Below are 144,179 nucleotides of genomic sequence, written 5' to 3'. Positions count from 1 at the left end.
ACGCACGTGTAGGCGACCGATCAGGCCTGATCGGGCAAACACTGCGTTTTGGGTGGAGGGCGAACTAAAGTGACACTAATACAATTATAGATCTGACCGTGATCAGTTTTGATCACTTCCAGATACTATAAAAGTACAAATGCTGATTAGCGATACGCTAATCAGCGAATAACGGACTGCGGTGCGGTGGGCTGGGCGCTAACTGATCGCTAACTACCTAACCAAGGGGCCTAAACTATACTGAAACCTAACGGTCAATACCAGTGAAAAAAAAAAGTGACAGTTTGCACTGATCACTTTTTTCCTTTCACTAGTGATTGACAAAGGGGTGATCAAAGGGTTAATTGGGGTGCAGGGGGGTGATCTGGGGCTAAAGTGTGCTGTTTGGTGTACTCACTGTGTAGCCTGCTCCTCTGCTGGATCCAACCAACGAAAAGAACCAGCAGAGGAGCAGGCAGCCATATAACAGATCATATTTACAAATATGATCTGTTATCTGGCTCTCTGATTGGATTTTTTGAAAATCATCAGCTTGCCAGCCGCGATCATTGGCTGGCAAGCTGATGACGAAATGGTCCTCTACGAAATGCCGGCCCGAACTGCGCATGCGCGGGCCGCATAGCGCGTCATCTCGCGTCTCGCGAGATGACGCGTATATGCGTCGTTGTGCGCAGCGCTGCCGCCTCCGGACCGCACATCTGCGTTAGGCGGTCCGGAGGCGGTTAAAGGGGTTCTGCATTTTTTTAAAAACTGATGATCTATCCTCTGGATAGATAATCAGCATCTGATTGGCAGAGGATAGATCATCAGTTTAAAAAACTGCAGAACCCCTTTAAGGTTTAAGGCAGGCATGCTCAACCTGCGGCCCTCCAGCTGTTGTGAAACTCCAACTCCCACAATGCCCTGATGTAGGCTGATAGCTGTAGGCTGTTTGGGCATACTGGGAGTTGTAGTTTTGCATTAACTGGAGGGCCGCAGGTTGAGCATGCCTGGTTTAAGGTTTTCAGACTTTTCATTCATTCCTTTCTAACTCAATTAGGAAGCAACTGTTGCATTTCTTTTGAAATGATATGGCTCCATCTGCTGGTAAATCTGCAGAATGACATCAGCTGTTGATCAACTTTTGAGTTTATGTCTATCGAAGGTCATACAGCATCAACATACAATAAAACATTTCTCATTGGTCAAAGTGCAAACTTAAGAAATAGAGGAACAAGTTTTCACCTCTTATGTTCAGAGTCAAAATCTATGAGAACATTAAACAAACCAGCGCAGTCTTTTCTGTTGTTGCACTAGTGTGATAAGGGCAAATAATATACAGGGGAAACGTAATTTTTACATTTTTATTTGGCTATTCCAGGGCCCTTTAATATTGATTGGATTGGATTGACCTTCCATGGCGGGTCTCATGGGATCACGCACCGCAGGACGGGATTGCGCACCAAAGTAACTGAACTCATGCCAGCGCAGCCCGCATGTAGCGGATCAGCGGAACAAGTAGAAGGGGGGGTGGGGGGATGATCTGTGGTGGGTTGCCCAGGGTCCACTCCCATCAATATTAAAGGGCCCAAGCAAAGATTTCTGCAGTGGTGAGGAAATGAAACATAGCAGATATTGGAAAGTTACTGAATGTTGTATTACAGGTAAAACTCGAAAAATTAGAATATCATGCAAAGTTCATTTATTTCAGTAATGCAACTTAAAAGGTGAAACTAATATATGAGATAAACTCATTACAGGCAAAGTGAGATAGTTCAAGCCTTTATTTGTTATAATTTGGATGATTATGGCTTACAGCTTATGAAACCCCAAAGTCACAATCTTGAGGTCCCCTTTGCTCAGGGGGTATGGATTATTAGCTGACTGGAGTGTGACACTTTGAGCCTAGAATATGGAACCTTTTCACAAAATTCTAATTTTAAGCTGCATTAATGCAATTCCTTTTCATTTGCATTAGGCCTCTTTCACACTACCGTTTTTTTTTTCCGTTTTGCGGTCCGTTTTTTGCGTTCCGTATACGGTCCGTATACGGAACCATTCATTTCAATGGTTCCGCAAAAAAAACTGAATGTGTTCCGTATGCATTCCGTTTCCGTATTTCCGTTTTTCCGTTCCGTTGAAAGATAGAACATGTCCTATATTTGGCCGCAAATCACGGTCCGTGGCTCTATTCAAGTCAATGGGTCCGCAAAAAAAACGGAACACATACGGAAATGCATCCGTATGTCTTCCGTTTCCGTTCCGTTTTTTCTGAACCATCTATTGAAAATGTTATGCCCAGCCCAATTTTTTCTATGTAATTACTGTATACTGTATATGCCATACGGAAAAACGGAACGGAACAACGGAACGGAAACGGAACCACAACGGAAGCAAAAAAAACGGAACAACGGATCCGTGAAAAACGGACCGCAAAACACTGAAATGGACATACTGTAGTGTGAAAGAGGCCTTACTGAAATAAATGGACTTTTGCACGATATTCAAATTTTTCGAGTTTCACCTATAAGTCCCTTATGGATTACGCTACTACTGACTATAACTTATGGTCTGTGTTAGCGGAATCCATAACAGACTTATTAGATAACCCGAACCTTGCACGCTGAACTTCAAAACACAAGTTCGCTAGTACAGGCTGCGGCTCATTTTTAGAACAGGGTGCTTTCCCCCGATCTGCACTGGGGGAAGGCGCGTTTTTTAACACTCTCAGATGCTGTGGTGACATTTGACAAATGCCACAAGGGGGCCCACAGACTTATCGCCCCAGGGGCCCATATGAACCTGGAGCTGGCCCTGATGGTAACTGTTCAGACCTCAGTGATTTCACTGTGGGGGCTCTGATCAGAAGGTGGAGGGAGCCCCCTCCCTCTGCCTGACTCCACAGATGATGCAATTAACTGTGACATCTGAGGGGTTAAATTACCAGGTTCGGTGTCATTGATAATCCCTGTCATTATGGCCAGGTGCTTGCTGTAATATACAGCCGGCACCCGCCATGTATGGACCATGTCCGGCGTAACAGTCTGCTCCATACATTCCCTCAGCCACTATGAAGTGTAGTGTACTTCATGGTGACCAAAGGGGTTAGGATTTGCACATGTTATCCCCTGCACCGCCAGAGGATGCCTTTAAAGGGCTTGTGTCACTTCAGCAAATAGCATTTATTATGTAGAGAAAGTTAATACAAGCCACTTACTAATGTATTGTTATTATTCCTATTTCTTCATTTGCTGGCTGGATTCATTTTTCCATCACATTATACATTGCCCGTTTCCATGGTTACTAACACCCTGCAATCCAGCAGTGGTGGCTGTGCCTCCACACTATAGAAAAAAAACACCAGCCTATGTGCGCTCCCATGGTCCGGGCCACCAGAGAGGCCAGTACTTTTTTCTATAGTCTGCAAGCACGACCAGTAGAGATGAGCGAATTTCATATTTAGAAATTCGTTCACGCTTCGTTTACTGGTAAAAGCAGAATTGTGTTATGGATTCCGTTACCACGGACCCATAACACAATTCTATGACGGAATGTATAACGGAATGCCTTTGGAGGCATTCCGTTATTCATCTGTCATAATAGAAGTCTATGGGCTGCAAAACGGATCCGTCCCGTTTCCGTTCCGTCTAAAGGCATTCCAGTATGCATTCCGTCATTGAATTGCGTTAGGGTCCGTGGTAACGGAATCCATAACGCAATTATGCTTTTACCAGTAAACGAATCACAAACAAATTTCATTACCTGAAGTTCGCTCATCTCTAAAGACCACCATTGATGGATTGCAAGGTGGTCGTAACCATGGAAACAAGCATTGTGTAATGTGATGGGAAAATTAATTCAGACAGCAAAGGAGGTAATATGAATAATCACAATACATTAGTGAGTGCCTTGCATTAACATTCTCTACATGATAAATGCCATTTGCTGAAGTGAGACAAGCCCTTTAACCACTTCCCGAGGGCCCATTGACTATAAACGTCCTGGGCGGTTGGGTTTATTTCTGATTGGACGTTTTAGAATGTCTTTTCAGAGATTGCAGCTGCACGCTAATCGTGCCGGGGGCCCGCTGTTAGTGACAGCAGAGCACCCCAGAGAGAAGGCAGCGACCATTCCTGAGTGTCCCTGCCTTCTAGATCACTGTATACACAGCGCTGAAAGAGCGCTGTGTATATATTAGGAAGCGCTATGCCGCTTCCTGTCCCGGCCGGGTGGTTATGTGACCGCCGGGGGAGTACAGGAGCTGTCGGGTGTTCCACATACCTTCATCAGCGCTGTAGTGCATAATATAGTGCTGTACAGCCTCTCTGGGGGGAGTATTTCCCCTGTAAGTGGGGCTACTATGTCAGCCCCAGTTACATTAAAAATCAATAGTGAAAAAAAAGTGAAGTTAAATGTCCCCCAGAGGTCTTGTAATGTAAAATGAAAAATAAAAATAATAGTGTTTTATAAAAAAAAGTTTCACATGTTAAAAAAAATGTCCCCAATTAAGTCATAATATATATTTTTTTTTTTATGGAAAAGAAATAAAATAAAATAGACATATTTGGTATCGCCGTGCAGTTACGACTGGCTCTATAAAAATATCACATGATCCTACCCCATCAGGTGAAGGCCTAAAAGAAAATTATAAACATTACGCCAAAACATGTTACCTCACCTCCCAAAAACGTAATTTGAAATCTATTCAAAAGTCGTATGTACCCCAAAATGGTAGAAATAACAAATGTCCCCTCATCCTGCAAAAAATGAGCCCCCCTAAAAGACTATAGCCAGAAAAATTAAAATAATATGGCTCTAAGAAAATTGCAACACAAAAACATATTTTTTTCTAAAAATGCTCTTATTGTGTAAATGTAAAAAATATTAATTAAAACTAGCCATATTTGATATTGCGCATCCGTAATAACTGACTCTACAAAAATATTACACAATCTACCCCATCAAGTGAACGGCATAAAAAAATAATAATAATTTTTGCCAAAACAGTTTTTTTTTTGTCACCTCAGCTCCCAAAAAACATAATATCAATCAAACAAAGTCGTATGTAGCCCAAAATGGTTGCAATAAAAACATAACCTCATCCTGCAAAAAAAAAAGCCCTCACACAAATGTCTTATTGTGTAAAAATAATTAAAAAAAACTATTACATATTTGGTATCATTGCATCCATATCTAGTGAAAGTTGTAAAAAAATATGTAGAAAAATTACACCAAACAGCTTTTTTTGTGACGTCACCTCCCAAAAAATTTGAGAAAAAGCAACCAGAAAGCCAAACATACCCCAAAATGGTGCCAATAAAAACTACAGCTTGTCCCACAAAAAAAATAAGCCCTCATGCAGCTCAGTCAACAAAAAAATACAAAAGTTATTGCTTTTAAAAATCATGACAGAAAATCCAGATGCCGCTCCTTCCTTTCTGAGCTCTGGTGTACCCCAAATAACAGTTTACGACCACAATTGGGGTGTTACTGTATTCAGGAGAAAATGGGTAGCAAAAATGCGCATTGCGCCTCTAAAACACTGCGAACAGTGGCTGCCTTACATGGAATTGCGCAGTAAAACAGTGGGCACCGCACATGCGCGAGACTTGGGAAAGCGAAGCCGAACTCCGGGCTGTCACTCAAAGGCAAAAGGGGGCGCGGTTACCTTGAATTGACGCAAGGAGTCCTCTGACCCCTTTAACTTCAAGCTGACATGCAAAATAGCACGGACAAAGGATAAAAGATAGTTTTCTGACCTTATGCAGCATTGGACTGCAGGATGAAAAATATGATTAGTATCACACTGCGGGCTACTCTGAGGTACTGTTGGCAGGTTTACATGCATTTGTGAGGTGACAGGCTCCCTTTAAAAAATTCTTAAAAATTTTCAAAAATTGCTTTTAAAATTCTAAACCTCCTAAAGTCCTAAAAAAATAAAATTACATTACCCAAATTATGCCAACATAAGGTAGACATATGGTGTCTGTTAATAAGTATATTATGAGGTATCACTATCTGTCTTAAAAGCAGAGAGATTCAAATTTAGAAAACAGTGATTTTTTTCAAATTTTCGTTAACTTTTTTTTTTTTATAAATAAAGGTAAAACATGTTGACTCAAATTTACCATTACCATGATGTACAATGTGTCATGAGAAAACAATCTCAGAATGGCTTGGATAAGAAAAAGCATTCCAAAGTTATTACCATGTAAAGTGACAATATGCAAAATTAGGCCTAGTCAGGAAGGGAGCAAGTGGCACGGTCTGGAAGTTAACTTATGACTAGGCGCAAACTTTGTCATTAACTGTTAATTTCTAACGATAATTTGTTTTCCCTTAGTCCTAACAGCAGCACAGATGGGGTTAACCACCCCCCGTGGACTGGTAGGACCAGCGGAATTTTTTTGAGCCCAAGTAATAAACTAATAAAACACTTAAGACTCCCCTATAAAGGAGGGAATCACCTCCAGCCCAGTGTGTTATAGCAAGAAAAAACTAGACTTACTAGGGTAGGGATATTTGTGTGCTGCTGTTAGGACCAAGGGAAAACAAATTATTGTTAGAAATGAACGATTCCCTTACGTCCTACCAGCAGCACAGATGGGGAGATAGCAAGAAGAACCCCTATGGAGGGCCATCATGCCTGGCAGAACCAAGTATAGTCTGCCCAAAGGCCGAGTATTCAGCTAATCTGGCAGACTTGCAAATCATGTCGAGAGGAAGAAGACTCCTCTGGGCAAAAGACAGTGGCGTACATATAGGGGTCGCAGGGGTCGCAGTTGCGACCGGGCCCGGCACCCCAGGGGGGCCCGGCCGCCTGCGGACCCCTGGGGCCCCTGCTGCAGCTGTGTCTCGGACTCAGAAGGACCGTCACATACGTTGCCCCCCGGCCCGGGCCCGCCCTCCTTCCTCCTCCTTCCAAGTTCCACCTCCTTCCACCTCCTTCTTCCTCCTCCCTCCTCCCAGTCCTCCCTCCTCCCAGTCCTCCCTCCTCCCTGCCACTCACGTCAGCGCCGGCGCCGGGCCCGTGAACTCCCGCGAGACCTGTGCGAACTCCCGTGCAGGTCTCGCGAGAACATGCGCGCGCGGCGCGCGCCTAAAGTCAGACCGGGATCCGGAAGGACTGAAAGAGGATGAGAAGAACTGCAGACGGTAAGTAAGTAAAAGAGGGGGGGAGGGAGGAGGAGGAGCGGACCCTGACAGCCCGCAACAGTGCACACTGAGGCCCCCAGCCCCCCAGGCATTACCCCCTGGCCGATGACCGGGGGGGGCACAACTCGTCTCTGGCAGCAGGAAAGGCCCCCAGCCCCCCAGGCATTACCCCCTGGCAGATGACCGGGGGGGGGGGCACAACTCGTCTCTGGCAGCAGGAAAAGCCCGCACACTCCGCACACTGAGGCCCCCAGCCCCCCAGGCATTACCCCTGGCAGATGACCGGGGGGGGGGGGGCACAACTCGTCTCTGGCAGCAGAAAAAGCCCGCACACTGAGGCCCCCAGCCCCCCAGGCATTACCCCTGGCAGATGACCGGGGGGGGGGGGGCACAACTCGTCTCTGGCAGCAGAAAAAGCCCGCACACTGAGGCCCCCAGCCCCCCAGGCATTACCCCTGGCAGATGACCAGGGGGGGGGGGGGCACAACTCGTCTCTGGCAGCAGAAAAAGCCCGCACACTGAGGCCCCCAGCCCCCCAGGCATTACCCCTGGCAGATGACCAGGGGCAGGGGGAGGGTAATTACAGACTACAGTCACTGCCACTAGTCTCTGGCAGGAAAAGCCCGCAACAGGGCACACTGAGGCACCCCCCCTGGCAGATGACCGGGGCAGGGTTTACAGTCACTGGCACTCGTCTCTGGCAGGAAAAGCCCGCAACAGGGCACACTGAGTCTGACTGTAAACCCTCCCCCGGTCATCTGCCAGGGGGGGATGCCTGGGGGGCTGGGGTCCTCAGTGTGCCCTGTTGCGGGCTTTTCCTGCCAGAGACGAGTGGCAGTGACTGTAGTCTGTAATTACCTGCCCCCTGTCATCTGCCAGGGGGGATGCCTGGGGGCCTCAGTGTGCCCTGTTGCAGGCTTTTCCTGCCAGAAATGAGTGCCAGTGACTGTAGTCTGTAAACCCTCCCCCCCAGTCATCTGCCAGGGGGGATGCCTGCGGGGCTGAGGGCCTCAGTGTGCCCTGTTGCTGCGGGCTTTTCCTGCCAGAGACGAGTGCCAGTGACTGTAAACCCTACCCCCCCCCCCCCCCGGGTCAACTGCCAGGGGCCATCTGCCTTGCTTTGATGCCAGATTGGGGCCTGGGCTGATCTGATCATCTGAGGGGCGGTAGTGGGGGTAGGTGCGGCGGGTTGGGGGGGGGGGGGCCCATGGATCAATTTTGCACCGGGGCCCCATGGATTGTGTGTACGCCACTGGCAAAAGAAGTAGCTAAGGCCCTGGTAGAATGGGCCTTTACAAACCCCAGAGGGTCTAGCGATTGGGAAGCAAAGGATTCCCTAATAGCCTCCTTAATCCATCGACTGATAGTCGGCTTAGATGCCTTACGGCCTTTAAACTTACCGGCAGACAGGATTAGAAGATTTTCATCTCTCCTGAACTGCTCTGATCTATCCACATAGATCTGAAGGCATCTCGAGACGTCCAAAGGATGTCTAACAGATTCCTCGGAGGAGGTAGAAGGTATAGAAGGAATTGAGAGGGATATCACCTGGTTGATATTCTGGAACAAAGGAACCTTAGGCCTAAAGTACGGGAGAAATCTTAGAAGGACCCGGTCTTGCAAAAAGATGGTATAGGGCTCGTGTGCTGAGAGAGCCTGAAGCTCAGAGACCCTCTTGGCCGAAGTCACTGCAAGGAGAAAAACAAGTTTCCAAGAGACGAACTTGAAATCTACCTCCTACAAAAGCTCAAAGGGGGGATATGCTAACCCCTTGAGAACTACTGATAAATCCAATTGAGGAATGTGTCTCAGTACAGTAGGCCTTAAACTTTCAGCTCCTTAAGGAACCGCTTGATGAGCGGGTCCTGAGAAAAAGACTTGTTGAGGCAAGCTGAAATGGCTGAAACTTGAACCCTCAAGGTAGATGGAGCAAGGCCTTTATCAAGGTCGTCTTGCAGGAATTGAAGCATGGTGGAGAGGGGCGGATCTGCAGACGCCACCTCCTTTGTGGAACACCAGGAAGAGAATATCCTTATAATCCGTGAGTATGCTCTTTTGGTAGAGTCCGCTCTTGAATGAGACAGCGTTCTCAGGACCGTCTCTGAAAGCCCTTCTATTCTGGGAAGTGACTGATCAACCTCCAGGCTGTCAGGTTGAATCTGTGCAGATCTAAGCAGAGGTGAGTGTCCCACGACACCAGGGTCTGCTGAGGGGGTAGCCTCCAATATTTCCCTTGACTCATTGGATGATCTGGGTAAACCAGGATCTCTTCGGCCAAAATGGTATGATGGCTATCACCGAGGCCTGATCCTGACAGATTTTCATCAATACCGTCGGAATCATGGAAAACGGAGGGAAGATGTAAGCCAGCCTGAACATCCAGGATATTGACAGAGCATCTATCGCCAAGGGGGTTGCCCTCCCTGTAAAGGGAGCAAAACTTCTCCACCTTGGCGTTGAACCTTGTTGCCATAAGATCCACCTATGGCATTCCCCACTTGAGGACTATCTGCTTGAATATCTCCGGATGTAAAGACCACTCCACTGTTGGAAGACCGCGGCTCAGCCGATCCGCTATTATATTGAGGGAGCCTCGAATGTGGATTGCAGATAAGTGGGAAAGGTTCAACTCTGCCCAATCCAGAATCACTCCGATCTCTGACAAGAGGGGAAGTGATCTTGTGCCTCCCTGCTTGTTGATGTAAAGTACCGCAGTCATACTGTCTGACTGGACTTTCACCGCTTTGCCCCGGAACTGAGGGGCGAAGAAAAGGAGGGCTAGCCGGATAGCACGAATCTTACGGAGATTGGATGAGAGAAGCCTCTCCTGAGGAGACCAGGTACCGTGGACTGGAGTGTCGTCTAGGTGAGTGCCCCAGCCTACTTGGGACACATCTGTTGGCAATATGATCCAGGTTGGCTGGGTCATAGACTTCCCGTCTGAAAGATGGCACCACCATCTGAGGGAATGCAGAGTTTGCCAAGACAGGGAGCACAGAGAGTTCAGCCCGACGGGGCTGCCATTCCATTTGGAGAGGGCCTCCGACTGCAGCGGCCGGAGGTGTCACAGAGCCCAAGGGACTGCTTCCGCAGACGCTGACATGAGCCCCAACATCTTCATGAGGGTCCGCACTGGGACTTGCCGAGGAACAGATAGGAACTCTGCCGTGTTCTGTATTCGGGATCTTCTTTCTGGAGTCAACCAGAGAGACATCCCGACGGAGTCGATGAAGCCTAGATACCTTACTGAAGTCGAAGGGCTCACGTTCGACTTCTGCCAGTTGATGATCCACCCCAGGCGGAACAGAAAGGAGATCGCTACATACAGATGGTGGGTCAGGACCGCTAGATAAGAGGCCTTTAAAAGCAAATTGTCCAGATAAGGGATGATGGTCAGTCCTTGAAGCCTTAGACCCGCCACCACAGAAACTACCACCTTGGTGAAAGTGTGAGGGGCAGAAGAAATGCCAAAAGGAAGGGCAACAAACTGAAGGTGTCTGATGACACCCGAAACCTGGACCGCGATTCTGAGATATCTTCTGGAAGCAGGATGAATCGGGATATGCTGAGAGGGGTGTAGATAAGGGGGGGGGGATGGGGGGGTTCGACCCCCCCCCCCCCGAGTGTCTGTCCTTCTAACCTGCCAAAGAACGGCCCAGGCGTGCCGCTGCCTGCAATAGCGGCGCGGGCAGTGCGGCACACAGAGAGGTGATGGAGGCTGCAGGGCGGGGCCCGGCAGTGCAGGGGGGCAGGTACGGCGGCACAAGTAACTCACAGACACACACAGGGCAGCCAGGAAGGGATGACGCTGATGATCACATGGCATGCACGCTGCCTTCAGGCTCCGCCTCCGCCTGTTGTACGTCTGGACCCCGGCCAGCTTCCTGCCTGCGCGTGCTTGCTACTCCTGGGCGGCCAGAGCACAGAGCCTGGAGATCTCAGAAGATTAGAAGAGAGAAAGAAGAAAGAAAAATAAGTAGTTTGAGAGAGAGCGCGAGAGAGAGACAGACAGAGACTCTGGAGCACTAGTGTAAGTAAAAGTAATAGTTAAAAAAGAAAATCAAGAAGATTCAAAGACCACCCCCACCCCCCCAAACCAGGCTACAGACAGTGTCAATTCATATATTTAGTCCAGTCTCTCACACTCTAGTCTCCTCAACAATAAAGAAACGCAATTTCTTATGGAAATTACAAGAGTAAGCTAGCATGTGATGTGTTATGCGTGCCATAGACTGTCACTCCAGACTGGAGTGGGTAGGTACCAATTCCGAGTCTTTTTAAAACATGTTTTTTCCATATGGTGTCAAACAACTAAATAGGTATTGCTCAAGGTAAAGGATTGGTTTAGGAATGATATGGCTGGTATATTTTTTTCAAACCCTGGTGTGTCTGCTAGATAAAGTCTTATAATTTGAGAAAGCTGAACCCCCCCAGGAAAAATAATTATCTACAGCCCTGTGTGCAGATGCTCATCCTTGAGGTCCAGGGTTGCCATCATGTCTCCAGGATTGAGAACGTGAACTACTGACCTGATGGTCTCCATATGAAACCTGACCTTCCTTATATATCGATTGAAATATCTCAGATCTATAATTATCCGGAGATCCCCTGACGCCTTGGGAACCAGGAAAACTGTTGAGTAGATTCCTAAGCCCCGTTCCCCTGCCGGAACCTCCTCCAGAGCCCCCTTGTGGATGTAGCCCTGAATGTAAGTCTCCAGAACCGACTGCTTTGCAGCCTGTAGAAGTTTGGTCCTGATGAACCTGTCCAGAGGAAGAGAAATAAGACTGATTAAATACCCATCGGAGATGACATTCAGGACCCAGGGATCCGAAATCTCTCGGATCCAAATGTCCCTGAAGTGGGATTGACAACCCCCGACGGGAAGATGGAATAGGGGAGTGAGGAAGTCTACTGGCAGGACGGCAGGAGTAAAGGGAGTCTTCCCATAAGAGCCTCGAGGAGGCCCGTAGTCAGGAGGTGGATTTTCTATCCTTGGCTCCTTTGTGAGAGCGCCTCTAACCTCTTCGCTGTACTCCCAGTCCCTTCGGGCTCTTGACTGCTGGCCAGACCTACCACCACGGTTCTGTCTGCCCCGTCCTCAAAAGGACTCTTCCCCTTCTTATCCGACAGGCCTTCCCTGATTTTATCTAGTTCTGAGCCAAACAAACGGTTGGGCTCAAAGGGAAGGCCACATAAATTACACTTAGAAGAGTTGTCAGTGACCCAAGGCTTAAGCCACAAAGGCCTACAGGCCGCTGACACCGGGGCCATGGATTTGGCCGCCAATTTCAGCTGCTGCTGCGCGGTATCAGACAGGAAATCGGTCGCCAGGTTAACAGTCTTGAAAGCCGTCAGAATGTCATCCCGAGACACCTTGTGATCTACTTCCGTCTGGATCTGGTTTAGGCGAGTCCAGAGGAACGAAATGCAGTGCAATCTGCAGGCAGCATGTTATAGAGCAGGAGGAGCTGAGCAGATCGATATAGAGTTTTGTAGGAAAAGATTCAGTATAAATTTTATTTCATTCATTTAGGGCTCATGCACACGGCTGTTGACCGGCCACGGCCGTATTGCGTCCCTAAACAGTGGGTCCGCAATACACGGGCACTGGTCATATGCACCCTGCATCACGGATGCAGACCCATTCACTTTAATGGGTCTGCAATCCTGGAGATGCAATGCAGTGTGGAACGGAGGCACGGATCGGAAGCCCACGGAAGCACTACGGAGTGCTTCTGTGGGTTTTCTGTCCGTGCCTCCGCACTGCAAAAAAGTAGTTTTTTGAGGTGCGGACAATCAGATGCAGATTGCGGACCCCATTTAAGTGAATGGGTCCGCAAACCGTATGCAGCGTCCCCACGGTCGGTGCCCTTGCATTGCAGACCGCAATTTGCGGTCTGCAGCACGGGCCCGGCCGGCACACAGTCGTGAGCATAAGGCCTTACATGTCTGCTCATTCTGGGCTGTGGACTCAAGGAGGCGGTCCTATCAGTGATTTAAAGAGGACCTTTCATTACAATAAAAAATCGAAACTAAGTATGCTGACATGGAGAGCAGCTCCCTGCACTTACTATTATCACTGGGCGCCGCTCCGTTCTCCCGGTATAGGCTCTGGTATCTTCAGATTTTTGGCTCAACTGGGAGGAGCCTGCTGTTGTTCTCCTGGGCGTCTCCTTCTTCCAGGCTGGAGTGCTGGCCAATCGCAGCGCTCAGCTCATAGCCTGAGAGTTTTTTTTCTCCCAGGCTATGAGCTTAGGGCTGCGATTGGCCAGCACTCCAGCCTAGGAGAAGGAGACGCCCAGGAGAACAAGAGCAGGCTCCTCCCAGTTGAGCCAGAAATCTGAAGATACTGGAGCCTATACCGGGAGAACGGAGCGGCGCCCAGGTATAATAGTAAGTGCAGGGAGATCCCTGGGCGCCGCTCTCCATGTCAGCATACTTAGTTTCGATTTTTTATTGTAATGAAAGGTCCTCTTTAATTGCTGAATATTGCACCCAATGTACTGTAACTTATTAAATGCTTACTAAAGTAGATAAATTAGTGTTGCAGTTGAGAATAGATATTATACAGAAGCACTCACATGTGACCACTGGGTTAAAAGAGACAGCTGTTGTTACTGCTCAGACATCGTGTTTCATCACACTTGTAAGACCTAGTGGGAGTCAAAATGTTGGGCAGGTTTGTTGACCTTCAAAAAGTTTCACACAACCATTTTTTTTTCCATTTACAGTGTTCCGTATACAGTCCATATTACGGAACCATTCATTTGAATGGTTCCTAAAAAAAAAAAACTGAATATACTCCGTATGCATTCTGTTTCCGTATTTCCGTTTTTCCGTTACGTCAAAAGATATAACATGTCCTATTATTGCCTGCAAATCACGTTCCGTGGCTCCATTCAAATCAATGGGTCTGCAAAAAAAAAACGGAACACATACGGAAATGCATCCGTATGTCTTCCATATCTGTTCTGTTTTTGCGGAACCATCTATTGAAAATTTTATGCCCAGCCCAATATGTAATTACTGTATACTGTATATTCCGAACAGAAACGGAAACACAACGGAAACAAAAAACGGATCTGAGAAAAACGGACCGCGAAACACTGAAAAAGCCATACTGTCGTGTGAAAGAGGCCTAAGATTGGGATTGCTCAGTACATTCTTTTCAGACAGGTAGCAAGATGTACCCAATGGCATTGGAGGACTCTTTCAGTATTTTTGTGACCCGTGTTGAAGGACATAGGAGTCCCCTTTTTTGTGCAGTAGAGTCCTTCAGGATCCTGCCTGTACACTGCTCACTGCGGCCCCAGTGGAATCCATACACCAGGATACCACTGACAGGTGTATGATTCCAAAGCGGTATAGACACCTGAACTTCATGTGCCTTTTTTTCACATGGAAAATGATACCACTGAGGAAGGGGTGAGAATTAGGACCCCGAAACGTGTCTGGTGCCGCACTGGCCACCAATGAAATTAATACAGTAGAGAGAGGGAAGGGGAAGGGGGGGGCGGGGGGCCGCACTGGCCACCAATGAAATTAATACAGTAGAGGGAGGGAGAGGGGTGGCGCACTGGCCACCAATGAAATTAATACAGTAGAGAGAGGGAGGGGGGCCACACTGGCCAGCAATGAATTTAAAACTGGGGAGGGAGGGGGATCTGCTGCCTGGCAGCCCCTGATCTCTTACAGGGGGCTATGATACGCACAATTAACCCTTCAGGTGCGGCACCTGAGGGGTTAATTGTGCGGATCACAGCCCCCTGTAAGAGATCGGGTGCTGCCAGGCAGCAGGGGGCAGTCATGTACACAGTTCGTAGTATATTCTAACTTGAAGCGTCCCCATCACTATGGAAACGCCTCTGTGTTAGAATATACTGTCGGACCTGAGTTTTCATGAAGTGAAAACTCAGCTCTGAAAAATCTTTTATGCAGATGGATCCTGTATGAAAGTAGCCTACGGACACGGATCACTGACGCGGATGACATTCTTGTGTGCATCCGTGTTTTTTCACGAACCCATTGACTTGAATGGGTCCGTGAACTGTTGTCCGTCAAAAAAATAGGACAGGTCATATTTTTTTGACGGACAGGAAACACGGATCACGGACGCGGATGAACAATGGTGCATCTTCCGAGTTTTCAACTGACCCATTGAAAGTCAATGGGTCCGCAGAAAATCACGGAAAACAGAGCAACGGACACGGATGCACACAACGGTCGTGTGCATGAGGCCTTAGTAAACACTTAGATGCAACGGTCAATGCTGATTACAGCATCTAAGTGGTTAGAGTGAGTGAAGGGGCTACCTCTCTCACCTCACGCCATCCCCCACCCACAATGTGATCCAGGCCTGCCATGTATGGATGCCTATTAGACCCTGCAACTGACCTAATACATTGCAGTACAGAGTTATTGTAGTGTATTATATATGGGTGATCAGAAGTCAAAAACATGTTTGGAAAATGAATCAAGGAAAAAACAAAAAATCGCCAGTTTCACCTACAAATGCAGTTATTAAAAAAAATTAAAAAAAAAACATGTCCTATTCTTGTCCGTTTTGCGGACAAGAATAGGCATTTCTACAATGGGCCGCCCGTTCCGTTTGCGGTTTGCGAACCGCAAAAAACGGAACGGTCGTGTGCATGAGGCCTTAAGCATAGTGGGAACAGAACACAGTCTGGTCTGGTCTGGTGAGGAGTCCTCTTAACACTGAATATAAAGTTAGTCGGTAAATATTTGATCATTAGTGGCCCTAGCTGCGATACCCACCAATCACTAGAACAATTGATCCATAGTCCTTTCCTCTTCATCCAATTAACTGCAGTGAGGATGATAAAAAAACATGGGTAGTTAAAACTGAGGTTTTCCTTCTTCACTGTTGTGCTTTTGTGTCATCCTTATCAACTTCAATAAGCAAATAACCCCCTCATCAATCTAGAAAGGGTGAGAAGACCACCTCAAAACAATTAAAAAATCACTCTTCTACAGATTGTTTACAAGTAGAGAGCGTTCCCAGGAGTAGGCATCCCAACAAATTCGGTCCATGATCAGATTGTTGACATGATCTACAGACCTCTCAACACATTGGCCCACATTTACTAATGTGATTGTCCTTAGACCTTGTCGTACATTGTATAATTTGCCAATATTTGGCTCAAATTGGTGCAATTCATTTTTTTTTTAAATCCACAACCCCTAGCTTGCCATGGAGGTGTGGCTTAGCATGTCCTAAGCTGCAAATTTTGCAACAAAATTTCACCAGACTTTTGACACAACATTCTATTGCAAAGCAAGCCATGAAATAGTATAAAGTTAGACAAAAGTGTCTAGTGTTGGACTTTAGACTGCCTAAGTTTCCACAGTCTACATTTTAGAAGGGCTTAGTACATTGAGAAACTGAGACAGAACAAGTGGGGGAATGAATATTCACAATGCCCAGTGTATACTTGCCCAGCAGTGGAACAATGAACAGTATTAAACTGGCATCTGCCCAACGCTTGTAATGTAAACAGTAGGGGGAGGGGGGAGATGAATGATTGCATTAATTATCATATTTTAAAAAGCTAATGCTTATTGTTTAATATAAATGCAAATACATGTGCAATGTTTCTATTTAAAAGGTCCCTTAGGGCTGTATTACACTGCCCGACATTCTAGCAGTGCAAATAGCACATCCATTAGCACTCGTTTGAATGGATCTGATTATACGGCCCGATGCAAACTGACTGCGGGGAACAATTTTTACCGCAGTCGTTCCTTCTGTATTTAGTTCTATTGACTATTGGCAGCACATTCATGATTACACATGGAGAAGTGCTGCCAATAATCGTGCATCTTTCAAAATGATGAAAGATGCTCATTAGCCTTAAAAACAAAGGCCTCTTCCACACGGGCATCGCGTGTGAGGGCCGGACAAGATGTGGGTACGTTGCGTGAAAATGCGCAATTTGTGCAAAGCATTTTAATGCGTTTTGCACGCGTGTGAGAAAAATCAGCATGTTTGGTACCCAGACCCGAACCCGGACTTCTTCACAGAAGTTCGGGTTTGAGATCGGTGCGCTCATCACATGGTCCGTCACATGGTCCATCACCATGGTGACGGAACATGTGATGATCGCAGTGACATCACCAAAGGTCCTTTTTCCTCCCAGGTCCTCAAAGAAGAAGAAAGAAGACAAGCCGGGCTGTGCGAACAAGTGGATGAGGTGTGTTTAAATATTTATTTTTATTTTTTAACCCATCCATCCCTAATTTACTAAGCATTCTGTATTAAGAATGCTATTATTTTCCCTTATAATTATGTTATAAGGGAAAATAATAAAGATCGGGTCCCCATCTCGATCGTCTTCTAGCAACCATGCGTGAAAACCGCACCACATCTGCACTTGTTTGCGGATGCTTGCAATTTTCACGCAGCCCCATTCACTTTTATGGGGCCTGTGTTGCGTGAAAAACGCACAATATAGAGCTTGCTGCGATTTTCACGCAACGCACAAGTGATGCGTAAAAACCACCGCTCATGTGCACAGCCCCATTGGAGTGAATGGGTCCGGATTCAGTGCTGGTGCAATGCGTTCAACTCACGCATCGCATCCGCGCGGAATACTCGCCCGTGTGAAAGGGGCCAAATGTTTGCTCGCTTATCGGCTGCTCGATTACAGCAGGACAATTATCATGAGCGAGCCTTCCTATGAAGGTTCGTTGCAGATACCTGGCCCAAAATTCATGCGGTCTAATAAGGCGCTTAGGATATGGCACATGTGGTATAAATGCTGTGGATTCCCATAAATCTCATCCACGTGCTGTGAAACAAACCCTCAAGGTCAACTCACATACACTGTGGGTTTACAATCTGTTTTACTTGCTGACTTCAACCTTTGCAATGCAACGAAAGCAGCAGAAGACATACACGCAATGTTATTATTTCCGTTCCACAGGTATATAATACATTTATTTTACGGTCTATTCTTTAGTTGATGCAGCTTTCATTTACGTGATGTTATACTAGGAGGAATGTTTCTATGCCAAAATAAATGAAAACTAGCAAATTGAACCATATGTCAAATGAAGCAGTTATTCCTTAAATGGAATGACTTGATAGAACTATTCTGTCACGCGAAAAGTCATACAGCTTATAACACTCTGCACTGACAATAAAAGAACTAATTACTTTAATGAAAGTAAGCTATAACCAGGGCCGGTGCTACCATAAGGCAGACCAAGCAGCCGCCTTAGGGCGCACCCAGGGGGAGGGCGGAAAAATGTGACATGGAGGGGGAGAAATGTGACATGGGGGTCTGATGGCTGACATTGGGGGCTGATCTGAGGTCTGATTAACATTGGGGGTCTGATTGGGGCTGTGAGCTGAGGTCTGATTAACATTGGGGGTCTGATTGCTGGTCTGACCTGAGGTGTAATGGAAAATATTTTTTTCTTATTATCCTCCTCTAAAACCTAGGTGTGTCTTAGAGGGCGTAAAATATGGTCCTTAAACGAGCCATTGTCTGAAGCAGAGAGAAGATACCAGGACCACAGAGAGGAGAAGCGTGGGGGGGGGGGGGGCGCCAAAATGTAGCTTCGCTTGTGTTGGCAAAAATCCTTGCACCGGCCCTGGCTATAACTACCCACTACTATAGTACCCGTACAAACTAAATAATTTAAAGGTTTATATTTTTCTTGGTCCCAAAAAGTCTGCAATAAAATACCAGAGATTTGGTTAATTAATTGTAAAAGCTAGCAAAGACTATATAAAAGCTAAATTGTACTTAAAATCACTTTTAATTGTATCTATAAAAAAAAACTATAAAATAACAATTCCCAGGACAGAACCACTATGATCAAATTGGCTTCTAATGTCCCATAAACCTGCCACCAAGAGATGCAGTACAAGTGTCATGTTAAAGAGCAGGAGGGGCTGAGCAGATATAGTTTTATATAATGTTTAATTACACATTTAATAAAATGTGTAATTTATTCTTTTAAATCTCTGCTCTTTCTGAACTTAAGACTACTTCAGTGCACAACTATCAGACTGACAGATATCTCTGGATACAAACATACACAGGGAGTGCCATCAACCACAACCGAGCTCAGAAAGATCAGAGATTTAAATTAATGAAATACAAGTTTTACTGAATCTTTTCCCACAAAACTATATATCTGCTCAGCTCCTCCTGCTCTATAATCTACGATTGCACTGCATTCCGTGGTGTTAGGTTCTCTTTAAGCAGCACTCAGGCAAGGTTTTGCATCTTACAAAAGTTTTGTTTTAAATGTTATGTATAGCTTTGTAACTCTTTTAAATGTTCCTGTGCATCTAAAATAACAAATAAAGCATACTGGCAAATAGTCTTGATTAAAAAAACATCCTACTATTTTATGTATCTTTCCAATGTCTCCTTTATGTAAATTTCCTATGTGTACCTTTCTTATGTCTCCATTGCTACAGACTACAAACAAATCATGTATGTAGTCTTATTCCTTTTGTTCTCTACTTCATCCAGACATAAATTAGTTTTTTTTGTTTTTGAGTTTTCATTTTTCTTCCCTATTTACCTTGAGCCATAACTTTTTTATATTTCCGGTCACATAGCTGTATGAGGGTTTATTTTTGCAGAACAAGTTGTACTTTCTAATGTCACCATTAATTATGGCATAAAATGTAGTGGGAAGCGGTAAACAAATTCGAAATCGTGTGAAATTGGAAGAAAAACACAATTCCTCCACCGTTTTGTGTTTTATTTGTGGCAAAACTGACCCATGCCCTTTATTCTCTGGGTTAGTACAATTACAAAGATACCCCATATGCATAGTTTTTTTTAATGTCTAAATAGTCAAAATAAATGTAAACTTTGATAAAAAAAAATGTTTTGCATCACCATATTCTGACCCCCATAACTTTTTTTTACTTATGTCTACTGATCTGTTTAGAGGCTTATTTTTTGCGAGACAAGTTGTACTTTCTATTGGCAACATTAATTATGGCATAAAATGTAGTGGGAAGCAGTAAACAAATTCCAAATGGGGTGGAATTGGAAAAAAACTGCAATTCCTCCACTGTTTTACGGGTTTTGTTACCACGGCGTTTCATTTGTGGCAAAACTGACCCATGCCCTTCATTCTCTGGGTCACTACGATTACAACGGTACCCCATTTGTATATTTTTTTATGTCTAAATAGTAAAAATAAATGTAAACTTTGATAAAAAAAATGTTTTACATCACCATATTCTGACCCCCATAACTTTTGTATACTTATGTCTACTGAGCTGTTTATTTTTTTTTTGCGGGAAAATCTGTAGTTTTTATTGATAGCATTTTGGAGTGTGCCTGACTTTTTGATCACATTTTATTACATTTTTTGGGGTAAAAGAAGCAATGAAAAAATTGCAAATCGGCCATTTTGATCCTTTTTTCCATTACGCCACTCACCGTATTGGATTTTTTAAAATATTTTAATAGTATGGGTGTTTTCGGTCGCAATGATACTTATATTTATTGTTATTTAAGTATTTATTTTTTTATTGTATGGAAAGGGGGGTGAGTTAATCTCTTATATTTTTTTATATATTTGTAAAAAAAAATTGTGATGATTTTGAAGCTCATATATGAGCCTATAAAGAATGTTTTTTAATTTTTGATTTTGATCTAGTAGGGATTTTTAAAATAAGATTTACACTAGAAATTGCTAATTTCTTCTCATGGCCTGCCATCTAGTGGCCAAAATAAGCCCCAGGTCTCTGCTGTTTGAGCAGCAGAGATCTGCTGGCCATGGCGTCCGCTGCACATGCGAGCAGGCACCATGTTTACACATCGCTCCAGCGCTGTACAAGTACGGCACTGGTAGCCAAGGGGTTAAACCAATGTCCCCATCAACTGTTACAAATTCTCAAACATGGCCACCATTATGTGGATGTGGATCTACACAGGGAGCTTCATGTACAGTATTTACACTCTTTAATAAAATATTATAAATGTTGCTATGAACAACAAAGTACATCCACATAAACTAACTGGGAAAAAAATCCTCAGAATTTTCTGCAGAAAACCTGTTCAAAATCTGCATCAAATGTGCAGAGAATATATGCGTTAAGCCTCATTCACACGTCAGTGTTCGGTCAGTGATTTCTATCAGTGATTTTGAGCCAAAAACAGGTGCAGCTCTAAACACAGAACAGGTGCAGATCTTTCCCTAAGGCCTCTTTTACACGGGCGTCATATTTTGGCCCGGATAAGAGGCGGGTGCGTTGCGGGAACACACGCGATTTTTCCGCGCGAGTGCAAAACATTGTAATGCGTTTTGCACTCGTGTGAGAAAAATCGCACATGTTTGGTACCCAAACTCGAACTTCTTCACAGGCTTGAGATTGATGTTCTAAAGATTGTATTATTTTCCCTTATAACATGGTTATAAGGGAAAATAATAGCATTCTGAAGGGGTTAAAAAAAAAAAATATTAACTCACCTTCTCCTCTTGACCGCGTAGTTCCCGGTCTCTTTACTTCTTGAATGATGAGCTGTGGGCTGAATGACCTGTGGTGACGTCAGATCACATGCTCCAATCACATGGTCCATCACCGTGGTGATGGAGCATGTGATCTGACGTCACCACAGGTCCTTTAGCCCACAGCTCATCATTCAAGAAGTAAAGAGACCGGGAACTACGTGATCAAGAGGAGAAGGGGAGTTAATTTTTTATTTTTTTTTAACCCCGCCAGCACTATTGTACTAAGCATTCTGTATTCAGAATGCTATTATTTTCCCTTATAACCATGTTATAAGGGAAAATAATACAGTGAATAGACGGTCACCTAGAACCCATGCGTGAAAATTGCACCGCATCCACACTTGCTTGCGGATGCTTGCGATTTTCATGCAACCCTATTCATTTCTATGGGACCTGCGTTACGTGAAAAACGCAGAATATAGAACATGCTGCGATTTTCACACAACGCATAAGTGATGCCTGAAAATCACCGCTCATGTGAACAGCCCCATAGAAATGAATGGGTCCGGATTCAGTGCGGGTGCAATGCGTTCAACTCACGCATCGCACCCGCGCGGAATACTCGCCCGTGTGAAAGGGGCCTTAGGCCTCTTGCACACAAAAGTTATTCTTTTTCAGTTTTTTGCGTTCCGTATACAGAACCATTTATTGCAATGGATCCGCAAAAAAAAAAACGGAAGGCACTCTATCTGCCTATCGTCTCCATATTTCCGTTCCGTTCAAAGATAGAACATGTCCTATTATTGTCTGCATAACGGACAAGGGTTGTACTTTTCTATCAGGGGCCAGCTGTTCCGTTCCACAAAAAACAGAATGCACACGAATGTCATCCGCATTTTTTGTGAATCATTTTTTCGCAGACCGCAAAATACTGAAAAAGGCATACGGTCGTGTGCAAGAGGCCTTAGGCTGGGTTCACATGTGACTGATTAGCTGCAGCATTTCTTCTCCTGATCTGCAGCAGAAAAAATAATGCAACAAACTGCGTGCACACACTGTGGATTTTGTTGATGAAAAGCTGCAAATTAGAGCTCATTCACACGGCCGTTGCCACTCTGTTACCGTATTGAGGCCCGCATACAGTGGGTCCGCAATACACGGGGCACCGGCCGTGTGCAATCCGCATCACGGATGCGGACCCATTCACTTGAATGGGTCCGCAAATCCGGAGATGCGGTGCGGAACGGACGCACGGAACGGAACCATACGGAAGCACTACATTGAATGGGGTCGCGATTCGCATGCGGCAGCCCCACAGCCGGTGCCCGTGCATTTCGGACCTCAATTTGCGGACAACAGCACGGGCACGGAGGGGCAACGGTCGTGTGAACAAGCCCTTAGATGAAGTTTCATTCATTGCATGGGAAAGGGTGAAATCTGCAGTATAAACTGACACGCTGCAGCTTTAAAATCAGTACAAGTCAGTTTTTGCTGCAGATTTTTTCTGCCATGTGTGGCTGAGAATTGCTGAACGCTCATTAACTTTGCTGATACTGTACAATTTAGATTTGTCACACGAAAATCCGTAGCTAATCAATCACGCGTGAACCCAGCCTAATATGTGAAATTGACATGCTTATGATTTAACCCTTTGGCATCGAGGCCTATTTTCATTTTTGCAAATTGGATTTTTCCTCCCCATGTTCCAAGAACCTTAACTTTTTTTTATTTTTCCTTTCACATAGCTATATGAGAGCTTATTTTTTGCTGGACAACATGCATTTTTCAATGCCACCATTTAATTTACCATATCTCATATTGGAAAATGGGAAAAAATTCTTTGTGTGGCAAAATTGAAAAAAAAAAAAAAATCTGCCAAGGTTTTTGGGGTTTTGACATGACAGTATTCACTGTGCACTAAAAATGACCTGACATCCTTATGCCTCATTCACACATCAGTGTTCGGTCAGTGATTTCCATTTTATGGAATATCATATGTCTGTGGAGGCTCCAATCCTGGTTTTGGCTCACGATTACTGATGGACATCACTGACGCACTAATGAGGCTTTATTCTGTGGCGATATCAAACTTGTATAGGTTTTTTTGTTTTACTACTTTAAAAAAATAAAAACTTTTGAAAAACATCTTAATTTTCTTTGCATTGCATATTCTGACAGCCATAACTTTTTAGATTTTGGTCGACGGAGCTGTATTAGGGCTTGTTCTTTTGCGTAGCGAACTGTATTTCTTATTGGTACCATTATTGTGGTATATACATCTTTTTGATGTCACTGTTATTTAATTTTTGGGGAGACAAGATGGCGAAAAAATGGCGAATCGCGTGTTTTTCATCTTCAGGAATAAAAAAAAATAATATTAATAGTTCAGACATTTTTGGACGCAGCGATTCCTAATATGTTTATTTTTTTATCGTTTATATATTTTGTGTGGGAAAGGGGGGTGATTTAAACTTTTCATATATTGGTGTCTTTGTAATTTTTATTTTTTTTGCATTGCACCCGCACTGAATCCGGACTCATTCACTCCAATGGGGCTGTGCACATGAGCGGTGATTTTCATGCATCACTTGTGCGTTGCGTGAACATCGCAGCATGCTCTATATTGTGCGTTTTTCACGTAACGCAGGCCCCATAGAAATGAATGGGGCTGCGTGAAAATCGCATTGCATCCGCACTTGCTTGCGGATGCGGTGCGATTTTTACGCACGGTTGCTAAGGAGACGATCGGGATAGGGACTCGATCTTTATTATTTTCCCTTATTACTTGGTTATAAGGAAAAATAATAGGTTTCTTAATACAGAATGCATAGTAAATTAGGGATGGAGGGGTTAAAAAATAATAAACAAATTTAGCTCACCCCATCCACTTGGTCACGCAGCGTATCTCCTCTTCTTTCTTTTTTCTTCAGGATCTGGGTGATGGACCATGTGATGAGCGCAGTGACATCATCAAAGGTCCTTTACCCAGGTCCAGAAGAAAGATGAGGAGATCCGCTACGCGACCAAGTGGATGGGGTGAGTTAAATTTGTTTATTATTTTTAACCCCTCAATGGACATTTTACTAAGCATTCTGTATTAAGAATGCTATTATTTTCCCTTATAACCATGTTATAAGGGAAAATAATAAAATCTACACAGCATCTAACCCAAACCCGAACTTCTGTGAAGAAGTCCGGGTTCGGGTCTGAGTACCAAACATGCCGATTTTTCTCATGCGCGCGCAAAACGCATTAAAATGCTTTGCACTCGAGCGGAATAATCGTGCATTTTCCCGCTACGCACCCACATCCTATCCAACCCTCACACGCGACGCCCGTGTGCTTGCCGTGCCCGTGCTGCGGCCCACAAATCGCGGTCCGCAGTGCACAGGCACTGACCGTGGGCTATCCGCATGCGGATCGCGACCCCATTCACTTGAATAGGGTCCCCGATCTGTCCATTCCGCTAAAAGATAGGACAAGTTCTATCTTTATGCGGAAAGCACGGAACAGAACCCCACGAAAGCACTCTGTAGTGCTTCCGTTCCGCACAGCATCTCCGGATTTGCGGACCCATTCAAGAATGCACACAGTCGGTGCCCCGTGTATTGCGGACCCGCCATATGCGGGCCACAATACGCCCACGGGGACACACAGTCGTGTGAAAGAGGCCTTAGGGTGAATAGGATTTTAACAGTCTCCATTCTGAGCTATGCCTCTCGTGCATAGCTCAGTATGGAGAAAGCCATGGCAGACCTGGAGCGCTTTAGCAGCGTCCAGGCTGCCATGGCAGCTGATCTGTGCCTCGCAATTTTACTGGTGGGACTCCAATCGTAAGGCAGAGGGAGCCACATCCCTCTGCCTTCACTCATAGGGGTTAAATGACAGGGGCGGCGCGATCGCTGCTTCCTGTTAGTGTAGGTGGGTGCTGTTGCACTACTTTTCTGGCACAGGGAGATGATAAATCTCCCCCTATATGTTGTACTGTGATTAAGACATATTAAGTGATTACAATGAGCGAAAAGATACGTTTATTGGGGAAAACTGTACAATTGAAGGTTGAGGTTCTTAATACCCTGTTGAGCCTATTCTAACCTGGATGCAAGATGAGAACATACAGTTTCAGTATGCTATACTGTGGCACATTTGTCCACAGATGTTGCAGCTCGCCCTGTAGATCCTGCTCACTGGTAGGCTGTCAAAGCAAGTGGTCCCATAAATACTCGGTTGGTGATAAACTGGGCAGACCAAGGAAGTGTTGCAATCTGGTGGAGATATTCCTGGGATACCCTTGCTGTGCGTGGGACAGCATTATCCTTCTGAAAAAAAGCCAGTTGAAAGCCCTGGCATGAGAGGCAATCCATGGCTGAAGGATGTCCTGCACATATCGCTTAGATGTTAGTGTCCCTCGTATCACTACAACGTTTGTATTCAATGGCTCTCTCTAAGGCCTCTTTCACGCGGGCAAGATTTCCACGCGGGTGCAATGCGTGAGATGAACGCATTGCACCTGCACTGAATCCGGACCAATTCATTTCTATGGGGCTCTGCACACGAGCAGTGATTTTCACGCATCACTTGTGCATTGCGTGTAAATCGCAGCATGCTCTATTTTGTGCGTTTTTCACTCAAAGCAAGCCCCATAGAAGTGAATGGGGCTACGTGAAAATCGCAAGCATCCGCAAGAAAGTGCGGATGCGGTGCAATTTTCACGCATGGTTGCTAGGAGATGATCGCGATGGGGACCCGATCATTATTATTTTCCCTTATAACATGGTTATAAGGGAAAATAATAGTATTCTTAATACAGAATGCTTAGTAAAATAGGGGGGGAGGGGTTAAAAAAAAATAATAATAATTTAACTCACCTTTATCCACTTGTTCTTGCAGCCCGGCTTCTCTTCTGTCCTCTTCTTTGAGGAAAAGGACCTTTGGTGACGTCACTGCGCTCATCACATGATCGATCACCATGGTGAAGGGTCATGTGATGGACCATGTGATGAGCGCAGTGACGGCACCAAAGGTCCTTTTCATCAAAGAAGAACAAAGAAGAGAAGCCATGTTGCGAGAAAATGGGGATGAGGCGAGTTTAATTTTTTTTTTTTAACCCCTCCATCCCTATTTTACTTAGCATTCTGTATTAAGAATGCTATTATTTTCCCTTATAACCATGTTATAAGGGAAAATAATAAAATCTACACAACACCTAACCCAAACCCGAACTTCTGTGAAGAAGTCCGGGTTCTGGTTTGGGTACCAAACATGCCGATTTTTCTCATGTGTGTGCAAAACGAATTAAAATGCAAATTTTCCCGTGATGCACCCGCTTCCTATCCGGCCCTCACACGCGACGCCCGTGTGAAAGAGATCTAAACCATTATACCAAAAGTTGGAGGTAGCGTGTCGCTCCACAGCAGATCCAACTGTCATCAGATCCTAAACAGAACTTGGATTAATCTCTAAGGATGATGCGGTTCCAGGCCATAGCAGTCCAGGTTTCTCATGAATGGGAGTGTGTGTGTATAATACATATATATGTTAGGGAGAGAGAGAAAATCTAAAACACATACTCATGGTTTTCTATTCAGAACTTTCTATTCAATTGTAGCAACACAGTCAATACAGTATATATCCTAGACTGGGGTCAAGTTCTGTTAAATAGGGATATTGAATCTAAACGGGGAGCTTTTGAAAATAATATCATCTGACTTCTGTAGTAAAATGTCCAGGAATGTAGGGAAACCAAAGTGGCTAAAAAGGGATATACTAAGAATATTATAAGGCTAAAAATAAAACACATTTAAAACATTGAAGAGCTCAATAGGAAATGTAAAAATGAAATCAACTTAACTAATTTAGGCCTTATTCATTTATGTGTTGCGCTTTCCGTCCCAATTCATCAGAAGAACAGAAAAATTGTTTAAAAAGTGTCAGTTCTGTGCCCTATTTGTTTGAATGGTGCTTTTAGAGAATCTGTTATGCTCAAGTGTCCACTTCATCATATATCCGCTTTTTTTGAGGGAAGAAAGAGTTCTGTATGCAGCATCTTTCTTTCCAACAAAAAGAACATGATGGAATGGAGCATTTTTTTTTTTCCTACATGAAAGTCAATGGATGACAGATACAAATGGACTATGTTTCGTTTGCACCAGTCATTAGCTCCATTTAATGGATCCTTTTTTCCCCCACTTTTTCAGCTGAACAGAAAGCTCAAGGCAGATGTGAACAAGCCCTTAACCAAAGAAAAATAAATTGCTAATGGCATCAAAATAAATCCTAAACATTCTTATAATATGAGCTGCCAGTGACATATCAGTGGGGGAAGTAATTAAGGTACTCCAGAATAGTCTCCAGCATATACAGTATCACCATCTTGACGCAAGAAAGTACAGCTTTGTCTAAGCAAATAAATTATTGATAAAGTCCCCAACATAGAAGGCATTCACCCACAGGTACTGAGGGAATTGGTCTCAGTATTTGATAGACCGTGGTATCTCATCTTCTTAAACTCTTTTGTAACAGGGTCAGTGCCACAGGATAGGAGAACGGGTGATGTTGTACAAATATATAAGGAAGGGAAAAAGTTTAAACCGTGTAACTACAGCCTTGTACACTGGCGAGCAAAAGAGTAACTTTTGACTTTCAGGCTCTATATCTTACCATTCACTACAGCTTTGAACGTGAGACTATCATCATTTTATAGACAATCATCTTGGCTATCTCATGGATAAATTGGACTTGCAACTATTTAGCATATGATTAGTTATGCAGATTATTGTCATTTAACTGCATTGTTATTGTTTTGCTCCTAAAATGCTAAATTTGAATTAATTAGTTAGTATTTTGTAAATCCACCTTTGGATTTCAACACTGCCTGAATCCTTCTGGGCATGCTCTCGATCAGATTCAAGCATGTCTTGACCAAAATCTGTTCCCAGGTCTCTTCTACACATTCCCAATGTTGGTGCATACTGGTTGACTCTCTTGGGTATGAATACAGCTTTTTCTTCAACTCTACCCACAAGTGCTCGATTGGGTTGAGGTCTGAAGACTGTGGGGGCCAATCCAGCACCTCTACTTCATTGTCATTAAACCATTTCTTTGCCAATCTCGATGTATGCTTCGGGTTGTTGTCCTGCTGAAACACTGTCATCCTTTTCATACCCATAGCACTCGAGTGTATGAAGTAACTCATCTTGTAGGGTACTCACTTCTAGCTTAGCATTGAGACCACGATCGATCCTGGTCAAGTATCCAACACCTTTGGCTGTAAACCCCCCCCCCCCCCATATTATCAGGATTCCTCCACTGAACTTAACAGTTCCTTCAATTTCTCAATCCGGTAGCCCCTTTTTCCCTTGTTTTCCCCTTTAGTAACTTATCCTTCCCACTTTCTGACCACAATCTTCTTTCATTTACCATAAAGACCTCTCACTTTTCTCAAGGCAATCCTACTTTTCACACTTACAGAAACCTACACACCATTAACTGCCAGCAACTTATTAACACCCTACCATTAGCTCTTACCCCAATCACTTCCCTCCCCTGTCCAGACTTGGCTGCCAATAATTACAACCAGACCCTCAAAACCACTCTAGATGAAGTTGCTCCAATATTAATCCGTCACTCTCGAAAATCGCGAATATCAGCACTTCCTCCATCATAAATTTATGCTCAAAACATATAATTCAGCTCTCAACATTGCGAAACAAAAGTACTTCATCTCTCTCATCTACTCACTCTCAAATAACCCAAAACGACTCTGACACTTTTCATTCCCTTCTAAGCCCTAAAGTTCCAGAACCTGTCACTGACCTCTGTGCTGATAGCATGGCCACTTACTTCAGAGACAAGATTGGCATTATCCGGCAGGAAATAATCTCCCAGTCCCCAAATAATTTCAATCCTCCTCCCTCCACATGCTCTCTCTTCTCTTTTGATCCTATAACAGAAGAAGTCTCCAGGCTTCTCTCTTCTTCTCGATCCACAACCTGTAGCAGTGATCCTATGCCATCACACCTTTTCCAGTCCCTCTCCCCTGCTGTCATCACTCACCTAACTACAATTTTTAACCTCTCTCTCTCTTCTGGTATCTTTCCCTCCTCTTTCAAACACTCTATTATCACCCCACTACTAAAAGAAACCATCTCTTGACCAGACCTGTGCTGCTAACTACAGACCTGTTTCTAACCTCCCCTTCATCTCTAAACTCCTTGAATGTCTTGTCTACTCTCGCTTAATAAGCTATCTCTCTACAAACTCTCTTCTTGACCTCTTACAATCTGCCATTCGCCCTCCTCACTCTACAGAAACTGCCCTTACTAAAGTGTCTAACGATCTCCTAACAGCAAAAAGAAATGGTGACTAGTCGCTATTGATTCTGCTGGATCTCTCTTCAGCGTTTGATACCGTAGACCATAAACTCCTCCTCATCATGCTCCACTCAATTGGTCTTAAGGACACTGCGCTCTCTTGGTTCTCTTCTTATCTCTCTGGCCGCTCCTTTAGTGTATCATTTGCTGGCTCTTCTCCTCCTCTTCCTCTTGATGTTGGCATTCCTCAGGGCTCAATACTAGGTCCACTACTATTCTCCCTCTATACAGCTCCCATCGGACAGACTATCAGTAGATTTGGCTTTCAATACCATCTCTATGCTGACGACACCCAACTATACACTTCATCCCCTGACATCACCCCTGCTTTACTACAAAACACCAGTAGTTGTCTGGCAGCTGTCTCTAACATCATATCCTCTCTGTATTTAAAACTGAACCTCTCAAAAACTGAACTTCTTGTCTTTCCCTCCCATCTACTAGCTCACCTAAACTTGATATTTAAATTTCAGTCTGCAGCACTATCATAACTCCTGTGCAATATGCCCGCTGTCTTGGGGCCACATTTGACTCTGATCTTTCCTTTGTTCCCCATATTCAATCACTTACACGCTCTTGTTGTCTGCACCTCAAGAATATCGCCAGAATCCGCCCTTTTCTTACGGTGGAAACGGCAAAAACTTTTGTTGTTGCCTTGATTCATTCTCGTCTTGACTACTGCAACGCATTACCAATCGGTCTCCCTCTCACTAAACTCTCCCCCCCTTCAGTCTGCCCTAAATGCTGCAGCCAGGCTCATCTATCCATCCAACTGCTACACTGATGCTACTAGTCTGTGCCAGTCACTTCACTGGTTGCCCATCCACCACAGAATACAGTTCAAACTTCTCACCCTCAAATCTCTCCACAGTGCTGCACCTCCATATATCTCCTCCCTCATCTAGTGACCTCAAATTAATAACTTTCATAATTCGTCCCATCTTCAAGACTTTTCTCGAGCTGCACCTACTGTCTGGAATACTCTGCTCCGGAATATTAGGTAAATTCACAACTTCTCCACCCTGAAACGTGCCTTAAAAACACATATTTTCAGGCAGGCTTATCAAGCTACCTAAACTGACTATTCCCCCGACTAAATCTCTCCCCCACCAACTCCTCTGGCCTAAACTCGATCCCCTAGTATTCACAAACCCGAAGCAGATCGGCCGGCACCACTCCTGTCAGTTCAATAATGGCTCAAATCCTACTTATCACAATCAACTACCTTGGTCACCCCCAATTCCTCACAGATTGTAAGCTCTTGCGAGCAGGGCCCTGACTCCTAGTGTTTCAGTTGCATATTAGCCAGTTAGTTTTGTTTTGTACATGAACTCTATGAATTTGTAAAGCACTGCGGAATATCTGTTTCCAATCTTCCACCGTCCACAATTTTTTGCAAAGGCGAGCCGTCTTATGACTATATTAAAGTCGAGTGGTTTATGGCAGGGATGCTCAACCTGCAGCCCTCCAGCTGTTGCAAAACTACAACTCCCGGCATGCCTGGACAGCCTACAGCTATCAGCAGGACATAGTGGGAGTTGTCGTTTTCTAACAGCTGGAGAGCCGCAGGTTGGCCATTTCTGGTTTATGGGATAGAAAACAAAGTCATAAATGGTACATACTGAATAAGCTAAAGTAAGCAGTTTGTACCACAAGGATGTGCGTTCCCTATTTTTTAATGACCTTCTGCATGGGATTGAAAGTACTTTCATGGCCATGAAGGAGGACACATGAGATGTGTCTAAAACGCATAGCCTCTTTTATAAACTTTTTTTTGACCATGATGGTGTTTTTTTTAATATGGAATAATAAATAAGTTTTATGGGAAAGCTGGTCGACTCATCCTTTTATTGGATTAGTGCATCAAGGCTGAAGCCGGTTTCAACCATGCAATGCTTCTTAGGAATCCGCTGGTGAAATTGGGATGCAAATATGAAGGTGGCAAGCTGAAGTGACTATTTCTATAATCCAATAGAGTATTTAGTCTCTATAAATCCCTTGTAGGGCCACATCTTGTATATGCAATTCAGTTTTAGGCTCCACGTACTATAAAGGAAAAGCGGACTAGAAAGGGTTCAGAGGTAGGCAACCAGATTATTAAATGGGATGGAAGGTCTCCCTAATAATGAAAGGCTTGAAAATCAGGCTTGTTCAGCTCAGCTTATTATAAAGATGTCTTGGAGGGGATCTTATTTACAGTGCCTTGCAAAAGTAATCACTCCCTTGGTATTTTCCTGTTTTATTGTATTACAACCTGAAATTAAAATGGATGTTTGGGTTTTGTACCATTTGATTTACACAACATGACTACCGCTTTCGAGGTGCTATTTTTTTTTATTGTGACAAACTTTTTAACAAATACACTGTGGAGCCATCTTTTGCTGCAATTACTGATAGAGACATACACCAAGAGACTTCTATTAGCTTATCACATCTACACAGTGGATTTATGTCCAGTCTTCCAGGCAATACTGATCCAACTCCTTCAGGTTAGATGGGTTATGTTGGTGTACAGCAGTCTTCAGGTCATGCGCACAGACTCTTTACTGAATTGAGGTTTGAGCTTTGTCTACACCATTCCAAGACATTTGTACATTTCCCCTTAAACCACTCAAGTGTAGCTGCATATTTTGCCCCTACTAGTCTCTGGAAGACTGAAACAGGTTTTTCTCTGTTTTATTGACATCATTCCTTCAATCCTGGCCAATTTCCCAGTCCCCATTGATGAAAAGCATCTTCACAGCATGATGAGACCACCACCTTGCTCACTATGGGAATTGTGTTTTTGGGGTGATGGACAGCATTGGACTTGTACTAACACATAGCGTTTCCCATGATGGCTAAAAGGTTGCATTTTTGTCTCAGCTGACCAGAGAACCTATGTCTATGTCTTAGGCAAATTCCAAACAAGTTTTCTTATGTTGTTTATAAAGCAATTTTTCTTCTGGTGGCATTTTCATAAATTATATAGGGCTATATAGGGCTTTTAAACCAAAAGGGGTGAATACACATGCCATCACAACTTTACAGTTTTTGTTTATTTTTTAAACCAGGTATTTTTTTTCTTGTTTTTACTTGAACAATTTGGACTATTTTATGACTACCCATGCCAGAAAATCTAAATTAAAATCCATTTCAAGTCCAGTAATGAGAGAAAACAGAAAAAACATCAAGGGGGGGAATACTTTTGCAAGGCACTGTATATGTAGTCAATGCAAGGAACTGGCACATGATTTCTTTCCGTCTGGAGGAAATTAAGCAATTTAGACATCAATATGTGAAAAAGTTCTTTGGAGTTAGGCCCCTTTCACACAGGCGAGTATTCATAACATGGTTATAAGGGAAAATAATAGCATTCTGAATACAGAATGCATAGTACAATAGGGCTGGAGGGGTTAAAAATAATAATTTAACTCCCCTTAATCCACTTGTTTGCGCAGCCGGCATCTCTTCTGTCTTTATCTGTGAGGAAAAGGACCTGTGGTGACGTCACTGCGCTCATCACACAATCTATCACCATGGTGATGGACCATGTGATGAGCGCAGTGACGTCACCACAGGTCCTTTTCCTCACAGATGAAGACAGAAGTTTAACTGATACATAGGCTTCTGTAGAAAAAAACTGATGCCAAAAGTGGATTTGTTTTGCCTATTTTACATTCCTATTAAATTTTTTATGTTTTACTGGATGGAAAAGTGCAGATGCACGTTTGCCATCCAGCAAAAAAAAAAAAAAAAAAGACTGTCCCAAATGCACGGAACGGCCGCACAATGGGCGTGTGCATGAGGCCTTAGGAATGGGTCCAGTTTCTCAAAAAAAATAGGCCTAAATACTTTCAGCTGCACCAATATTAGCCATTTTGCCTGTACACTAACATCAAGTACACACTTCCTTGTATTTTCATTGCAGTGGAGAAAGTGCACTGTTTAGGCTCAGTTCACACTTTAGTTATTTGGTCAGTTATTCTCATCATTTATTGTCAGCCAAAAGCAGGTGCAGGTCTATTCATTATACCCAAGTAGGTTTGTCTACTAAATTTGGCTCACAAAAACTGACGGAAATAACTGACCAAATAACACAAGTGTATTTTCTTTCCATGATCGTTCCTATTTTTTTTTGCGGACCGTATGCGGAACCATTCACTTCAATGGGTCAGCAAAAAAAAAAAAAAATGGAAGTTACTCTGTGTGCATTCCGTTTCTGTATGTCCGTATTTCAGTTACACAAAAAAATAGAACAGTAGGATAGTACTGTTCTATTAGGGGCCAGCTGTTCTGTTCCACAAAATACGGAATGCACACGGATGTCATCCGCATTTTTTTGGACCGCAAAATACATACGGTCGTGTGCGTGAGGCCTTAGATACCATATTTAAAGGAATCACATATGTAAGAATTCCATTTGCATTTTGCATTCAAGGGCCTCAAACGTCTATGGGTTGAGTATTAGAGCTCCATACAACTCGGGATTGTGAAGAGCCAAAAAATGACTTTATGTATGAGACCTATAAAAAAAAAAAATACATCAAAAAGTGCGATCCTAGATTAAAGGGGTTGTGTCACAAAACATATTGTACATTTTTCAAACCAGCACCTGGATCTGAATACTTTTGTAATTGCATATAATTTATGGTACTTTCACACTAGCGTTGTTAGAATCCGTCAGGCAGTTCCGTTGCCTGAACTGCCTGCCGGATCCGGAAATCCATATGCAAACGGATATTTTTTTTTTCCGGATCCGATAGACTTATTCATTGAAATAAGTTCAAGTCTTTCTGATCAGTCTTTCCGGTATCATCCGGAATAACGGATCTGGTATTTAATTTTTTCAAAGCTAAAAAGAACTGCGCATGCGCAAACGGGATCCAGTTTGCGGCAATTTCCGGAACACTTGGTACCAGATCCGGCAATAATACATTTCAATGGAAATTGATGCCGGATCGGACAAGTGCAGAGTGTTCTGGTATTTTGTCTAGTCAAATACCGTACAAGGGATGGTACGGAAGACATCCTGATGCATACTGAACGGATTGCTTTCCATTCAGAATGCATTGGGACAAAACTGATGCATTTTTTCCCCGGTATTGAGACCCTTTAACAGCTTTCAATACCGGAAAAGAATAACGCTAGTGTGAAAGTACCCTTAAATATAGTATAACCAGTGAGCCATTTAATAAAATTATCTGTATGGCGCCACCTGCTGTTTATTTTCCTTATGTTTTGTCCATCTCACTGAGCTGGTCGAATGTGCTCAGTTTAAATCTTCAACTGCCACCAGTCATGTTCTATTATAAGCTGTGGCAGTTACAGGGAAAGAGCGGTAGCAGAAAGGACGCACCCCTGAGCTCACAGGCTGAAGATAATCAAGGAGCATGAAGCAATGAATGGGGAGATCTCTGAATCCATGTGAGCTACTGGGCTGGTTCTAGCTTCGTTAGAAAGGGATTGTCATGTACTATATGATGTATGATTTCCATTTTTTATATCACTCATGGCATAACCCCTTTAACTAGACTATTACAACCCCTAGTGACCCTTATTCTTTGGCCTCTCACTGGTACAGGAACACTTTGTTGGAATAATGAATCTATTTAGTAGTAGTCTAATTTACCTCAGAAATCTGTGCTCAAACCAGACTGTACAATAGAAAACCATACATCACTGCTTTTTATTTCTGCAGTTATTTCTGTAGTTCCGCTCCAATTTAAGAGGAGAACCACTAAAATAACCAAAACGCAGATTCAGTCATATGACAGACATGAATTGTGCACAACTAACTGCTCGGACTATAATGGGGTCAGTCAGGGAGCACAGCATTTTACCAGAAACAAACAGAGCAGCACGCTTTGGTACTTTGTCTGCCATTTTTGATTGAATCTGCGATTGCAGCCCAGAATAGAGTCTCCGATGCAGATGTGACTGTCCTAAAGTCAAGGTAATAAATATGTCTGTGAAGGTTCTCATTTATCCAGGTCATGGTATATCTGTAAAGAATAAATCAAGGCAACTGGACGTACTGTAGATTTCTTGAAAACGTTTCACTCGTTCTTCCAACGAGCTTTCTCAATTCTGAGTGACTGTACAAGAATTCTCTGGGAATAAATATGTAACTGAATCAACATCTGGTAATTATACCCAGCATTGGGGTCAGAGGTCATTATGCCCAGCATGGGGTCAAAGGTGTTGATTCCATTATCCTAATTGGAGTCAGTAGGTGATAATGACCTCCCAGAAAAAGGTGTCAAGACAGCATTGTATGTGGCAGACAATAGAAGTCTAACCCTAAGAGAATTCTTGTACAGTCACTCAGAATTGAGAAAGCTCGTTGAAAGAACGAGTGAAACGTTTTCAAGAAATCTACAGTACGTCCAGTTGCCTTGATTTATTCTTTACAGATATAAGGCAATAAATAGGACACTGTGACAATGTCTTCTGTAATATAGACTAACCTCCCCACACACCATAAAGTCAGGCAGGAGTAAAGTTTTCAAAAAGTGACCAAACATTTGGTTGTTTAAAATTTTCATTATTTGTTTTTTTAAAAGTGCAATGCTAAATACTCCACGTACAGTCCAAACCTTTATAGAACAGATAAAAAAGACAGTTTTCCTGATGTTATAAAAAGTCTTTTGTTTGCATTATTAAGAAATACAACTGATCCCCCCCCCCCCCCCCTCCATTAAAACCCAGAGGAAGGCCCGGCTCTTCCTTCTGCTGTTACATGTCCACTGAACCAGCTACAAGTCCTGTGATGCCAAAGAGGCCTGCAATGGGTTACATTGCTCTGACAACTCAGGACTTAAAAAAAAAATTAAAGAAAAAAGTTACAGGCTGTGTACAAACATAGCAAGAGTAAAGAGGATGATGATAGTGAGCATGGTCTTTGAGATGGTCAATTCTCTACTGGTGTGGGATTTGGAACAGGCTGGCTCACTATTACTTGCACTACGTAGTCCTTGGGAATCTTCAACTCCTCCAGTCTCATTTTGTCTGTGAGTGGCCGGCCAGAAAAAAACCAGCGCTGGCTGGCGGGTTCCACACCTTCCACTGTGTGGAGGCGTCTCTTCATGTGATATACAGTGTCCGTGCTACGCACCAAGAGCCTAAGGTCCTTTCCTGTTGAGAGGCGCAGTCGCAGCTGGCATTCATGACCAGAATTTGGAGGGGGGTCAGGGATATCCAAAGTTTCTGTGTCACTCTTCTCTTCAATCATATTAATAGGAGGGGCAAGGCAGTAAACGGGCAGCTGATAGCGATTTCCCAGTTCGTCGTAGCACTCGGTAAGGGCACCTTTAAAAAGAGAAAACATATTTGAAGAATATCCTGTAAAATACACTGAAGAAAAGATATTTACTAGAGGAATAACGTTATGCATGTGACCGGGGCCGGACAGGCCATACACACTACAGGGAAACTTCCCGGGAGGCCAATGCCCAGGGGGCCGCTCGCCTCCTGACTGTTTTGCCATCCTGAGGCAACTGGAGTAAGACAGTACGTGGCAGCTGGAGTTGGCCACCACAGGGGAGCAGTTGTTTGAAGGTATTTTGTGATTTACTGTGTTTTGGTATAATGTGCCTCAATATGGAATTGCTGGCCCTGCCTACTTGTGTTAAGCCTGCCTTCTGTCAATTTGCACCAGACTACATCTGACACAGAAAAAACTGTGATAATGTGGCTGCAAAGGAAAGTAGCAAGAAGCTCATCCATTTAATGTATGGGCACTTCATCTGCTGCCATACAATGTTAGTGTGTGCGGCATCAACTATATACATATAGGGGGAATTTATCATTCCCCTTACTTTGGCATAACCCTGGTTTTGTGACTTTTAAATGCCATTGAGACTGGCATTTTGTTTTTTGCCGACCTTGCCAGTTCCCAAAAAGGAGGCGCGATGAAGGTGGAGGGTGGCCATTGGCCTCGGCACAGTCCTCATTATTTATGCCAGAAACTGGTCTAAATAACAACCTAAATTTACAGCACCTCCAAGCTGCCATAGATTTAGGCCTCGGCTACACTGCAACTTTTTGTAGCAAGATTGTATTGCATTCGGTTGGACGTAATCTTGTGGACTGCAGATGTCACTCAATAGTTTAAATCAATCAGTCCCGATGCAAAAAGTCGCAGCATAGCTGAGGATCTCAAGGCTGGAGCACAGACTGCCGGAGGAGGCATGTCATTTCGGACTCAGCCTAAGCCTCGTCATAAATGACATGCCTCCTCCGACAGCACGGGCTCCATCAAGACTAGGGCTGCAACGATTAATCAATGTAATCGATTATATTCGATAACTGGATTCGTTGTCGACGAATCCAGTTATCGAATAATCGCCGATTCGTTGCTATGCGGGCGGGCGCTGCATCTTTATTTTACCTTTTTACAATGACGCTCCTGTAACAGCCAGGCAGAGCGGACGGCGGCGTAACGTCACTCACTCACGTGACACGCCTGCTCCGCCTCCTTCATTCATGAGGTGGGCGGAGCAGGTGCGTCACGTGAGTGACGTTACGCCGCCGTCCGCTCTGCCTGGCTGTTACAGGAGCGTCATTGTAAAAAGGAAAATAAAGATGCAGACGTGATTAGTCCGACTTATAAGCATCGGGGCCGGGGCTGTTATGGGGAGGGGGGAGGATCTGTCTATGGCACTGCTATGGGGAGGGGGGGTCTGTGTATAGCACTGCTATGGGGAGGGGGGAGGATCTGTCTATGGCACTGCTATGGGGAGGGGGGTCTGTGTATGGCACTGCTATGGGAAGGGGGATCTGTGCACTGTTATGAGGAAAGGGATCTGTGCACTGTTATGCCCATAACAGTGCACATATCCCCCTCTCCATAACAGCGCCACCCACAGATCCCCCTCTCCATAACTGCGCCGCCCACAGATCCCCCTCTCCATAACTGCGCCGCCCACAGATCCCCCTCTCCATAACTGCGCCGCCCACAGATCCCCCTCTCCATAACTGCGCCGCCCACAGATCCCCCTCTCCATAACTGCGCCGCCCACAGATCCCCCTCTCCATAACTGCGCCGCCCACAGATCCCCCTCTCCATAACTGCGCCGCCCACAGATCCCCCTCTCCATAACTGCGCCGCCCACAGATCCCCCTCTCCATAACTGCGCCGCCCACAGATCCCCCTCTCCATAACTGCGCCGCCCACAGATCCCCCTCTCCATAACTGCGCCGCCCACAGATCCCCCTCTCCATAACTGCGCCGCCCACAGATCCCCCTCTCCATAACTGCGCCGCCCACAGATCCCCCTCTCCATAACTGCGCCGCCCACAGATCCCCCTCTCCATAACTGCGCCGCCCACAGATCCCCCTCTCCATAACTGCGCCGCCCACAGATCCCCCTCTCCATAACTGCGCCGCCCACAGATCCCCCTCTCCATAACTGCGCCGCCCACAGATCCCCCTCTCCATAACTGCGCCGCCCACAGATCCCCCTCTCCATAACTGCGCCGCCCACAGATCCCCCTCTCCATAACTGCGCCGCCCACAGATCCCCCTCTCCATAACTGCGCCGCCCACAGATCCCCCTCTCCATAACTGCGCCGCCCACAGATCCCCCTCTCCATAACTGCGCCGCCCACAGATCCCCCTCTCCATAACTGCGCCGCCCACAGATCCCCCTCTCCATAACTGCGCCGCCCACAGATCCCCCTCTCCATAACTGCGCCGCCCACAGATCCCCCTCTCCATAACTGCGCCGCCCACAGATCCCCCTCTCCATAACTGCGCCGCCCACAGATCCCCCTCTCCATAACTGCGCCGCCCACAGATCCCCCTCTCCATAACTGCGCCGCCCACAGATCCCCCTCTCCATAACTGCGCCGACCACAGATCCCCCTCTCCATAACTGCGCCGCCCACAGATCCCCCTCTCCATAACTGCGCCGCCCACAGATCCCCCTCTCCATAACTGCGCCGCCCACAGATCCCCCTCTCCATAACTACGCCGCCCACAGATCCCCCTCTCCATAACTACGCCGTCCACAGATCCCCCTCTCCATAACTACGCCGTCCACAGATCCCCCTCTCCATAACTGCGCTGTCCACAGATCCCCCATAATAGTGTCGTCCACAGATCCCCCATAATAGTGTCGTCCACAGATCCCCCATAATAGTGTCGTCCACAGATCCCCCATAATAGTGTCGTCCACAGATCCCCCATAATAGTGTCGTCCACAGATCCCCCATAATAGTGTCGTCCACAGATCCCCCATAATAGTGTCGTCCACAGATCCCCCATAATAGTGTCGTCCACAGATCCCCCATAATAGTGTCGTCCACAATTTGTTTTAATATGGCCTTTGAACATATTTTTTCAAGTAAGATCATATAAACCTCTCTGTTTTGTAATTTTGTCGTTTTTGCCGATTAATCGATTAATCGTAGAAATTAATCGGCAACTAATCGATTATTCAAATAATTGTTAGCTGCAGCCCTAATCAAGACCAGTGTAGCACACAGTAGTCTTGATAAACCAGGGCCACAGACTCACAGAGCATGTTCACAATTGTGGATTGATCCACACAATCTCTGGAACAACGAACCATCTCTAGCAATTTAGTACATATGCTTTACAATATGAAGGTGTACAATAGTAGTGAGGACAATTATAGTCCAGAGATAATACTGTATTTCTACGCCAACTTAATATATATGATATGTAATGTGTTAAACATTTAAGACTGGCATTAGTCCAATGTATTCTTTTGCCATAGCATTCATTAACCATTTAGCCAAAAATGTATGTAATATTATATGCCATAATAAATTGCTTAAAACAAACTTCATACAAGATAAATCATTTCTCATGATGCCTACTCTGTCCACTAGGTGGTGCCAAGACCTAAACCACAGCTCTCTGAATAGCGATTGGGAAGGTATCCTGCACGTTTCTCAGTCGGTCCTCATTAAGGGTCAATTCACTGTTCCGCAACGGATCCAGACCCATTAATTTTCAATAGGGCTGCAAAAGATGCGGACAGCACACGGTGTGCTGTCCGCATCCGCACTTCTGTTCCGCAAAAAAATAGAACATGTCCATTCTTGTCCGCAGACACTGACAAGAAAAGGCATTTCTATTTAAAGTGTAAATGCAGACCACACATGGCCGGTGTCCGTGTTTTTAACACTTGCGGACGTGTGAATGGACCCTAACCACTGTATGAGTGTTTCTCCTTTTGGTTTTTATTGGTGTCAGCTGGAACAGCTTCTTGCAGCCTGAAGATACATGCAGTTATTTTATGTAGTTTTTGAAGGCAAAATCAAGAGTGGATCGTAAAAGCAAAGAAAGTACCATATTTTTCGCCCTATAAGGCGCACCTAAGTTTTTGAGGAGGAAAATAAGAAAAGAAAATATTTTTAACCAAAAGGTGTGCTTTGGGTGGGTTTGAACTAATGGCGGTCTGTACATGACACTATTATGGGGGATCTGTGGATGATGCACTCTTATGGGGTGGGGGATCTGTGGATGATGCACTCTTATGGGGTGGGGGGGATCTGTGGATGATGCACTGTTTTGGGGTGGGGGGATCTGTGGATGATGCACTGTTATGGGGTGGGGGGATCTGTGGATGATGCACTGTTATGGAGTGGGGGGATCTGTGGATGATGCACTGTTATGGGGTGGGGGGGGGATCTGTGGATGATGCACTGTTATGGGGTGGGGGGGGGATCTGTGGATGATGCACTGTTATGGGGGAGCTGTGGATGGCGATCTGTGGATGGCATTATGATGGTGGGGGGAATCTGTGGATGGCATTATGATGGGGGGGGGGGGGGAATCTGTGGATGCCATTTTTATGGGGTAGTGGATCTGTGGATGACACTGCTATAGGTAACGTAAGGAAAAAAGTAGGCGGAGCAGGCACGTGACCTCCATGAGTTACGGCCGCCCGGCCTGCCTGCTAGTGCTTACTACAGGAGCGTGACATGTACCGGTAAGTACGGTACACATGGGGAGCGCAGTTTAGATCTGATAATTAACACTACGCATAATACAGTACATACTGAGCGGCGGGCCAGAGTACAGTGCCTGCACGGCCCCGCCGCTCTTCCCGCCTACTACAGTCCCTCCTCACTAATACATCACACACTGCGATGTAAATTGCCAGCATTCACCCCATAAGACACAGGGGCACTTTTCCCCTCTTTTGGGGGGAAAAAAGTGGGTCTTATGGGGCGAAAAATACGGTATTGAGGGCAGATACTATTACCACTTCTGGTTTTTGCTTCAAAAACTCCATAAAACAACCTGAATGTGTGCAGCACCCTGAGCGGAACAAAGTGGTATGTCTGTTCCGATTTCATTCTTGACAGCAGTAACTGGCTACAACGATTCTGGTAACCTCATCGCTCAATCACTGCAACATTGCACTTAGTGCTGCCACATGGTCAGGCTTTTTTATGCAGCTTTTGAAACAAAAACTAGGAGTGAATAAAAAAATTGTGGAGAAGCCACATCTGTCAATACTTTTTCTCCCTTTGTGATCCACATCCGATTTGGGTTTCAAAAACTACATAAAAAAACCTCAATGTGTGGAAGCACTCTCAAACCACTTTCAAATGTCAATGATTTGATCAGTGATATCTATCAGTCATTATGAGCCAAAAAAGCAGAAGAGGTATCTCTTTCCCTTACGTTACCTATGTCTGTGTAGGCTGCTCTCCTGGTTTTGGCTCACAATCCCTGACTGAAATTGCTGACTAAAGAATAGGCAAAACAAGGGCCCTATTTACAGAGTTTTGCATCATAGAAACATAGAATGTGTCGGCAGATAAGAACCATTTGGCCCATCTAGTCTGCCCAATATACTAAATACTATGGATAGCCCCTGGCCCTATCTTATATGAAGGATAGCCTTATGCCTATCCCATGCATGCTTAAACTCCTCCACTGTATTTGCAGCTACCACTTCTGCAGGAAGGCTATTCCATGCATCCACTACTCTCTCAGTAAAGTAATACTTCCTGATATTACTTTTAAACCTTTGCCCCTCTAATTTAAAACTGTGTCCTCTTGTGGTAGTTTTTCTTCTTTTAAATATGCTTTCCTCCTTTACCGAGTTGATTCCCTTTATGTATTTAAAAGTTTCTATCATATCCCCTCTGTCTGTTCTTTCTTCCAAGCTATACATATTAAGGTCTTTTAACCTTTCCTGGTAAGTTTTATCCTGCAATCCATGGACCAGTTTAGTAGCTGTTCTCTGAACTCTCTCTAGAGTATCTATATCCTTCTGGAGATATGGCCTCCAGTACTGAGCACAATACTCCAAATGAGGTCTTACCAGTGATCTGTACAGCGGCATAAGCACTTCACTCTTTCTACTGCTTATACCTCTCCCTATACATCCAAGCATTCTGCTGGCATTTCGTGCTGCTCTATCAGTGACTATTAGTATGGTATAATAAAAAGATTTGCTCCTGTTGTGTTTTTGACCCACAGCTGGTATTGGCTCACAATCACTGACCAAACAGAGAGGCCACTTTCACACATCAGTGTTTGATCAGTGGTTTCCATCAGCGATTGTGAGCCAAAACCAGGAATGAAGCCTTTACACCAGGAGTGGAAAGATTGGTTCCTGTTCTGTGTTTTTGGACCACACCTGGTTTTGCCTCACAATCAGTTATGGAAATTGCTGATGAAACACTGACTGGGTAGAAAAAAAAAGGCCTTATGCCCCATTCACATGACTGCATTTTTTGGTTTGCATCTGATCTGCACCCATTCATTAACGGGTCCGCAAAAAATGCAGACAGCATCCCGTGTGCTGTCCGTACAACCGTTCCGTAGCCCCACAAAAGAGATGCCCTATTCTTCTCCCTTTTGTGGACAACAATAGGCATTGTTGCAATAGATCTGGGGGAAAAAAAAAAAAAAAGATGCAACAAGGACGTCATCTGTATTTATTTGCAGATCCAATTGAGGACCACAAAATACATACGGTCGTGTAAATGCACCCTTATTCACACGTCAGTGTTTTTGTCAGTTATTTCCATCAGTGATTGTGAGTAGAGATGAGCGAATTTCATATTTTGAAATTCGTTCACGCTTAGTTTACTGGTAAAAGGTGAATTGCGTTATGGATTCTGTTAGCACGGACCATAACGCAATTCTATGACGGAATGCATAACGGAACGCCTTTAAAGGCATTCCGTCATAATAGAAGTCTATGGGCTGCATAACGGATCCGTCCCGTTTCCGTTATGCAGCCCATAGACTTCTATTATGACGGAATGAATAACGGAATGCCTTTAAAAAGGCATTCAGTCATAGAATTGCCTTATGGTCCGTGGTAACGGAATCCATAACGCAATTCACATTTTACTAGTAAAGAAAGTGCGAACAAATTTCAAAATATGAAATTCGCTCATCTCTAATTGCGAGCGAAAACCAGGAGTGGAAAGATCTCCACCTGGTTTTGGCTCAAAATCACTGACCGAACACTGGCGTGTGAATAAGGCATTAGGCTGGGTTTAAAACTTGCAGTGTTTGTAACATGGACAGAGGTACTCAGTACTTTTTGTAAAGATCTACACATCTTGGTCTGCTATTGGGTGAAGGTCAAAGTGTAAAGAATGCAAGGTGGGACAACGCTAGTGGTCATCTTTTTCTTTCCCCTAAGGGTGATGGCACACAGTGCAGTTCTGACATGCCGTGAGGATGCCGTTTTTTATTGTAGCTAGCTGAAATTTATTAAATCATTTCCACAATGCAGAACACCAGGGTTTAATGAGGCTGCTAAACTGGCTAAATAGAAAAGTTCATCCTGAATGCATGGCAGAACTGCACTGTGTGCCAGCACTCTTATGGTGAAAGATCTAAAAAAGCCTGAAAAAAAATCGCCAAGCGCGTCAGCTGTTTGAGGGCTTGTTACTTCTGCATAACAAAATCAATAATTGTAGCATCCATAGCACTTTTCTTTTGTGACAGTTATGTGGGGGGTTTGTTTTTTTTGGGAGGTGGGCTGTTTTTATTGGTACCCCTGTGGGGGCTGGGGTTTTAGTATAGGTAAAGTAGTAATTCTCATAGGCACGAGGACTGCTGAATTGTAGGTGGCTCTGTCACATTGATATAACAGAATATTTCACAGAACCTATCCTGGTAATACAATCCACTACTCACTCAGTAAACGTGTACAACTACAAGTCTCAGCCCGTCTAGAACCGGGACTAGAAATTCCAAAGTATGTACAAGCTTATCTAATTGGAGCATATAGTAACCCTTGGAAGGTACCCTCCCAGGATTTCAGGACTCCCTCAAGACATAAGTAGATGGCTAAGGCTAGTTTCACATATGCAGCGAGAGATCAGCCTGCCGGAGCTCTCTGGATCAGCACAGACTGCTGGAGTAGGCATTTACTATATGACCAGCCTTGTGACTCGTAGCACCTGCCAGTCTTGAAAAATCAGTGTCTATGTCCTTAATGGGTTAATGACATAGCATGTGAATAAATCACCTACAGCAAACATTTAGAGATTTAATATGCCTCCGTAGGGGAGAGCAGGTATCAAATCATAACACTTCAGCATCCAGAATCTCTTTTCAAGATGTCAATGAATATTTGCTCTATGACATCTGTCAGGAACGGAACAGTGCATGAGATTTACTGCTAGGAGACCTCAGCATCTTTTAAATCTGGCATTGCCTATTATGACAGAGACTGAGTGCCAGTAATGACTGAATCTTGTCCTCGAGTATTCTTCCAACTGTTCAAGAGCCAAGAGCATGAGAAAACGGCTAGAGTGGGTGTCCCTAGACAGTAATACTTAGCATATTGACTTGGGCAGCTGCTGAACGATCAGGAGGCAGGGGGAGGAGAAGAAAGGGCTCACAAGTTGAGGAAGAAGCATTTTTCTCTAATAAGATTTATCACAAAGGTTTATTTTATTCAATTGTACCAAGTTTATTGGGATTATTCAAGTTTTCAGTTATCCTCCTCGTGTGTATGAGGCCTCATGCACAAGACCGTTTTTTTTTAAGGTCCGCAAAAACGGGGTCCGTAGGTCCGTGATCCGTGACCGTTTTTTCGTCCGTGGGTCTTCCTTGTTTTTTGGAGGATCCACGGACATGAAAAATGAAAAAAAAAATCTAAGTCAAGTTTGCCATTGAAATGATAGGAAAAAACGGACACAGATCACGGACACGGATGACAATCTTGTGTGCATCCGTGATTTTTCACAGACCCATTGACTTGAATGGGTCCGTGAACCGTTGGCCGTGAAAAAAATAGGACAGGTCCTATTTTTTTCATGGCCAGGAAACACGGATCACGGATGCGGCTGCCAAACGGTGCATTTTCCGATTTTTCCACGGACCCATTGAAAGTCAATGGGTCCGTGAAAAAAAACGGAAAACGGCACAACGGCCACGGATGCACACAACGGTCGTGTGCATGAGGCCTGACTTATTGAAATGTTCGTACTTACCTGCTCCCCACGTCTCCTGCACAGCCATCTTCCAGTCTCCGGCTTGTTTACTTCTCCCCAGTTATGGACATGGTCACTTGTGCGGCTGCAGTCCATGACTGGTGACTATGTCCACACTCAACCAGAAGTAAACAAGCCAGGTACTAGAAGATGGCCGAGCAGGACCACAGCAACAGGGAGCTGGTAAGCATAAATCTTTTACTAGGTCATACAGCCTATGGGGGATGACTGAAAACATAAGTCATTCCAGAGAACCTCTTTAAGGTTCACTAGGCTTATGAGGGATCCTGGAGGGTCACTTCAAATTATACAATTTTGTGTGTTGCAATCACCACATACTGTGTTATTACTGAGTTATATGTATAAATACACTATACAATAAGCTAAGACTTCCCAGGGGGTTGGTTGCCGCAGGAAGCTAAAACTTTTGGGACAATCAACTGTCTAGGCAGGACATTTGGAGCTCTGTTTCAGACAAAGATATATTAATTAGACCTTAACTTAGAAACTAATTACGGGGGGAACCTAATTTGTGTTTAAAGGTGGGAATTCACTTTAGAGGGAACCTGTCATCAACTTTATGGTGACCTCACTGAGGGCAGTATAAATTAGTGACAGAAATGCTGATTTCAGAGGTGTCACTCATGGGCTAAAAGTAAGTGGTTGCTGAGAACCAGCATCATAATCATTTCAGCACAGGCCCTAAAAAGAGTCAAATCTACCCGGGAAGAGTCCTGGTTATTCCTAATCTCCTGCTCTCCGTCTGCTGATATTTGGCAGTTCTCTCCTAGAGAGAAAGAGAGAAAACCAGGTAGAAGCCGGTCAGTCATCAGCAGGTGGGCAGGAGAGCAGGACTTCATCAATAACCAGGACTCTTCTCAGGAGGCCGGGACTCTTTTCCAGGCCCAGTCTGCAAAGATTGTGATGTTGGTTCTCGGCAACCACTTACTTTTAACATTTAAATGACAGACCGCTGAAATCCACTCATCTGTCTCTACTTTATGCTACCATTAGTATGGGCAGCATAAAGGTGATGACAGGTCCCCTTTAAGGACAATTTCTTAGTGGCTGATGCATTGTGATGGCTAAGGCTACTTTCACACTAGCATTAATATTTTCCGGTATTGAGATCTGTCATAGGGTCTTCAATACCAGAAAAAAACACTTCCATTTATTCCCCATTCATTGTCAAAAAGGACAAAACGTAACTGAACAGAATGGAATGCTCCAAAATGCATTCCGTTCTCATACCGGAGAGTAAGGCTACTTTCACACTTGCGTTCGGAGCGGATCCGTCTGGTATTTGTACAGACGGATCCGTTCCTATAATGCAAACGATGGTATCCGTTCAGACAGAACCGTTTGCATTATATTTCACTTAAAAAGTCTAAGTACAATTTGTATTCAGACGGATCCGTCCAGACTTTACATTGAAAGTCAATGGGTGGCGGATCCGTTTGGAAAATGCACCATATCGTGTCACCTTCGAACGGATCCGCCCCCATTGACTTCCATTGTAACTCTGGACGGATCCGTTTGCCTCCGCACGGCCAGGCGGAGCGGAGCCCAAATGCTGCCAGACTGATGCATTCTGAGCGGATCTGCATCCACTCAGAATGCATTAGAGGCTGGACGGATCCGTTCGGAGCAGTTTGTGAGAGCCTTCAAACGGAACTCACAAGTGGAGCCCCGAACGCTAATGTGAAAGTAGCCTAAACCGGTTTGCTTTTCGTCCTGGGATGCGGAGCAAGAGAGATCCGTCATGACACACAATGCAAGTTTTCTCTGACACAATCTTACACAATAGAAAACGGATGCTTCCCCCATTTGCTTTCAATCGAGTTCATGATGGATCAGTCTTGGGTATGTTTAAGATAATAAAACCGGATCCGTTCATAACTGATGTAGACGGTTGTATTATCAGTAACGGAAGCGTTTTTGCTGAACCCTGACGGATCCAGCAAAAATTCTAGTGTGAAAGTAGCCCATCAGCACAAAGAAACAGTGAGGTCACTATTTCTAGGTACTGTTGTTATGCGAGTCTTCAGATAGTGAGGAGGAGGTCTGAGCGCTTGCTACTTTCTCATCCTCTTTTCAGTTAGCCATTAAAAGGTATCAACAACTATGGAGTCTTAATTTTATTTTACTATCCATTTACTGGCTTACAGTTCATAGATATTTTTTTACTATACTTTCCTAGTATTGTGTGTGCTGCAAATGATGTTGCATTTCTGATCACAATATGCATGTGACAATTACACAAAAAAAACTATAAAAATAAAATCATAAATGAGAAAATTCTAATTTCCTATTTATTCAGTTTATTGCTCAATACACACATTTACACTGCAACATGTTTGTTTGAATCCTGCAAATAATCCATAGACTGGCATCTAGTTCAATCCTCTTTTACTTGCCTTTGTATATGTGGCTAAGGCCTCATGTACACAACCGTATGTATTTTATGGTCCACAAAAAATACGGATGACGTCCGTGTGCATTCCGTATTTTGTGGAACCCAACAGCTGGCCCCTAATAGAACAGTACTATCCTTGTCCGCAATGCAGACAATAATAGGACATGTTCTATTTTTTTTGTGGAACGGAAATACAGACATACGGAAACAGAATGCACAGGAGTAACTGCTGTTTTTTTTTTTGCGGACCTGTTGAAATGAAGGGTTACTTATACGGGCCGCAAAAAAAACGGAACGGACGCGGAAAATACGTTCGTGTGCATGAGGCCTAAGGCTAGGGCTGCAAATAAACTTTTGCACTGGGACTTATAAAGCGAGTCAGGCCAGAAAACTGCATGGAGTTGTGTGGACTGCATTCTCATTGTGTTGGCTAGAATACCATAGTCAGTCTGCTCTGGACCCAAACTACATTTTTGTGCCTCTGATTTATTTGAAAGCATGCAGAGGTTTTTTCCTCATACATAATATTCCAATGCACATACCATATTGCTGCACAAACCTTGCCTATAAGTCTGAAATATGGACTCATTACCACTGTGTGCTGTCCTTGCATGTATCAATACCTGTCTACTTGAAGTCTAAAATGGCATACTACGATACATGTACCATGTGCTATTCTGAAAGCTTGTTACCCTCCTATTTCTATCCCATAACTGTGAGCCGTACTCTTAAAAATAAATTAGACCTGTTCTGTCAGTCTGATTAATCGCCCAACTTTCCTAAAGGCCTCATGCACATGACCGTTGTTGTGTTCCGTTCCGCAAAATGGGGTTACGTTTCCGTGTGTCTTCCTTTATTTTTGGAGGATCACCAGACATGAAGGAAAGTAAAAAAAAAGTCTAAGTCAAGTTTGCCATGCAAATGATGGGAAAAAAAACGGACGCGGATGACAATCTTGTGTGCCTCCGTGTTTTTTCACGGACCCATTGACTTAAATGGGTCCGCGAACCGTTTTCCGTGAAAAAAATAGGACAGGTTATATTTTTTGGACGGACTGGAACCACGGACGCGGATGACAAACGGTGCATTAGCCGAGTTTTCAACGGACCTATTGAAAGTTAATGGGTCTGCAGAAAATCCTGAAAAACGGGACAACGGAAACGGAATGAAACAATGATCAGACTGCAATCTCAGACATCCACAGCAGAAATTATTTTTATATGTTGTAAATGGTAGATATAGTCTCCACAATCTGGCAGCCATTTATGATAATTAAAGGGTATGTCCACCTTTGCAACCTAATTATTCTCGCCCCAACTATTTTGTGCCTACAGCTGTGACGCAAACCTGTTTGTATTCATAGATACAAGTTATAAAGGGGTTGTCTGTTTTTTAGGTCATCAATATCAGATCGGCGGGGGTGCCAGAAGTCAGATCAGCCGATTGAAGAGAACACAGCTCTCATACAAGCACTGCCTTCTCTGGTATGCTTGCCTGCCCACTGCAGCAATTGCAGTAGTGGGCAGGTGTAATTACAAGTATGGCGTCCCCATTCACTTCTATGGGGGTGCTAGAGCTGGAACGAACCCCACAAGTGTGGCAATGACAACCTAGTCGAATGCTAGGAAATCAAAACCAAAGTCTCTGAAAACTATTTCAAAGGGATATTCCTAACACTGAAATGTATGGAATGTCCACAGGATTTGCCATATACTGTATAATCCCACCTTTGTAACTTGCACATACGCTGAGAAGGGGGTTCCCATAAAAGTAAAGGCAGAATGCAGCACCTGTCTATTAATTTGTTGCCTCACCAGGAACCCTCTGTTCACTACACAGGTACAGTTTCCAGGGGAAGGACCCACATTTATTAAATGTTTATGAGATATTCTGTGGATATGCCAGAAATGTCTGAGGCAAGAATAAAGTTAAGCCAAACATGATCCATGAGGAATATTCATGGGATGTCAAATTTATAACTGTCTATACTGTACATAGCTTAAAGGGGTTGTCTCACTTCTGCAAGTGGCATTTATCATGTAGAGAAAGTTAATACAAGACACTTACTAATGTATTTGAATTATACATATTGCTTCCTTTGCTGGGTGATCATTTTTCCATCACATTATACATAGCTAGTTTCCATGGTTATGACCACCCTGCAATCAGTGGTGGTCGCGCTTGCGCACTATAGGAATAAGCACTGGCCTCTATGGTGGCCAGGAGCGTGGGTGCACACATAGGCTGATGTTTTTTCCTATAGTGCGCATTGCGCAAGCACGACCACCACTGATTGCAATATCGATAATAACAATACATTAGTAAGTGCCTTGTATTAACTTTCTCTACATGATAAATGCCATTTACCAAAGTGAGACAAGCCCTTTATGAAAGATCTAAGAGAGTTGCTGTAGATGTAAAAAATAATAGATGGGACTTTTTCCCATATGTGAAGGGCTGCAATGTCTCTCAATGTGACATCCTGTGGATAGGTCACAAATATCTCAATTGGAAATAATTTTTTGTTTTCTCCTGTTTGCATCAATCCATCCCACGGACAAATATGATGCTGTTCCAGGAAAACAAAATCCTGGACACATCCTTGCCGAATTTTCCACCTTTGGAAGGACTGTCAACGCTAAAGTCACCTCCCTGTATTCTTGGAAAATAAGCCACACAAAGTTTGCTGAACATTCCATGCAATGACTACGTAGACATTTACTTTTCCACCTTCTTGCAAATCTGTAGTTCTTGACCTCCTGCTGACAGCTGTACAACACTATTCATAAGATGAAGAACTAATGTTCTACAGCCTTTTCATAGTATCTCTTCCTGGCAAACTGAAAACAACCAAATAAATCAAAATAATGACCCGCTAGGAGTACACTGGCTGCATTCAAGGTAGCCTATGTGGTATGCGTCGGAGTCTAGCTAGGCTGATGACTACTAAAAAAGTGATGTACTGTACGCCAGGATGGAGAAATGGTCAGTATGAAGTAGACCCTAAATGACCCTTAAAAGCTTTGAAGAATTCTCTTTAAAGAAAGTAAAGACTATAAACTAATGCTAAAAGGGCACAATTGTGAACATTTAACTACCCACACTGGAAGACAGTAAAGCTTACAATGTAGCTGAGCATTCATTAGTATCATACGTGCCATAATCATATACAGTACCATTAAGTTTGGCATCAAAAAGCATAGGGATATGAAAGTTTTCATAAATGAGACAAGATTAAACTTAATAAACCCCATAAAAAATTTTTTACATATAAAAACTCAAATCAACCCCCTTTTCCATATAAAAATAAAACAAAAAATAAAGATCATTTGCACTGTTTTGTCCCAAAATGGCCATTAGTATTAAGGCTACTTTCACACTGGCGCTTTGGCTTTCCGTTTGCGAGATCCGCTCAGGGTTCAGTTTTGCCCTAATGCATTCTGAATGGAAAAGGATCCGCTCAGAATGTATCAGTTTGCCTCAGATCAGTCTCCATTCTGACACAATCTGGCACAATAGAAAACGGATCCATCTCCCATTGACTTTCAACAGAGTTCACGAAGGATCAGTTTTGGCTATGTTACAGATAATACAAACGGATCCGTTCATGACGGATCAGCCCAAAACGCAAGTGTGAAAGTAGGCTAAAATATAAGCGGCTTTGTCCCACATGGTGACTGCCATAACAAAAAATAAATAAAAATGTCCGATTCCTTCTCTTGTTGCTTTAAGAAAAAAAAGAAAAAGAAAAAAAAAGGATCAAAAAAGTAACACACTCCAAAATGGTATCAATAAAGTCCAGACTGCCCGCAACAATTAAGTCTTCATGCAGTTTTGCAGAAAAAAGGTCAGAATATGGTGATGTAAAGAAAAAAAACACACTTTTTTCCCCCCAAAGTTTTCATTTTGTTTCAGTGTTAAAACATAAGAAAAATTAAATAAATCTGGTATTGCTGGAATCGTACTGACCTGGAGAATGAAGGGTACAGGTCAGTTTTACTGCATAGTAAGGTTGTCACGGTACCAAAATTTTGATTTGATTTCGATACCATAAAACAGTATTGCGATACTCTATACCATGCGAAAAAAATAAAACATCAAAAAAGCTGCGTGCATTCCGCATTTTATGAAATATCCGGCCCATAATAGTCCTATCCTATTGTTTGGGGGCACAAGGTGAGAAAAAAAAAAAAGAGGAGTGGCGATATGTAATATAAAATATATGAACAATAAAAAAAATAAACATATGTAAAATTGGGAAAGGGGGTGATTTAAACATAGTATTTGTGTTTTTTTTTTTACTTTTTTTTACTTTTTACTTACATTAGCCCTCTCTTTCACACGAGCGTCATATTTTTGACCCGGATAAGAGGCCGGTGCGTTGCGGGAAAATGTGCAATTTTTCTGCGCGAGTGCAAAACATTGTAATGCGTTTGGCACGCACGTGAGAAAAATCGGCATGTTTGGTACCCAAACCCGAATGGGTTTGGGATCGGGGTTGTGTAGATTGTATTATTTTCCCTTATAACATGGTTATAAGTAAGAATAGCATTCTGAATACAGAATGCATAGTACAATAGTGCTGGAGGGGTTAAAAAATAATAATATTTTTTTTTTTAACTCACCTTAATCCACTTGCTCGCGCAGCCTGGCATCTCTTCTGTCTTCTTCTTTGCTGATTGCAGGAAAATTACCTGTGGTGACGTCACTCCGGTCATCACATGATCTTTTACCATGGTGATGGATCATGTGATGACCGGAGTGACGTCACCACAGGTCCTTTTCCTGCAATCAGCAAAGAAGAAGACAGAAGAGATTTTTTTAACCCCTCCAGTACTATTGTACTTTGCATTCTGTATTCAGAATGCTATTATTTTCCCTTTTAACCATGTTATCAAGCAACCGTGTGTGAAAATCACACCGCATCCGCACTTGCTTGCGGATGCTTGCGATTTTCATGCAGCCCCATTCACTTCTATGGGGCCTGCGTTGCGTGGAAATCGCACAATATAGAGCATGCTGCGATTTACACGCAATGCAGAAGTGATGCGTGAAAACCAACGCTCATGTGCACGGCCCCATAGAAATGAATGGGTCCGGATTCAGTGCGGGTGCAATGCGTTCACCTCACGCATTGCACCCGCGCGGGGAAACTCGCCCGTGTGAAAGGGGCCTTAGGGGCTAGAACCTGGGATCTTTTAATCTCTTGTCTTATTCACCCTAATAGAGAGCACACTGATCGGAGCCCCAGGATTACACTGCTAGGGCTCCGATCAGAAGCTGCCACTGCACCACCAATGAAGAGGAGGGGACCCTGTGGCCACTGCCACCAATAAATAGAACAATCAGGGGGGCCCCTGTTGCCACTGCCATTGTTAGCAGCGGCAGCAGCGGGGAGGGAGGGACTGCCTCCTCCACTGTGCTGCTGAGGAGAACATGGCGCACGCTGAGAGCAGCGTGTGCCATGTTCTCTAACAGATACTGGGCTGCGCAGCATCGCAGCCTAGTATCGTTAAATAGTAAGACCCGGTATCATATGGATCTGGGTCTAAAAGTATAGATTGGGTATTGAGACGTCGATACCCGGTGCAACTCTACTGCATAGGGAACGCTATAAAAACTAAATCATAAAACTATGGCATTCTTGTGCTTTTTCTAATTCCACCTTCCCACTACATAATGTGTAATATTAAATGGATATAAAGTACAACTTGTCCCTCAAAAAACAACAACCCTGCATACGAAAAATAAGAGTTATGGCTCCAGGAGTCCGGAAGTAAAAAAACTATAAAAAAGCAAAAAAAATAAAGTTATTGCTGCACATTCTTGGAAACCGTCGCTCAGTACAGTATCCACCAATGTGCTCCTATCATGTATGCCACTTAAAATGTCCTATGCTCCAGTGGTCACATTATCTGAGGATGATTATTACTAGGCTTATCAGGAGAGAAATACTGTGCAAGTGTTTAGTGCTTTTCACTATTGGAACAAATCACAATAGAAGTAAAACATTGGCAGATATGAGATCTAGATGTTATAGTACAGTGGTGCCCAACCATTTTTCGTCCGAGGGCCGCACTAGACTTGGTATAAATTTTGCAGGCCGGAATCAGGTAACTTTGCCAGAAAGAAATGCAAACGCTGTGAGGGGGCACATGTGAGCATTACTACTGTGAAGAGGGCACATATATGGCATAACTACTGTGAGGAGGGCATGTGTGAGCATTACGTCTGTGAAGAGGGCACATATCTTGACATTATTACTGTGAGGGGGCATGTGATGTATACATGTGTGTAATGTATGTAGTGCAGTATGTGATGATCACACACTGCACTACATACATTACACACATGTATACATAACATACTGCACTGTCACCTTCTTCTGCAGGTCTACCTTGATGTCTGGTCTTTAGGCTTCAGTCAGATCCTCCACCGCCATGCTTGTGCCGTGTGCCCGACACCACCAGGAGATGGCCCCTCCTCCTTTCATCTCCCGCTAGCTTCTCCTACAGCAGGGCGCTCTATCGCTCCAGTGCCTGTCCAATCTTACCAATCAGGGGTGTAGCTAGAAATGACTGGGCCCCATAGCAAAAATGTATGCCCCTCCCCCCCTAACATCCCCACACCCCTCCCTAGATCCCTTTAGTGTCGTCCACAGATATCCCCCCCTTCTTCAGTGTCGTCCACAGATATCCCCCCCTTCAGTGTCGTCCACAGATATCTCCCCCCCCTTCTTCAGTGTCGTCCACAGATATCCCCCCCCTTCTTCGGTGTCGTCCACAGATATCCCCCCCTTCTTCAGTGTCGTCCACAGATATCCCCCCCTTCTTCAGTGTCGTCCACAGATATCCCCCCTTCTTCAGTGTCGTCCACAGATATCCCCCCCTTCAGTGTCGTCCACAGATATCCCCCCCTTCAGTGTCGTCCACAGATATCTCCCCCCCCCTTCTTCAGTGTCGTCCACAGATATCCCCCCTCCCCTTCAGTGTCGCCCACAGATATCCCTCCCTCTTCTTCAGTGCCGCCCACAGATATCCCTCCCCCTTCTTCAGTGTCGCCCACAGATATCCCTCCCCCTTCTTCAGTGCCGCCCACAGATATCCCTCCCCCTTCTTCAGTGTCGCCCACAGATATCCCTCCCCCTTCTTCAGTGTCGCCCACAGATATCCCTCCCCCTTCTTCGGTGTCGTCCACAGATATCCCCCCCCTTCTTCAGTGTCGTCCACAGATATCTCCCCCCCCTTCTTCAGTGTCGTCCACAGATATCCCCCCCCTTCTTCAGTGTCGTCCATAGATATCCCCCCCCCTTCTTCAGTGTCGTCCACAGATATCCCCCCCTTCTTCAGTGTCGTCCACAGATATCCCCCCCTTCTTCAGTGTCGTCCACAGATATCCCCCCCCTTCTTCAGTGTCGTCCACAGATATCCCCCCCTTCTTCAGTGTCGTCCACAGATATCCCCCCCTCTTCAGTGTCGTCCACAGATATCCCCCCTTCTTCAGTGTCGTCCACAGATATCCCCCCTTCAGTGTCGTCCACAGATATCTCCCCCCCCCCCTTCTTCAGTGTCGTCCACAGATATCCCCCCTTCTTCAGTGTCGTCCACAGATATCCCCCCCTTCAGTGTCGTCCACAGATATCTCCCCCCCCCCTTCTTCAGTGTCGTCCACAGATATCCCCCCCCTTCTTCAGTGTCATCCACAGATATCCCCCCTTCTTCAGTGTCGTCCACAGATATCCCCCCTTCTTCAGTGTCGTCCACAGATATCCCCCCTTCTTCAGTGTCGTCCACAGATATCCCTCCCCCTTCTTCGGTGTCGTCCACAGATATCCCCCCCCTTCTTCAGTGTCGTCCACAGATATCCCCCCCCTTCTTCAGTGTTGTCCACAGATATCCCCCCCTCTTCAGTGTCGTCCACAGATATCCCCCCTTCTTCAGTGTCGTCCACAGATATCCCCCCCTTCAGTGTCGTCCACAGATATCCCCCCCTTCTTCAGTGTCGTCCACAGATATCCCCCCTCCTCTTCAGTGTCGTCCACAGATATCCCCCCTCCTCTTCAGTGTCGTCCACAGATATCCCCCTCCTCTTCAGTGTCGTCCACAGATATCCCCCTCCTCTTCAGTGTCGTCCACAGATATCCCCCTCCTCTTCAGTGTCGTCCACAGATATCCCCCCTCCTCTTCAGTGTCGTCCACAGATATCCCCCCTCCCCTTCAGTGTCGCCCACAGATATCCCCCCCTCCCCTTCAGTGTCGCCCACAGATATCCCCCCTCCCCTTCAGTGTCGCCCAGATATCCCTCCCCCTTCTTCAGTGCCGCCCACAGATATCCCTCCCCCTTCTTCAGTGTCGCCCACAGATATCCCTCCCCCTTCTTCAGTGTCGCCCACAGATATCCCTCCCCCTTCTTCAGTGTCGCCCACAGATATCCCTCCCCCTTCTTCAGTGTCGCCCACAGATATCCCTCCCCCTTCTTCAGTGTCGCCCACAGATATCCCTCCCCCTTCTTCAGTGTCGCCCACAGATATCCCTCCCCCTTCTTCAGTGTCGCCCACAGATATCCCTCCCCCTTCTTCAGTGTCGCCCACAGATATCCCTCCCGCTTCAGTGTCATCCACAGATATCCCGCCCCTTTCAGTGTCATCCACAGGCATCCCCCCCACCCAGAGCCGCTTCCTAACTAATTTATTCACTGCACTTGCCTCTGTGAAATTAAAGAGAAGCGCCGTAATCTCGCACAGGCGCACTGGCAGAGGCCAGGAAGATGGTGCATGCGCACTTCAATGCCTCTGCCAGTGCACCTGTGCGAGATTACGGCGCTTCTCTTCAATTTCACAGAGGCAAGTGCAGTGAATAAATTAGCTAGGAGGCAGCGCTGGGCGGGGAAATTGCAGAGACAGGCAGCATCGCTTTGCTGCCTGTGCCGTTCGCAGCGCTCCCTGCGCTGATAAAGTCCTGTCACCCGCGGGCCGTAGGTTGGGCATCACTGTTATAGTACATGAAACGCCAACCCGCTGCTATCTGCATATATTACATACAGACATAAGTGAAGGCAGCCTAGTACTGCCCTATAGCTATATGACCACCTGTCTGCAATACATGGACACCTACACTACTCACAAAAAGTTAGGAATATTTGACTTTCGGGTGAAATTTATGGAAAACGTAAGAAGTTCACTCTACAGCGATATAATATCATGAAAGTTGGGCATTAAATTATGAGCATGCAATGGTAATTTCCTCATCTCAAACTATTTATTGAAACAAAAGCCAACAACAGTGGTGGGTGTACCCCCACAAAAATGTCAATGTCTCAATAACCTGTCATGTGGCCTTGAGCATCAATTACAGGTTGACTACGACGTCTCATGCTGTTCACAAGTTGACTTATTGTCTGCTGAGGCATGGCATCCCACTCTTCTTGAAGGGCGACCCTCAGGTCATTGAGGTTCAGGGGTACAGTTACGAGCATCTACACGGCGACTCAGCTGATCCCATAGGTTTTAAATAGGATTCAGGTCCGGAGAAAGTGCAGGCCACTCCATTTGAGGAAACCCAGTCTCCAGTAGCCATTCCCTAATGATGCGACCTCGATGAGCTGGCGCATTGTCATCCATGAAGATGAAATTAGGCCTGTGTTGTTCATGCAGAGGCACAATGACTGGATTAATGATCTCATTCAAGTAGTATATGGGCTTGTCACTGTACCATTTACAAAGTGTAGGGTTACGTATTCACAATACAGACCTGCTTACACTAAGACCACCACCACCAACGGCTTGTCTGGTGACAACAGTGGCTGATGCATAGCACTTTCCTTGACATCTCCAACATTGTTGGCGCCCATTATTTCTGCTCACAGTGAATAGACTTTCATCAGTGAACAGCACTAAGGCCCAGTGGTCCCTCATCCAGCATAGATGCTCCCTGGCCCATGCAAGACAAGGGCGCCTAAGTTCAGGTACCCTTGCAGGTCGTCTAGCACACAGACCATGCTGATCTAAACTGTTTCAAATGGTCTGACGTGACACTTGGGTAACTGTAACCTCCCTTAAATGTGCCTGGAGTTGTGTGGCATCCATTATACAGTTCCACAGGGCATTGTTCACAATGAAGCGATCATAAGTGTGGGATGTGGCCAAAGGACGTCCACTTCTATGACTTTCTGTGACTCTTCCAGTCTCTCTCTCTCTCTCTCTCTATCTCTATCTCAGTTGCAACCTGCTGATAACATTCTAAGCTCAGTAGCCACCTCTCCCCTGAGAATATCCTGCTTGAAGCCTCGCAATGGCGAGTTACTGTTAATCAATTGTTATGTGTTGTCTTGGTCTCATGATGTCAAAATGTGAACAGCATGAGGAGGAGAACTGTTTAAATACCAATTGTAATTGAACCCGGAAATTTATTGGGTGACTCGTGGATCAAAAATCTTGTTGTGAATTTTGCCATTTAGCTCCTTGTTAGGGAACAGCAAGTTGTGCAAAAAGTACTGAAACATTGAACAGTTGGACATGTGCATTCAAAAGTTTAGAGAAGGTCACATTAGGTTCCTGTAAAAGTTAAAGTGCATTTTAGGTTCATCCTGAAATTTCACCCACAAGCTAAATATGCTTAACTTTTTGTGATTAGTGTATGTCCTAAGCATCAGATAACTCTTATCAGTAAGCAGTCAGATATAGAAGATTGTACTTCACCATCCTGGAGGCATAGTCTATATCTATATATTTAGTAGATCTCTCTAAAACTGAAGAGAGCAAAAATCTAGTTCTAAGCTGAAAATTTAAAAAGCAACAACCAATAAAATACACAGATTATATATCTCTGAAAATACAGTAGAACTCCAAACTCAAATTGCACCAGTATTTTGGCTTGACAAATTCTCTGGATTTTGCACAAGTCACACCGTGCTGTGCAAGAGTTTTACGTAGGTGTGCAAAAAAGTAAGAATGCTTTCAAAAATAGAAGCATTAATAGTTTATTTTTATTAATTCGCAAAAGATTAATCTAAATCCAAACCACCATATGACCAACCTTTGCATTCCCAACAATATCAATTCTTCTAGGTGCACTTGCGCACAGTTTTCGAATGAACTCGGCAGATATATCTTCAAGTTAGGTAATCAGTATCTGGAGAGCTAACCACAGACCTTCAGTGGATACATGCTTGCTCTAATCCTTCATGCAATCCCAGACAGAGTTAATGTTGCGATCAGGGCTCCGTGGAGGCCATATCATGATTTCCATACTCCTTTTCTTCTTTACGATGAAGATAGTTCTTAATGACGACATTGGCTGTATGCTGTAAGTCATTGTTCTGCTGCAAAATACATTAGGAGCCATTCAGATGCCTCCTTGATGGTATTTCATGATTTATAGGTATCTGCCTGTATCAAGCTCTTTTAAACAAGAACAACGTAATGGGCAATACTGAGGACCGTACACACAGTGGTTGGCCAAAGAAACTTAGTGCAGCAGATGAAAGATAGATCATTCGCACTTCCTTTCAAAATTGCAGGATGTCCTCCAGTGTCATTAGCTCAGAGCTGGCTGAAACCAGTGGGACCCAGGTACAACCATCCACTGTTCAGGGAAGTCTGGCCAAAAATGGTCTTCATGGAAGAATTGCAGATGCTCAAGGTGGAAACAAGGCCAAGAGACTCAACTACGCACAAAAACATAGGAAATGGGATGCTGAAAAATGGCAGCAGGTGGCTCTGGACAGATGAACCAAAATGTTAAATATTTCACTGTAACAGAATGTCTGTTCACCAAAGGGCTGAAGAGCAGTACAATAATGAGTGTCTGAAGGCAACAGTGAAGCATGGGGGATGTTCCTTGCAATTTTGGGGCTACATTTCAGAAAATGAAAGTTGGGGATTTGGTCAGGATTAAAAGGGGTTGTTCTGCCATTTATACTGATGACCTATCAACAGGATAGGTCATCAATATCTCATTTTGGGGGGGCGCTGCCTATTCTTCAAACAGCTGATCGGGGGGAGGGGGGGGGGGGATGTGTCAGACCCCCCCAACGATCAGATACTGATTACCTAACTTGAAGATATGTCATAAATATAAACAGCAGGACAACCCCTTGAATGGTGTTCTCAATACAAAGAAATACAGGCAGATACTTCAATCATGCAATACAATCAGGGAGGCGTCTGATTGGCTCCAAATGTATTCTGCAGCAAGACAACAACCCTCAACATGCAGCCAAATGTCATTAATGGGGTTTTCTGAGATTTTGATACTGATGACCTATCCTGAGGATACAGGAAAGAGAAGCGCACATCGGGAGGGGCATAGGACTGGCTGGTAATTAAAAAAAACTGGAGGTTTACCTTATGGAGTTGTGCAAAGGCACAACACTTTGCAGAGCAAGGAGTCATGTTCCAAGGGCTTGCTGCGTAGGCGATCAGGTCCCAGACGGGCCGATAGTTGACTGGAGAGAGTAGGGAATTGAGGAAAGTCTGGAGAGGAATGGGTTAGAGACAATACTCTCGTTCAAATTTTTTATTTAGGGATTCATATGGTGCGTTTTGGAGCTGAACCGGCTTCTTCTTCAGATAACAAACAAGATCATTGTCTAAACCCCTTCCTCTCCTGAGAAGCATGCAGACTACCCTGAGGATAGGTCATCCATATCAAAATCTCAGAAAAACCCTTTAAGAAACATCTTCAGCATAAGGAAGAACAAGAAGTCCTGGAAATGATGATATGGCCCCCACAGAGCACTGATATCAACATCATGGAGTATATCTGGAATTAGCAGGAAAAGAGAGAAGTATATGAGCCAGCCTACATCCACAGATTTCTCCTCGAGTTCCTTTAAAACCTGTGTGTAAGTGTACCTAGAAGAATGTGTTTTGAAGGCAAAGGGTGGACACACCAAATATTAAATCAGATTTAGATTTCTCTTTTGTTCACTAACTTTGCATTTGGTTCATTTATAAAAATAATATAACACTATTTTTTAAACCCTTTTACTTTCCAGTATGTGCAACTTATTTACAATTTTCCACCATTGTCGGCATATTTGAAAAAAGGGAACGGGTCCTCCATTGGCCCTAGGAATAGGCCATCATCATTAAAATCTGGGAAAACCCCTTTAAGGGGTTGTATAGGATTACAAAAACACTGGCTTTTTTCAGAAATAGCACATCTGTCCATGGGTTGTGTCTGCCGTGGGCAGATATGGCAATGTTAAGAACACTCTTTTTGTAGGATGAGCAAAAAGTCTACATTGCCATTTTCTGAGGGCCATAACCTGATTTTTGCCGATTGAGCTGTGTAGAGGATAATTTTTTCCAGGGTGATTTGACATTTATTATTGGTACCACTAGATCGCTTTTTATTTGTGTTTTAGCAGGCAAGGTGACCAAAAATCAGCATAGTTGGAATTGTTTTAACTTGTACGTGTTAATTTTATTCAGCAGGTCAGTATGATTACAGAAATATCAAATTTATATACATTTTACTTTGACACAATAAAAAAAAGTATTCTTAAGAAGCATTTGTGTTGCTTCTTTTTGAGAGACACAAGTTTTTCTGTCAAAGGAGCTGTGTGAGGGCTTATTTTTTGCAGGAGTAGTAGGCGTTTTCATGGGTACTATTTTGGTGTGCATATGACTTTTTGATAGCATTTTATTTGTTTTATTGAAAGGCAAGGTGACTAAAAATCAGCCATGTTGGCATTGTTGTTTGGGTTTCATTTTATGTTGTGCGGTATCAATGACATGTTAGCTGTATTTGGCGAGTCATTATAGTTACAGTGATACCAACTTTATATTTTTTTCCATTTTACTATTTAGATACATCAATAAAAAATTTTAATAGATGCTTTTTTCAGGGCCATTTTTGCTTTTCTATCGACGGAGAAGTCCTATTAAGTACTACATCAGACACTGTTCATCCTCCGACTGCAACGGCAACCAATGGACCCTCCAATCACATCATGGGGAACTGATGGGTGACACATCAAGCTGCTTTCCTTTGTCAAACACTAAGATGCCACAGTCGCTACTTACTGTGGCATCTAAGCAGTAAAATAGCCAGGGTCACAGTTATATCCAATCCTTGCTGTTGCAGTGGGAGCCTAGTTGTACAGTACAACACTGTGAATCCCGTGAGCATAGCTCCTCTGACTGCAGCATGGAGTAACTCATAATTCTGATGTACAGTTCCTTTATTCTGCAAGAAAGGGTTAGGCCGAATGCACACGGCCACTGAGAGCAGGAGCGCATGGCGTCATTGGTTGCTATGCCGCCGCTGCACTACAGTAATACACTTGTATGATCTATACGAGTGTATTACTATAGTGCAGCGGCGGCATGAAGCGCATGGCGTCATAGGAACCAATGACACCGTGTGCATTTGGCCTTATACAGTGACTCTGCAAGATGTCCATAACAGGTTAATTTATAAAGGGGTATGTGCTATATATCACCCACACAAAACCATAGGTTTCCATCAGGACTGTCACTAAAAAAATCAGTTAAAGGTTCCAAAGGGTTTTGTACTAGGTGCTTTCATCACCAAGAATCTTGTAGATGCCAATACTGTACAATGGGCTGGGAGATTTATTATATGTCTGATATAAAAAATAAAATAAAAAATCCTAGATTAAATACAGTAAAACTAATTTCATAGTTACTGGTTTTAAAGATGTAAAATGCCTTTTTATAAAAAATAAACAAACATAACTGTGGTATAGTCTTTACCAGGGACCTACCATGCGGTAATGTTATACTTGCACCATCAATGATTGCTTGAGCCAGTTCATGATCATTACTCTCAAAAGCATGTGCTGCTGCTTTCAGAGCATCCCAAATTTCTTTCCGTCCTTCAAAAGCCGGTGCAGTATCCCAAAATTCATCCCGTTTGCTACGTAACTGTCCATCTGTCATAGGGTAGTCACTTTTCCATTTGGGTTTATCCTTTTTCAAAGGTTGATTACGTCCTAAGGCCACTAAATATGAAAAAATGCAAACCGTAAATATACATTTAACCAAATGCAAAAAAGCATGGAACAAATTACTTAGATAAAAATGTAGGCTCTGTGTACAAGAAGGCGGTCTTTAGACTTATGTGCACCCAAAGCTAACTAAAAGAATTAGGGTCTCTCTCACTCTTAGGCTACATTCACACGTCAGTATTTTTCTATAATCCGAATTTTGGTCCGTTTTTTGCGGATCCGTTGTTCCTGAAAATGTTTCCGTATGTCATCCGTTTTTTGCGGATCCGCAAAAAACGGAAACATGTATACATTTCAATAATCAAATAAAGTTGTTTGGATTTCTTTGAAAAAAATAAATAAAAAATTTGCTATGTGTTTCCAGGAACGGATTCCGCAAAAAACGGAAGACATACGGAATGACATCCGAATGTCTTCCGTTTTTTGCAGATCCATTGACTTTGTATTGTACCAGGATCCGAATTTTGCGGAAAAGAATAGGACATGTTTTATATTTAAACGGACATGCGGAACTGATTTTTTCCAGGACCCATTGAAAATGAATGGGTCCAGATCAGGAAAGAAAAAACGGACGTGTGAATGGACCCTAAGACTTACCTCTTCTGCTTTCAGCCATGCCAGGCATGAAGAGCCACTTACGTAGTGCTGCCACAAAAGCCTTCTAACCAACACTCAATATTAACTTGGTAATGTAGTCATGCCACATGGGAATGATGTTATCACCCATAAAGTGCTGTACTTGGAACAGACTAGGTGAACATGGAGGCACCAACAGTCTAATACTTCTTGTCCTTGCTGCCTTTGGAGCAAATATATAAAGATGTATGGCACAAAAAACAAACTAATACAGAAGTGTCCATGTTGAATTCAATCATACAAAATTGTATTATCCAGATGGCTGCTAACTGTACTACACTCATTGACAAAAAACTACAACACAATACACAGAGATATAAATGCCGGATTGCTGCAAAACTGAGCATCTATGTAACGATAATGAGTGTGGTCTGATTAGACAAGAGGGCATAAAAGTTTCTCTCTTGCTGTTCTGATACTGCTGTTCACTGCCAGACCCCATTGACTATAATGGGAAACTGCGGGGATCCGGACGGTTTCCAGCATAAGTGCCAGGTTTTGGCCGGACAAAAAAACGGTGCATTTAAACGGTGAACTCTGCCAGATTAAAAAATTAAGATATGAAAGTAGTCTAAAAAATACTCTCAGGTTATTTTGGGTAGTGTACCTTTTAGTGAGAGATGCCTTTACGACGCACTCAGACATTTTACCTAGTTGACAGACTTTACCCAGAGGGGGTGTACTATTAGACTTTGAGACGCAAGATGGTCATTTCAATGAATCTCACACAGTCTAGGCTGTTCTAACCTAGCTGGTAGGAGGTGTAGGGGGGCAGTGGTTACATGAGTGCATACACTCATGGCCTAACTGACCATCAGTACAAACACAAGCAGCAATCACAGTTTCATTGTCCACCATCCAGACACACGAGGCACCTTCATTACACACTACTTGTCTTTGCCTGGACCATTTCCAGCTGCTTAGCAGAAGGAACTTTGTTGTCAATGGCCCACAATGTCTATCTTTTATATCATCCTTCTTCGCCTCTCGCTTTCTTAAACTTAACATGGATAAGACAGAATTCATAATCTTTCCCCCATCTTGTTCAACCCCCCCAACAGACCTATCTATCACGATCAATGGCTGCACATTATCCCCAGTCAAAAAAGCCCGCTGCCTTGGAGTGACCTTAGATTCTGCCCTTTCCTTCCGACCGCACATCCAAGCCCTTTCCACCACCTGCCGCCTCCAACTCAAAAACATCTCCCGCATCCGTGCTTTCCTTAACTTCGAATCTGCGAAAATGCTCGTACATGCCCTCATTATCTCCCACCTAGACTACTGCAACATTCTCCTCTGTGGCCTTCCATCTAGCACCCTCGCACCCCTCCAATCTATCCTCAACTCCGCTGCCCGACTAATCCACCTCTCACCTTATTACTCCTCTGCCTCTCCCCTCTGCCAATCCCTTCACTGGCTCCCCATTGCCCAACGAATCCACTTCAAAGTACTGACAAACACATACAAGGCCGTCCATAACCTGTCCCCTCCCTACATCTCTGAGCTACTTTCCCGATACATCCCCACACGCACTCTCCGATCCTCACAAGACCTCCTTCTCTCCTCTCCTCTTATCCCACAATCGACTCCAAGATTTCTCCTGTGCATCCCCCATACTCTGGAACTCGCTACCCCAACATATCAGACTCTCACCTACAGTGGAATCCTTCAAAAGAAACCTGAAAACCCACCTCTTCAGACAAGCCTACAACCAATGACCCTGCTGCCTCTATACCGCCATGACCAACTCAACCCGCACCTACTGTGTCCTTCTCCCATACCATGTAGATTGTAAGCCCTCACGGGCAGGGCCCTCTCTCCTTCTGTACCAGTTTGTAACTCATCTTGTTTATGATGAGTACAATTGTCTGTTATGTATGTGCACCGCTTATCATATGTACAGCGCTATGGAATGAATGGCGCTTAAATAATAATAATAATAAATAATAATGGCACCCATTACGTGTCCTGCCATTGACAGCCAGCCACCGTCGCCTTTATTTGCAGTGGTGTGTTGAACAAGACACCTGGACTACTACTGGAACTATATCAATGATAACAGGTTTTGTTTGGGATCCCACAACAGTTGGGTTCAAATATGGTGTCCTTGTGGTGAGCTCTACAATCCTGCCTTTGCTGTGGAGCAACACACTACCCCAATTGCTAGTGTGATGATATGGGGAGCCATCGCATATGACACTGGGTCCCCTCTAGTAGTGATTCAAGTGACACGAACAGCTGAGCGATATGTTAAGGGCATCCTGCAGCAATTTGTGTTGGCTCTCATGACAGGGCTTCCAAATGTATTTTTTCAGTAGGATAATGCTCACCCACACATACCAAGGGTTTCCTAGGAATGTCTCTGCCAGATTGCAACACTTCTTTGGCATGTCAGTTTACCAGATTTATGGCCAATTGAGAAACTATGGGGACAGCTGGGACTCCAGCTTTAACAAGCTATGAGTGAGCAGGATCTACAGGTCCAGCTGCATCATCTGTGGGCAAATATGCCACAGGATACCATACTGAACCCGAATGCCTCCATGTCCAACCTTACCTCATCTTGCATCCAGGCTGGAGGCAGCCCAACAGAGTACCAGAGACTCCACAGATTACCACAATTAACTTAAGCTTTCGCTCTAATATTGTAATTTTATAAGTCATCTGTTATTACTTACATATATAATCATTACATTTACACCTATAAATGTTTATTTGATTCCAACAACTTCTTGGTGCATTACCTTTTTTTTTGTCAATGAGTCTACACATTTAGCATATATACAGGGAGTGCAGAATTATTAGGCAAGTTGTATTTTTGAGGATTAATTTTATTATTGAACAACAACCATGTTCTCAATGAACCCAAAAAAACTCATTAATATCAAAGCTGAATATTTTTGGAAGAAGTTTTTAGTTTTAGCTATTTTAGGGGGATATCTGTGTGTGCAGGTGACTATTACTGTGCATAATTATTAGGCAACTTAAAAAACAAATATATACCCATTTCAATTATTTATTTTTACCAGTGAAACCAATATAACATCTCAACATTCACAAATATACATTTCTGACATTCAAAAACAAAACAAAAACAAATCAGTGAACAATATAGCCACCTTTCTTTGCAAGGACACTCAAAAGCCTGCCATCCATGGATTCTGTCAGTGTTTTGATCTGTTCACCATCAACATTGCGTGCAGCAGCAACCACAGCCTCCCAGACACTGTTCAGAGAGGTGTACTGTTTTCCCTCCTTGTAAATCTCACATTTGATGATGGACCACAGGTTCTCAATGGGGTTCAGATCAGGTGAACAAGGAGGCCATGTCATTAGATTTTCTTCTTTTATACCCTTTCTTGCCAGCCACGCTGTGGAGTACTTGGACGCGTGTGATGGAGCATTGTCCTGCATGAAAATCATGTTTTTCTTGAAGGATGCAGACTTCTTCCTGTACCACTGCTTGAAGAAGGTGTCTTCCAGAAACTGGCAGTAGGACTGGGAGTTGAGCTTGACTCCATCCTCAACCCGAAAAGGCCCCACAAGCTCATCTTTGATGATACCAGCCCAAACCAGTACTCCACCTCCACCTTGCTGGCGTCTGAGTCGGACTGGAGCTCTCTGCCCTTTACAATCCAGCCACGGGCCCATCCATCTGGCCCATCAAGACTCACTCTCATTTGATCAGTCCATAAAACCTTAGAAAAGTCAGTCTTGAGATATTTCTTGGCCCAGTCTTGACGTTTCAGCTTGTGTGTCTTGTTCAGCGGTGGTCGTCTTTCAGCCTTTCTTACCTTGGCCATGTCTCCGAGTATTGCACACCTTGTGCTTTTGGGCACTCCAGTGATGTTGCAGCTCTGAAATATGGCCAAACTGGTGGCAAGTGGCATCTTGGCAGCTGCACGCTTGACTTTTCTCAGTTCATGGGCAGTTATTTTGCGCCTTGGTTTTTCCACACGCTTCTTGCGACCCTGTTGACTATTTTGAATGAAACGCTTGATTGTTCGATGATCACGCTTCAGAAGCTTTGCAATTTTAAGAGTGCTGCATCCCTCTGCAAGATATCTCACTATTTTTGACTTTTCTGAGCCTGTCAAGTCCTTCTTTTGACCCATTTTGCCAAAGGAAAGGAAGTTGCCTAATAATTATGCACACCTGATATAGGGTGTTGATGTCATTAGACCACACCCCTTCTCATTACAGAGATGCACATCACCTAATATGCTTAATTGGTAGTAGGTAGTGATGAGCGAACTTCTGTTTTAAGTTCGGCGTCTAAAGTTCGGCTTCCGGTTAGCGGAGAATCCCGATATGGATCCCGATATGGATTCAGACTTCCGTTGTGGTCCGTGGTAGCGGAATCAATAATGGCCGATTATTGATTCCGCTACCACGGACCACAACGGAAGTCGGAATCCATATCGGGATTCTCCGCTAACCGGAAGCCGAACTTTAGACGCCGAACTTAAAACAGAAGTTCGCTCATCACTAGTAGTAGGCTTTCGAGCCGATACAGCTTGGAGTAAGACAACATGCATAAAGAGGATGATGTGGTCAAAATACTCATTTGCCTAATAATTCTGCACTCTGTACACAAATAGTGGGCATGCTTTCTCTGATTTCAGAAAGGAGTGGGTCAAACGTGAGCACCATAGAATGTAAGGCAATGCTAGATGTGCTGAAAGTGGCTGCTCAATTGCTCGCTACATTAAAAGATGGCAGTGTAAAGATGTTTCAGAGGAAGGACTTCTTGTGAAACCAAGCCTTACGCAAAGTCTTCATGCTGGCACTGATGAAAGAAATCCAGCTGGGTCCCAGCCACATTAAGGCATCACAGGTTTTATTTATTTTCTGCATTTGTGCTTATGCCAACTGTTTTAGACACAGACAAAAATGAAGAAGTGCCAGTTTCCTCTGCTGCTATAGACTAATGTGGCACAATGATGGGTATGCACAGCTCTTGTTTGCCCACTGACATATAAAGTAAATGAGTTTACACAATTCAAGTCTCATTTAAATTAGCTTATTCTATACATTCATCATTTGCTAACATTAAAGGGATTCTGTCACCTCCCCTCAGCCAAAAAACGATTTAAAAGCAGCCATGCAGCACAGCTTACCTGGATTAGGCTGTGCTCTTTTATCTTGAAATCCGTCCAGCAGTTACTTCAAAAAACGACTTTGATCAATAAGGAAATGCGTCCTGAAGGTGCCCAGAGGGGCGTTTTTTTCTTCTTAGTGAGCCCAGTACCGCCCCTCTTTCAGTGCCCAGCCCGCCTTCCTTGTACTTTCTAACCGCCGCCCCCAGCCTGCCACAGCCTCTCCTCCCTCTCCTCCCCCTCCCTCACGCCGAACGAAGTCTCGCACAGGCGCAGTACCCACTGAGGGCTGCGCCTGTGCGATCATCAGGAGACTGAGGGCGGCAGCTTCATCTTCGTCACTGGGCATGCGCCGTCACTGGGCTCGGCGCATGCCCAGTGACGAAGATGAAGCTGCCGCCCTCAGTCTCCTGATGATCGCACAGGCGCAGCCCTCAGTGGGTACTGCGCCTGTGCGAGACTTCGTTCGGCGTGAGGGAGGGGGAGGAGAGGCAGGAGAGGCTGTAGCAGGCTGGGGGCGGCGGTTAGAAAGTACAAGGAAGGCGGGCTGGGCACTGAAAGAGGGGCGGTACTGGGCTCACTAAGAAGAAAAAAACGCCCCACTGGGCACCTTCAGGACGCATTTCCTTATTGATCAAAGTCGTTTTTTGAAGTAACTGCTGGACGGATTTCAAGATAGAAGAGTACAGCCTAATCCAGGTAAGCTGTGCTGCATGGCTGCTTTTAAATCGTTTTTTGGCTGAGGGGAGGTGACAGAATCCCTTTAACAGATATGCACACCCTTGCATTATTTCTTTGAAGCATAAGATCAGATAAAGCAGCTGTTCAGGTTAGATACTCTGTTAATTGCAGCACATATCTGTTGTGAAACTACAACTTACAACATAACTGTCACAACAGGCTGGTAGTTGTAGTTTCATGACAGTTGGAGACCAATGTACTAGCGTATTACATAGAATAAGCCCAAATTTCAACAGCCACATAAACCTCCTTAAAGAGGCTTGAGCACTGCTTCAGAGATGTCCCTAGTGCTTCAACACGCCCCCCTCACCTTACATTGACAGCGCTAGACTTCACATCTACCTCTGAGTTCTTGCACAATCGCACTCGTTTACAAACACGCCACGTGCGCACCCTGCCTATTGCTACTTGCCGAGCAGCGAAGACGTGTGCACACGCCATTGACGTTATTCCACCCAGAAGTGGAGGTGACTGCAGATGAAGCCGACAGCACATCCACTTCTGGGTGGAATGACGTCAACGGCAGGTGTGCACTAATCATCTTCACTGCTTGGCATCAGCAAAGGACGGAGTGCGCATGCACTGTGTATGCGAAAGAGTGTGCTGGGGCAAGAACTCAACACTAGATGTAAAGTCTAACGCTGTCACTCTAAGGGGAGGGGGAGTGTTTGGAGCACCAGGGGCGTTGCTTAAACCACATAAGTCCGCCTCTTATGGCTCATTTGCATACAAATAGGAGTCTAAATTTCTCCACAACACCAGCACCTAGAAAGACCATACAGGAATTGTTTTACTCAGCTAGATCAACCCTACCAGGCTGGTCTAATAGGGTTGATCCTAGTGACAGAGCCTCTTAACCACTTCACATCCGCCCATAGGATATAAAACGTCTTATGGTGGAGGTTTGTCTCTGAATGGACGTTCTGGAATGTCCAGAGATGGCAGCTGTCTGTGACAGCAGGACAACCCAGAGAGAAGGCAGGGACAGTTCCCAGGTGTCCCTGCCTTCTAGATCGCTGTATACACAGCGCTCGAGGGCTGTGTATACAGATCAGGAAGCGCTATGCGCTGCCTGTCCCGGCCCGGTGGTCATGTGACCGCCAGGGCCGGGAGAGTGCAGGAGCTGTCGGGTCTTCCATAGACCTCGATCAGCCCTGCACTGAGGCTGTACAGCCTTGTATTATGCTGTACAGCCTCTCTGGGGGGTGTATTTACACTGTAACTGTGGCTACTATGTCAGCCGCAGTTACAGGAAAAATCAATAGTGGGGAAAAAAAAAAAGTGAAGTTAAAATGTCCCACAGAGGTCTTGTATGACCTCATGGGGGATGCAAAGTGTAAAATAAAAAATAAAGTGTTTCAAAAAATGAAAAAAAAAAAAAAAAAAGGTTTCACATGTGAAAAAAAAAAAATTAAAATTCCCCAATTAAGTAATTAAAAAAAAAAGTAAAAAAAAATAGATTTTTTTAAATATAAAATAGACATATTTAGTATTTCCACGTCTGTAACGATCTGCTCTATAAAAACGTCACATGACCTAACCCCTCAGATGAACGCTGTAAAAATAAACAAAAACTGTGCTAAAGCAACCAATTTTTTGGTCACCTTGCCCCATAAAGTGTAATAACAAATGATCAAAAAATCATATGTACCCAAAAATGGTACCAATAAAAACGTCAACTCTTCCTGCAAAAAACGAGCCTCTGCACAAGACGCTTGGCAGAAAAATAAAAAAATATGGCGTTCAGAAAATGGAGACAATTTTCCCCCCAAAAAATGCTTAATTATGTAAAACTGAAACAAAGAAAGTAAACATATTTGATATCATTGCGTCCGTAACAACCTGTTCTATAAACATAGCACATAATCTACCCTGTCAGATGAATATTGTAAAAAAAAAAAAACAAATAAAAAAGTGCCAAAACAGCCATTTTTGGGTTACCTTGCCTCACAAAAAAACATAATATAGAGCAATTAAAAATCATATGTACCCCAAAATAGTACCAATAAAACTGGAACCTTATCCCCTAGTTTCCAAAATGGGGTAACTTTTTGGTAGTTTCTACTGTAAGGGTGCATCAGGGGGTCTTCAAATAGGACATGGTATCTAAAAACCAGCAAAATCTGCCTTCCAAAAACCATATGGCGTTCCTTTTCTTCTGCGCCCTGCCGTGTGCCCTTACATCGGTTTATGACCACATGTGGGATGTTTCTGTAATCCGCAGAATCAGGGTAATAAATATTGAGTTTTTTATCTGTTAACCCTCGATAGATTAAAATGGAAAATCTGCCAAAAAAGTGAAATATAGAAATGTCATCTCCATTTTCCATTAATTCTTGTGAAACACCTAAAGAGTTAACAAAGTTTGTAAAATCAGTTTTGAGTAACTTGAGGGGTGTAGTTTCTACAAGGGGGTCATTTATGGGGGGTTTCCACTATTGCCATATATGTAAAACGCTATATTTCTTTTTCTTTTTATAAATCATACCCTAAAAGTAAAAGTCGAACAATTAAATGTACAAACTAAAATGGTATTCAAGATTGATGACACCAGTATATTATTTAACATAAGTACATCAACTAAAAATAAATAAGAACTCATAGAAGACTGATAAAATTCTTCATATAAAAAGGTTGCTATAAATGTAAGCCAGCAGTATAGAGTTTGACCTGTAATCTGAGTTTGCAAGATCCCTGGCTTCACCTAGAAAAGAAGGCGAGAGCTACAGTACTCCACAAGAGAAGGTCACACGTACTTTAAATATTTTATTAGCCATAGCTCCCCTGCTGACATGCATAGCACAGACAGGACAGTAAATGCAGAAACATGAAAGCCGCTTACAGATCATCTACATTCTATAAATAATGTTTCATGAGCAGGTTTTGTGATTTAGCGCCGCAAAAATGTTTTGTCTTATTTATCACAGATTATTCAGGCTGAATGATTCCCAATCTAAATCTATTAAAAAGTTATTCCAGCACGATAAAAATGCTCCCCCGTGGTTTTCAAATGGTCAGAAAATAAACCAGCTTATACTCATTCAGGTTTCATGGGGTCCCTTTTGGTAATATTAACTTTAGAAAGTGTCCGATGAGGACTGTAGTAAGAACTTTGACATCCACTGCCTTTGAATTGAGTCAACAAAATCTCATTAGTATCCAATATTGAGGCTGGGTTCACACCTGAGCGTTTTACAGCGCGTTCCTACGCGCTGTAAAACGCTCAACAAGGAGAAACCAATGATTCCCTATGGGAATGGTTTTTACCTGGGCGTTTTACAGCGCGTACGATCTCGCTGTAAAACGCCCGACGCCCCAAGAAGTACATGAACTTCTTTGGGGCGTCTTGTCACGCGTTCCCATACATAGACTTTCGGTAACGCGCGACAATGGGCGTTCGCTTGTCTCTGTATGCGCGATTGCAAACGCCGGTACAATCGCGCATACAGAGCGCTCCGGTCTCAACCCAGCGTTAGAGAAGTATATCAAGTATGCAAAATGAGATTGGGAAGGCTACACAGGCAGCTTACAGAAGCACTGCCTAGATCAGTGGTGGGCAAAAGGGCAAAATCAAGTATAAGAATAAAAACCTGCAATCTGGCCTCTAGGACTACTATTGTTGTGCCTCAGTTTTATAGGGCTAAATCAAGGTGACAGACTCCTTTTAAAGGCTATCTACACCTTCGGGGGCAATTTTTTATGATTGAATTTTACTCATTTTGGGCTAAAACTCTAATTTTCAATTGGTCTTTATTAAAAATACTGAGCTGTTCTGTCACAAAGGGTTTACTGTTTTTCTAGCAGTTTGAATGGAACTTTCTACTTTCACTTTGTGCCACCATCTCTAAACTACTAAAAGGTCATAAACACTTATTTAAGTCACATTCTTATCAGTAAGATAAGAACTGAGCTTTGGTGAGTGTTTATATATAATGTCAGAGAGCAGAGATAAGGAGCCCCTCGGCTCCCAAATTGACGGAAAAGAGCATCTCAGCTCTATACAGATAAAAATGCTATATATTTTTTTTTTATAAAGACCAACTGAAAAATGATCTTTAGCACAAAAAGAGTACAATGCAATATTAAAAAAAGAATTTCCCCTAAAGGTGTACATAACCTTTAAGGACCAGTCTATTTTAAGCCTTCAGATGCAACAAATTGTTTCATCCTCGCATTCCAAGAGCTACAAGGGCACCTGCACACAGTGCAGAAGTTCTGCACCAAAACCATACAAAAAAAGCACATAAATCCGCACTATTGTTCTTGATTTTGGTGTGTTTTATGTGCATTTTTTAATGCGGTTTGTGGTTCGGATTTTGTGTGGTTTTTCTGTTTAATAGCACCATTGAAGCCTATGGGAAAACCCCTCTACAGAAGGTGTGGAAAATAGGCCAATTTCTGTACCTAAGGAAAAAAGCAAAGTGTACATGAGATCTGAAGCTCTCATTCACTTTGTTGGTACTGTATAATGCTGTGGTTTTTCCACACAAAATCCACGCAGAAAAACCAAGTGTAATCCGCAACATGTGCAGCCACCCTTACCTTTCCGAGGACAAAGCTGTAGGAGGGGCTTGTTTTTTTTTGCACAAGTTATACTTTTATTTGTGCCATTTTAAGTTATATATACTGTAATTAACTGTTAACGTTTTACATTTTTTAGGAAGTGTGGCGAATAACAATTCTGCTACAATTTAACACCATGGACCTTGCAATAAATTAACATGATAACTGTATTCTCCGGGACAGTGCGATTTTAGCAAAAACTAACTTATATACGGTAGCTTTTTTTTTTTTTTTTAGGTTTAGTACTTAAAAATAGTATTAAATAAAACATTTTGGGGAGCTGCTTTGTGAGACCCATAGTTTTTTGATGTAGCCATATGGAAACTTGTTGCCACAAGCTTTTCTTTTAGTTTATTAAACTTTAATTTAAATGGGGTTAACCCACAAATAAAAAAAATATCTTGAGTAATACACCCCCCATTATTTCAACTGCCTCAATGCAAAAATGTTGCTCTCCAGTGTAATCTTCAGTATGCGGAATATGTTGGTGCTATATCAAAAAAGATTATTATTTCAGGTTCTGTTTTTTTTTTTTTTTAATTAACAATTTTATTGTTTTGTCTTAAAGGGCAGATGGTACATATCATTGTATCACAAAACGCCTAACATAAGCGTATAGACAATAATCATACAAGCATTTTTAAATATTATTCTTGAATGGTGACAATCATAAAGTGTAAATCAAAACACTGATGGGGTAAAACAGTGTAACTATACTAACAGATAGATGTGGGTTCAGGTTCTGTTTTTTTAATGCCAAAATCAGAAGTGGATTATAAAAGGCCAAAACATATTAAAGGGTTTCTCCGGACTTTTAATATCATCAATATCAGATCAGCTATATGAAGAGACGGTGCGAACAGTGTGCACCTGCCGTCTCCAATCTCTCTTCCTGCTCGCTGCTGCTTTGGCATAGACATAATCTGATATTGATGACTGATCCCGAGGATAGCTCATCAATAATAAAATCCCGGAGAACCCCTTTAAGTGCAGATATGACTTCTCCACTTTAGTTTCTTTACTTTCTGTGGGTAGGCAGCAGCTCTTCAAGCACCTGCATATCCCAGGAAGGTACTGAAGTCACCTCTAATTAACCCCTTCCTCCTCTGCATAGAAAATAGTCCCTTACAAACAGGCCCAGTGATCCCATTAATAAATAGCACTATGGTATGAAAAGTTACTGTATATATATTTAGAAGTTAGGTGCGAATAAATGAAATATGTCTGGGTCACTTCATCATGACGTGCTGGCTCATTCATCAGGTGATCATGTTGTTTTGGCCGACACAAGAAATCATCATTTCTAACCAGCAAACGTCAAGAGCATCGGTCAATCGCGTACAGAGGAGATGATTGCTGTGTCTAAATTTAGCCCTCACCTCCTCATACAATCAGGAATGTTTGTTCCCCATGTCCTGTAAAATCACTAAAAACCCATACCGGAGAAGGGGGACCAGAACTTCATCAGAGGATAAACAGCGGGAGGTGCTACTAGAGAGAAAAATGTTCATAAAAATCCCAACTATATTGTTACTGCATGTGTATTGCAATAATACATAATTCCAAATGCTTTATTCCATACTTCTCACAAGATAACCCCTTTTATTAAACTTTTTTGCCCTACTATGATGTTTTTGAACAGTATTCCACAGTATTATTGTCATTAAGTGTAAAACTAATAGGTAAACTATTAGACCACGTCTCCAGGTGACGCAACAAAACATTGCCCCCAAACTCAGGGCACTTTCCATGGGGCACCAATAGGTAACAGGGGAGACCCCTTTATATACTAAACTGCTTACGTGCCATGGTTTCTATTGTCTGTGGCATCTATGTATTTAAAGTGTCTGATCACAAAAGGTATCAGGGCGACCCCCCCACTGAGACAATGGAGTCCGGCTCCTCCCGTCTCACCTTTCTCACTCCCCGCCATGGTGTCCCTGCTTGTGGTTGGGAGTGAGCATGTTGAGATAGAAGGAGACCTGGCACCACTATCCTGTGGGAAAGGGGAAAATACTTAAATGGGTTCTCCAATGGCAAAAACTGGGACAGATTTATTAAAGGGGTTGTAGAAGGCATAAACTTAGGCCGTCTCGCTATGCACCAGCCATTTATCACAGTGGCTAATTCTGGTTGATATTTACACACTTTTTTGTCTAATTTCATGGCAACTTTTAGCTGGATTAGCCTAGTTTCACACTAGCTCTTTTAGATCCGGCAGTCGGTACCTCTCTGTATTCTGGCGTTGCCATCTGGCCCCATTAACTATAATGGTGACTGGCGGAGATCTGGCGCAACCCAGGAAACATATCAGGAATCGGCCGGATGAAAACCGCTGGGCAGTTTGCTAGGTTGCAGCCATCCAGACATCTCCAGCAGGCTGCTCCCTGCCATAACAGCCTGCCAAAGATGTCTAACGCCAGTGCAGTGCTCCAGACCAAAAAAAAATATCAAGGAGACATTGGCTCCTAACCTGAAAAATTTAGGAGCCAAATGAAATTTTTTTGTCGCCAAATTTAAAATATATATAATATAGCTGGGATATCATTTGGGGTTTTCTAAGCTACAGGCCACACAGTTAAAGGGGTTGTGCACTAATTTCCATGACCTGTCAGACTAGCCAGATTCGCATTGGTAATCCGTATCAGTGTGCTCTCTGCATCTGTAGGTCTGTTCCATGGCCCCCCAAAAATACAGAACATGTCCTATTCTTGTCTGCACTACGGACAAGGATAGGACTGTTCTTGAATGGGCCGGACGTAAAACGCACATGGCCGCTATCCATGTTTTGCGGATCACTAATTCGCGGACTGCAAAAAATCCAACGGTTGTTTGCATGAGCCCTTACAAAGGGCGACTTTACAACATAAATTGACATGATGCAAATTTTCTTGTGGAAAGTGTCTGCAGAGAGTGGATGAGATTTATTAAAAGTTAAGTAAACTTTCCTAAAATCCCTAAAATGTATTTTCGCAGTGTGCTGCAGGAAGACTGTTGCGCTTATTACAGGAACAGGCGCCAGTGTCGGCTCTGTCCTGGCGGAAGCACATCTCTGCCCCTGCCCACTCCATAAAGCCTGGCACAGCACTTTAGCTCAGGGTCTCCTGTACTGGACAGGTTATGCAGAGATTTAAGAATAAGCGCTTTTTGGCTTTTTTTTTTTTTTTTTTTCTTCACACTGGCCCAGATTTACTAATCCTGTAGATGGTGTGAATTTAGACCGGCAGCCGAGACCTGCACCAGATCTATCACAGGGGTCAGGCTGGAGGATAAATCTGGTACACGGACAGTCCCTTCAGGGTGTATCTACATGTTTGTAAGTGTATTGTGGATGGGCAAAACACAGGTACCGGCTGTGTGCGTTCCGCATTTTGCAGAGCGCACATGGCCGGCCCTATGATAGTGAACGGATACTGCAGTCTATCAGCGCTGTCCATCAAAACGCCTGCCATCCTAAGCCACACCCACCCATCGGCAACAGCCTATCGCAATGCAGGAGTGCCAGATTAGCCAATCAGTGAGCAGAATCCAAAGTCTTTCACCTGCATGTGACCGGACACCTGATTAGAGGATGAGGTTTGTTGCTATTCCGGGCTGGCGATGGAGATTGGATGTGTGAAGTGCAATGTTTACTCGACCTGGATTAGCAAGATGGCCGCATGAAAAAGCATGTGGTGGTCAGAGGTTTTGCCCTTAAAAGTGTTGAAAATGAAAACATACTGAAAAAACAAGATGCGGGAACCGAAGCCACGCCCACCATCTATGCCGGGTAACGTGAGGGTCGGATCTTCACCAGCAGTGTGTGTCTGCTGAATGAAATGAAATCCTTTTTTTTTTCTTAAACAGGCAGAGCTGCAGAGGGTGTAGGCGCAAATAGCGACAAGACTACAAAGTCTTGTCGCCGTTTTACAATTCTAAGTGGCATTAGCGACCATTTTGGTCACCATCTGGAGCCCTGCAGTGGGAAACTAGCCTTAGTGTCCTAAATTTTATGCCAGAACTGCGGAACAATTTTGAACTTACTGTACCTAACAAATGTTCTTGGCCACTCAACAATTTTTATAGGAAATTTCTGGAACATATCCTAACCACATACAGAATTCAAAATTTGCAAAACAAAGAAAATCTCTCCCAGAATGCAGCACAGTGCATATATTTTCATTACAGCAACTCAGCTAAACTATTAGGCTAATTTCAGATGAGACGGTCCACTGTGGGAAACAGTCCGTGTGATTTCCCGTTATGGACACTGCTCTTATGACAAGAGTGCACGGCATTAGAATTTGGAATGCTCTCTGTCCAACCTCGCTGTAAAGATTTATGTTGATGGCATCATGGGAGCACAAATCATCGCAGTGGAGGTCGAACAGAGCCCCACAGTTTTCTAAATCATTAAAATGCCGTGCGCTCATGTCACAGGAGCAGTGTCCATAACAGGAAATCATGCCACCAGAAGGAGTGTGTTCACTGCAGAGTCACCCAATGCCTCCAGAGCTCCTACACTAAGGACGTGATCAAGGTCCTACTGGACCGAAACGTTGGCCATTTGCAAAAAAAGATCCTATTTGGGATGGACAATAAATGAATTATCTCTGAGTATCTGAAATAGAGTGCCGTGGTTTCTTCCTATTTCATATTGACCCTTTCCACTGAGCACCGACAGCTACATATAAGGAGTGCCATCCACTATAATTATCATACACGTCTGTTCACTGCAGAGGATATGCTCGTCTGAAATTAGTCTTAAAGAGACTTACAAATTGTCTACTGGTTCTTATGCTGGATTTACACTGCCAGTTCCTTCTTGATAAGTGCCAGTCTCGTCAGTGGAGGTGAAGAGCTGCATTTAGATACAGCTACCACCTCCGCTGTACGGGGACAAGCGATGGGTACCTCCATCGCCCGTCCTCATACAGATGTATTGTTTCTGGGCAGCAGAGTGCTGTTTACACAGCACAATTTGCTGCTTAGAAACAATGACTGAGGTGTCCAGACCAAAGATCATTTCACACGATGAAAGAGCGTTTTCTGCTTCGGAATCAGCACCAACAAACAACTCCAAACAGCTTCCCATACATTTTGTGGAATCTGTGCCGAATCTTCCATTGAAATGAATGGGATGTGACCAAGAAACGTGCCAAAAACTGTACACAGAATATGCTGTTGTAAAATAAAGTATACATCTCAAAAAATCACTTCAAAATCAGTGTGTCAGTCTTCTGGCGTCAATTACAGTAAATGTGTTGTGGTGGCCCTGTCCCATTCCGTTAAGATAAGCCCACACAAAAAATAGCAAGACCAGTGTCACGAACCAGCGGTTGTCAACCCACTGTGCCACGTGTCCCACCTCCTCTAATGGCGTTGTCTAAGTGTACCCCTCGATTCTTCACAGTACCGCTGATGGTGGGGATAGACTTTCCCGAGGGGAACACCAGGTCACTACCTCTTAAGGAGGGTAGTCACATAAGGCAGCTGGTCCAGGCGGTACCCGAGAAGTACAAGCGTAGTCAGGGAGGCGGGGTCGTTACCAGGATCAACAGCGCAGGACTGAAGGATAAGGCAGAGGCATAGTCAGACAGGCAAAAGGTCAGGGCAGGCAGCACAGGTCAGGCAATCCGGATCGGCAACAGGAGAGTCGTGGCAAGCGGAAAGGTATCAGACGAATAGCAGAATCCAGGAACAAGGTATAAGTCAGGAGCACACGTATCAGGAGCTTAGCAAACACAGGGACCTTGACACTGAGGCACCTGGGAAGGGGGCCCGATTAGTACCTGCAGGAGAGCCTGGGTTGGTCATCGAGGTCACATGATCCAGCCCAGGGAGTGATGCGGGCCGCCCCTAGGGCAGTGTAACAAGAAACTAGAAGCAAGCATGCTGTGGCCAGGGCTGAGTGGAACCCTCAGCACCACAGCACGACAGGGCCCAGGACTGCAGCAGTGGATGGAAGGAACACCGCTGAGCACGGCGCCCAGGACCACGGCAGTAAGCAGGGGAACAGCGGCAAGCAGCAATAACATTTCTGCACAATATGCCCCTTGTGGCAAATTTTTGCTATTCTTTTGGGGCAAAACCCTGGAGCAAAGCCTTGATAACTGCCCCCCACTAATTTAACATTATTCACTTGTAAATATGCTATCATATATAAAAAGCAGTGTGTAAATCTGGCCCCAGAGTTTTGGCAAGCAATCACATATAAGCATACATGTAAGATTATATAAAATAAAATAAAAATTACAATAGAACACCTTTCAAAGTGTTCTTCTGGCAACTTTTCTGTTTTTAATTTCTATTGATTTTTGTTCACAGACGAAATTGCTATATAGAAAAACCATGAAAGTGGATAAACCTTAGAAGTGATGGTAAATCTTGTGGAAACTATAAAGACACACCATGCACTGCTCTGCCTTTTGCAATCAGATGAACAGCAGGCCTACATTTATCCTATCTCTCCCTGCTAGACCCATGACCTAGATAAAAATGTCCTGTTGCTATGTGGACACATCTACAATGCTGTACTGAGAATAACAATCAATGTGTCATGGTTGGTCAATGTATTGTGAATTTCGTCAATATCTGGAGCTCTAGGCTGAGAAGCAAAAAAAAAAAAAAAAAAAAAAAAACTTTCTGCGCACTCTCATCTCTTCAGGATCGTTCTTAGCCATTAATATATTTGGCTCTGCAAAGGGTTAAGACAGGCTCAAAAATTCTGATGTCAAATACGCAAAAAAATTAAAATAAATAAAAAATCTGCATCGACTATTGTCTGATGTTTTTTCAGTATTACATTTTGTTGCCTGACAAATCAATACATAAATTATCAATGAAACTTACTCTGGTCCAGTGGTGATGCCTTCAAATTTATTGACGTCTTGTCCATTTATTTGCAACCAAGATCTTTAAATAGTAAATGGAAGCCTTTGTTTATAATAAATTACATAGAGAAAGTCCAGTAAATTACCTTTCATATGAGTTGCGGTTCTTCCAACCACCACACATTTTATCTAGATTAGAAAGTGGATATTTCAGAAGGAAAGAATTACATTTTCTCCCGTGCTGGCTGCTCCATCATGGCACAACTATAAAGAAAAGTTTAAAAAAGGTATGTCGTTGGCGGGTTTCACACAAGTGGGTTCAGTCTGGAAAACACGCTCCGTGTGATGGCTGAATTTCCTGGACCAAACGCTCTTCTCTGACCCAAACTCACAGCATCTGTATGATGCTGTGAATTCCTGCTTGACCACAGGTCTTGTCTACTGTACTCAAGGCAATCTGTAGACCAGATACTACTTCTCTGATCTGGCAGCATCATCAGACCTATGATGCTGTGAATTCCTGCCTGACCGAAGGTCTACAGAATGCCACGAGTACAGTACACTAGACCTGTGGTCAGGCAGGAAGTCACAGCACCACAAGTCTGATGATGTTGCCAGTTCAGATCAGAGAAGCAGCATCTGGTCAGGGAAATGTGGCCATCACATTGAGCGTGTTTCACAGACTGAACAAGCTTGTGTGAAACTGGCCACCGATTCAGTCTACAGCTCCTCCCTCTCATGCATTACACTGCAGCTACTTTTGCTCATATGGTTTGTTATGTCCACAAACCCGACACAAAAAAAGCTCATCTGTGCTTTTCTTTTTTTGCAGTAGCACCTTTTCAGCTGGATCCGTTGTGCATGTTCCACTCTGGAAAATCCACAGCAGACCCAACTATGTGAGGCTGTATCTGTAGGGCTGTAAAACCCATGTGCAAATTTACTAAAAAGTGCCTGTTTATTAGGGACCAAAAACCATAGAAGATTCCCAAGTGTGTTGATATCTGACAATGTCAAATGTTCCCTGCAAGCTCAAGTATATATCGGCCATCATATACTCAAACAACCTATATAAAATTACTCATTAGCGAGCTAGTCATCCTAAATTTATAAACGCGCCCAAGTGTCTACCTTGCCATTAATATTTGATGCTATGTACCACTGAAAGACCTTTGGGTCAGCTCCTTTGGCAGAGTTGTTCCTAGGTTTACTGTATAATTCTCTAATTGCTTTCTGCATCAGTTCTCAGTAACTTCCAAGGCAGTAATGTAATAACAGAAGTCTAATCTGTTAGAAGAAAATGCAATGTCTTATGCTATTTGCAACAGGAATGCCTTGGAAATTTAGTGTTTTAGGGTGGTCTCACACATGTACTACTTGCAAAAACGCAGCACATTTCGTTGCTTTTTTCCCTCCAGTTAAAAATGCTACCTGCAGACGTTACATGTTGGGCAAAATTGGCGTTTTTCTCCTAGCCGATTCTTTGCATATTTGCCAGATTGCGGCCGGATCGCCGCCAGTCCCCTTTATAGTCAATGAGGCCGGATGGAGACTTACAAGCTTACAGCAGTGCTGGAATGAAGATATCCAGCAGGCCGTTCCCTGCCAGAAATGCCATAAACGTAAGCTGCTGTATGTACACAGCACGGACTCAGAAGGGAAGGAGTGCCATTTGGCATTTTGCTGGAATGCTTTTTGGGTGCTGTAACACATTTGCAGAGCCCATGAGGTACTCTTAGAGTGGAATTCCCCAGCAAGTGATCCCATTTTAGAAGCTACAACACTCAAGTTATTTATCAAGGGGAAGAGAGAGCATTTTGACATCATAGATGCTTTGCAGAAATGAATGAGCAGGGGACCGTGCAAAATGAAAATTGCAATTTTTCCAGATATGGCATTTCAGTGTCCAATATGCTGTGCCCAGCTTGGGCCATCTTCAGACACCACACGCCTTAAACTGTTAAGCGGGTTCTACTGACACGGAAATATAATAAATATGGACATACACTGCTGTTTGGGTCAGCTGTAGGGTTCAGAAGGGAAAGACCACCTTTTGCAGGACAGATTAATGGATTGGTTTACAGGCGCCATGTTGCTTTCGATCAGCCTCTGGGAGAACTAGTGTGTTGCCATTTTCTGAAAGCCATATTTTTTTATATTCTGGCAATTTTGTGTGAGGGCTTGTTTTTTTTGAGGGATGAGTTGACATTTTCCTTGGTATCATTTTGGGGTACATAAGACATTTTTGAATTGTTCATGTTATGTTTTTGGAAAAAGTTTTTTTTTTTATTGCACAGCTTATCTGGGTCTGCTTCAACCCATTAACTCATGCAGACTCCCAGTCCCCGGCAGTCACATGGCCTCTCGGACCAGATCAGGAAGAAGCACTGCATTACTTGATCTATACACAACACTCCTTGAATACTGTGCATAGAGCAATAGGGAAGGCAGAAACGATGAAAATCCTTCTACTGCCTTCTCTTTGGGGAGCAATGCTGTCACTGACAGCTGGCCCCCTGCTTCAGCTGAGTTAGCAGCTGTAATATCTGCAGATATGTCCTGACCGCCCAGATGTATATGGAGTCTATGCGTGGTCGAGAAGTGGTTAAATACGTAGTGTACTTACAGGAATTTCTAAAAGTTATTTGTTCAGAAATTGTATTCCAATTAATATGTTTTACGTTCTAAGTGGCCCAATTACGAACATGATGGAGAGAAAAAGACCGAAGTTACCACTTTACAACAGTAAATTTATTACCAATTATTGGCCATTTATGAAGGAGTCAGAGTGTGATAAAATAGAGGAGTCAGAATCTTGGCTTACCTATTCATCGGTAGCATTTCTGACTGCTTTTTATTCTGTTTTTAGTAGGTGATATGAATTGAATACAGCAATTCTGGTATAGTTTTTTTTTTACTTTTTCTATGTATTATGTTTATTACAGATTCAATATATCTAGGCTTGCCACCTTTCCCAAGGAGAAATTCTAGCCACTGGTAAAAAACTGTGGGTGGTTTCATTGATGACAGCAACACTGCAGTTACCAGCTCCTTCTACTACACAATGTGCAGTTCCTGTGCCTCAGCGACCCCAAAAACAGTTGACAGGCTGTTGTCCATCAATATCAAAATCCTGAAAACCCCTTTAAAGGGGTTTTCCGAGACTTTACTACTGACGACCTATCCTCAGGTTAGGTCATCAGTATCTTATTGGTGGGGGTCTGACACCCAGGACCCCCATCGATCAGTTGTTTAAGAAGGCACAGCACTCGCAGTAGCTCCGCAGCCTTCTCTAAGCTTTCTCTAGGCCAGTGACGACATGTTCATTGGTCACCTGGCTTAGTCGCAGCTCAGTCCCATAGAAGTGAAAGGGGCTGAGCTATGCTATAAAGCACGGCCACTATCAAATGGAGAGAATGGAGAAGGCTGCCATCAATCTGACACTGATGACCTAATTCAGTTGCAAAGTCTCTGAAAACCCTTTTAAGTCAGGAAATTAATGCATCACAAAATTAATCAATTAACTACAAGGTCCAGATAGGTTTGCGATAAGTGTAGAAAAAAAAAAAAACACATTACATCCATCTTAACCAAAAAGGGTTATAAACTCTCTAAGAACACATTATTCCAACAGGGGTATAAAGCATTAAAGGGAACCTGTCATCAACTTTATGGTGACCTCACTGAGGGCAGCATACATTAGTGACAGAAATGCTGATTTCAGAGGTGTCACTCATGGGCTAAAAGTAAGTGGTTGCTGAGAACCAGCATCAATCATTACAGCCCGGGCCCTAAAAAGAGTCAAATCTACCCGGGAAGAGTCCTGGTTATTCCTAATCTCCTGCTCTCCCCACCCGTCTGCTGATGATTGGCAGTTCTCTCCTAGACAGAAAGGGAGAAAACCAGGTAGAAGACTGTCAGTCATCAGCAGGTGGGCAGGAGAGCAGGACTTCATGAATAACCAGGACTCTTCTCAGGAGGCCGGGACTCTTTTCCAGGCCCAGTCTACAATGATTGTCATGTTGGTTCTCGGCAACCACTTACTTATAAAACGTATAAATGACAGACCGCTGAAATAAACTCACCTTTCTCTACTTTATTCTGCTGTTAGTATGGGCAGCATAAAGGTGATGACAGGTTCCTTTTAATTCCTGATGAAATCTTGCTTAACTACTTGCAGACCGCTGAACATCTTAGGGCCTCTTTCACACGTGGAAAAGATTAAAAGGAGTTGGCTCACCTCCTTATTTACAATCTCCCTTGCGGCTCTCGGGGCCCCGGTTCCCTGCTTGCTGGGGGCGGAGCTGAAGGCACAGTGAGCAGGGCAGGGTGGATGCAACCCAGCCACTTGCTTGTGCGTGCGCGCGCCCTGTAAATCCTATGAGCTTGTAGCAAAGTTCAGACGAGGCCACCAGATCAGCCGGCCGATAGGGTTTCTGTGCGCCTGCGCGGCCACCGATGATAACATTAAAGCGGTGGCCGTGACCCCTAGTAACGAACATGGAATTTGGGGCACTATAAAGAGGAATAGGAGGTGACAGAGACTAATTGGAAAAACTGATCTATATTATAGAAACCATCCTAGAACTACAAAGAAGTGGTTAAATGGTGATTGAAGGGCGGTGCAGCCAAAGCAAGAAGTGGATCCAATAGGAAGGAGAAGTAGAAGGTCTTCCTTTATGTTTCTCATTCCCTTCCAACCTTTTTCTGGCTTTGGCTCCAAATAATACATTAAATTGCAACAAAAAGACATGTGCGACACTGCGCTAAGTAATGAAAGTGCACAGGCTGTGTGCCACATTTATAAAGCAACTTTGACATTGATGCGATGTGCTCTACGGGGGTGTGGCTCTGCGGGAAAGGGCATGACCTAAGAAGGGGCATCATGCGCCATAATCTTGGAGGACAATTCTGGTGAAAAGTAATCCAACTAATAGGTGGCGTAAACTTGGTGGCTGAGGCTGGATGACAAATCTGGTGCACTATAGACTGACTAGTCAAAGTTTTGGGGAGGTTTTGCAGCAAGTCAATTGGTCATGTGACACTAGGGGGGCAGACCATGTTGATAGGAGGGGGACCCAAGCAAAGCAGCCGAGGCCTTGGAGCTGATAAGCATGCTTCACTTTGCAGGTCTGTCCCCTTACAACACTGCCATAACTAGAGATGAGCCAATTTCATGTTATGAAATTAGTTTGCGCTTTGTTTGGTGGCAAAAGCAGAATTGCGTTATGGATTCCGTTACCACGGACCATTACGCAATTCTATGACGGAATGCCTTTAGAGGCATTCCGTTATTCGTTCCGTCATAAAAGAAGTCTATGGCCTGCATAAAGGATCCGGCCCGTTTCCATTATACTGGAGAGGGCTCCCCTGCAGAACGGAAACGGGACGGATCCTTTATGCAGCCCATAGACTTCTTTTATGACGGAATGAATAACGGAATGCCTCTAAAGGCATTCCGTCATAGAATTGCGTAAATGGTCCATGGTAACAGAATCCATAACGCAATTCTGCTTTTGCCACCAAATGAAGCGTGAATGAATTTCATAAGATGAAATTCGCTCATCTCTAGCCATAACCGCTCTGCCACCAGTATGACCAGTTTGCCACCACAGCAGTCAGTGGTTGGCTATGCTGTCTATGGCTTCTCAGTACGCCTTTGGCACAGCATTGCAATTTAAAATGTGAATATATTACAGTTTGTTTTTTTATTGATTCGGAACCTGACAAGTTTCCTAAAATACCTGCTGCCTTATCAATGACCTCACGACATCAGTTTTGATTGGTGGGTCTCAGGTGAGAAAATAAAGGCTTTTTACAGAGACCATTAGGCCTCATGCACACGACCGTTGTTGTGTCCGTTGTTCCGTTTTCCGTGATTTTCTGCGGACCCATTGACTTTCAATGGGTCCGTGGAAAACTCGGCTAATGCACCGTTTGTCATCCGCGTCCGTGTTTCCAGTCCGTGAAAAAAATAGGACCTGTCCTATTTTTTTCACGGACAATGTTTTGCGGACCCATTCAAGTCAATGGGTCCGTGAAAAAACATGGATGCACACAAGATTGTCATCCGCGTCCGTTTTTTTCCTATCATTTGCATGGCAAACTAAACAGATTTTTTTTTTACTTTCCTTCATGTTTGGAGATCCTCCAAAAATAAAGTAAGACACATGGAAACAAAAACGGACACGGATCAAGGAACAACGGAACCCCTTTTTGCGGACCACAAAAAAATACTGTCGTGTGCATGAGGCCTTACCAAAATGCTGGGTCACTTTCTTTAAGCTAACCGACGGTTTTGCCAAAATCTCTACTGAACAGCACCAGCGCTTGATGTGGCCCTGGTCCTGGCTCTCCCACCCACCTGGCCGCTGACGGACATCTTTTCTCCTACTGCAGTCAGTGGCCCGGGAGAGCCGGGTACCTCATGAATATGAGGACTTGCTGGCGTACATTGTAGTCAACTGCTCAAAAGCTGGAGCTGTCCAATACACACTTCGGAGAAATGGCTACTCAAGTTGAAGAAATTGAACCAATGTTTTTCCGAGGGTTCCTGTCCCTAGTTTATGCTACCCTTAGTTATAAGGGGGTCTTCATATTGATGTCCTATCCTCAGGATGTCATCCATGTGAGATCAGTGGAGGTCCGACGCCAGGTACCCCCTGCCAATCAGCTGTATGAAGAGGCTGTTGTAGTCTCTTCGCTTAGACCTCTACCTAGGCCACGTGAGGTTATTCATCGGACACATGGCCTAGGCGCAGCTCAGTCCCATTCAAGCTGCGATACCCTTGGACGAGGAGGCCATGGCACCCACCAGAGCCCCCGGTGAACACAGTGGCTTCCTCAAACAGCTGATCAGCAGGGATGCTGGGAGTTGGATCCCCGGTAATCTTATATGATGACCTATCCTTAGAGTAGCATGGAGTCTGTGTATTCTCCCCGTGTTTGCGTGGGTTTCCTCTGGGTACTTCGGTTTCTTCCCACACTTCAAAGACATACCGATAGGGAACGAAGGCTACTTTCACACCAGTGTTTTTGTTGGCTCCGTCATGGTTTTGCAAAAACACTTCCGTCACGATAATACAACCGTCTGCATCCGTTATCAGCGGATCCGGTTGTATTATGTCTTACATAGCCAAGACGGATCCGTCATGAACTCCATTGAAAGTCAACGGGGGATGGATCCGTCTTTTGTGTCAGAGAAAACGGCGGCACATGAACAGCAGAAGACGCTACAAATGTATCAAGAGACGGGCGTCCCTTAAAGGGGCTGTCCGGTTTCTGGAGGAAACCGGACAACCCCCCCCCCCAGATGTGGCGCTATCACTCCTGGCCCGTCTCTAGTTACCTGGCTGCCATGTCGACAACGCGCAACTGCTATAATATATATTCCCAAATAGATAATGGGTGATGAAATGTAAAGTAACATACATAAACTGTATTAGACTGAACACAATGCCAGGTGGGTACCCAAGGTGCCCAATTCCGCTGAAGGATGGCAGGCAGAGTTGGGTCCCCATTGTAGCATCATGAGAAGAATCGCAGTCTGCCACCAGCTACCAGTCTGACCTGAGCCCTAAAGTAGTGGGGAGAGGACCAGCCATGGCATAAGTGAACCCCTGCCCCCATGCACTTTCTGCACACACTCAGGGATCTGCACCGGGCCAGTGTCAGACAAAAGAGCAGCGAATCCCTTTCCATCTCCCCTCCCCCTCCTCTTCCACACCATCCTTCCTCCTTTCCTCACCTCCGGTCCCGTCCGAGTTCTCGTTCAGGCTGCCCGAGGAGTCGTGGTGAGTGCCCACACACCCTCCCATGGGTGCCGGCGGGGGCAGCCTTTGCCGTTATTTCCCTTTTGCCTTCACGCGGGCGGGCGCGCTCACGCTGCGCGGCACCGAGACCGGTGACGAGGAAAAGGAAAGAAAACGTCGCGGGGACGCGCCTCTGACGTCACTAAGCTCCACTCCCCTCAGTCAGTATGGGCCTCCTTTGCTGTGCTGCTGATGTCACAGGCCGGTCCTGTCAGCTGCTGCTGCTCTACCACAGCATGTGCTACATCCCAAACTATTCTAGACCACATTTACATGGAAACACTATCAGATATGGGGGCAAAACGCGGTACTGCGAGTTGTCATCAGGGTTGCTAACCAGAATTTTTGGGTTTTCTAGACAACATCCCGAAATCACAGACAGCGAACGTTTTTCATGGACAAATTGGAAAACCATAATGAACTATGCAAATTATAAGTAATACACGTCTATAGCGCAATATACTGATAAGAGCTCATTACCAGCGTTTACCATGAGCTGGAAAATGGTGAAAATTACCACCAATATAATCTGTCAAGTACCAGAAGCCTCAACAAAATCACGGACACATCTATTCTTTTCAAAGTCGCCTATTCGTACGGACTGCCAAGAAATTTCTGGACGGATGAATGGTGCGGCGGGGCAGGGGAGAGGCGACTCTCTTGCCCATTCCTCTGATAGGCTGCAGGCCTAGTGCAATGGCATCATCATGCCGCCTGAGCACCCATTTTGGTACCACTATGGCGAAGGGGGGAGAGGAGCATTATGGGGGCATCTATGTGGGGCAGTCTTTAGGGGCATTATATACTGGCACATTATAGAGGGCACTATGGGGATGGGGGAGGAGCACTATGGGGGCACTATATAGTAGTATTTTATACCGGCACAAATTATAGGGGCACTATGGGCACCTAAGCTCAACTGGGGGCACTAAAAGTGTTTTTTGTAGTGGCACACAGTACAGGTCATTGGAGCACATGAGGGCACTCTTGGGACATCGGCTCTACTGGGGGCACTAAGAGTAGTTTTTTTTTGTTTGTTTTTTACTGCAACACAACAGGGTATTTTTGGTACGGGCACACATTATAAGGGGGTGTTTTTCACACATTATAAAGAGAATTATCACTACCAGGGGCATTATGGTGGGCTTTATTACAACAGGGGGACTATGGGAGCATTATTACTTCTGTTACACAATTACTGTTGGGGACACTATTACTGCACTCTGGCACAGAATTATTAGGGTACTTTCACACTAGCGTTTCTCTTTTCCGGTATTGAGTTCCGTCACAGGGGCTCTATACCAGAAAAGAACTGATCAGTTTTACGCAGCATGCTGTGGTATTTTCTCCGTCCCAAATTCCGGAACACTTGCCCAAATTCCGGATCCGGCAAGTGTTCTGGGAAAACGGATCCGGTTTTCCGGTCTGCGCAGACCTTTAAAAATGCAATATAAATAAATACCGGATCCATTTTCCGGATGACACCAGAGAGACGGATCCGGTGTTTCAATGCATTCTACAAATGCTATCCGTTTGCATATGGATTTCCGGATCTGGCAGGCAGTTCTTGTGACGGAACTGCCTGCCGGATCTTCACAACGTAAGTGTGAAAGTACCCTTACTATTGTTGGGATTTTGGAGAGCACTATTACTGTGGGGGCACCCTAACACAGTATCAGCTTAGCACAGTTCTTTTTGGGGGACATTATGTTTAATGTACTTTCACACTTGCGGCAGAGGATTCCGGTAGGCAACGGATGCATTTGTCAGACGGATGCAGATCCGTCTGACAAATGCATTGCAATACCGGATCCGTATTTCCAATTGTAATCCAGAAAAACTGATCCAGTATTTATTTATTTATTTTCACAGATTTAAAGCTCTGCGCATGCACAGGCCGGAAGAACGGCAATGGAAATTAATGCCGGATCCGGCATTCCCGCAAGTGTTCAGGATTTTTGGCCGGAGAGAAAACTGCAGCATGGTAGGGACCTGGGGGTTGGGGGGCCCAAGCACATTCTTTGCAAAGGGGCCCTCTGCTGTCTGTGCCCTCCCCTGGATATCAGAGTATGTTCAGACTGAAGATTTTGTCAGTAACAAAATCCGCCATGTGTTCCATAGCAGGGATAACTGTGCTGCGGTTTCTGCCGTGGGTTTTCGCAGCCAAGCAGCGTGATGTGCTGTAATGATCTTCGGAAGAACTAGGTGAGGATTTGCTGGTTATGTTTCTTCCTGTGAAGGGGCAGATATCTGGATATAACTATTGTGAAGGGGGCACATAACTGGACATAACTACTGTGAAGGGGGCACATATCTGGACATTACTGTGAAGGGGCACATATCTGGACATAACTACTGTGAAGGGAGCACATATCTGGACATAGCTATTGTGAGGGGGCACATATCTGGACATAACTACTGTGAAGGGAGCATATATCTAGGCATAACTAATGTGAAGGGTGTGAGGGTTAAGACTCCATGTTGCATCCTCAGCCTCTTTGTTTGTATTTCATACTGCCATTTTTTGTGTAATAAACTGTGAGCTTCTTGTGGAAAGTTACTGTAACTTCAAGGTCACTCCTAGCCCCCACCAACGCTTGTTAGAAAGGAATCTTAACAAGCACTAGGAGTATTAGTATGTGGCTAGCACCCATAGTTAAGATTAAGGAGATGTTCTAGTCATATAGCCAAGAAGATGCTCATTTCAGATTGTGTTTTTAATGAGTTAATGACGTAAATATTTGACTACGTCTTCAGTTGGAAATGATCCAGAAAATCTCTTTATTAACCTCTGCTTTCTTTAATAAAGTTTAGAAACTCTTGATACATCAGTATGTGCAGGGAGCATGGGAGCGTCTGACGAGTGACGCTAGACTCCGCCCCCCGCGCTCCTGCACGCTGGCCGCCCGTCCGCTCACCGCCGCTGCTGCCAAACGCTGATTTCAAGTTGCGGTCACGGCGGACCGCCTTGCTGTGATCCCAGATGTAAGATTTGCCGGAGATGTCGGTCCACACGTAGACACATATTTCAAGGCTCGGTCTATCCCCCGACTGGTTCAAACTGCGCCCTGCTGGGAGAAGTCAGAAGTTGGAGGCGAGATCTTATGGGATATGGCCGTGTTTTCTGTGGCTCCCCACTGTAGTCGGAACCAGTGAGATCTACAGTAAGGTCTGATTGGAGGGGGGGGGGGGGGCGGAGAGGATGGGTTGGCTGTCGCTGTGAGTACTACGGGACCTGATACAGAGTTTGAGCTCTTCACTTTCTTCACTCTGTGGGTCTACCTCCTTGTTGTTTTTCCGGCTGGAATAAAGTTACAAGTGAAAGAAGACTATCGGTTGGGACTGGTATAGGGCCAGTTTAATTGCTCTGCGGGCCTATATTTTCTTTTTTGATTCCCCTCTTGGCTGGCAGGAATAAAGCTAAGATAACGCAAGACTGGAAATAGGGAATCAGCGAGATAGAGGAAGGAAAAAAAAGGAAAAAAAAGAGGGGGAGGTTGAGGATATTTATCAGAGGCCGATACAAGCCTATTGCAGCTGCTACGTATCCCCCCCGTCTTTATTCTTATGTGTACTTCTATCTCCATGTGTGCCTAGGCCCTAGACCGTAACCCCCCTAACTGTAATCGTTTCTTTATACAGGATTAATCTACTCTTCTATATTTATTTATTTATTTTTGACTAACCAGGGACTAACCTATCTCTTTGTGGCTCTATCCTGGCATTTATACTTTAAAAGTGACTATCTGTTGTGCCATTATAGACTTCCCCTTTCTTTTTTTTGGGAATTGGACTCCTTTTTTTTTTTTTGGGACAGTATGAAAGTGTCTTAATGAAGCTGCTCGTTTTCTCCCCTTTTCTCTCCATTTTATTTTATACTAATATACTATATTAATTGTATTAATCATTTAATAATTTTCTGTCTGTTACTAATGTACGCTTGTTCCAATTGATTGTTTACTATAATATTTTAGGACTGCAGGCTAGCATATTACTGGACTGAATTTTTATTTTTTTATTTTTTTTACGATATATAACAAGTTTGCTGGGGTCGGGGGGAGGGTGAGGAAGGGAAGGACAAAAATTTAAAATGCCATCAAAAAAGAGGGAGGAACAGCGTGGCCCTACGGGGAGTACCGCCAGGCGATCAGTCACAGGATTAGAGAGCGGGATTAAACAACATGGTTTAAATAAGTTCTTGGTTCCAAACTCACCGGGGGCTCGATCTCCGCAAAAAGAAAAAACTATAGATGCCGGGTTTCAAAGCTCGATGCAGGAGACGGGTTCTACAGGGGGAGCGGGAGAAAGGGGAACTGCGGTGACATTTACAGAAACTGACGCAAGAACGATGCAGGACATCCTTTTCACTGTTTCTAGGATGGAAAATTTAATGGGTAATATAGTGACGCAGCTTGGGGCAGTGCAGACAGATGTCACTGTTATACGGGATGAGATGGAGAAAGTAAGACAGCGCCTATGTGAGATGGAGAAAAGGATCCCTGTTCTTGAACACTCTGTTCAAAATTTAGAAAAAGAGGTGGCACTTTTAAAACAGACAAATGTTAAGATGGAACAAAAATTAATCAATCAAGAATATAGATCAAGAAGATCCAATATAAGATGTGTAGGGATCCCAGAGCGGGCAGAGGGGGATAACTGTACTGAATTTATGGAGAAATGGTTAAGGGAGAATTGTAAAGAGGGTCCCAGGGGAATATCCTAGACCAATATTGCTGAAATGCCTATTAGCTATGGATCGTAATATGATAATAGCCGATGCTAGAAACTCTGAAAAATACCAGATACAGGGGGAAAAGATAAGACTTTTTCCGGATTATTCGGCAAATACCAATGCTCGTAGGAGAGATTATATAACTGTAAAAAAGCGATTAAGGGATGCAGGTATAAAGTATAGTTTACTTTTTCCAGCAAAATTAAGGGTGGAATATAAAGGAAAGAGTGTGTTCTTTCAGGCACCGGAGGAGGTTAGTGAGTGGGCGGATGGGAAGGGCCTTTGAGGCTAGGGGTGGTAGGGGGAAAGGAGCTGATATGCTAGGTTATGGAGTCGCCCCGACTGCTGTATAGTAGAGGGGGGGACTATTTAGAGGGGGGAGGTATTCATGGGAAGAGGGAGACGGTATGAGGTTTTTGTTTTTTTTTTGTTTTGTTTGCGCCTCCCTCTCTGCTAGATGGTCAGGATTGTTTCATTGAACGTTAGAGGTCTGCGCGAGAGAGTTAAGAGATTTGCTATCCTTGAGTGGTTGAAGAGGTTCCTGCCAGCCATCATTTGCCTCCAAGAGACCCACCTAGATAAGGAATCTTTGAGTTGGTTGAAGAAGAGATGGATCGCGGAGGGGTATCACTCTGTATATACTACTTATTCTAGAGGGGTGTCAATATTGGTACACAATAAGATTAAATTCGAGTGTGTTGTTTGTGAGGCTGATGACTATGGCAGGTACCTCTTTTTACACTGTAACATTGAAGGGATCAAAACTGTAATTGCTAATATATATATATATATTCCACCGCCATATAAGCCAGATGTTTTGTATCAATTGCACAGATTTATGCTGAATAGACAGGAGTGTGTAATGATTGCGATAGGAGATTATAACGCGGTAATGGATCCACTCAGGGATAGAACGTCTAGCAGAGGGGGAAGAGCACAAAAAGTAGATTTTTTTTAAAGTAGCCCAGGAATTTAATTGGGTCGATGTTTGGCGTTTCCAGAACCCGGATGAAGCCATGTATTCCTGTTATTCTAAAACACACCAAACTTGGTCTAGAATAGATATGGTTTTGGGAAATAAAAACTTAATGTCTCAAAATAAGATTAGGATAAAGTATGTACCCATGGCCCTATCAGATCACACTGCACTAGTAATGGAACTAGATCTGAATAAAAAGAATACTCTGCCATTTTTTAAGTTTAACCCTCATTGGTTATCTTTGATTCTAGATAAAGAGACTATAGCTGAAGAACTTAATTCTTTTTTTAAGGAAAATGAGGACTCTGCAAGTAGATTAATCGTTTGGGACACCGCCAAGGCATACCTGAGGGGTTTGCTGTTTAGAAAGGTGAACCATTGGAAAAAAAATACTAGAGAAAGATGTACTGGAAAAAAAAACTACAAAAAGCTAGGATAGCATGTATAAGGCACCCCACTGATTGTAATAAGAAAGCCTGGGAGGAGGAACAGGAAAATTTAAAAATACACTATTTAGAAAGAAGCAGGAAAGAATTACTCTTCCAGGGGATTCGCTTAGCCTCAGAGGGTGAAAAGGTGGGTACAATCTTAGCAAATATAGTAAGAAATCAAAGAGGGAAAGCCTGGATTGGTGCGATTAGGGATAGAACGGGTGAAATAACTAGTACATTAGAAGACACTAAAAAAGTGTTTATGGAATATTTCCTGGAATTATATAAGTCTCAGGTACAATATTCAAAACAAGATCTAGATCTATATTTAGATCAGATCGCTTTCAGAGAGATATCTCAGGCCCAAAAAGAATATTTAGAAAAATAAATAACGGTGGCGGAAATAAATGAGGTGCTGGGGAAGGTAAAATCAGAAAAAGCACCATGTGGCGATGGGCTCCCCTTTGAAATATACAAAACCTTTTCTCAGGTGTTAGTACAAGAGTTAAAAATAACACTGAATGAGGCCCAAAGATTAGGTGATCTACCGGACTCCATGAAAGAGGCAATTATTACATTAATTCCGAAAAAGGGGAAAGAACAATTAGATCCTGGGTCATATAGGCCAATATCTCTTTTAAACACGGATGTAAAAATCCTGGCAAAGGTCCTGGCTGATAGGCTGTCAAAGGTTATTGGAGCAGTAATAAACGAAGATCAGACTGGCTTTATACCTGGTAGAACGATATATTCAAACATAAGAAGGCTATTTCTTAATATTGAAGCTAATAGATTAGAAGCAGGGGAGAAAGCGGTACTTTCATTAGACGCCCAAAAGGCATTTGATTGTATTGAATGGGAGTACCTATGGGCAGTATTAAAAAGGATCGGTATAGGGGAGGGATTTATAGGATGGATTCAGCTTATATATTCCAATCCAAGGGCTAGAGTGATGGTGGATGGGAGCTTGTCCTTGCCATTTGCCCTTCACCATGGCACTAGGCAGGGATGCCCTCTCTCCCCATTACTATTCGCCATTGTAATAGAACCACTGGCAAGTATTATAAGAGATGATAGTAAGATTAAAGGGTTTCAATACGTAGGTGGAGGAGAAAAATTATTAATGTATGCGGATGATATTTTATTGTTTTTGCACAACACTGGGGATCAGTTTAACAGAGTAATAGAAATAATAGACAGGTTTGGCTTTTTTTCTGGTTTAAATATTAATTGGGGAAAATCACATATGTTGTTACTAGGAGAGGGACAGTCACAGGGTGATGCAAGGGTTCATGTCCTTGAGAAACACGAGAGTTTCAAATACTTAGGCATACACATTTCCGGAAATGTAGAAGATTATGAAAAATTAAATGTACTCCCTCTAATAAAAGAACTCAGAAGTAGGGTACATATCTGGAAAAGATTACCAATATCAATATATGGACGGGTAAACTTAATAAAAATGTTTTTTCTTCCAAAAATACTCTATGTTCTACAAAATGCCCCATTGAGATTACCGCAGAATATTTTTAAGTTACTCGACAGCCTAATGGGGGACTTTATCTGGAAAGGAGCTATACCACGGATAAAGCAAGAAGTGCTTCAGCTTCCAGTGCGAGAAGGAGGATTAGCGGTTCTGAATTGTTTTTTTTAATTATTTAATAACACAATATGGTCACATAAAAGGTAGTCTAAATGTTATAGTGGGTAAGCAGGAAGTAAATAGATTGGGGTGGAAAGAGGATTGTAATTACTTAGAGGTGTTGGAATCAGGTACATTGGGGAAAAATAATACAAGTAATAGAATATTAAACTCACTGGAGTATATATGGGTGGAAATTAAAAAAAGATTGGAGATTAAAGGTTTTTTACACTATACACCTATTTGGAAAAATTTTAATTTAAAGGAACTACAAACGATTAGGACCTATATAGACTGGGAAAAAAAGGGGATAAAATATCTAGACCAGATATTTGAGGAGGATAAGATGAAAGACTTTAATACACTGGTGAGGGAGTTTGGGATCCCCCAAAAGGATATGTACAAATACTTCCAGCTCAGGAATGCGCTACGGATGGGGAAGCAGTTGGATAAGTATAGAAAGGAAAAATCAGATAAGCTGTACAAATTTACTAACGGAGGGGAAAGAGGAGGACTAACTGCAAGGAGATATAAGATTTTGATGGAGGGAAAGAGTAAATGGACCATAATGCTTGCTGAGAAAAAGTGGGAGAGTGAATTACCCTTTTTTACGGAGGAGAAATGGAAAGATGCCTTGAGTACTTATGCTGGGGTCTTGGATAGGGGCTCACACAAGATCTCACAGTTTTTTATAGTGCATAGATTACATAGATCTCCGTGGATGTTGAAAAGAATGGGCGTGAGTACCTCAGATAAGTGTCCCAAATGTAGGGGAGATAGAGCTGACCTAATACACTGTTTTTGGAGATGCCCCAGATTGTTCAGATATTGGACAGAAAGAGCAGAGACCGTATCCTCAATTTGGAATGTTCAAATATCCAAAGATCCAGTGACTTGTATTTTAGGGGCAACTGAACATTTAAAGTTAAATAAAAAGATAAGATTAGTCCTTAGTAAAGTATTATTTCAAGCTAGACTACTTATACTTAGGCAATGGGTAAAAGAAGATCCTCCGACAGTGGTGCAGTGGAGAAAAGCAATTGATAAGTTGATTAAGGAAGAGCGGGTGGTGGGCTATAGTAAAAAATTACAAAACCTTGAGGAATTATGGAAAAAGTGGCTACTATAGGGTTGGGCATGTGTTAGAGAAAAAAATTTCATTTTTTTTTTTCATTTTTTTTTCTCTCCTCCCCTCTCTCTCTCCCTCCAGGGTGGTAGGTGGGTATTTAATAAATGGGATTGATAAGGGAGAAAAAAAATCCTTTGTGATTTTGTAATGTTAATTGTTAATTTGGATATTTTTTATTGTTAAAGTTGATGTGTTTTATATATAAAACTATATGTTCCTATGAGATTGAAATAAAAAGATAAATTATATATATAAAAAAAAAGAAACTCTTGATACACAGCTCTATGCCTATGTTGGTTTTTCTCTATGGATATCCATAACTTCTAATTCAGAGTCCACCGCTTATCCGGCATTGGGGTCTTTGCCCCAACATAAAAGTGGCACTAAGGGACTAAGTCCTTCCTGCTGAGACCTCCGACGCCTGGACGTGCCACACCTGGACAACAGATGAAAATCAGCGCTGAGGTAAGAACTTTTTCTTACAAGTAGTCTGTACTTCCCTGTCTGGCATTTGTCTTGTTCGAGAGTCCGGCAGAGTATAAGGTAACTTTACAGTCGTGCCTAATTTATGTTTAAGAATCTGTGACCCTGATAAAGGGCTAGCAGATAAGCGCATGAGTGGTGGATGGATTTAAACCAGGATTTTATCGGGGAGTTGCTTAGGATTGTTCTGGGGCAGCTGTTTACATTGTTTATTGTGTGTGTAGAATCTAGCAGGAAACTAGGGGAATGGGCCAGAAGCCCAGAGAGGCTTTGGCTTTAAAGTAACAAAGTAGGTACACCTGGAAGGACAGGGTGGGGAAGCCACTGTGGGAGAAAATTGACGTCTAAGGTTCCCCCTAGTAAGCACAGATTCAGGAATAGACAATGGGTAATCAGAAAAGCGTTCCCAAAGAGTATGAGGCAGCTAAACAACTGGTAGGAAAGACAGGTGGCAAAGATGCGTTAAAGAAAATTGACAAAGTGTTGGAAAAAGCAGGTATGAAGCATGGAAACCTCGATTTAGAGGTTTTAAAAAGACATGTGCTGAAGAGGTTACAATTTGCCAAAGAGCACACTGACTGGCCTAAAGAGACATTTGGTGGACACCCACAGTGGGTGGATTAAGGATCATGCATGTGAAGATGTAGTTAACATCTGGATTAAAGTAGCAAGAGAGATAGAAACCGAAGGTTGGAAACCACAAGTTTACAGGGTAAAGTTGTTCCAGAAACCCCCTGAAGAGGAAACTGAAAAGGTTAAATCTGGAGATCCACCACCTTATAATCCTTCAAGGGCGCATGCATCTCCCACGGCCCCTGGACATGGACCGGAGGAATGGATATGCAGGACCTGTGAGAATCAGAATCCAGATTGGACTGAAACCTGCAGAGTGTCTGGTGCCCCCAGATACAGAAAGACGGCCAATAGGCAGCACTACCTCCTCAGGCTCCCCATTATTTTCAACAGCACCTTATACAGTATGTTCCATGGAGTCCTAAGGACCAACTGGGACTACTGTCAAGGATACCTGACCCACTGACGCGACCCATGCCTTCATCCCGAATGTTACAGCAGATACAGGCAACTTACAGAGCAACATGGGCAAACATAAATGACTTAGTAGCCCTGAAGTTAGGGGAGGCATAGTATAGCTCAGCTAAGAATACCCTAGAGGGCGACAGAGTGAAAAATGACCCAAATGTGGCTTGGAGGGATTGGGAGAAGACAGAACAGTCAGGGACAGTACTGCAGGACTTTTGGTAGATGGGCCAGGACAAAGGAGAATGAGAGTTCACGGAGCCTGAAGGACGTGGTGCAGGAGGCTAAAGAGGATGTAGTCTCCTTTGAGTCAAGACTAAGAACTGTCCGGACTGACATGGGGTGAGATGCCACAGGACAAATGGGAGAAAAACTTTTCACGTCTGCCTTCATGGAAGGATTTAATTTAGGATTTGGTGTGTTAAAGTGCCTTGTGAGCCAGACCCAAATCCTGGGTTTGGACTGAGACAGACCATGGGGACCATACCAAGTAAGTCCGAGGAGAAAAAGAGGAAAACTGCCAGACAAATAGTGAGAGAGAGAGAGTAGAAAAGACATGTGCTGAAGAGGTTACAATTTGCCAAAGAGCGCATTGACTGGCCTAAAGAGACATTTTGTGGACTGATGAAAGTAAAATTGTTCTTTTTGGGTCTAGTGGTCGGTGAAAGTTTGTCAGGTGACCCCCAAACACTGAATTCAAGCCACAGCATCATGATATGGGGATGTTTCTCATACTAAGGTGTTGGACCTATTTATGGCATACCAGGGATCATGGATCAGTGCAAATACATCAGAATACTTGAAGAGGTTATGCTGCCTTATGCTGAAGAAGAAATGCCCTTGAAATGGGTGTTTCAACAAGACAACGACCCCAAACACACCGTTAAACGTTTAACATCTTTGTTCCAGACCAACAAGATTGACGTTATGGAGTGGTCAGCCCAATCCCCGGATCTTAATCCAATAGAAAACTTGTGAGGTGACATAAAAAATGCAGTTTCTGAGACAAAACCAAAAAATAGAGAAGAACTGTGGAATGTAGTCCAATCATCCTGGGCTGGACTACCTGTTCACAGATGCAAGAAGTTGGTTGACTCCATGCAAAATAGATGTACATGTCAACGTCCCAGGGAGCCAGTAGTGGGATGAGGAACCCACTGGCAGTAAGCAGCTGACAGCCCAGAAACGCGGTACAAGTTTAGGGATAATCCAAGAGGGGTAGTCAATGTCCAATCCGGGTCGAGGCAGGCAGCGAAGGTTCAAAGGCGGAAGACAGTCCAAGGGTCAGTAACCAGGAAGGATACAAAGGAACAACAGGCAAATAGGAGGATCCGCAGGGAGGCTAGGTGTTTATCATAAGGTGGAATAACTCAGCAATGAACCAGAGCTCAGGCCAGGTCTTTATAGCCAGGGAAGATAGGACCACCCCCTGGTCCCCAAGGCACCCAGGAGGCAGGCGAGGAAGGAAGGTGTGTACTGGGAACCTCCTCCAACAAGGCTCACACCTAACAGCCGGATAATGCAGGAACGCTATGCTCCTGGGGATCCGCGCGCAGCCTACGTACTGCGCATGTGCACATGTCGCGCGACTCGCGCACCTGCACCTCGGGCACCAGGTGTTCTACTGAGCTGAAGGGGAACCCATGCCCTGCACCGTGTCCGCGGTCCCCGAGTAGGGGTAACACCCCCTGCTTCCTAACAGTACAGCAGTTCTTAGAAACAGTGGTTATACAACTAAATATTAGTTAAGTGATTTAAAGGAAAGCAACATCTTCAAACATTTTTCAGTTTTTATAGTGAATGTTTGAGTTTGTAAAGAAGAATAGAAACACTGCTATTTTTTTAACAATCTAATATTCACTTTTCTTCAATTATTTTTAGAGGAACAACACAAATTTGATATATTTTTTTCATGTTTTGATTTGGAATAGAATGTGTAGTGTTCCCAATGAATTTGTGTGTATGGAAATAAAAGCTATTAGGATTTTGAGCTTTATTGACTTTTTTAAACACTCTGCTATTATTTTGAACAAAACTGTATGTAGCTGGACTGCGGACAATTACAGGATGTGATTCAAATGGAGAACTGAGTGTGGAAACTTGCTTGGTGTAACGCAGAGGAAGTATTATGTCTTGCCTGTCCGTGTATCTGTGTGACCTGTTTCCCAGTAAATATGTGGCAGAAGCTGTAGGAACTCTGTTTGCTGAGATAGAGAACATATGGAGACGGAAAGCTGAGTATGAAGAGTGAGACAGAGGGAAGAATGCAGGGGCTGCTTGCAGCTGATGGGGAGTGACGTCATGGCATTGGAATGTGTGATAGCGAGAACACTGTCTGCAATTTTAAGAGAAAATAACAAGGCAATGTATGTGAGGTACTTAGTGTGAGGCCTCTTGCACACGACCGTATGGCTTTTTCAGTTTTTTGCGGTCCACAAAAAAACGGATCTGCAAAAATACGGATGACATCCGTGTGGATTCAGTTTTTTTATGCAGAATGGAACAGCTGGACCCCGATAGAATGGACCCATCTGGCGGGCTAGAGACTTTTTGACTTCTGTAGGTCAGCCCATTAAAAAGAAAGACTCTGTGCTTAAACTAATGAACTCTTTACTGTTGCCAGAAGAAGTTGCTATTGTGAAAGTAAAGGCTCACACAAGGTGTACCACGGCAGAGGTAAAAGGCAATGACAGAGCTGATAAGGCAGCCAAACTAGCTGTGCTTTGGCTACTGAATGCTGATACCACCCCGGTATGAGCCTTAAAACCTGTGAATATTAGTGTTAAGCGCGAATATTCAAATAGCTAATTTTTATCTCGAAAATTGCAACTTCGAGAATTCGCGAATATTCAGAATATAGTGCTATATATTCGTTGTAGCAAATATTTGTCATTTTTTTCCCATCTGAACACATGATTCCTCCCTGCTTTTTGCTTGTGGGCCAATGAGTCCTTGGCCCACAAGCAACTTAAGCAGGGAGGAATCATGACTTTAGATGGAAAAATGACGAATATTCTAAAAAACGAATATATAGGACTATATCAAATATATTGGTTTTTTAGAATATTCGTCTTTTTTTTTTCAATCTGTACAGTTGTTCCTCAAGCAGGAGGATTCATGACTTGAGATGGAAAAAAATTACGAATATTCTAAAAAACTAATATTTAGCACTATATTCAATATATTGCTATATATTCGTTTTTTAGAATATTCATCATTTTTTTTCCATCTGAAGTCATTATTCCTTCCTGCTTATGTTGCTTGACAAGCAACTTAAGCAGGGAGGAATCATAACTTCAGATGGAAAAAAAATGCTGAATATTCTAAAAAACTAATATTGCACTATATTCTATAGTGCTAGATATTTTTTTTGACCCACGCCTGTATTGATCGTGTAATATTTGCCTATTACGCGATTATTACCTTGGCGATTTTTCGAGTAAAAAAAATCTAGAATATAACGAATATTCGAATTCGTGAATATTCGATGAATATTCTACAAAATATTCATAAAATATCGCAAATTCGAATATGACCCCTGCCGGTCATCACTAGTGAATATATCCAAAGACACTCTGATCAAATTGTCTGAGGGGGCCCCACCTGAAGAAAAAGAACTATGGACTAAACAAGGGGCTGGGCTAAATGATCAAGGACTATGGAGAAACAAAAACAGAATCTGCATGCCACTACCTCTGTACCCGGTTATGGCTCAGGAGGCCAATGGGCCTACACATTTGTCAAAAGGTGCCATGGTAAGAGGTGTGGTAAATATTGGCTGGATTGCTCCAGGGTTCTCTACAGTTGAAGCCGTTTTGTGCAAGGATGTATGGTCTGTGCATTGAATAATCCAGGGCAAGTGGTGAAGACTCCAAGCAAGCACACCCCTAGGCCACTTTACCTGTTTCAGAGACTGTAGATAGACTACATACAACTACCAAAGGTAGGAGAGTATGAGTTTGTTCTCGTGTGTGTTGATCTCTTTTCAGGTTGCGGGAGACCCAGAGGCTCGGGACAAAGTGTTTGCCTCTAGCCTTATATTCCATAAGAACCACTCCAAACAAGAAGACAGGGTTATCCAGTGGCATAGCTAGAAATGACTGGGCCCCACAGGAAATTTTTGAATGGGTCCCCCTCCCCCAGTAATTTTTTCGCAACCCCTTCCTTTCATGCCGCCCCCATTCCTGTGGCTAGTAAAGATCACTCTCTCAGATCAGCACCGGCAGCTGTCCAATCCGTCTATACTGCCACTGTATATAATTTCATTCTGTAATACTGTTGACGGGGCCTTGACACAATCTTTTAGTCCTCCTCCCCCTGGATGGGCCCCTTCTGGGTCAGGGCCCCAAAGCAGCCGCTTCCCCTACTTCCCCTATAGCTACGCCCCTGGGGTTATCCCTATTTGAGGTATTGTTCGGCAGTGCCCCAAGGCTAGAATTGTATTTTCCAGGTGCAGTTGCAGACTGATAGTATGGTCAGTTACATGAAGGCCCTTACTGAAAGCTTAGATCACACTCATAAACAAGTGTTTGCTTCCATTCCAGACTCTGATTCAGTAGAAGGTATACACAGTCGAGCCTGGAGATTGGGTAATGATAAAGAGGCACGTGAGGAAAACCTTTGAGCCCAGATTTGATGGTCCCTTCCAAGTCCTATTGAAAACTGCAACCTCTATAAAAGGTGTAAGGAAAGCCTAACTTGATTCACGCCTCACATTGCAGAAAAAAAGTGCCCAACCCTGAGGATTAAGATCCTTGCACTGCTACTCCTAGGTCTGAGCATTCAAGCTCTACATGAGAACCTAAAAAGTGACTGGGACAATGCCCTTATTAAGCATCATCAGGTCATTTTAAAGAATATGACAGATGCGGACAATTATAAAAACTAAAAAGACTTTGCCTTATTTAGCGATTCTGGTACCGTTGTCAGAACTTGCTGACATAAATTGTAGAGACTTCTTATCTATCTGAAGACCATAGAATGAGTTTTAAGTTTAACTCCACTGACTACCTAGATGACAAAATATGGGATGTGTTAGGCCTTGTAAACCACACTAATGATGTACAATCTCAGTTAATCATAGTTACTAACCAGCATACTCTAGTTTTAGAAAATCACTTTATTAACTTCTGCTTTCTTTAACCCTTAGGCTACATGTTGCAATGTGTAAACATGACGCCTGCTCGCATGTGCAGCAGGAGTCATGGGCGGCAGATCTCTGCTTTTACATACAGCAGAGACCTGTGGCTAATTACCGTGACCGGCAATAATGCTGATCGCGGTAATTAAATGCTTTAGATGTCGTGATCAAGTGAGATCACGGCACCTAAATGCGCAAAAACCCAGGGCTTCCTACCTATGCCCCGTGTGTCCATCTGGGCATAGATAGTTGCACTGAATACTGGTAGCCTTACTGAGTAGGCTAACAGTATTCAAACTGCAATTCTTATTTTGGCTACCAGATGGCAGGCCAGGGTAAGAAATGAGCAAAAGTGAGCAAAATAAGCTAATAATAAATTCCTGATAAACCAAAATTAAAAAGTAAAAATAAAAATGTAATAAGCTCATATATGAGGCACATAATGATAAAAAAATATACAAAAGTTTAAATCACCCCCCTATCCGTATAATTAAAAAATAAATACCTAAATAACAATAAATATAAACATCATGGGTATCACCGCGCCCGAAAATGCCCATACTATTAAAATAGAAAAAAAAATCCAATATGGAAAAAAGGGTTAAAATGGCCGATTTGCCATTTTTTCATTGCTTCTCTTACCCCCAAAATTTTTATAAAATGTGATCAAAAACTCACACATACTCCTAAATGGTATCAATTAAAAGTACAGATTGTTCCGCAAAAAATGAGCCCCTAAACAGCTCAGTAGACATAAGTATAAAAAAATTATGGTGGTCAGAATATGGTGATATACAAATAATTTTTTTCTCCAAGTTAAAATAAATTTTTACACTGTTTGGACATAAAGAACCTATACATATTGGGTATCGTTGTAATTGTACTGACCAAGAGAATGAATTACATGGGTCAGTTTTGCCATAAACAAAACACAGTGGGAACAAAACCCGTAAAACGGTGGAGGGATTGAATTTTTTTCCAAATCAACCCCATTTGGAATTTTTTTGCCGCTTCCCACAACATTTTATGCCATAATTAATGGTGGCATTAGAAAGTACAACTTGTCCCTAAAAAAATAAGCCCTCATACAGCGATGTGACCTTATAAATAACATTTTATGCCATAATTAATGGTGGCATTAGAAAGTACAACTTGTCCCTAAAAAAATAAGCCCTCATACAGCGATGTGACCTTATAAATAAAAAAGTTATGGCTCATGGAAACTTGGTACACAGCTCTATGCCTGTGTTGGTTTTTCTCTGTGGATATCCATAACTTCTAATTCGGAGTCCATCGCTCATCCGACATTGGGGTCTTTGTCCCAACAAAGGGGCAAATATCTGGACATAACTACTGTTAAGAGGGCACATATATGGACATAACTATTGTGAGGGGGGCACATATCTGGACATAACTACTGTTAAGGGGCAGATATCTTGATATAACTGCTGTGAAGCGGGCACATCTAGGCATGACTACTGTGAAGAGGCATATTTCGACATTACTACTTCGAAGGGGCACATATCTAGGCATAACTACTGTTAAGGGACATCTATCTGGGCATAGCTACTACAGTGTGTGGGCATCTACCTGGGCATTTCTACTATGAGGGCCACATATCTAGGCATAACTACTATGAAGGGGCACATATCTAGGCATGAATACTATGAAAGGGCACATATCTAAGCATAACTACTGTGAAGGGGCATATATCTGGTCATAACTACTGTGAAAGGGACATATCTGGGCATAAGTGCTGTGAAGGGGCATATATCTGGCATAACTACTGTGAAGGAGCACATATGTAGGCATAACTACTGTGAAGGGGCATATTTCTGGTCATAACTACTGTGAAAGGGGCATATCTAGGCATAAGTACTGTGAAGGGGCATCTATCTGGGCATAACTACTGTTAAGAGGGCACATATCTAGGCATAACTACTGTGGAGTGGGCATATCTAGGCATAACTACTGTGAGAAGGTACATGGCATAAGTACTGTGAAGGGTGCACATATGGGCATAACTACTGTGAAGGGGCACAGCCTGGGAAGCATCCATGTTTGGGGTCAAAACCAATATAGCAGCAACTTCTGTTGCTAGGGCCATGTATTTTTGGTTAAATGAGCTGGAGGACTACCTTAAAAATAAAAAGCCCAGTGAAGAGATTATAAACTCAATTCCTAAAATTTTTGATAAAATATTAGAGAAAGCTGCCGATAAAAAGAAGGGGTTCTCTGAGAAAAAGAAAAGCAGGAAGAGGCCCTTTTGTTTCTATATCACCCAGTCTAGGTCCTACAGAGGGAAGAGCAAAACTGGATGCTGAAGCTACCAGAAAGGGGGAAGGGGGAGAGGATTCATTCTCAATCCTCAGAACAAACAAGCGGACAAACAATGACGGCAAAGTGTGAGGATAGGCTGAACATCAAACCCTTGTGCTTTAAACATTATAAGCCAGGGGTATAAAATAGAATTTTCCTCAGCTTCTCCAAGAAAGTTTCAGGTTACTCCTAACGGTTTAAGCATTCAGTGAAAAATATGTCAAGGGATACTAGATTTAACAAAATCAGGTGTTGTAGTTACCGTTGCATTTTTTTTTTCTAAACCTTTCTTGGTAAAAAAGACAGGTGGTTCCTCCCAGCACTATAATAAATTTAAATGAGCTAAACAAAAAAATTCAAAATGGAGTCATTTTCTTCCATAGAATCCTTGATAAAAAGGCGTACATAACATCAAGAGATCTACCAAAAAAGCTCCCAGAAATTCCTAAGGTTTGCATTAAAGGACTCAAGTGGTATAATGCGTTGTTTCCAATTCACAGCACTCCTCTTCGGCATATCGTCAGCTTCGAGAATATTCACAAAGCTTGTTGTAGAAATTATAGCCTCTTTCAGGGAAAAGGGTTTGGCGATCATCCCATACCTAGGCAATTTCCTTATAGTAGAAGAGACCAAAACGATCTAGGTTGGCTCATAAATCTAAATTTTTTTTTAATCTATTCTTAATCTTAAAGCTTGTAGAAAGAATGTTACTTCAGCCATTTACTTGAAAGTATGGAAGACCTTCTGTAATTGGTTAGGGGAGGAATCTCCTAATAGATCTAAACCACAGATACAAAAGATTCTGGATTTTTTACATCGTGGGCTAGACCTAGGCCTAAAACCAAGCACCCTTAATGTCCAAATATCATCTTTAAGTGTTTTTTATGACACAAATTTAGCTGACCATCGTTGGATAAGGAGATTTATGAGAGTATGCACCAGGCTGAGTCCTTCTGCAGATCCTTGTGTCCCTCAATGGGACCTAATTATAGTTCTCAATGGTTTAACAAAGGCACCCTTCAAGCCCATCTCAGAAATTTCCATCAAACATCAAATTGGCTTTTCTTATTGCTATTACATCTGCAAGACGTCTAGGATAGATCCAGTCCCTTTCCTCTAGAGTGCCTTAGGCTACTTTCACACTGACATTTTGGTTTCCGTTTCTGAGATTCGTTTAGGGATCTCACAAGCAGTCCACAACGGATCAGTTTTGCCCATAATGCATTCTGAATGGATAAGGATCCGCTCAGAATGCATCAGTTTGGCTCTGTTCCGCCTCCACACAGTTTAGCATTCAGCTTTATAGCTGATTGGATAAGGTACTTGCCTCTAATGTACAAGGGGTTGGGAGTTCAAATCCTGACAGAAACTTTTCAGAAATAGATGCTCAATTACATTTAAATACACTGACCCGAGCATCGCGCACGAGCACACGCGGTGTTCGGCCAAGCATGCTCGATCAACACTAATAGGGAGATCTGAGACACACCCCCTGAGCTGCAGCAGAAAAGACACTCCCCTTAAACTGTTAGCTTGATATAAATCTAGCAGAGCAATGACTGAGGAGATCTCTGGATCCATGTGAGGTACAGGGCTGGTTTTAGCTTTGTTAGAAAGAGATTATCATTTGCTATACAATGTCTGATTTTTATTTTTACATTAGTCATGGGATAACCCCTTTAATGGTCCCTTTACACGGAATGACAATCTAGCGGAAGGAAGCGGTCTTTCACGACAATCTATAGATCGCTAGCGGAGGAGATTGGTGTATTTACATGCTTTTATCTCCTGCAGTTCCTCTGAAGTAAGGGGAGGAGCGGTCGCTAATGCCATCGCTTTTCTCCATACTGTCTTGTATACATAGCACAATCTGCGACTGGGAAACTATGATCTTTTGTGCTGCAGAAACTATACAATTACCCGATGAATAAGCATTTTGCTCATTCATCGGGTAATCGGCAGTGCATTTACAAAGGGCCCTTAAGCCACATTTTAATCAGTAAAATAAGAGCTGAGCTATAATATGTGTTTATAATGTCAGAGAGCAGAGATAAAGAGTCCTTCAGCTCCCCAAATGATGGAAAAGAGAGAACACCTAGAGGTTGCTTCTAAAGCATGGGTGTCAAACATGCGGCCCGGCAGTCTAGTATCTCTGAACATGAGCGCGCTGCTATCTGCGCGCTCATGTTCTCTCAGCAGCACAGGGAGAAGGAAGCTGTCCTCCCTCCCCCTGTGCTGCTGCCGCTGCCACCAATGAGAAGAGGGGGGGGAGGAGGGGTGGGCGCACTGCGCCACCAATGAGGAGAGAGGGGCGGAGGAGGGGCGGGCGCACTGAGCCACCAATGATAGGACTATTCCCATTTCCCACACAGAGCGGCGCCCAGCGATGTCTCAGCACTCACCATCAGCTCCGTTCGCCCGCAGTGCCCCATTACTGTCTCCTCTCCTGCTCCACATGCTGCTGATTACTATCGGAGCGATGGGAGGAGACATCAGCTTCACTAGTGGGCGTTCCTTCTCCCTGCGCTGCGATTGGACAGCGCTACAGCCAGGAAGAAGGAACGCCCACTAGTGAAGCTGATGTCTCCTCCCATCGCTCCGATAGTAATCAGCAGCATGTGGAGCAGGAGAGGAGACAGTAATGGAGCACTGCAGGCGAACGGAGCGGCGCCCAGGACTAATGGTGAGTGCTGAGACATCGCTGGGCGCCGCTCTGTGTGGCCTGATAGTGAAAGTCAGTCTTTAACACAATACAGGAGGCGGGTGCCGGCAGCAGAATCGCATTCCCGGCACCCTGCCGCTGACAGGGAGCTGCGATCAGAGGCAGTTAACCCCTCAGGTGCGGCACCTGAGGGGTTAACTGCTGATCTGCCAGTACCAGCCTCCTGTATAAAGGGGTAATTTATCATTGGTGGTGCAGTGTGCCCCCCCCCCCTCAACCCCCCATCCCATTAAAATCATTGGTGGCACAGTGCGCCAGCCCCTCTCAACCCCCCCAGTATTAAAATCATTGGTGGCAGTTGCCACAGGGACCTCTCCCCTCCCCCTCATTGGTGGTGCAGTGGCAGCTTCTGATCGGAGCCTCAGCTGTGTAAGCCTGGGGCTCCGATCAGTTACCATGGCAGCCAGGACGCTACAGAAGCCCTGGTTGCCATGGTAACATCCCTGATGCTGTGTGCACAAGGCACAGAGCAGCAGGGACAGTGTGAAGTCCTATTCACCCTGATAGAGCTGAATAGGACAAGGGATGAAAGATCCCAGGTTCTCGCCCCTAAGGCTACTTTCACACTTGCGTTCAGAGCGGATCCGTCTGAGATGGATCCGCTCATATAATGCAGACGGTGGATCCGTTCAGAACGGATCCGTCTGCATTATATTGTAAAAAAATTTTTTTTTTTTTTGATGCGGCCCACATAAACTTAAATTTTGTTTTTTTGGCCCATGTTAGCCTTTGAGTTTGACATGCTTGTTCTAAAGCATCTCAGCAATGTAAAAAAAAGGGCTCCATGTTTTTAATAAAGACCAATTGAAGAAATAATTTTAGCTAAAAATTACTACAATGCAATAATTTTAAAAAATTACCCCAATGATATACATAGCCTTTAAGCATGCTCATTATGTTGGTGAGTTGCAGTGTATTCTTGCTACAGATTAAAAAATGTGCAAAATCTGCAGCAAAATCTGTCCATATGTTGCATGTTCAGTACAATCCATACATAATATGTTCAGGGAAAAATCTTCATGCAACAAATCCATTGTGTTATCACAGTGTCATTTTATTCCCCTGATCTGAACTAACCCTAGCAAGGAAGTACCATAACAAGAATGTATTTTCCTGAGTGTATATACAGTACAGAACATCAGATGAATGTTTTGATGACAGTGGCCCAGATTCAAGAAGCACTTGCGCGGGAACAAGTGTGATTTGCGCCGCGCAAGTACTGATTTGCTCCTATGCAAATTTGCGGCTGATTCTGTAAACCAGTTAAGCCTGAAATGCGGACATTTTCCCGCGCACGCAGCCTAGCTGTTCCTGCGCAATTTTCGTGCAATTTTGCGCGGGGTGTAAGTTGCGCCTTCATGGAATTCCCTCAGCGAATATGCAAATTAGGTACTGCCGATGATTCAGAAACATGCGCGTGTGATGCGCATCTTGCGCTGGAAGCGTGCAAGCTTTTTTCCCTGGGCAAACTTGCTCCTGTTAAAAGCAGGGGCAAGTTAGCAAAAGATGGCCAAATGTCATCTGAAGGAGCGCGCAACTTCAGCAGCACCTAGACAGACGATCTGAACAAGCAGAGCACCCACATTTTCGGGACCTCACATCTGTGCACCAACATGCCAGGGGCAGCTATGGTTCTTGATATTCTATTGACTGAGCCGACTCGTAGGAGGGCACGGGAGAGGATTTACAGAGGGCGCTACAACCTTTTTCAGATGACTGATACTGAGGTGTATCGCATGTTTCGCTTTAGCCCTGAAGTCATCCTTGAGTTGGTAACAATCCTGCAGGATGACATCAGCAGCCCGACCCATCGGGGACAGGCAGTGCAGCCACTGGTGAAGGTAGTGGCAACCCTTCATTTTTTGGCAACTGGCTCATTTCAGCGCACAGGTGGAGTGGTGGCGGGGATGTCCCAATCCAGCATGAGCAGGTGTGTGCACCAAGTGATCCCTGCAATACTCAGACGAATGGGCACACAATTTATCAAACCAACCACGGCTGACGTGCGGCAGAAGGCAATCAGTGATTTTTATTTATTAGCCAGATTTCCACGCACTGTGGGTGCAATAGATTGTACCCATGTGGCACTACGCCCCCCCCCCCCCCGGCACCTCGAGCATATCTACTGCAACAGGAAACATTGGCATTCGATAAATGTGCAGATGATTGTGGATGCACATGGCCTCATATGGCATGTCCGTGCCAAACACCCAGGGTCAAGCCATGACAGTTTTATTTACCGACACAGCCCCATCCCAACCGAGTTTGACCAGAACATGTATGGAGACAGCTGGCTGATTGGTGAGTGACATGGGTGTCAGGTATGACTGCCCCCCCCCCATGATGCACACATCACAAGGGGCACATGCACGACTAACATCCTCCTGTCTTTTCCCTTCCAGGTGACTCTGCCTATGCCCTGGGACCTCACATGATGACCCCATTTCGTAACCCTCAAACACCAGGAGAGGAAAGATATAACGAAGCCCATGCACGTACCCGTGCGGTGGTGGAGCGCACATTTGGCATCCTTAAATCTCGATTCAGATGTCTGGATAAATCAGGGGGGACCCTATTGTATTCACCCAACTTTGTATGCCAAATCGTAGGGGCATGTAGTATTCTCCACAATTTAGCTCAAAGAAGGGGCATGCACATTGAGCTACGCAATGACCTTACCCCCGAACCACGCAACCCCCCCCCCCCAAGAAACACTACCGGATCTTCTGAGGGAAGAGCAATCCGGAATGGTCTTGTGGAACGTCTCTTTGCACATTAAACACACCCTGATCTTGTCACAAGTATAATGCATGTATGTACACCACTGTAGTCCCTAGCACACACCCGACACATGCACCCCCAATTGGATTAGACCCAACAATACCCCATGGTATTAGGGAGCAGCAACGCCGCGTCAAGGCTCCAATTATGTTGCTGTCCATTCATACACCTTTCACATGGCAGAGGGTGACACCCCTTTTCCAGCAGGAGTGCCACCCCCACCCCCCCCATTCACACACCAGTCACACTGTAGTATACACTCCTCACCGTGTGTAGGGACTACAAATAAATCTAAAAACTCATATCCTGAGCATATAAAAAAAAAATAATCTCATACCCTGAGCATATCGAAAAATAATAAAAAAATCATATTGTGTTGAGCAAAAAAATGTAGACATAAAATTATTTTTTTGTTTTTTTCTTTGGGCCAAGGGTGCCCCGGCTCTGGCTCCTCAATCTCCGTGGTGCGGAGGAGGCATGGGGTGGGGATGGAGGGGTGGGGGGAGGAGGGGGGGGAGGAGCATCAACCCCTACTTCCACACTCCTTGCAGGTGGTGGCTGCATGCCCTCCATGGCGTTGGCCAGGCGGGCAAGGATGGTGTTGGTCTGGGCCAACATCCGCATTTGGCGGGTGGTGGTATCCCGCTGATGCCGGCGGGTAACTCTCGCCTCCTCCTGCACTGCAGCGGTGTTGGCCTGCACAGCAGCGGTATTGGCCTCCACCGCAGCTGTCATCCTGCTTAACAAAGCTGGTGTGGTCTCCAGAGCCACCAAGCAGGTGACTATGGCCTTAGAGTTGCCACTAATTTCCCCCAGGCTCTGTGCCACATGTTTGTCCCGGTCCTCATGCAGGGTGAGGGCATGCTGCATAGAGGTGGAGGTGGATGCCATGCTGTCCGCCAGACGACACACCTCTCCCACCATGGCCCCTATATGGCGGGTCTGCAGGGCCTGCTCCTCCAGCAGACCGTCACGGAGGCTGGAGGATATATGCCTCGTTTTGGACAGAGCCTTCCTGGGAGGAGAGGCTCGGCCACGGACAGAGGGAGAAGGGGAGGGGTCCACAAGGGAGGGGCTTGCCCTGGAGGGGGATGACGTGCTGGGCGGGGGGGGTGGTGGGTTGCACAGGGATGGTGGTATCCTCCTGGAGGGAGCCAGAGTCCTCCTGGATGAGGAAAAAGGAATCCTCCTCCAATACCACTTGCTCCTCCATACTTGGCCCCGGTATGATCTCCTCCTGGACCAGCATAGCCAGAATGTCCATGGGGCCTGACTGGACCCCTGGCTCTGGTCTGGATGGGCTGGGTCGAGCCGCAGCCGAAGACGGCCCAGCTTCTTCTTCCTCATCACCACCTGTGGATGACACCAAAACGACATATTTTGCTGGTGCAACACACTTCTCATATGTTCACTTGTACCCCCTCCCATGATGCACAGCAGATATGAAAGAAAAATAACTTACCAGTCCCCAAGTTCCCAACAGTGGAGTCGTACCCTTCAAGTCCCTCCACCTGCTCCTGCACGAACGTTTGTGCAATAAGCTGCTCCTCCTGATTGAGCCGGATCATACATCGCGGACCACCTCCCGTGCCACCGGTATGCTTCCTGATAAGAGCCAGTTTTTCACGGACCCTGCGCCTCATATCATTTAATTTCTTCTGGATGTCATCCCAGGTACGCACTTCATTACCCAGGGCATTGATGTCCAGGGCAATGGCTTCATATATAGCCCTCCTTTGGGCAATGGTGGTGTTTGCCCGCTGGGCACCATATAGGACTTCCTTATGCTGCTGGAGTGCAGCAATCAGGATGTCCATCTCTGCAGCCACAAAGTTGGCCTTCCTTATTTTGGTCCCTTTGGGAGGTGCCATGTCTTGCAAAAGGGCTGAATTTCCTTGCTCAGGGGGGGGTAGGAAAAAGCAGGATGAAATTCAGCAAAGAACCTGCGCAAGTCTGCTCCTATTTATTTGCTCAGTGCAAGCAGCTGAGCAGGATTTGCCCTGAAATTATGCTAGCAAACCTCTGCTGAGCCGAAAATTCCTCATTTACATAGGGGCACACCCACTTTGACTTGCACGGCCTTGCGCCCTCAGCTTTGCCTTAAACAGGAGCAAATTAAATGAACAAACGATTCCTGAATCAGGTGGCAATTTGGCAAAATTGCTCCAGCGCAGAGAAATTCAGCTGAGCGGCTCAGGTGTAAGTAATGGGCAAATCTACCTGAATCTGGGCCAGTGTCTATTCCTGTAATCTGCGATGTCGGTTACTTTAATCTCCAGCTGACAAAGACTTTGTAGATATAAATCACACTGAACACATCCAACATAAAACAACCACATGTAAGTGATCACAACAGGGTCAGATTGCCAACAAGCGTATGTACACCTCCAGGGGCATTTTATTATGATTGCTTTCTACTCATTCTAGGGTAAAAATATTTTTTTCTGTTGGTGTTTAATAAAGATGTTCATGAGATACGTGGGTTTAAAAGAAATCAGTCAGTTTGCAAGCTGTCACAGTGTGTTTCCCATTCTGTTTTCATCTGATGGCTCAAGTGTAGCTCTTTTCTCTGATCTCCTGACCTCATAAATGCTTATTTAATCCATATTCGTATGAGTTTGATAAAAATTGAGTTATAATGAGTGTTTATAAAGTACAAAATGCAGATTATTTCTGTGTGGACATTGACCTGCAGTGCGGATTTCCAAATCTGCAGCATGGCAATTATGTTTGCAGTTTTAGCTGCAGATTTCACCCTTTTCTAATGAATCTTTTCCAAAATCTAATCTGCACAATTCAAAATTTTGGTGTAGATATATTGCAGAAATGCACATACAGTCAGGTCCATAAATATTGGGACATCGACACAATTCTAACATTTTTGGCTCTATACACCACCACAATGGATTTGAAATGAAACAAACAAGATGTGCTCTAACTGTAGACTGTCAGCTTTAATTTGAGGGTATTTACATCCAAATCAGGTGAACGGTGTAGGAATTACAACAGTTTGCATATGTGCCTCCCATTTGTTAAGGAACCAAAAGTAATGGGACATAATAATAATCATAAATCAAACTTTCACTTTTTAATACTTGGTTGCAAATCCTTTGCAGTCAATTACAGCCTGAAGTCTGGAACTCATAGACATCACCAGATGCTGGGTTACATCCCTGGTGATGTTCTGCCAGGCCTCTACTGCAACTGTCTTCAGTTCCTGCTTGTTCTTGGGGCATTTTCCCTTTAGTTTTGTCTTCAGCAAGTGAAATGCATGCTCAATCGGATTCAGGTCAGGTGATTGACTTGGCCATTGCATAACATTCCACTTATTTCCCTTAAAAAACTCTTTGGTTGCTTTTGCAGTATGCTTTGGGTCATTGTCCATCTGCACTGTGAAGCGCCGTCCAATGAGTTCTGAAGCATTTGGCTGAATATGAGCAGATAATATTGCCTGAAACACTTCAGAATTCATCCTGCTGCTTTTGTCAGCAGTCACATCATCAATAAATACAAGAGAACCAGTTTCATTGGCAGCCATACATGCCCATGCCATGACACTACCACCACCATGCTTCACTGATGAGGTGGTATGCTTAGGATCATGAGCAGTTCCTTTCCTTCTCCATACTCTTCTCTTCCCATCACTCTGGTACAAGTTGATCTTGGTCTCATCTGTCCATAGGATGTTGTTCCAGAACTGTGAAGGCTTTTTTAGATGTCGTTTGGCAAACTGTAATCTGGCCTTTCTGTTTTTGAGGCTCACCAATGGTTTACATCTTGTGGTGAACCCTCTGTATTCACTCTGGTGAAGTCTTCTCTTGACTGTTGACTTTGACACACATACACCTACCTCCTGGAGAGTGTTCTTGATCTGGCCAACTGTTGTGAAGGGTGTTTTCTTCACCAGGGAAATAATTCTTCGGTCATCCACCACAGTTGTTTTCCGAGTCTTTTGGTGTTGCTGAGCTCACCGGTGCGTTCCTTCTTTTTAAGAATGTTCCAAACAGTTGTTTTGGTCACTCCTAATGTTTTTGCTATTTCTCTGATGGGTTTGTTTAGTTTTTTCAGCCTAATGATGGCTTGCTTCACTAATAGTGACAGCTCTTTGGATCTCATCTTGAGAGTTGACAGCAACAGACTCCAAATGCAAATAGCACACTTGAAATTAACTCTCAACCTTTTATCTGCTCGTAGTAATTGGGATAATGAGCGAATAACACACACCTGGCCATGAAACAGCTAAGAAGCCAATTGTCCCGTTACTTTTGGTTCATTAACAAGTGGGAGGCACATATGCAAACTGTTGTAATTCCTACACCGTTCACCTGATTTGGATGTAAATACCCTCAAATTAAAGCTGACAGTCTGCAGTTAAAGAACATCATGTTCATTTCATTTTAAATCCATTGTGGTGGTGTATATAGCCAAAAATGTTACAATTGTGTAGATGTCCCAATATTTATGGACCTGACTGTAAATCCACACAGAAATTCGTGATAATCTTACATGCGATCACCTGCATTGTATGCAGATGGACTAAGGGTATGGCCACACAATCAAGTTTCTGGATATGGTTTTGGAAGCGATAACCAGGAGTGAATAAAAAAAAAAAGTTGTAGCTGTCTTTTATACTTTGTCTCCTTTTATGACCCCCTCCTGATTTTGGCTCCCAAAACTGCATCCAGAAACCTGTTCATGTGAATGTACCCTTAGGGTCCATTCACACGTCCGCAGAATGGGTCGGCATCCGTTCGGCAAATTGCAGAACGGGTGCGGACCCATTCATTCTCTATGGGGCAGGATGGATGCGGACAGCACACAGTGTGCTGTTCGCATCCGCATTTCCGGAGCGCGCTCCCGATCTTCCGGTCCTCGACTCCAGAAAAAAACAGAACATGTCCTATTCTTGTCCGCAATTGTGGACAAGAATAGGCAGTTCTATCGGGGTGCTGGCCGGGTGTATTGCGGATCCTTAATTTGTGGATCCGCAATACACTACGGACGTGTGAATGGACCTTTAGGCTGGTCACCCATCTCTGCACAGAACTTGTATATGGTGTCACACCTGACGCTGGGAATGTCAGGTCCTTATGTACCCAGCTGTTACCTGGACAAGTCCTTATGTACCTGGTGGGCAGTCAGGCAGGTCTGTTACAATATGAATAATTATCTACATTACCTGTTTTTAGTCTACTACCTGGTACTTAGAACAATCTCTTACCTCTGACCCATTATCATGATCATTGCTTAATATGTTTTAACATACTAGTTGGCACTTTTTTTGATGGATAACACAAGTAGAAGTTGAGTCCACGCACCATGACAGTTTTGTTTCTATTCCCACTTCTTTCCCCTACTCTTACCCCACTTTATCCCCCTTCTGCCCCCAAAGATCTGATATGAGTACAACCTCAATGTTGAAGTTTGACATTATGATTAGCATTATTCATTTGTAGCATGTACAGTTGCAAGAAAAAGTATGTGAACCCTTTGAAATTATATGGATTTCTGCACAAATTGGTCATAAAATGTGATCTGATCTTCATCTAAGTCACAACAATAGACAATCACAGTCTACTTAAACTGATAACACACAAAGAATTAAATGTTACCATGTTTTTATTGAACACACCATGTAAACAGTGCAGGTGGAAAAAGTATATGAGCCCCTAGACTAATGACATCTCCAAGAGCTAATTAGAGTAAGGTGTCAACTGCCCTGCACTATAAAAAAACACACCAGTTCTGGGTTTGATTTTCACAAGAAGAATTGCCTGATGTGAATGATGTCTCGCACAAAAGAGCTCTCAGAAGACCTACGATTAAGAATTGTTGACTTGCATAAAGCTGGAAAGGGTTATAAAAGTATCTCCAAAAGCCTTGCTGTTCATCAGTCCACGGTAAGACAAATTGTCTATAAATGGAGAAAGTTCAGCACTGCTGCTACTCTCCCTAGGAGTCACCGTGCTGTAAAGATGACTGCAAGAGCACAGCACAGACTGCTCAATGAGATGAAGAAGAATCCTAGAGTGTCAGCTAAAGACTTACAAAAGTCTCTGGCATATGCTAACATCCCTGTTAGCGAATCAACAATACGTAAAACACTAAACAAGAATGGATTTCATGGGAGGATACCACAGAGGAAGCCACTGCTGTCCAAAAAAAACATTGCTGTATGTTTACACTTTGCACAAGCGCACCTGGATGTTCCACAGCAGTACTGGCAAAACATTCTGTGGACAGATCAAACCAAAGTTGAGTTGTTTGGAAGAAACACACAACACTATGTGTCGAGAAAAATAGGCACAGCACACCACAACATCAAAACCTCATCCCAACTGTGAAGTATGGTGGTGGGGGCATCATGGTTTGGGGCTGCTTTGCTGCATCAGGGCCTGGACGGATTGCTATCATCAAAGGAAAAATTAATTCCCAAGTTTATCAAGACATTTTGCAGGAGAACTTAAGGCCATCTGTCCACCAGCTGAAGCTCAACAGAAAATGGGTGCTGCAACAGGACAACGACCCAAAGCATAGAAGTAAATCAACAACAGAATGGCTTAAACAGAAGAAAATACGCCTTCTGGAGTGGCCCAGTCAGAGTCCTGACCTCAACCCGATTGAGATGCTGTGGCATGACCTCAAGAAAGCGATTCACACCAGACATTTCAAGAATATTGCTGAACTGAAACAGTTCTGTAAAGAGGAATGGTCAAGAATTACTCCTGACCGTTGTGCACGTCTGATCTGCAACTACAGAAAACATTTGGTTGAAGTTATTGCTGCCAAATGAGGTTCAACCAGTTATTAAATCCAAGGGTTCACATACTTTTTCCACCTGCACTGTGAATGTTTACATGGTGTGTTCAATAAAAACATGGTAACATTTAATTCTTTGTGTGCTATAAGTTTAAGCAGACTGTGATTGTCTATTGTTGTGACTTAGATGAAGATCAGATCACATTTTATGACCAATTTGTGCAGAAATCCAGAAATTATTCCAAGGGGTTCACATACTTTTTCTTGCAACTGTATGTGTGGATATGTCTTTAGTAACATCATATCATATTGTACACCTGCTGCTGAATGTAATTAGGTTCTTGGTGGGGATAGTTCCCCACAACTCTTGTTAATTGTTGATTTTCCTTATTTTTCATCATTCAAAATCTTTATAAAACATGTTTAACATAAATTATCTACGACTAATAACTCAGCAGGCGCCAGTGGCGTGCTAGTAATTAGTATATCGGTCCACCAGTAACCTTCCTGGTAAGGCCTATGCGGCCATGTAGGACTATAGTAACAAACAGAAGTCCTGCACTAATGTGTTTAATACAATGCCTTCTTGGGCTTTTCTCTGTATATACTGTACAATGTATAGTACATAAAAATAATTTGTGATCACTTTATTACACTTATCAGTTATATATAAAATGCTAAATCAAGTGCAAATAAATCTGTAACATTGTGCACAAATACATCATTGTGATAAAACCATTATGCAAATCAATTTAATAACACTTGTGGGTATTAGAAAACGTATCGGTCTGGTTATATTGTATAAAAAACTCATCAGGTGGAGCACCCACTCATATTTATGGACATAATTTATGCATTTATGATTGTTGCAACCACTATTTTTATATACACTGCTGCTCGATTTGTTTACATAATGGTTTATCACATTGATATACTTGTACATAATGGCACAGATATTTCTGTGCACTTGATAATGTAGCTTATACATAACTGATAAAAATCTGATCACCAATTACTTTGTTGAACTGCAGCCCCCAGTGGATGTGTTTCCATGCCAGAAACTTTTCCAGATTTTAACAGGCCCGTCCCTTTTGTCGTAGGACTCCACTCTTTTCTCACGCCATCCCACCCTCTCTATGCAGGTTTGTGTGCCAGGGTTCCATCTAATGACACAACATCCTGGTGCCAAATACATGAAGGGCAGCTTTCCAAGAGAAAGCAGCCCTTCATGCCATTTGTGAAATATTTGCCATGTCTTTAGGAGGTCTCACCTTTTTCCAAGAGCCTCTTGGATGTTCTGGGGGAGTTGGCACGTATGACAATATATACCTCTGTAAGTTCACTCCCACATTGTTTTAGAAAGGCCCCAGATAGCAGGCTGAAACTTTGCAATGGACACACGGGTGAATACATTTTTATTTCACTGACTTTGGAGTGCTGCCTGATTTGTTAATCTTAGAATTGGTGGTTTCAGCCATACTCCATGTTTCTGCACCTGATATTTGTTTTATCTGTGCTGCTTTTATAGTATTTTTGTATTGTAAGCAGCAGCTTACACTTCCCAGCCAGAACCATGGACAGCCGTTTATGCTGAGTGATATGACCTTGCTCTACTTGCTTAGGGCTCTTTCACACCTGCGTTCTTTTCTTCCGGCATAGAGTTCCGTCGTCGGGGCTCTATGCCGGAAGAATCCTGATCAGGATTATCCCCATGCATTCTGAATGGAGAGAAATCCGTTCAGGATGCATCAGGACGTCTTCAGTTCCGGAACGGAACGTTTTTTTGGCCGGAGAAAATACCGCATCATGCTGCGCTTTTTGCTCCGGCCAAAAATCCTGAACACTTGCCGCAAGGCCGGATCCAGAATTAATGCCCATTGAAAGGCATTGATCCGGATCCGGCCTTAAGCGAAACGTCATTTCGGCGCATTGCCGGATCCGACGTTTAGCTTTTTCTGAATGGTTACCATGGCTGCCGGGATGCTAAAGTCCTGGCAGCCATGGTAAAGTGTAGTGGGGAGCAGGGGAGCAGCATACTTACCATCCATGCGGCTCCCGGGGCGCTTCAGAGTGACGTCAGGGCGCCCCAGGCACATGGATGACGTGATTGCATGGCACGTCATCCATGCGCATGGGGCGCTCTGACGTCATTCTGGAGCGCCCCGGGAGCCGCACGGACTGTAAGTATACTGCTCCTCCGCTCCCCACTACTACTATGGCAACCAGGACTTTAATAGCGTCCTGGCTGCCATAGTAACACTGAACGCATTTTGAAGACGGATCCGTCTTCAAATGCTTTCAGTTCACTTGCGTTTTTCCGGATCTGGCGTGTAATTCCGGCAAGTGGAGTACACGCCGGATCCGGACAACGCAAGTGTGAAAGAGGCCTTATATAGCTATATAATCTAATAATAGAAAAGGGAAGTCAAAACAATCCAGACACAGACTATGTATATACAGTATATATTGCAAACAATTTAATAATAGCAGATAAAAAATGATAAAATATAGGAAATTGAGGACCAAAAAAGCTGAAACAACCTGTTAAAACAAAGTATATGCATACACCTGTGTGTCCACATATAAGTACACACCTGTGGTAATATATTTATATACAGTAGACCCCATAAATACTAAATGGTCAGCAACTATATAGTATATCAGTGCACCAACTTATAGTTTCAATTCTCCAGATCTCAGGAAGATATCCTTTAATAACTGCTTCGCTACTGTGCATCACACTTTGCGATAGTGCCTTTAAGCTAAAAATCAATTGCCAATAGGTCTCTACTTTTGTTGTTTGCCATGGTGTAAAAATGTCTAGCAGATGTATACATATACTGTATATGTTATTTAAATATATATCCATACATACACATGTTATTTTAATAAGTTGTTTCATCATTTTTGGTCCTCGTTGTACTATATTTTATTATTGTTTTATCTGCTATTATTAAATTGTTTGCAGTGTTTTGACTTCCTTTTTCTATTATACGGTATTTTGCTGTTAATTGTAGTAAACAAGTATTTTATCCTGGTGGCATAGTAAACTCCAGTCCATAAAAAACTGCCTTATCTGATCATATAATTACTATAATGTGTACTTTAAAATATGGTCATGTCATGGAAGCACTTGATTTCCTCCCTCTGAACTAACATGAACATTTTCATGTAAACTCCACCCTTGTGCTTAAAGCGGTTGCCCCATTACAGCAACATATTCTCTTATGTTTAATCAGTGGGGGTCTGACAGCTGGGACCCATGCCGATCACTAGAATGGGGTCCAGTATTTCTCAGTTTGAACTGGGGGGGTAATGGGGCAGACAAGCATGCATCCTGCCGCTTAATTCAACTCTATGGAGCTGCCAGAGTACAAGAACTCGGCCATTTCCAGTAGCCCTAGAGAGTTGACATGGCTGATAACAGTGAATAATGGACTTTATTCGCCAGCTCAACAAAGGTATAGAAAATGCACTCATTATAAAAAATGGCTGTTTTCTTTCACAAACAGCGCCAGTATCCCTGAACACAACTGTTCAATCAATGCTGACATTGAATTGAGTTATTTCATGAGGAATAAAAGAGTGTGCTAAAACAGATATGTCAGGAGTGGTGACATGGAGTGGAGTCTGCCAGAAGAGAGTAGTGAAATGGAGTGGAGTTTTCCAGAAGAAACAACTCCCAGCACTTGATAACATGCCATATTTTCTGCTTGATATAAAAGTGGGGGAAAATGGCAAAGTGTCTTGTAAAGCAAATACTAGTGAGCACTTTCATTATGAAGAAGGTCTTCCTTAAGGCTCTGCTTTGTAGTGTACTGACTGCATACAGCATCAGCTCATAGTGTGTGCACTATGTCCTGGCATTGTATGCAGTCAGATCACAGTGCTGCATGGGCCTGGAGAAGACCTGGGAGTGGTGGCTTAGCAGGAGAAGTAAGTTACTTTATTTATTTTATCTCTGATGGGGGTGTGACATAAGCTCTGATGAGGTTCTGATCTGAGGTTTGCCATGGGGGTCTGACTTGAGGTCTGACATGGGGTCTCGATCTGAGCTCTGATGGGGTCTAACATAGGGGTCTGACCTAAGGTCTGATATGGGAATCTGATCTGAGGTCTGACATGGAGTCTCATCTGATATGGGGGTCTGACTTGAGAACTGACATAGGGGTCAGATCTGAGGTTTCACATGGGGGGTGTGATCTAAAGTCTGATATGGTGATCTGATCTGAGGTCTGATGTGGGGTCTGATCTGAAGTCTAATATTACGGTCTTATCGAAGGTCTGATATGGCGGTCTGATCTGAGGTCTGATATGGGGGTCTGATATTGGGTTCTGATCTGAGATCTGATCTGAGGGTCTGATCTGAGGTCTGATATGAGGGTCTGATCTGAGGTCTAATGAAGCTTGGGAGTCTAATTTGGAGGTCTGATGAAGATTAGGGGTCTGTTCTGAGGTCTGATGAAAAAAATATATTTTTATTTTCTTCCTCTAAACCGTCGGTGGTGCTTCTGATAAAGCGAAAAATACGGTACTTAGAAACAAGTGCACACATACCTTTGTAGTTGTTCATTACTATTTATGCAGAGATAGAGAACTTTAACCCATAGGCAACCATGTCAGCTAAGGGCATGTGTTTCCAGTCACCTGCAGCCCCTATCGCTGCGATTGGCCGGTCAGTGAAGAGGACACCAGTGTTTGGGGTCCCCTGCCAGCACTGTGATTGGCTGGAACAACTCTCCAGCCAATGGTAGAACTATAGCAACAGAGGGAAATGGAAGAACTCCTCTGCAGGCAGCCATTCTAGCTGGTGACTGCTTATAGAGAGGTTCTGTGCTATTCTGTGCTGCTAGTTGGCTTGCTGGGACTTGTGGTGCACCTGCTCCACTGTGGTCTCCATTGCTCTCCTGTGGAAGAAGAAACAAGAAATCTTTGGGACTACTGCAGTGATCCCTTTTTTGTTCATCTGTAGCAGTTCCAGACCTATAATCCATTCCTATGGTGTCACAGAATGACATCAGCAGGTTGCAACAGAGATGCAGAGAGACTGGAAGAGTCATAGAAAGGCATAGAGGTGGACGTCCTTTGGCCACATCCCACACTGTTGACCACTTCATTGTGAAGTGGTCTGCGTGCTAGATGAACCGCAAGGGTACCTGACCACATCACCAGGCACAGGCGTCATCATCTTGCGTGGGCCAGGGAGCAGCTACTCTGGACGAGGGACCAATGGTCCTCAGTGCTGTTCACTGATGAAAGTCGATGGCCTCCAACGATGTTGGAGACTTCAAGAAGAGTGCTATGCATAATGCATAAGCCACTGTTGTCACCAGGTGAGCTGTTAGTGGTGGTGGTCTTACAGTGTGGGCAGGTGTGTCTTGTCAATACAGAACTGCCCTACACTTTGTGACTTGTACAGTGACAAGCCCATGCTACACAGGCCTAATTCCATCTTCATTGAGGTCGCATCATTAGGGAACGGCTGCTGGAGACTGGGGTTGCTCAAATGGAGAGGTCTGCGCTTTCTCCAGATCTGAATCCCATTGAAAACCTATGTGATCAGCTGAGTTGCTGTGTAGAGGCTCGTAACTCTGTAGCCCAGAAACTCAATGACCTGAGGGTCGCCCTTCAAGAAGAGTGGGATGCCATGCCTCAGCAGAAAATAAGTCGACTTGTGAACAGCATGAGACGTAGTTGTGAAGCTGTAATTGATTCTCAAGGCCACATGACAAGTTTTTGAGACAGTGACATTTTTGTGGGGGTACACCCTCTACTATTGTTGGCTTTTGTTTCAATAAATTGTTTGAGATGAGGAAGTCACCATTGCATGCTTCTACTTAAATGCCCTACTTTCATGAAATATCAAAGCAGCATGAACTTTTTCAATTTTCCATAAATTTCACCCGAAACCAAAGATCCCTAACTTTTTATGAGTAGTTATATATATACACACTGAACAAAAATATAAGCGCAACACTTTTGGTTTTGCTCCCATTTTGCATGAGCTGAATTCAAAGATCTGAAACATTTTCTACATACACAAAAGACCCATTACTCTCAAATATTGTTCACAAATCTGTCTAAATCTGTGTTAGTGAGCACTTCTCCTTTGCCGAGATAATCCATCCCACCTCACAGGCGTGGCATATCAAGGTGTTAATTAGACAGCATGAATATTGCACAGGTGTGCCTTAGACTGCCCACAATAAAAGACCACTCTGAAATGTGCAGTTTGATCACACAGCAGAATGCCACAGATGTCACAACGCTTGAGGGAGCGTGCAATTGGCATGCTGACTGCAGGTATGTCTACCAGAGCTGTTGCCCTTGCAATGAATGCTTATTTCTCTTCCATAAGCCGTCTCCAAAGGCGTTTCAGAGAATTTGGCAGTACAACCGGCCTCACAACCGCAGACCACGTGTAACCACACCAGCCCAGGACATCCACATCCAGCATGTTCACCTCGTCTGAGACCAGCCACCCGGACATCTGCAGCAACAATCGGTTTGCATAACCAAAGAATTTCTGCACAAACTGTCAGAAACCGTCTCAGGGAAGCTCATCTGCGTGCTCATCAAGGTCTGGACCTGACTGCAGTTCGTCGTCGCAACTGACTTGAGTGGGCAAATGTTCACATTCGATGGCGCCTGGGACGTTGGAGAGGCGTTCTGTTCACGGATGAGTCCCGGTTTTCACTGTTCAAGGCAGATGGCAGACAGCGTGTGTGGCATCGTGTGGGTGAGCGGTTTGCTGACGTCAACGTTGTGGATCGAGTGGCCCATGGTGGCGATGGGGTTATAGTATGGGCAGGCGTATGTAATGGACAAAAAACACCCAAAAAGCCACACTACAAAAATATTAATAAATATTATATTTATTGAATTCCATATAATAATACAATCAGAGAGATACGTTAAAAACGGATCCCATATAGCAGCATGTGGCAAGTCACACATAGAAACATACAGCGATCTATTCGTATCAAAGAAAGCCTGTAAAAGTCCACTATATCAGAAGGGCCCATATCCATCAGTACACTAATCCTGAAAGTCAGGATGATTTATATAGCTGGGTAAAAAGTTCCCTAGCCAACCTACAAAGCAGGCAGGCCCAATGGCCATATCATGTTAGTGCATGGTGGATAACCAACCCAACTGTATAAACCACAATATAAGATAGGTGAGGCACAAGGCTAAACTCAAAAGTAATAAGTATAATAAATGGAACAAACATAGAAACATAAAATGATACAGACAGCTGTATAGCGTGACCACCAGCAACTCCCCGACGTACGTTTCGCCCGATGGCTTCTTCCAGGGGGCGTACTCATATAGCCTCAGAAGCGCTGTTAAATAGCCCAATCTCAAAAGTCTAATTATCTCCATACATAAGGCCTCTTTCACACTTTTTTTTCCAGAGGGCAGAGGGCGTAATCGCCATTATTACCAATCAGATACTAATTTTAACCCCGCAATGCCACAAAAACACATAAGTACTACCATCAATATATATATATATATATATATATATATATATATATATATATATATATATATATACTGTATATATATATGAAAGAACCATGATTTTACAGAAGGAATGGGTGCACAATTGTGAACCATTATCACAAACAGAAAAAGAGGGAAAAAGTGGAAATAAAGAACTGAATAGAGCAATAAATAATAAAAAAAACAAGAAAAAAGGAAAAAAATAAATAGAGAAATATGGAATAGAAAATATGACAGAGAATGGAATAATAATATACACCATTTAAACGCCCTGCCACTTATAAATCTCAGGACTGCTGATGTGATGATAACTAGGATGACTACATAGATAATCATGTTGAATAAAAGTAAAATACTATGAATTCATGCGTTTTACTTTTATTTATTTATATTATATTTATTATGAAGTAACGGATGTTATTATATTATCACTTTTGCACTGGCACTTTATTTTTGCCACTTTGCACTTTTTTCACTTTTTGCATGATTTACACATTTTCTGCATGCCATTCACTTGTCTATATTTTTTTAAATTTTTTATTTGTTTTCTTTATATTTATTTATCAAATGATGGATTATATTAATTTAATGATGTGTGATAATGGTTCACAATTGTGCACCCGTTCCTTTTGTAAAATTATGGTTCTTTTATATTTATATTGATGGTGGTACTTATGTGTTTTTGTGGCATTGTGGGGATAAAATTAATATCTGATTGGTAACAATGGCGATTACGCCCTCCGTCTGTTCTGGCTAATAGGATACCTATGGGTTTCTTGTTTTTCCTATACAGGGAGTGCAGAATTATTAGGCAAATTAGTATTTTGACCACATCATCCTCTTTATGCATGTTGTCTTACTCCAAGCTGTATAGGCTCGAAAGCCTACTACCAATTAAGCATATTAGGTGATGTGCATCTCTGTAATGAGAAGGGGTGTGGTCTAATGACATCAACACCCTATATCAGGTGTGCATAATTATTAGGCAACTTCCTTTCCTTTGGCAAAATGGGTCAAAAGAAGCACTTGACAGGCTCAGAAAAGTCAAAAATAGTGAGATATCTTGCAGAGGGATGCAGCACTCTTAAAATTGCAAAGCTTCTGAAGCGTGATCATCGAACAATCAAGCGTTTCATTCAAAATAGTCAACAGGGTCGCAAGAAGCATGTGGAAAAACCAAGGCGCAAAATAACTGCCCATGAACTGAGAAAAGTCAAGCGTGCAGCTGCCAAGATGCCACTTGCCACCAGTTTGGCCATATTTCAGAGCTGCAACATCACTGGAGTGCCCAAAAGCACAAGGTGTGCAATACTCAGAGACATGGCCAAGGTAAGAAAGGCTGAAAGACGACCACCACTGAACAAGATACACAAGCTGAAACGTCAAGACTGGGCCAAGAAATATCTCAAGACTGATTTTTCTAATGTTTTATGGACTGATGAAATGAGAGTGAGTCTTGATAGGCCAGATGGATGGGCCCGTGGCTGGATTGGTAAAGGACAGAGAGCTCCAGTCCGACTCAGACGCCAGCAAGGTGGAGGTGGAGTACTGGTTTGGGCTGGTATCATCAAAGATGAGCTTGTGGGGCCTTTTCGGGTTGAGGATGGAGTCAAGCTCAACTCCCAGTCCTACTGCCAGTTTCTGGAAGACACCTTCTTCAAGCAGTGGTACAGGAAGAAGTCTGCATCCTTCAAGAAAAACATGATTTTCATGCAGGACAATGCTCCATCACAAGCGTCCAAGTACTCCACAGAATGGCTGGCAAGAAAGGGTATAAAAGAAGAAAATCTAATGACATGGCCTCCTTGTTCACCTGATCTAAACCCCATTGAGAACCTGTGGTCCATCATCAAATGTGAGATTTACAAGGAGGGAAAACAGTACACCTCTCTGAACAGTGTCTGGGAGGCTGTGGTTGCTGCTGCACGCAATGTTGATGGTGAACAGATCAAAACACTGACAGAATCCATGGATGGCAGGCTTTTGAGTGTCCTTGCAAAGAAAGGTGGCTATATTGGTCACTGATTTGTTTTTGTTTTGTTTTTGAATGTCAGAAATGTATATTTGTGAATGTTGAGATGTTATATTGGTTTCACTGGTAAAAATAAATAATTGAAATGGGTATATATTTGTTTTTTGTTAAGTTGCCTAATAATTATGCACAGTAATAGTCACCTGCACACACAGATATCCCCCTAAAATAGCTAAAACTAAAAACAAACTAAAAACTACTTCCAAAAATATTCAGCTTTGATATTGATGAGTTTTTTGGGTTCATTTAGAACATGGTTGTTGTTCAATAATAAAATTAATCCTCAAAAATACAACTTGCCTAATAATTCTGCACTCCCTGTATATTTCTCCGTGGTTACCTAATTCAAGATGGCGTTTGGTACACTTCCGCCTCTCTGTGCGCATGCTGCAGTCTCGCGAGATCTCACACAAGGACCGCGCCACGTTGCACTGACGAGGAAGCAGTGTTTTATATTGTGTTGTGGTGCCTCAGGAGGGATGTTCTGAATGTACTTCACTTTGTATGGAGATAATTAGATTACACATTACAGCTGTAAGGGGGAGGGAGGACTTTTTATATGCGGCTATTTAACAGCGCTCCTGAGGCTATATGAGTACGCCCCCTAGAAGAAGCCGTTGGGCGAAACGTACGTCGGGGAGTTGCTGAAGGTCACACTATACAGCGGTCTGTATCATTTCATGTTTCTATGTTTGTTCCATTTATTATACTTATTACTTTTGAGTTTAGCCTTGTGCCTCACCTATCTTATATTGTGGTTTATAGAGTTGGGTTGGTTATCCACCATGCACTAACATGATATGGCGATGGGGCCTGCCTGCTTTGTAGGTTGGCTAGGGAACTTTTTACCCAGCTACAGTCAGGTCCATAAATATTGGGACATTGACACAATTCTAACATTTTTGGCTCTATACACCACCACAATAGATTTGAAATGAAACAAACAAGATGTGCTTTGACTGCAGACTGTCAGCTTTAATTTGAGGGTATTTACATCCAAATCAGGTGAACGGTGTAGGAATTACAACAGTTTGCATATGTGCCTCCCACTTGTTAAGGGACCAAAAGTAATGGGACAGAATAATAATCATAAATCAAACTTTCACTTTTTAATACTTGGTTGCAAATCCTTTGCAGTCAATTACAGTCTGAAGTCTGGAACGCATAGATGTCGCCGGACGCTGGGTTTAATCCCTAGTAATGCTCTGCCAGGCCTCTACTGCAACTGTCTTCAGATGGCCATTGCATAACATTCCACTTCTTTCCCTTAGCAAACTCTTTGGTTGCTTTTGCAGTATGCGTCCATCTGCACTGTGAAGCGCTGTCCAATGAGTTCTGAAGCATTTGGCTGAATATGAGCAGATAATATTGCCCGAAAAACTTCAGAATTCATCCTGCTGCTTTTGTCAGCAGTCACATCATCAATAAATACAAGAGAACCAGTTTCATTGGCAGCCATACATGCCCACGCCATGACACTACCACCACCATGCTTCACTGATGAGGTGGTATGCTTAGGATCATGAGCAGTTCCTTTCCTTCTACATACTCTTCTCTTCCCATCACTCTGGTACAAGTTGATCTTGGTCTCATCTGTCCATAGGATGTTGTTTCAGAACTGTGAAGGCTTTTTTAGATGTCATTTGGCAAACTCTAATCTGGCCTTCCTGTTTTTGAGGCTCACCAATGGTTTACATCTTGTGGTGAACCCTCTGTATTCACTCTGATGAATAATAATTAACCTACAAAAAAACTCTCTGTCAAACTAGACAGCAACAATTTCCACCTGTACGGTATCCAACATAGACTCAAACAAGCAAGTGGAAGCAATGTATCAAAATATAAATTTATTATAAAATATAAAATATGGGGAAAAGACAGGATGGTATACAGTATACAGAAAAGCGAAGGGCCATACAACACCGTAGCATTCACCTATCTACCTATGTATCAATAGGACACAGGGTAGTATAGCAGGTAAGAAAAGAGGGGCTCTAGCTCCGGGACAACCAATTCTGCACAACACCAAATAATCACCACAATAGGGCCATATACTGTGCAGAAGAATAATAACTGGGTGTCCATGAGCTATCCCACACGTCCAAAAATCATGGTCAGTATCCAGATCTCAAAGAGTGGCAATGGTAAACCTGGAGTATCAGGAACCCACTATGGATGTATGTTTGTGCCATATAGAGATGCCATGCTATACTAAACACAGGACGTACCTGAAGACATAGTGAATGCAATGGATGCTGGACCCTAAGCGCGAGACCTCGACGCGCGTTTCACCTCAGCGGCTTCGTCAGGAGGTACTAAATGGTATGCAAGCAGGGTATATATAGTCTAAATGGGGGTGGAGAGGTATTACCGGGATTCAAGACACCTGCGGTCCACTCCAGCGGGCGCGGAAAACTCCATGATCCACGGAGCCATCTCTCAGCGCGTCTATGTCCGCACACCGCGCATGCGCGGTGCTTATAGACGTCACAGAGCACGTCGAGATGGCGCCGTGCAGCGCATGCGTGATCCGCGACCCAGTGGAACGCAGGTGACCCGCAAATACCGGTAGGTGAATCGAAAACAGGGAAATTATGCAGTCACATAGATCATATGGTATATATGGATAAGGGGAACGAGGGGGAAGCACTCCATACATCCAAATTGGGCCCTGAATAACCCACACTATCCAAAGACCAGCTGTAGATGTACCTACATACCCAAATAAAATAGAAATACATCCATGTGAAAATATAAAGATATAAGTAAAATCATGTTGCCGGTCCACATAATGGCATATCAAGATAGTACAAAATCTAGAGGAAACGTGAAAAATATAGCCGAAGCGTCATATAAGAATAATAGAAAAGAGGTACTAAAATAATACATACATGGTGAATATGTGATCGATACAATAATACATATATAGTAAGTGCATGATCCATATAAATCAGAAATAGATCATATAGTCATAATTTAAAGTGAATGTGTCATATAGACATCAGAAGACGTCAATAGAATACAAATTTGATCGGATATAAAAAATTACTCCTAACTAGATAGTGAGATAAACTCACTAGTGCTCATAAGGGCAACATGGCCAATGCACCACAATAAGTGGCTGCAGAAGTCATGACGCCATGACTACATCAGAAGTTACACCACCTATAAATGTCTAGGGCCACAAAAGTATAGGGCGAGAGTGACAGGGGCGGTCCCACCGGCGGCTCAGGCCGCCAATGGGGTCGACCAAGGCACTCCCAACCCTCCACACATAAAAGAACCATAAAAGATGGTCCATATGGGCATCCTCCCCAACAATAGAGGACATCAAAGATGTCAATACAAGGACTACCCCCGACCAAGATGAGCCAGAGTAATCCCAAACAATAGTATGGGGGGTGTATACATTCAATGCATATAATAACCATATAATATACATTCTCCCATATATATGTTGTTTGATGTTCCTTTCAGATCATATCCTTCGTCCCGGCCGTATCTTCCCCTGGTTGGTTGCTGAATCCATCACCACCATATCCCAAGAATGCTAGGTTGATTGATCTCAAGAAAAAGAAAAGACACAAAATATTATAGAAAAAATTAATATAAAAACAAAAGAACTATACCCTGCAAATAAAATTTGCGCAATTCTTACAGAAAGGAGGAGAAGCTATTAGATTCATTTAGGCCGTACGGGGTGACAGTATCCAGGGTGACTATCCATCTAGTTTCTCTGCGGAGTAAGGCTACTTTGATATTACCGCCTCTAGATCCTAAATGGATTCTATCAATACCTCTCACCGTCAATCCCCGTGGGTCAGACCCATGGAATCTACGGAAATGTCGTGGAACGGCTTGTAGTGATTCCCAATCCCTCTCAGGTATCTCTGCGGCTACTCGGATCTTACCAATGTGTTCTAATACCCGTACCTTAAGGGCCCTCTTTGTCACCCCCATTTAGACTATATATACCCTGCTTGCATACCATTTAGTACCTCCTGACGAAGCCGCTGAGGTGAAACGCGCGTCGAGGTCTCACGCTTAGGATCCAGCATGCATTGCATTCACCATGTCTTCAGGTATGTCCTGTGTTTAGTATAGCATGGCATCTCTATATGGCACTTAAACATACATCCATAGTGGGTTCCTGATACTCCAGGTTTACCATTGCCACTCTTTGAGATCTGGATACTGACTTGACTTGAGACATTTCCCTACTATACCTGTCAGTCCTGTTGCCCATGATTTTTGGACGTGTGGGATAGCTCATGGACACCCAGTTATTATTCTTCTGCACAGTATATGGCCCTATTGTGGTGATTATATGGTGTTGTGCAGAATTGGTTGTCCCGGAGCTAGAGCCCCTCTTTTCTTACCTGCTATACTACCCTGTGTTCTATTGATACATAGGTAGATAGGTGTATGCTACGGTGTTGTATGGCCCTTTGCTTTTCTGTATACTGTATACCATCCTGTCTTTTCCCCATATTTTATATTTTATAATAAATTGATATTTTGATACATTACTTCCACTTGCTTGTTTGAGTTCACTCTGATGAAGTCTTCTCTTAATTGTTGACTTTGACACACATACATCTACTTCCTGGAGAGTGTTCTTGATCTGGCCAACTGTTGTGTGTTTTCTTCACCAGGGAAAGAATTCTTCGGTCATTTACCCCAGTTATTTTCCGTGGTCTTCCGGGTCTTTTGGTGTTGCTGAGCTCACCGGTGAGTTCCTTCTTTTTAAGAATGTTCCAAACAGTTGTTTTGGCCACGCCTAATGTTTTTGCTATCTCTCTCATGGGTTTGTTTTTTTGTTTTTTCAGCCTAATGATGGCTTGCTTTACTGATACAGCTCTTTGGACCGCATCTTGAGAGTTGACATCAACAGATTCTAAATGCAAACAGCACACTTGAAATGAACTCTGGACCTTTTATCTGCTCATTGTAATTGGGATAATGAGGGAATAACGCACACCTGGCCATGGAACAGCTGAGAAGCCAATAGTCCCATTACTTTTGGTTTCTTAACAAGTGGGAGGCACATATGCAAACTGTTGTAATTCCTACACCGCTCACCTGATTTGGATGTTAATACTCTCAAATGAATGCTGACAGTCTGCAGTTAAAGCACATCTTGTTTGTTTCATTTCAAATCCATTGAGGTGGTGTATAGAGCCAAAAATGTTAGAATTTTGTCGATGTCCCAATATTTATGGACCTGACTGTATATATATATATATATATATATACACATATATATATATATATATATATATACACACACTCTGTGTATATAAATAACAAAAAATAAGTTCCACGGCACTTCCATATGGTGAAAGAATATGAAAGAATATGTGTCCTTTTCACCCATGCAACATTTCAGTCCACTTACTGGCTCTTGTTTCAAGCAATGCCCAAAAGTTCCAGTAAGTGGACCGAAATGTTGCATGGGTGAATAAAGGACACATTTCTTTCACCATATGGAGGTGCCGTGGAACTTCTTTTTTGTTGTATCCAGGTGATTTTGTCAATATCCATATAAACTTTTTGGGGGAATTTTTGTGGTGGTGCTGCTCCTGCGATTTTTTAAAAATATATATGCATTGTGGGGATTCAGCCTCAATGCTCATGCCTGCATCCTCCACCAATTGTGGGGATTCGCTCTCATAGTTAGGATAAGCGGGTGCAGTACACAGGAAAAATATAAGTTTGTAATTCAAACTTCAGTGTTTATTCACACATGATGCCAAAAACAAAACATCACTTTTGCAGTGTTGATGCTACTTCACACCCAATGTCAAGTTAACATAACAAAAGTCACCTTGGTGGCAGTTCTGCCTCAGAAAGTTAAATACAGGCTCTAGACAGCCTGTTCCCCTGACACATGGGTCTCCACTCTGCAGCCCAGCACAGGCGTCAGATCGCAGCACACAGACATCCTGAGCTCCACTGTCAGACGGAGGTAATCCTCTCCACCTGGCAGTGTTGGCTGGTTTTTATGCCTGGCAAAACCCAGCCTGGAACGTCGGTAGAAGTCACCCACCCACCTAACACTTTGACTACCAGTAAGAGCCGTCCTGGATCAGCTATTACAGCCATGCTAAGTACCAAGGTGTCAAACAGTAACTTCTGCTGACACATAAAAACCGGCTCTTACTCCACTGAGTCCAGGAACCTAGGTGACACATACCTATCATCCACGATGATTCCTTGTACCTTCTTACATACCTCCCCCCTTTGTTAAACTCTGAGGGGGTAAACACATGCCATACAGTATACTTAGGACAGGGCATCCACGTTTCCCTGCAACCGGCCTGCCCTGTGTTTTCTTTGGCCTGGCTCATCCACTTGAGAGGGGAGTGGTCGGTCAGCAGGCGGAATGTTCTCCCCAACAAATAATAGCGGAGAGACTCGAGTGCCTACTTGATAGGCAGGCACTCTCTCTCCACTATACTATACCGGGTCTCGGCTGGGGTGAGCTTTCGGCTGAAGAAGACAATGGGATTTTGAAGTCTGCGTCACCAAAACTGGGGACCCACACAGGGCTGACTTCAAAGCAGAGAAAGCCTCTACTGCCCGATCATCCCAGCGAACCATCACTGACTTGTGTCCCTTCAAGAGCCCTGTCAATGGCGTGCCCATCGTAGCAAAGTGGGGGACAATCCTCATGTAAAATCCCACCATTCCCAGAAATGACTTTACTTGCCTAGTGGTGACAGGTCAAGGCCAATTTCGTATTCCCTCTATTTTGTTCACTTGGGGTTTGATGACTCCGTGCCCAGTGACATACCCCAGGTACTTAGTCTCCTCTAACCCTATCGCACATGTTTTTGGGTTAGCGGTTAGTCCCGCCTTTCCAAGTCTGTACTGTGGATAACAATATCATCCAGGTAAGCTGAAGCGTACCGACGATGTGGATGCAGCACAATGTCCATAAGCCGTTTAAAAGTGTCGGGGGCACCATGCAGACCAAAGGGTAGAACCTTGTACTCATACAGCCCTTCAGGTGTGATGAAGGCAGTTTTCTCTTTGGCAGCCTCCATTAAGGTCAACTGCCAGTACCCTTTTGTGAGGTCCAAAACATAAAAATACTGGGCTTGTCCTAACCTCTCTATAAGCTCATCCACCCTAGGCATGGGATACGCATCAAATTTGGAAATCTCGTTCAGTTTACGAAAATCGTTACAGAACCGTAACGTCCCATCTGGCTTGGGTATTTAGACTATAGGACTGGCCCACTCACTTTTAGACTCCTCAATGACATCTAATTGCAGCATTAACTGCATTTCCTCCGAGATGGCTTGTCGCCGAGCCTCGGATACTCGGTATAGTTTTAACCGGACTTTGGCCTGAGGTTCCGTGACAATGTCATGCTGGATTGTGGAAGTGCGTCCAGGTAGGTCCCAGAACACATCCGTGTTCCGACTAACAAACTCCCTGGCCTCCTGAGCCTGTTTAGATGAGAGGGTTATTACCAGTGAACCTTGTCTGGAGGCTCCCAAAAATATAACCAGGGAATATACCAGATGGATCCCACCAGACGTGATAAAAAAAAAAAAGAAAGAAAAGAAAACACTACAAAAGGCGCCACTCCCAAGGATGTAGAAAGGATAAATGAAATGAATGAAATGAATAATGCCCCCTTAGGTCGGAGGATGATATTAGAATAAAAAATATAAGGTAATATACCTCCTGACCTCAACCCCATAGAGAATCTGTGGGATATTGGGAAGAGAAAGTTGAGAGACGCAGGACCCAACACTCTGGATGAGCTTAAGGCCGCTATCGAAGCATCCTGGGCCTCCATAACACCTCAGCAGTGCCACAGGCTGATTGCCTCCATGCCACGCCGCATTAAAGCAGTCATTTCTGCTAAAGGATTCCCGACCAAGCATTGAGTGCATAGCTGAACATAATTATTTAAAGGTTGACTTTTTTTTGTATTAAAAACACTTTTCTTTTATTGGTCGGATGAAATATGCTAATTGTTTGAGATAGGAAATTTGGGTTTTCATGAGCTGTATGCCAAAATCATCAATATTAAAACAATAAAAGGCTTGAACTACTTCAGTTGGTGTGTAATGAATCTAAAATATATGAAAGTCTAATGTTTATCAGTACATTACAGAAAATAATGAACTTTATCACAATATGCTAATTTTTTGAGAAGGACCTGTATATGAAATACATAAAAATTGTAAGGTAATCTCCTAAGAGGAGATTCCTATTGGTGAGAGTGGTAGTACTCACTTCACAGGGGGGGTAGTCACAGGATAAAGCTCAAGACACCCGTGACCAACTGCCCCCCTCGCCGGGATCTCATGTCAGATGATACCAATTGATGGCAGCCAACAGCAAGGCTTCTGATCAATGCAGTGTATTACAATAAAATATCCCAAGATGAGAGGGTGTCAGCAACTTTTACGGCGGCGACCGCTTCCCTTGCATCAGACAAAGGGTCCGGAACCTCTTCCCCTAGAAAACCCGGACGCGGGCTGTCTTCCGTAGAGGTCTCCATATCCTTCCACAGCTTAAGTAAATTAACATGGCAGATCTGTTCCGGCTTTCACTGCCCTGGCTGGTGTACCTTGTAGTTCACCTCTCCAACTTTCTCGAGTACTTCGTAGGGCCCCTGCCACCTAGCCAGGAACTTACTGTCCACGGTCAGTACCAGAACCAAAACCCGATCATCTGGGTTAAAGATCTGGACCCAAACCTGCCGATTATAGACCCGACTCTGGGCTCACTGAGCTGCCTCCATATGCTCCCTAACAAGATTCAACACTGTCTCTATCTGTTCTTGCATCTGGGTAACGTACTCAATAACACTTTTATATGGAGTGGGCTGTTGTTCCCATGCCTCTTTGGCTACATCCAAGAGACCGTGAGGGTGTCTGCTATATAGCAGTTTGAAGGGCGAGAACCCAGTAGAGGTCTGGGGTACCTCTGGCACTGCGAACATGAGATAGGGCAGAAGAAGGTCCCAGTCCTTCCCATCTTTAGCCACCACCCTTTTCAACATATTTTTAATTTTGGATAAACCCTTCTACCAGACCGTCTATTTGCGGATGGTAAACGAACGTCCGTAGCTGTTTTATGTGCAGCAACTTACAGAGTTCCCTCATCACCTTGGACATAAAAGGGGTCCCCTGGTCAGTTAGTCAGAACCTCTTTAGGTAGCCCCACTCAGAAGAACATTTCCATTAGCTCCTTAGCTATCAGTTTAGCCGATGTATGTCGTAGTGGCACCGCCTCCGGGTGTCGAGTGGCGTAGTCTAAGACGGCCAAGATATGTTGGTGTCCTCTATTGGACTTCGGTACTGGGCCTATGAGGTCCATTGCGATATGCTCAAACGGTACCTCGATGATCGGGAGAGATACCAAGGGACTACGGAAAATGTGCTGGGGGCTAGTTACCCGGTAAGTCGGGCAAGACTTACAGAATCCGTCCACCTGCCTAAACACACTGGGCCAGTAAAACCATCGTAGAATCTAGTCCTGTGTTTTATGCATTCCAGATGACCCCCTAGAACATGTTGGTGGGCTAACTCTAACACGAGTTTGCGATAAGCCTGGGGCACCACCAACTGTTCAATGGGTTCACCCCGCAGCTGGTTTACCCGATACAACATATCCAGCTGAACCACAAAACTGAGGAACTGTCACGGTGGACAGGAACTCAAATACACAAACAACCAAATACTCAAGTGTCTAGGCTAGATGCTGGGGACAGGTCACCTCCTAGCACATCCCTGACTTCTCTCCCTATGCTGCTAAGCCCACTTTCAGACCTTGATGGTAGGTAAGAAGTGTCCTCGTGCCTGGGCTGCAAACACCCTAGTATCCCTGAGATGGTGAAAGGGGAGAAGGTGCAGAAGACACACAAATAGCCTAGACCACAAACAACACAAACAGAAATGAAACTTATCTGAGCTGGAACAGACAGTCCTTCCTTCCTGAATCCAAGACCAGAATGAATACTATAACCCGCACGGCACTCTGGGATAGAAGGCAATTTAAGCCAATGACACCACCCAGATTGCTGCCAATCTGACAGACCTCCACACACCGTCCGAGCAGGGCATGACAGGAACACGTACTCTGCCCCAGCTTGTTGTGGTTCACCATCTACTATTAATACATTTTCCCAGGCTCAGTATAGGGTGGGGTCCCGATGTTGTGCAGTACCCAAATTATCCCCGGTGACATTGAGGTATGCCAGCTCGGGCAAGCCCTCCACGTCTCCCACCATTACACCCCTACCGCTGGCCCTTTGGCCTTGGGTTCCCAGGGTTCTGGCCTCCTGTTGTTCCAGGTTTGTCTCTTGCTGCTGCAGATTAGCCTCCATGAGGGCCTTCACAACACAGCATCCATTTTGTCGTGGGACATGGGTTGTAATACCGCAGGTTTGATGTATGACATACCACCGTGCCCAAAAATGCTAACCCAAAAATATTTTGGTGTTCACGCCAGCCTCACTTCTTGCCTGCATCCTCCACCAATTGTGGGGATTCGCTCTCATAGTTAGGATAAGCGGGCGCAGTACACAGGCAAAATATAAGTTTGTAATTCAAACTTCAGTGTTTATTCACACATGATGCCAAAAACAAAACATCACTATTGCAGTGATGGTGTTACTTCACACCCAATGTCAAGTTAACATAATAGAAATCACCTTGTGGCAGTTCTGCCTCAAAAGTTCAAATACAGGCTTTAGACGGCCTGTTCCCCTGACACATGGGTCTCCGCTCTCCAGCCCAGCACAGGCCTCAGATCGCAGCACACAGACCTCCTGAGCTCCACTGTCAGACGGAGGTAATCCTCTCCACCTGGCAGTTTTTGGCTGTTTTTTATGCCTGGCAAAATCCGGCCTGTAATGTAGGAAGTAGTCACCCACACAACACTTTAACTACTCCCAGTAAGAGCAGTCAGAGGCTGGTCCCAGCCAGGAGGGGTGGGGGGCCACAAGGCTGAGTAAGCCTGTTTTGGGGGGCCCAGCGAAGCCTGAAGAAAAGAGGTGTTGTATGGTCAGAGTCGGGACGACTGTTGGACCATATCTCCTCAAAATATTACATGGTCACTATCAGGAGGACTGCGACTTCCTTGTGCCAAGTGATGCCAAACTTGGAAATGTGATGTACTGTGTGACAAATAAAGCACGGTTTGAGCTTGAAAACCCCCCTGTTCGTTTAGAAGACTGTCATTGCCGACCCCCTGTGAGAGAGCGATCCCTTACAATATATATGTATCTCTCTCTCTCTATATATATATTATATATATGTAATATATAAGGCTGAGTGTATGTATGTGTGTGTGTATGTATGTTTGCTAAAGGCCATTCAGGCCACCGTCAAAAGATGGACAAAAACCCTGCCCCCTCCCACTCCGCAGCCAATAGGGATTGAAAAAATTAAGGTAAAAATCAACTTCTGTCAGCTGCAGGGATGGGAGGGACAGTAACTTTCTCCCTGCAGCCCACGCTCAGACAGCACAGTGGTGCTGTCTGAGAGTGAGCTGTTCAAAAGGACATCCCTGTGTCCGTCCAGGCCCTGTGCTGGGTGGAGGACAGGAAGTCTGAAAGCCATACTGTCTGGCCTAAAACTGGACCTCTGGCCACCCTGCTGTGGAGGTCACAGTTAAGGGGCAGATTGCTGTAGAGGCCGCTGTTAAGGGGACGGGGTGTTGTGGAAATCACTGTTAAGGAGATGGGGTACTGTGGAGGTCACTAATAAAGTGGCGGCCCCTGTGGAGGTCACTGTTAAGGGGTGGGCTGCTGTGGAGGTCACCTTTAAGGGGCAAAATGCTGTGTTCGTCACTGTTAAAGGGGCAAGCTGCTGTGGAGGTCACTGATAAGGGGGCAGGTTGCTGTGGAGGTCACTGTTAAAGGGACGGGTGCTGTGGAGGTCTCTGTTAAGGGGACAGGGAACTGTGGAGGTCACAGTTAAGGGGACGTTCTGCTATGGAGGTCAGTGTTAATTGGTGGGTTGCAGTAGAAGTTACTGTTGAGGGGGCGGGGTGTTGTGGAGGTCACATTTTAAGGGAACAGAGCTCCGTAGAGGTCAGTGTTAAAGGGGCAGGCTATTGTGGAAATCACTGTTAACAAGACGAGATACTGTGGAGGTCACTAATAAAGGGGCGGCCACTGTGGAGGTCACTGTTAAAGGGGAGGGTGCTGTGGATGTTACTGTTAAGGGTGCAGGCCGCTGTGGAGATCACAGTTAAAGGGGAGGGGTACTGTAGATGTCACTGTTATAGTGGAACAGTGGATACTGTCAATATCTTTTAACGACACACACAAACATTAAATTAAATAGATGAAATATACCCGGGCGAAGCCAGGTCCTTCTTTTAGTATATATATATAATGCAATTTCAGTTAGTTTTTGGCCTCGTCCACATTTCCGTGTTAATGACACGTCCATGAAAAAAGCGTACGTGTTTCATTCGTGAAGCTGTCCGTGAAGGATCCGTTGTTGGTTTGTGTGTCCGTTTTCACCATCCGTGTGTCATCCGTAATTCACTGACATTGCTTAGCTGAAAATTAATTTCCAAAGAATCTTCTATCAGTCTTCAGTGATTTTCACTGACCCATACATCTCTATGGGCGTGCTTGGTCCGCATCACGGATCAAAGTAGTGCATGTCCACGTGATTTTTTTGCTGACCTATGGTCAGTAATAAAATACTGAAATGTGAACAGACACGTTTAAATAAATGTGTATGTGTGCTGTCTGTGGAAAATGTGGACAGCACACATCAGTGAAAAATGTAAATGTGGACGAGGCCTTAGAGTAGATTTTTGCTTATTGCAGCTGCTGAGCACCAATCAGTAACATCCATTTTAGGGCTCTTTCACATGAGCGTGGGCAGTCCGGAAATCATGCTCCATGTGCGAGCATGATCCTCTTTTCTGGACACTGCTCGTCTTTCAGGAGCGCAAGGTATTATACTGATTTATAATGCTATGTGCCTCTGCATGACCTTACTTCTACAGGATCATAATGAAATTGTTCTGTCCAGCAGGGTTAGAGAAAATCATTACAGATCACGTCTGCCTTAGTTTTGCTATTTCTGTAGTGATTAGTGTGGTTATATTAAATTGTATTTCACTTTATTTTTCTTGTTACAAAGACAGCTGCATTTTGGGAGTGCAAAGCATCCTGGGAAAGAGAAGTCTCCAGGACACAGTACAGAGCTGTCTATGCATGTCTCCTTCTAAAACTCCACCATCCTTGTAAAAGCATATCTGGTGAGCGATCTATCTTTGTTTCAGGAACATTATGTTATGCAAAGCTGTTCAGCTAGTTATCATTGTTACTCAGGAAAGTTGTTATAACTGTTAGATGTTAGACATGAAGTCCTATGTTAGGCAGCCATTTTACCATGTGCTTCAGTGTTATGCAAATGTTACAGTACATGCTGTGCTATATACTTATTCATGTTATTTGTATTCTTATAGTTTTACCAATCAATCAAATACTCTTGTTTACCAATAAACAAATTAGACTACAAAGAACAGTCCTCTTATTTGGAAGACAGGAATGGTTTATGCTGAATGTCAGACTGTGCACTGTGTGAACGTGTATGAAGACAGAACAGAAATAAAGCTGTCACGATAACTCTGTAGCAATAAAGTCTACTGAACTATATCTTAAATGCTATATTAACCCCCAGAGGATGAACATGTACTGCGCTACTAAAACCGGTCACCATGCCTAATTGTATGGTGACCGGGCTAAGATGGCAGCTCTCCACAACAGCCAGCCATCTTAGTCAAGAGCAGACTGGCCAATCGCAGCTTACTCATTGACAAAAACACAGTGAAGGAGCTGCAGGTGAATGCAAATAGAGGTCTTTGGTGCTAAAATGGACATCACCAATCACCACCGATGTTACAATACCAATGTTTGGTATTCCCTGTTGGTGCTGTGATTGGCTGGTATATCCCTCTGTGTTATTCGTTGACTGGCTGGGAATTGTGGTGGACAACCACAGCACTCCTCAGTGCTCCTATAAAAAGAAGATTGTCTGGAACTGCTGCAGTGATCACAATTTCACTTTTCTTTTTCTATTGTTCATCTGCAGTATTTTCAGATCATTGATCCATATTCCCTGACCCTGAGTCTAAGGGTCCATTCACACATCCGTTGTTTCTTTCCTGATCTGTTCAGTTTTTTGCAGAACAGATCAGGAAAGAAACAACGGACGTTTAATTTCAGCAAACAACCTGTGACCGTTTTTTTTATCACAGTTTTTTTTGTCTTTTTTTTTCACAGCCCTGCACCAGTTTTTCTGTTGTGAGCTGTGGCTGCTAAGCACCGATCAGCGAGAACATAACTGACCAGCACCTGTGCTCAGTTTTTTGCAAAGGATTTTTCTTTTCTCATCAGTGTTTATTTTTTGGCACATACTTTTTTGGGTGTAAAAAAAAATGGTAGTTAGTGGTTTGATATATAGATATATAGATAGTTATATTTTTAGCTAGTGTTCAAATTTTTTAACTGTAGAAATTTGTTTACTACAGTTTTTGCATGTACAGAACATCTGCTTGTGTGCATCCTGCAACTGCCGATCAGTACAGTCTATTACTGATTTTTTTTTCAAATGTTTATATATTTTTTTCCTTTCTCCTAAATTTTATTTGAAATTTTTTACAAGCCCCTTCACATGTAAAAGCACATATACACCTCTTAGAATAAATAAAATTTTACAAACTTTATGCGTGTTGAATCACACACATGCATACTTTAATAAAAATAAAAATGGCCCCTTTATCTCAAACAGTGTATCCAGATGAGGAGGCGTTCAACATTATTGCCTCTAATACTGATACAACAAGCAAAGGAGGATGCCACATTTATCTACTCCTCTTCCTCCTCCTTCTCATCATCCAGTGATAAGGGACCCTAAAGAAGGCACCCCAGGATAACAGCTGAGGCAGCCCCCCCAGCACGATTCCACATGGACCCCACCACCTGAAGATTATCAGCCCCAAATTCCGGAGTAAAAATACAGGGAGTGCAGGTTCTA

General features: G+C 43.8%; 1 protein-coding gene across 1 annotated transcript; it reads right to left on the bottom strand.

Moving 5' to 3' along the window:
• Positions 1-36,472: 36,472 nt before the first annotated feature.
• Positions 36,473-89,570, bottom strand: UBTD2 (ubiquitin domain containing 2). The gene is made up of 3 exons (XM_044277502.1): positions 89,385-89,570; positions 63,544-63,780; positions 36,473-37,250 (listed from the first exon to the last, which is right to left on the bottom strand). The coding sequence occupies exons 1-3, from the start codon at positions 89,452-89,454 to the stop codon at positions 36,853-36,855; spliced, it is 705 nt and encodes a 234-aa protein (XP_044133437.1). The 5' UTR covers positions 89,455-89,570; the 3' UTR covers positions 36,473-36,852.
• Positions 89,571-144,179: the final 54,609 nt, after the last annotated feature.

This window comes from Bufo gargarizans, chromosome 2, assembly GCF_014858855.1.
Source record: "Bufo gargarizans isolate SCDJY-AF-19 chromosome 2, ASM1485885v1, whole genome shotgun sequence".
NCBI lineage: Eukaryota > Metazoa > Chordata > Amphibia > Anura > Bufonidae > Bufo > Bufo gargarizans.
This window is presented reverse-complemented; position numbering and strand designations above follow the sequence as displayed.

Bases quoted from the DNA above. Each gene is read 5' to 3' on its own strand.
- UBTD2 (XM_044277502.1), bottom strand. From the start codon at position 89,454: ATGGGAGGGTGTGTGGGCACTCACCACGACTCCTCGGGCAGCCTGAAC. The intron at 63,781-89,384 runs GTGAGGAAAGGA...TTTCATATTTAG, and splicing joins GAACTCGGACGGGACCGGAG to TGGCCTTAGGACGTAATCAA. The intron at 37,251-63,543 runs GTAGGTCCCTGG...CTCTTTTTAAAG, and splicing joins AAGTATAACATTACCGCATG to GTGCCCTTACCGAGTGCTAC.